General features: G+C 43.6%; 1 protein-coding gene across 3 annotated transcripts; it reads right to left on the minus strand.

Moving 5' to 3' along the window:
* Positions 1 to 54,105: 54,105 nt before the first annotated feature.
* Positions 54,106 to 116,264, minus strand: LOC142660620 (choline kinase alpha-like). Of its 3 annotated transcripts, none has more exons than XM_075837302.1 (14): positions 116,170 to 116,264; positions 115,548 to 115,811; positions 104,796 to 104,904; positions 94,386 to 94,439; positions 92,877 to 92,990; positions 90,564 to 90,697; positions 85,377 to 85,460; positions 84,900 to 85,004; positions 68,332 to 68,390; positions 68,068 to 68,155; positions 61,464 to 61,572; positions 60,775 to 60,881; positions 58,307 to 58,388; positions 54,106 to 54,996 (listed from the first exon to the last, which is right to left on the minus strand). In XM_075837302.1, exons 2-14 carry the CDS (start codon positions 115,808 to 115,810, stop codon positions 54,937 to 54,939), a joined length of 1,368 nt encoding a protein of 455 aa, XP_075693417.1. In that variant the 5' UTR covers position 115,811; positions 116,170 to 116,264; the 3' UTR covers positions 54,106 to 54,936. The 3 variants fall into 3 exon arrangements, with proteins under 3 accessions (XP_075693417.1, XP_075693416.1, XP_075693419.1); XM_075837301.1 differs by lacking the exon at positions 116,170 to 116,264 and adding an exon at positions 115,980 to 116,075; XM_075837304.1 differs by lacking the exons at positions 85,377 to 85,460; positions 116,170 to 116,264 and adding an exon at positions 115,980 to 116,075.
* Between the last annotated feature and the right edge of the window lie 27,915 nt (positions 116,265 to 144,179).

A 144,179-nucleotide genomic window follows, 5' to 3' on the forward strand; every position in this document is an offset into this window, starting at 1 on the left:
TGAAAATGACAGTCAGTATAATCTTCAAGCCATCAACCGTTGGAGTATAATGCAAATTTTATTGAACAAATCTCCTAATAACAGATTTTTTTTTTAGAAGTAAAAAACTCAAAATGCACGGTTTTTGTTTTGATCTCTGTTGTGCATAGTAATTTGAAAGTTTGTAAAGAGAACTAAAATGGTCATTTGTTGAATTTGCAGCATCAGGTCATCATATTTACAGAAATCAAAAGTTCTTTCAATCAAAAAAAATGTAACAGGCCAAGTTACATGTTAACATAGGACCCCTTCTTTGATATCACCGTCACAATTCTTGCATCTATTCAATTTGAGTATTTGGACAGTTTCTGCTTGAATATCTTTGCAGGATGTCAGAATAACCTCCCAGAGCTTATGTTTTGATGTGAACTGCCTCCCACCCTCAGATATTTTGCTTGAGGATGCTCCAAAGGTTCTCAATAGGGTTGAGGTCAGGGAAACATGGGGGACACGCCATGAGTTTCTCTCATTTTATGCCCATAGCAGCCAACGACACAGAGGTATTCTTTGCAGCATGAGATGGTGCATTGTCATGCATGAAGATAATTTTGCTATGGAAGGCACGGTTCTTTTTGTACCACGGAAGAAAGTGGTCAGTCAAACTCTACGTACTTCGCAGAGGTCTTTTTCACTTCGTCAGGGGCCCTAAAGGGGCCTATCAGCTCTCTTTCCATGATTCCAGCCCAAAACATGACTCCGCCACCTCCTTGCTGAGGTTGCAGCCTTGTTGGGACATGGTGGCCATTCACCAACCATCCACTACGCCATTCATCTGGACCATCCATGGTTGCACGGCACTCATCAGTAAACACGGTTTGAAAATTAGTCTTCATGTATTTCTGAGCCCACTGCAACCGTTTCTGCTTGTGAGCATTGTTTAGGGGTGGCCGAATAATAGCTTTATGCACACTTGCAAACCTCTGGAGGATCCTACACCTTGAGGTTTGTGGGACTCCAGAGGCACCAGCGGCTTCAAATACCTGTTTGCTGCTTTGCAATGGCATTTTAGCAGCTGCTCTCCTAATCCTATTAATTTGTCTGGCAGAAACCTTCCTCATTATGCCTTTATCTGAACGAACCCGTCTGCGCTTAAGTTTCCTTGAAATATCCAAATGTTTTCATACCTTGTCCAAGGTATTGCACTATTTCACACGTAACGGCAACAGAGATCCTTTTTCTTTCCCATATTGCTTGAAACCTGTGGCCTGCTTAAGAATGTGGAACGTCCTTCTTAGGCCTTATTTACACGAGCGTGTGCGTTTTGCGCACGCAAAAAACGCAGCGTTTTGCGTGCGCAAAAGGCACTTAACAGCTCCGTGTGTCAGCCTGTATGATGCTTGGCTGCGTGATTTTCGCGCAGCCGCCATCATTATGACACTCCGTTTGGATGTTTGTAAACAGAAAAGCACGTGGTGTTTACATTCATAGTTTGACAGCTGTTGCGCGAATCACGTTCGTGCTTCCGTGTGGCATGCGTGATTTTCACGCACCCGTTGACTTCAATGGGTGCGTGATGCGTGAACAACGCACAAATATAGGACATGTCGTGAGTTTCTCAGCGGACTCACGCTGCGTAAAAATCACGCAACTGTCTGCACGGCCCCATAGACTAATATAGGTCCGTTGCACAGACGTATATCACATTAGTGTAAACAAGCCCTTAAGTAGTTTTCCTTTGATTGGGCACACCTGGCAAACCAATCACAGGTGTCTGAGATTGATTCCAATGATCCAAAGAGCCCTAAAGATACCATCCATGAGTTTAATTGAAAAACTAATAATTAAATGTTTATGACACTTAAATCCAGTGTGCATAATAATTTGGAACATGGTGTATATGACAGCACAGCATGATCTCGCTGTGCTGAGTATGAATGGAGAGAAGTGTATGACGCTGATTGGTCAGCGTCATACACTCCTCTATAGGCTGGGTTCACACAGAGTTTTTTTTGCAGGTGGAAAATTTGCCCTCAAAATTCAGTTTTGGATTTTGAGGCAGATTTTCCACGCCTGCACGTCGATTTTCGCCCGTGGCCATTGAGCGCCGCAGGCAAAAAACACAGCGAAATACTCTCTGCCTCCCATTGAGGTCAATGGGAAGTCAGAGGCGTAAACGCCCGAAGATAGGGCATGTCCCTTTTTCCCGCGAAACGGTTTTTCCGCTCGCAGGAAAAAAACGCCTCCGCCTCCCACTGAAATCAATGGGAGGCATTTTTGGTGCGTTTTCCGACATGGTTTCGGCGTCAAAAAAACTGTGTCAACTGACCCTTACAATGCCCACTTGGTCAAAAGTTAAAAAACGCCCAGTTGGGCATTAAGAAAGTAATTAGAATAAATCTAAAATTGCTCAACTTCCTAAAGAATGATCGTTTTTCAAAATAAAAAAAACAGTGTTATCTACATTACAGCGCCGATCGCATTATGTAGGAGTTAGGGCACTTAGGCCTTATTCACACGGATGTGTCCATTTTGCACGCGCAAAAACCGCGTTTTGCACACGCAAAAGGTCCGTGTGGCATCAGCATATGGTGCGTGGCTGTGCATCATGATGACACTCTGTTTTTAATGTTTACAAACAGAAAAACACAAGGTGCTTTTCGGTTTTCAATCATTTATTTATTTTACTACTGTAGCGCGCATCACCAGCAAGTGCTTCCGTGTGCGATTTGCACGCACCCATTGATTTCAATGGGTGCATGCTGCGCGAAACACGGGCAAGTATAAGACGTCATGAGTTTCACGCAGCGCACATACGCTGCGTGAAATTCACTGAGTCTGAACGGCCCCATTCACTAACATAGGTCCGTGCGACGCGCGTGAAAATCCCGCGCGTAGCACGGACGTATAACACGTTCGTGTGAATAAGGCCTTATAATGTGGTGACAGAGCCTCCTTAACTCCCTGAGCTCCCGCGGTCTTTCCTGTGATGCAAATTGCACAGTTAGTATTTCAGCGAATACTGCCTTGGAGGTCCTTCCCTTCAGCTTGTAGCCTAGTTCTTTAAAATTACTCTTAACCCTTTCAGGACCAAGCTCATTTTGTCCTTCGGTACCTGCCCCATTTTTTTTAAAATCTGACGTGTCATTTTATGTGGTAACTCTTGAATGCTTTTGCCTATCGAAGCGATTCTAAGATTGTTTTCTCGTGGCATATTGTACTTTATGTTCGTGGAAAAATTTGGCCAATAAATTCATTGCTTAATTGTGAAAAACACCAAAATTTTAAGGAAATTTGCAAAAATACGATTTTTCTAATTTTAAATGTATTTGCTTGTAAAACAGAACGTAATACCACACAAAATTTTTATTATTTGACATATTCCATATGTCTACTTTATATTTGAATCGTTTTTTGAACATTTATTTTTCTAGGACGTTACAAGGCTTAGAACTTTAGCAGCAATTTCTCAAATTTTTAAGAACATTTTAAAAGACTATTTTTCAAGGACCAGTTCAGTTCTGAAGTGGCTTTGAGGGCCTTATGTACTAGATATACCCCTTAAATCAACCCAGTTTAAAAACTTCACCCTCTAAGTATTCAAAACAGCATTTAGAAAGTTTCCTAACCCATTAGGAGTTTCGTAGGAATTAAAGCAAAGTAAAGGGAAAATGTACAAATTTTTTTTTAACCCGAAATTAATTCGTAATACATTTTTTTTGTCTAACACAGAAGGTTTTACCTGAGAAACACAACTCCGTGTTTATTGCCCAGATTCCGCAGTTTTTAGAAATAACACACATGTGGCTCTAGTGTGGTAATGGACTGAAACACAGGCCTCAGAAGCAAAGGAGCACCTAGAGGATTTTGTGGCCTCTTTTTTTAGAATACATTTTAGGCACCATGTCAGGTTTGAAGAGGTCTTGTGGTGCTAAAACAGTGGAAACTCCCCAAAAGTGACACGGTTTTGGAAACTACACACCTCAAGGAATTTATCTGGGGGTATAGTTAGCATCTTGACCTCACAGGTCTTTTGCTATATTTATTGGAGTTGGTCTGTGAAAATTAAAATCTACTTTTTTTTGTTGAAAAAATATTAAAAAAAAATAAATTTTTACAAGAAAGAATAAAAAGCACCCCAAAACTTGTAAAGCTATTTCTCCCGATTACGGCAATACCCCATATATGGTAATAAACTGGTGTTTGGACCCACGGCAGAGCTCAAAAAGGGAAGGAACGCCATTTGGATTTTGGAGCGTAGATTTAGCTTGGCAGTAGTTCTGTTTGGGGTTTTGCTGGTATTTCAATTTATAATGTGGGGGCATATGTAATCTGTGCGGACTACATCAGGGTATAAGAAGAGGGTCTAGAATAGCCATGGGACGACCATTTTAAACTGACAGACCGGTCCTATGGCCCCCAAGGCTGTCTGGCAATGATACCTGTTGGGACATACCTTATGATAAGATACCTGTTAATTTTATATGCACAGGCAGTAATGTATTGGAACATGTTTTCATTGCTGCTAGAATGGCAATTGCCAAGTCCTGGAAATCAACTATTTCCCCTTCTTTATCGGAAGTGATAGGCAGGGTAAATGTAGCATGTCATCATGAATCCATGCTATTACAATCTCCCTCTAGTTATGCCAAGAATTCACGTTATTGGGAGCTTTGGGTAAATTCGAAGTATTACACTTAAGTGAAGAAATGTATCGGGTAACATGACATAATTAGTATTAACATTGGTTTGAAAATGGCATAGTAAAGTTTTTTTGTTTGTTGTTTTTTTTGTTTATGATTATGTATTCCTTCAATGACATATCACATGTATGTATTATTGTATGCAGGTCCATGTTCTGGGACCAAGGATGGTTTAAACTGTTTGAAAAAATTGAAAAAATGTTTCAATACAAATCTATTGATTTAAAATGGTCGGCCCAACTGACTGTACATCATGGACCCTGTAGACAAGGCATTTCTTGGAGCGCTAAAGGCATATAAATGTAACAGAGCACCACTGCTCACTCTGAAGGATCCAGCTCATACATGCCTATTGACTAGCATGCGTGTAGTGAGTGCTTCATTTACACTTGCCAGCCTCTTGCCCTGACAATTAGAGGTGATTCAGAGGTGGCCGGCAATCGGACCCACTGCGATCAGCAAGAGGCATTTCACATTGGTTGGAATCGCAAAAAAAAATTAGACGACCGATTTAATAGAAGTGAATTGAAAAACTGCCACACAACTGTTAATAGCACTTTTTGCCATTTACTTTTTTTGTAACAGGAAAGTGTTCCACAACTTCAGTTCCACAAAAGTTGCATCATCCAATTATATCTGCATGGATTGCCTGCAGCTGGTGCTGAACAAGGCATAGTGTAGCACTGACCTTACAGTCTTAACTAAATAGATTAAGGGACTCACCAAGTTGTCAGAAAGGTTAAGAATCTTCAAATTAGGAGCCTTTAGATGAATTTCTGACATATGGTCAAGTTTATAGAGCTTGTTGCTACTGAGATCCAAGGACAGCAGCTGTTTGAATGTATAAAAAAAAAAAAAAAAATTCAGATTCAGAGACAATTGATAATGAAAACCAATGGCTTTTTTTTTTTTGACGTTATGAAAAACTTTATTGTGGGCTTCATAAAAATCATAGTTCTCATACTACAAACTTTATTGTAAAAAGAAAAACGCTTTTGAGTGATGTTCCAGAAATGTTAAAGCATGTTTACATAACACAGGTAGGTCCCAACCAAAAGTTAAGCTTTAAACAGATTCTAGGGCAAGAATCACTAGTAACACCTTAACGACCTCCCACCGTCTTGACGGCAGGCGGTGCATGTCCTTCGTCTACAGCGACGTCTTTTGGCATCGATGTAGAAGAGGCTGATGAGCGCTCCTCCAGCTCATCCTCTAAGCAGGAGCTGTAACTAAGGCGGAATTCACACTACAGGGTTTCCCGGCCGGGTGACGGCCGTTCGTAAATCGGACGTCACCCGGCTGCATTAGGAAAAATAGACCCCTAAAGGGGCTATTCACACGACCGATTTTTTGACGGGCCGGGAAAACCGGCTGTCAAAAAATGGGACATGTCCTATTTTCGGCCGGGTACCCGGCCCCCATAGAAGTCTATGGGGCTGGGTAATACACGGCCATCACCGGAATGTGTCCCGAGTGATGGCCGGGTCTACCATCGCTCGCGCACTCTCTCCTCCTCCTCACAGCGCAGAGTGCATGTGAGGAGGAGGAGTGTATTCCATTCAGAAGAAGCGCTGTATGCTGGAGGTAACACTTTGGGGGTACTGCTGTAGCGAAGTCCCTGCTCTACTATGTGCAGGGGTACTGTGTGACAGGGCTGGGGTGTACAGCAGGTGGAAGGGGGCGCTGTGATAGCTCCCTTCCCAAATCTCCCTGGCCCGGCGAATCAGCCTCTTTTCCACCCTGGAGCTTCTTCAGGCAGCGCTACAGCTATAGCAGCCATAGCGGCTGCTAGCGGCGACATCTACCATGGCCGATGGCACCGCTAGCAGCTGCTGCGGCTGCTACTGCTGTAGCTTCGTCCCTGCTCTATGTGCTAGCCCCACTTTAGCTCCCTGAAGGAGCGGAATCCCAGTGTATTCGGGGATTCCGCTCCTGGGCAGAGTGCTTGATGTCTCTGTCCATATATGGACAGTGACATCAGGGGAAACTCCTGAAGTGGAATCACCGGCCACATGGAGATTCCAATTCAGGAGTTGCACCTGATGTCCCTATCCAGATATGGACAGAGACATCAAGCGCCAGGGGGACATACAAAAGAATGTTGAAAACTAATGAAGTAAAAGAATGAACATTATTAGTAATGTGAAGATAATATAAAAAAGGGCATAATGATTTTTTTTATGCTTGGTAGACATGGCATGAACAGATGGAGGGGAGGAGGAAACACACACAAACTCCATATAAACAGACGTTTTTGGAAATTCCTGTGCTTGAAAGACCTGGAATGAACAGTATCTATGTGTAGTTTAATTAGGCATCTGTTGCTATGGAATATGTGTTCATGTCAGGGAAAATAACGGCTGCAAATGGGGTCCAAATCGGCCGGTAAAAACGGCAACACGGCCCGGATGCAAACCGGCCGACACTTGGACCCTGTCGTGTGAATGAGGCCTTACAACTCCTAATCTTAGAGCAGCCTGCTGAATACAGCTGGAGTCAGAAAACATTCGGACCCCAGCTGTTTAACCCTTTGATCGCCATGGTCCGTGACAGCGGCAAGATCAAAGCGGGGAGTTCCTTTTGATCTAGTCATCGGAAACCCGGTGATGTGTTCAAATATCGGGGAATCCTTCTGTAGCCAGCCCTGGGGACATACAAAGGACCCCAGGGCTGTCTGTTCAGTAAGCCTGCTGTTCGGGCACACTATGTGCTGCCCTAATAGCAGCCTGTGTCATAGTTACACAGTATGATGTATTAGCAAACAGGAGTATGCTAATAAGTTACAAGTAAAAAAAAAAAAAAAAAAGTTAGAAATAAAGTTAAGAAAGGGTAAAAAAAAACGTTATTATTTTGCATAATATATATTTTATTGCCCCTACACTAAATAAAAAAAAAAAACCTACACATATTAGGTATCTAAACAACTGTAATATCCTCAAGAATTAATCTAAAAAACGATGCAGAGAATCGCTGCTTCTTATATTCTGAAAAAATATATATATATATATATTTCTCCTGCATTAAACAAGGCCTCATATGGCCACGTCAATGAAAATATAAAAGACGTTATGGCTGCTGAAATGCAGAGAGGGTAAAACTGAAAAATGTAGCTGGTCATCAAGACCTTTTCATTCTTTAAGGGGTTAAAAGCGGTTGTGAAAGCAACAAAGTATTAAAAAAAAAATGTGGTCTTAAATCCAGATACACTATACAAAGAAGATCTCACCTCTGGTACATTCTCTTCTATGATTTGTAGCATAGCTTGCATACAAGTCTTCCGGTTCAGAATGAGGTCTACTTTGTTTTCAACTAGGTCTATGCCAAAAGAAAGGGAGAATGAGTAATATATAGAATAAGGGAGCATAGTGGATAAGGAAACCAATTTGTATTTTTACCTGTATCTGTACGTACGGACTTCATGTTAAGAGCTTGTTGAGCTCCATCATATCGTTTTTGCATACAGTTCTGCAGGACAAAAGACCCAATGATACAGGTAAAACTTCGATGGCACAAGGCAAGTTTAATATCTTTATTACCTTTTGTACTTTTCAGTAAAAGACATTAAGAGTTCAGCAAATAAGCAATGATGCTAAATATCTGAAATACCTTTACGTGTACAATTTCTTCATCTGCCATATTCTTTGGAATCTCTGGTGGAGGACATGGACATATCAAAATGGTGACCTGAAATAGAAAGAAGCCCTGATCAACTATTTAGTATGTGTGCATATAAAACATTAAATGTTGTACATGTTTTTCCATCAAATGTGGTCATGAATCCTTGTTTATGAATGTTCCCCATCTCCTTGATACCAGCTACAGGGAATAAGAGAGTATGGACGGAAGCCAACTATCTCCTATGCCTCTGCCGTTCTAACTCTGAACTGTGCATGTTCTGTGGGGGATTTGTGTGTGGCACGGCTGCATGAATGATGAGGGTTTGTGTGTGGGTTAGGGGTGGGGAGGGGGGTGTTTTCAGAGAGTCTGCCTGTGTGGGGGAGTGTGCGTGTGTATGGAGGATGATGTGTGGGGTAGTTTGCAGAGTGGCTGCATGTGAGGGGTGAGCTCGTTGATGCGCCAGAATTATTAATAACTTAATATTTCCGGCGCATCTCTAGGTCCCACGCGCCACAATAGAAACAACAGTTCGCTGACAGATTTTCTATTTCGGCGCAGGGGAGAAGACAGAAGTCTGCTGTAGGTGAGTAAGTATTTTTATTTTTCATATTGCTAATAATTTTTTTGTACGCAAGTTCCACTGGACCTATTGGACTAAGTCAAGATTTCGGTGGACTACTTCAATGATTTACGTTTTTAAAAAAAAAAATGGTTAATAAGGGTCTTGTGGGCGGGGGTTCTTATTTTAATAAAAAAAAAAAAATTTACTTATGCCTGTGTTTTTAATACTTTATTAGCGCATTAGTAACGGCACCTGTCAGTAATAGATGTTGTCAAACAAAGGTGGGGCTTTGTTTTAGGCAGTAAAAAGGCTAGCAGTAACCCACCGCAACCAGGGGTATCGGTAAGAGCCGGGTACAATCCAGTACGGCCACAGACTGGTATTATGAGGCTGGGAAAGGCCAAAAAAAACCAAAAAAAAACTTGTCCCTCCCTGCACCTGTAATGCTCGGCTGTTTTATTGCATCTGGCTGGTTATGAAAAACAGGGGGGAACACACGTAGTTGTTTTTTTTTTTTAAAAAAAAAAAAACTTATAAAGAATTTACAATCTTTTTTTTGGTGCATAATAATTAGGTCTCATTGACCTTGGGTAAACATTTAGCGCCAGAGAATTGACCAGACGTTAATTTTTTTTTCCCACAAAGTGTTTTGTTGTTTTTAAAAAAAAAAAACATGTAAAAAAGCGCGTTGTATGTACTAACGGCGCACTTTCCTATTGGTCTAAATTGGAAGCTTGATCAAACATTTTCTACGTGTTTTTCGGCACGTAAAATGCACCAACAAATTCATCAAATACATGCCGAGGAAAACCGGTCAACTAAAAAAAAAATCACTCACCATAGAGTCTTCACTCTGAACTTACATCATTCTTAGCCTTTTGGTGTGTCCTATAGCTACTGCCAGCTGCCATTGTTGAATAACTCAAAATGGGAGCTGGACACGGCTTGACAATTTTAAGACACCTCTTCCTGGCTTGTAGCCAAAAATAGGGAGGGGGGTGAGTCTCCCTCCCATATTTACAGCAGCTGTGAGTCAGGTTGCTTTGCCTGATTCACCTTGCTGTAATTCTGTGAAATACTCCCTCTAGTGGCCAACATAGGAAAACATGTCAAATTATTTCATTTTTAATACTTCCCACCTTGCGGAAGACAAAAAAACAAACACACAAAAAAAAACGAAAAAAATTAATAAAAGTAACTTCCTGAAAAAATAAAAAAGTTTTAATTCGCAACACAAACCCTCTCTTTGATGAGTTTACCTGGACCAAGGATGTCAACCTACTCGCCAGAAAACTGTCTCTACATAAATATTTTGAGTAACACACATGATCTGACATATCAATAGGATAGAAACTAGCACCCTCCGAGATCTTGAAGATCTACTCTATGAAAATGAAGTTGGGGCTGTCCGTGCCACTGGCCCTTTTTCTTCATTACGACCTAATTCAAAATTAACTCCATCACTCACAATATGCTAATATCGACATTTTTGTCCAAACGGTCAGTGCAGATTTGAAAAAACGTAAACCCGATAAAGTTAGAGTTTGGAGTAACCTTAGTGAGACAGAGAGACTAGCGTTAGACGAACTTTGCCAAAATGAACAAATAATGCTGAAACCATCTGATAAGGGGGGGGGGTAACATTGTGGTTTTGGACCGAGGTGACTGACCATATGGTCCACAGACTTTTAGATACCACCACATATGTCACCCTTGGAAAAAATCCTACTAATGCCTTTATATTAGAGCTACGCCTTCTCACTGTGGCGAAGACACAAAACATTATTACGCAGGATGAGTTCAAATGAATGTTCATTCCAAGCCCTACATTTGCTACTTTTTATTCCTTACCTAAAATTCATGAGGCCCTTCGCCCTGTCCGGCCCATAGTGTCTGGGAACAAAAATCTCACATAAGGAATTAGTCTATATGTAGATGAGATGCTCTCGTCCTTTGTCACATCTCTACCCTCGTTTCTGCGGGATACGAAGGACACCAACACCAGGATCCACGTTACTCCTGCCACCATGATTGCCAGTATCGATGTTGAATCTTTGTATACAAACATTCAGCACTAATTTGGCCTTAATAACATTTATTAACTTTTTATGGGGGGGGGGGATAGAAAAAATCTGAAATTTCGCCACACTTTCTTGCGTCCTAAATTTACGCCGTTTACCGTGTGGTATAAATAACAACTTTATTCAGCGGGTTTTTACGATTGCAACGATACCAAATTTGTATAGATTTTGTATGTTTTACTACCTTTACACAGTAAAAACGCTTTTTTTTCAAAATTATTTGGTTTTGTGTCTCCATATTTGAAGAGCCGTAACATTTTTATTTTTTCGGCGATGCAGTTGTATGAAGGCTTTTCTTTTGCAGGAAGATATGTAGTTTTTATTGGTACCATTTGAGAAGATGCAACGTTTTGATCACTTTTTAATCACATTTTTGTAAAGTCATGATTCAAAGAAAACAGCAATTTTTCCGTCGTTTTTTATTTAATTTTTTACGGCGTTCACCGTGCGGGTTAAGTAATATAATAGCTTTATAGTCGGGGTCGTTACAGACGCGGCGATACCAAATATGTTTAACTTTTTAACTTTATTTTGTTTTTTTAATACTAAAGCAGTTTGTAAAGGGGAAAAAGTGGGGTTTTCATTTTTTTTTCATTAACTTTATTTAACTTTTTTTTTAACTTTTTTACTAGTCCCACTAGGGGACTTTAATATGCGATCATCCGATCGCTATTATAATACACTGCAATACTTTTGTATTGCAGTGTATTAGGGGGTATTCACACGAGCGTGATTTGGCAGCGTGGTTTTCGCGCGGCACGCAATGCCCTATAGAAGTCTATGGGGCAGTACACACAGTCCGTGTATTTTGCGCAGCATTTGTTCGCTGCGCAAAATACGCGACAGGTTCAATAACTCTGCGTATTTCACGCATCCCGCACCCATTGAAGTCAATGGGTGGGTGAAAACCAGGCAGGTCGAACGGAAGCTCTTCCGTGCGAACCGACTGAAACAGCGCACGAGCTGTCAAAAGGATGAATGGAAACAGAAAAGCACCACGTGCTTTTCTGTTTACAAGCATCAAAACGGAGTGTCTTTGCGAGGAGCGAACCCCGACAACCGAAGCTAACTTCACCGGGTTCGGCCAAACTCGTTTTGGCCGAACCCGGCAAAAAAAATTCCGGTCCGCGACGTCGGGAGACATTCACTGTGCATGGTGCTGACAAAATTAAACTGTTTCAGCACTATGGACAGTGACTTGCGATCCCAAAATACATGAACCTGTAAAAAAAAACGAAGTTCTAACTTACCGATTACTCCTGTCTCCTTCCTGCAGTCTGACCTCCCGGGATGACACTTCAGTTCAAGTGACAGCTCCAGCCAATCACAGGCCAAGCACAGGCTGCAGCCAAATCACAGGCTGCAGCGGTCACTTGGACTGCCGCGTCATCCAGGGAGGTGGGGCCCGATGTCAAGAGAGGCGCGTCACCAAGGACGCGTCACCAAGGCAACGGCCGGGAAGTTCTCGGTAAGTAGGAACTTTATCTTTTTTTTTTACCGGTTTTTCGCTGTTGTGTTCGGCATTCACTGTCGAGGGTGCTGAAAGATTTAGCTCTTTCAGCACCTTGGACAGTGACGGGCGTCGACAAGCCTCATCCCTATGATGCCGGCTGCGCGAAAATCACGCAGCCGCGCATCAGACACGCATGACACACGCAGCTGTCAAATGGTTTTTGCGCTCGCAAAACGCCGCGTTGTTTGCGCGCGCAAAAACGCAACGTTCGTGTGAATCTGCCCTTACTGCCTGTCCGTTTAACACAGACAGGCATCTGCTAGGTCATGCCTGCGGCATGATCTAGCAGGCATTCGCTACAGGAGTGGCCGCCGTGAAAAGGCGTATTGGCGGTCACTAATGGGTTAATAGACAACTGGGCGTTTTTTTTTGTTTTTTTTTTAACTGGGCGTTGTATAGAGAAGTGTAAGACGCTGACCAATCAGCATCATACACTTCTCTCCATTCATGTCCATCTGTATTCACAGCACAGCATGATCTCGCTGTGCTGTCACATACTCCCACATTAAGTTTATGTCTTGAGAGTGAATAGAGATTGCCTCCAGCCGGGATACGATGTCTATTCACACTCACTAGTAAAGTTTCTGTGGGACTTACTCATAGAACAGCGTGATCTTGCAAGATCACGCTGTGACTACCGATGGACATGAATGGAGAGAAGCACATGACGCTGATTAGTCAGCGTCATACACTTCTCTTTACAATGCCCAGTTGGAAAAAAGTTAAAAAACGCCCAGTTGTCTATTAAGAAATGAATTAGCATAAATCTAAAATTGCTCATAACTTGCTAAAAAATGATAGTTTTTCAAAATAAAAACCACTTATCTACATTACTGCGCCGCTCAGATTATGTAGGAGATAGGGTACTTATAATCTGGTGACAGAGCCTCTTTAACAACAACTCCATTGGTATGAAATTCACCCATGAAATACATCACAAAGAAATCCGTTTTCTGGATCTTAAGATCTCTCTGGACCCTGGTGGTGGTGTCCAGACTGATATTTCCCGCAAATCCACAGCCACAAATCGCTTTTTACATTGGGGAAGTTTCCAATCCTCCCGCTCTTAAGAAGGGCATTCAAATAGGACAATACTTGGGAGCCAAGAGAAAATGCTTGGATAAGCGATCCTTTTAAATTGAATGTGATGGTCTTTTTTTTTCTAAATTTCTCACGCGTGGCTACCCGAAGAAATGTCTACATAGGGCATGTGCCAGGGAGACAGACAGAAAGGACCTCTTATATGACCATAGTCAGAAATCAACTCCGTCCTCCACCAGCATCAGATGTATTGGCATCTTTGATGCCTGTTCCTATCCGGTTACCAAGATTTACAAAAACATAAGCCTATCATTCGTGCTGACTCGGAACCCTGTGATGCTTTTTCTACCACCCTATTACCTATCGAAGAGGAAAAAACCTGTGGGATTATCTGGTGCATCATCATTATTCTAAACCATCTTCTGCATCCCAGTGTTGGCTTAAATCGCCGGTTATAGGCTCTCATTCCTGCGGAAGATGTTCCTTTTAGAATTTCTGTAATCCCTCAGATGGGAGAATCTACAAGAGCAGACAATTAATTGCCAAAGCAGTGGAGTTATTTACATAGCAAAGTGCACATGTCCAAAATTGTATGTGGGCAAAATTGTTCAGGAACTGAGGAGAAGAATTTCGAAGCATCTCAGTACAGGGCCGGACTGGCCGTCTGGCAAATGCCAGACGGGCCGCTGAACATTGGGCCGACCTAACGATGAGTGTCGGCTCAGGCGGCAGGGTATAGCATTTGTAAGGGGGCGGCCGGCACAGCATCTAAGAACTGCCGTCCGACTGTAATAGCAGCCGTGGTCTGTGCTGCTATTACTAAATCTCCCAGTGTAAAATCTCCCCCTCCGGCCCCCCCTTCCCTGCTCTTCACACAACTTCTCCTCCTCCTGCTGTTACCAGTTGGGATGTGAGGGAGGGGAGACTGTCGACGGGCTCTGTGTCGGGCTGTGAGCTGAAGTGAAGAATCCCCCCCATCAACTGCTGAACTCCCTTCACAATTATCCTACATAAAAGTAAGTGCATGTGAGTTTACAATGTGCACTTTATGTGTGTATAATGTGTGCATGTAATGTGCATATTTGTGTGTCTGATGTGTGCGTGGGTATATAGTGTGTGTGAAGTGTACGTCTGTATAATATATATATATATATATATATATATATGGAGAGCGCTATAGCTGTATTTCACTCGTAGTTTAAATACTGCAGGTTCCTCCTACAACAGATCACATCTAAGTCACTTAAATGTGATCAATTACAGGTGGATACAGTCGACTACTCTATTGATTCCTCAAAAAAACCAAAAACAGAAACCTTGCGAAACGGAAACCATTAGCAACAGAAGCGTTACCATTGAAATCAATGGTAATGGTAAGCTATGGTTTCCGTTCGTGGGTTCCCCTGATGGAAAGATCTGATGGAACCCATGAACGGAGCCCCGACGCAGGTGTGAATGAAGCCTAATTATTACTGTATGATCTGTACAGATGATGGAGGGTACTATTGTTTGGGGTATAAGCAACTCCCAGTATATCTGTAAAGGATCTGCCAGGCACAGCTTCGGGGTTAACTCCCATAGGTAATCAGTCTGCACCTGAATCTACGTCTCTGAGACTGACTCCATCTTCCGCCACTCAGGATGGCAGGCTTAGGAGTGGGAGAGCCTATCGCAGCCTGGCCAGACTCAGCTAGCTCCCGCCCTCTGCCTATTTATACCTGCCTTTCCTGTTCCTCCTTGCTTGTGATTCTTTCCTTGTGGTTTCCTGGCCCAGCTACAGCTCCTACTATTTGATCCTGCTCCATACTGACCCTGGCTTACTGACTACTCTTCTGCTCTGCGTTTGGTACCTCGTGCTCTCCTGGTTTGACTTGGCTCGTTCATCACTCCGGTTGCTCACGGTGTTGCCGTGGGCAACTGCCCAATTCCCTTTGCTTTGTATTCCCTTGTATGTTTGTCTCGTGCACTTACTGAGCGTAGGGACCGCCGCCCAGTTGTACCCCGTCGCCTAGGGCGGGTCGTTGCAAGTAGGCAGGGACAGAGTGGCGGGTAGATTAGGGCTCACTTGTTCGTTTCCCTACCCCCATCGTTACATAATCACAAGCCCATACCTAGTCTACCCTGGTCCCTGACACCACTATGGACCCCCTTGAGACCCTGGCTCAGCAAATGCAGGGTCTCTCCCTACAGGTCCAGGCCCTGGCTCAGAGGGTCAACCAGCCTGATGCTACCTTGGTAGTTCCCCTCACCTCACCTCTTGAACCCCACCTCAAGTTGCCCGGCCTGTTCTCAGGGGACCGGAGGGCTTTTCTCTCCTTTCGGGAGAGTTGTAGGCTTTACTTTAGCTTAAAGCCTCATTCCTCAGGTTCTGAGAACCAGCGGGTGGGTATAATTATGTCCCGGCTCCAGGAAGGGCCCCAAGAGTGGGCCTTCTCCTTGGCTCCTGACGCCCCTTAACTTTCCTCCGTTGATCGTTTCTTTTCTGCTCTCGGACTCATTTATGACGAGACTGACAGGACTGCCTTTGCCGAGTGTCAGCTGGTGACCTTACGTCAGGGTAAGAGACCTGTTGAGGAGTATTGTTCTGACTTTAGGAAGTGGTGCATAGCTTCTCGGTGGAATGACCCTGCCTTAAGGTGCCAGTTTAGGTTGGGTCTGTCGAATGCCCTGAAAGACCTGCTAGTTAGCTATCCCTCTTCTGACTCCCTAGACCAGGTTATGGCTTTAGCGGTACGACTTGACCGACGTCTCAGGGAACGACAACGTGAACGTTTATGTGTTTTCTCCTCAGACTCCCCCATGATGCCTCCCGAGGTTCCGTTGCTTCGTTCCTCCCCGGAAGACTCAGAGGTACCTATGCAACTCGGGGCCTCCGTGTCCCCCCAACAACGTAGAGATTTCCACAGGAAGAATGTTGTCTGCTTCTACTGTGTGGATGACAAGCATCAAGTGAACAACTGTCCTAAGCGTAAGAATGCAGCCGGAGAACTTCCGCGCCTAAGTGATCATCGGGGAGGTCACTTGGGCGCACAGGTATTTCCCGTAAATATGAAACGTAATAAAATCTTGCTTCCCTTTCAGGTCTCTTTTGGTGGTAGGTCTGCTACCGGCAGTGCCTTCGTGGATTCAGGGTCCTCTGCTAATATCATGTCTGTGGAATTTGCTATGTCTCTTGCTATGCCTTTGATTGATTTGCCTAAACCTGTCCCGGTAGTGGTTATCGACTCCACTCCTCTTGCTAATGGTTATTTTACACAGCATACCCCTGTTTTTGAACTCCTTGTTGGCTCCATACATTTGGAGCAGTGCTCTGTACTGTTGATGCAGGGATTATCGTCCGATTTGGTTTTAGGCCTTCCCTGGTTGCAGTTGCATAATCCCACGTTTGACTGGAATACTGGGGAGCTTACCAAATGGGGTAATGAATGTTTGACGTCATGTTTTTCGGTTAATTCTATTTCTCCCCCTGAGGAGGTGAACACGCTACCTGAGTTTGTTCAGGACTTCGCTGATGTTTTCTCTAAGGAGGCCTCCGAAGTGTTACCTCCTCATAGAGAATACGATTGTGCTATCGAATTGGTACCAGAAGCTAAGCTTCCTAAGGGTAGGATATTTAATCTTTCTTGTCCCGAACGTGAAGCCATGAGAGAGTATATCCAGGAATGCCTGGCCAAGGGTTACATTCGCCCCTCTACTTCTCCGGTAGGTGCTGGCTTCTTCTTCGTAGGGAAGAAGGATGGTGGTCTTAGGCCATGCATTGACTACCGTAACCTGAATAAGGTCACTGTAAGGAACCAGTATCCCCTTCCTTTGATTCCTGATCTCTTTAATCAGGTTCAGGGGGCCCAATGGTTCTCTAAGTTTGATCTACGGGGGGCGTATAACCTTATCCGCATCAAAGAGGGGGATGAGTGGAAGACTGCGTTTAACACACCCGAAGGTCATTTCGAATACCTCGTCATGCCCTTTGGGTTGTGTATTGCTCCTGCGGTCTTCCAGAATTTCATAAATGAGATTTTGAGAGATTACCTGAGGATGTTTCTTGTAGTATACCTTGATGACATACTGGTGTTTTCCAAAGACTGGTCCTCCCACATTGAGCATGTCAGGAAGGTGCTCCAGGTCCTTCGGGAAAAAAACTGTTTGCTAAAACCGAAAAATGTGTGTTTGGGGTACAGGAGATACCATTTTTGGGTCAAATCTTCACTCCTCATGAATTCCGCATGGACCCCGCCAAGGTTCAGGCTGTGGCGGAATGGGTCCAACCTGCCTCCCTGAAGGCGTTACAGTGTTTTTTGGGGTTCGCTAATTATTACAGGAGATTTATTGCTAACTTCTCGGTCATCGCTAAGCCTCTTACGGACCTCACTCGCAAAGGTGCTGATCTCCTCCACTGGCCTCCTGAGGCTGTCCAGGCTTTTGAGGTCCTTAAGAAGTGCTTTATCTCGGCCCCGGTGCTGGTTCAGCCCAACCAAATGGAGCCATTTATCGTGGAAGTTGATGCATCCGAGGTGGGAGTGGGGGCTGTCTTGTCCCAGGGTACCAGGTCCCTCACCCATCTCCGCCCCTGTGCCTACTTCTCCAGGAAGTTTTCGCCCACTGAGAGTAACTATGATATTGGCAACCGCGAACTCTTAGCCATTAAATGGGCATTTGAAGAGTGACGCCACTTCCTGGAGGGGGCTAGGCACCAGGTAACGGTCCTTACCGACCACAAGAATCTGGTTTTCCTAGAATCTGCCCGGAGGCTAAATCCGAGACAAGCTCGATGGGCGCTATTTTTTACCAGATTCAACTTTTTGGTTACCTATAGGGCTGGGTCTAAAAATATTAAGGCCGATGCACTGTCGCGCAGCTTCATGGCCAGTCCTCCTTCGGAGGAAGATCCTGCTTGTATTTTGCCTCCCGGTATAATCATTTCTTCTATTGATTCTGATTTAGTCTCTGAAATTGCGGCTGATCAAGGTTCAGCTCCCGGGAACCTTCCTGAGGACAAGCTGTTTGTTCCCCTGCAATACCGGCTAAGGGTACTTAGGGAAAATCATGACTCCGCACTATCTGGTCATCCAGGCATCCTGGGTACCAAACACCTCATTGCCAGAAACTATTGGTGGCCTGGGTTGCCTAAAGACGTTAAGGCCTACGTCGCCGCTTGTGAGGTTTGTGCTAGGTCCAAGACTCCCAGGTCCCAACCAGCGGGCTTACTACGTTCGTTGCCCATTCCCCAGAGACCTTGGACACATATCTCCATGGATTTTATCACCGATTTGCCTCCATCCCAAGGCAAGTCGGTGGTGTGGGTGGTAGTAGACCGCTTCAGTAAGATGTGCCACTTTGTGCCCCTCAAGAAACGACCCACCGCCAAGACGTTAGCTACCTTGTTTGTCAAACACATCCTGCGTCTCCATGGGGTCCCTGTCAATATTGTTTCGGACAGAGGGGTACAATTTGTTTCTTTGTTTTGGAGAGCCTTCTGTAAAAAGTTGGAGATTGATCTGTCCTTCTCCTCTGCCTTCCATCCTGAAACCAATGGCCAAACTGAGAGGACTAATCAATCTCTAGAACAATATTTAAGGTGTTTTATCTCTGACTGTCAATATGATTGGGTCTCATTCATTCCCCTGGCCGAATTTTCCCTTAATAACCGGGTCAGTAACTCGTCAGGGGTCTCCCCCTTTTTCTGTAATTTTGGGTTTAATCCACGGTTCTCCTCCGTTTCACCTGGTAGTTCCAACAATCCCGAGGTAGAGGTCGTTCATCGGGAACTGTGCACAGCCTGGGCCCAGGTTCAGAAGAACTTAGAGGCGTCCCAGAGCGTACAAAAAACTCAGGCTGATAGAAAACGTTCTGCTAACCCCTTGTTTATGGTCGGGGATCTGGTGTGGTTATCGTCTAGGAACTTGCGTCTTAAGGTCCCGTCCAAGAAGTTTGCTCCCCGGTTTATTGGGCCGTATAAAGTCATTGAAGTCCTCAATCCTGTCTCCTTCCGGCTGGAGTTACCCCCATCTTTTCGTATACACGACGTGTTTCATGCCTCCCTCCTTAAACGCTGCTCCCCGTCCTTGGCTCCCTCGAGGAAACCTCCTGTTCCCGTTCTCACCCCTGAGGTGGTGGAATTCGAGGTGGCCAAGATTGTGGACAGCAAGGTGGTCCTAGGCTCCCTCCAGTACCTGGTCCATTGGAGAGGATACGGGCCTGAGGAGAGGACTTGGGTACCCGCCCGGGATGTTCACGCTGGGGTATTGGTCAGGAAGTTCCACCTTCGTTTCCCAAGTAAACCAGGTCCACTTAGAAAGGGTCCGGTGGCCCCTCATAAAAGGGGGGGTACTGTAAAGGATCTGCCAGGCACAGCTTCGGGGTTAACGCCCATAGATAATCAGTCTTCACCTGAGTCTATGTCTCTGAGACTGACTCCAGCTTCCACCACTCAGGCTGGCAGGCTTAGGAGTGGGAGAGCCTATCGCAGCCTGGCCAGACTCAGCTAGCTCCCGCCCTCTGCCTATTTATACCTGCCTTTCCTGTTCCTCCTTGCTTGTGATTCTTTCCTTGTGGTTTCCTGGCCCAGCTACAGCTCCTACTATTTGATCCTGCTCCATACTGACCCTGGCTTACTGACTACTCTTCTGCTCTGCGTTTGGTACCTCATGCTCTCCTGGTTTGACTTGGCTCGTTCATCACTCCGGTTGCTCACGGTGTTGCCGTGGGCAACTGCCCCTTTCCCTTTGCTGTGTATTCCCTTGTATGTTTGTCTCGTGCACTTACTGAGCGTAGGGACCGCCGCCCAGTTGTACCCCATCGCCTAGGGCGGGTCGTTGCAAGTAGGCAGGGACAGAGTGGCGGGTAGATTAGGGCTCACTTGTTCGTTTCCCTACCCCCGTCGTTACAGGTGTAGTTTCCAAAATGGGGTCACTTTTGGGGGGTTTCCACTGTTTTGGCACCACAAGACCTCTTCAAACCTGACATGGTGCCTAAAGTATATTCTAATAAAATAGAGGCCCCAAAATCCACTAGGTGCTCCTTTGCTTCTGAGGCCTGTGTTTCAGTCCATTACCACACTAGGGCCATATGTGGGATATTTCTAAAAACTGCAGAATCTGGGAAATAAGTATTGAGTTGCATTTCTCTAGTAAAACCTTCTGTGTTACAGAAAAATATATTACAAATGAATTTCTAAAAAAAAAAAAGAAATTTGTAAATTTCACCTCGACTTTGCTTTATTTCCTGTGAAACGCCTAAAGGGTTAAAATAAATTTCAGAAAGCTGTTTTGAATACTTTAAAGGGTGCAGTTTTTAAAATGGGGTTATTTATGGGTATTTTCTAATATATAAGGCCCTCAAAGCCACTTCAGAACTGAACTGGTCCCTGAAAAAATAGCCTTTTGAAATTTTCTTGAAAATGTGAGAAATTGCAGCTAAAGTTCTAAGCCCTGTAACGTCCTAGAAAAATAAAAAGATGTTCAAAAAACGATGCAAACAAAGTAGACACATGTGAAATGTTAACTAGTAACTATTTTGTGGTATTACTATCAGTTTTACAAGCAGATACATTAAAATTTAGAAAAATGCAGATTTTTGCAAATTTTCTCTAAAAGGTACTATATGGCACAGGAAAACAATCTCAGAATTGCTTGGATAGGTAAAAGCATTCCAGAGTTGTTATCAAATAAAGTAACACGTCAGATTTGCAAAAAATCGGCTGTGTCCACAAGGCCAAAACAGGCTCAGTCCTTAAGGGGTTAATAGGGTAAACAAGATTAGTTAGGTTAGATGTGGGGGACCAGGAAATAAACCAGTACGTTGAAGCTATTACGCTACCCAGATTGATACAGGAAGATAGGGATAGGTTGGATGCACCAATTGAAGTTAAAGAATTAGAGGAAGTTTTGAGGGGTACCCCCTGTGAAAAGGCTACCGGAACAGATGGAATTCCCTTTGAATTTTATAAACAATAGAAGGATGTAGTAGTGCCCAGCTCCTAGAGGTTATTATTAATGCATTTCAGAAAAATTACAGAAGCAAATATTATATTAATACCTAAACCAAATAAGGACCTCAAGGAGTTGGATGCATACCGCCCAATATCTTTAATAAACATAGCTACTTGCCCGGGTGTTGGCGAATAGATTAGCTGGAGTTGTGTCGAAGGTGGTTTCTAAAGATCAAACCGGTTTTGTCCCAGGAAAATCCACTAGAATTAACATAAGACAACAATATACAAATGGCTACAATCGGAAGAGAGTGGGAAGGCTATCCTCTTTAGATGCACCCACAGCATTTGATAGTGTAGAGTAGAGGTTTTTGTTTATGGTATTAGAGAAAATGGGCTTTGGGAAAAATGTTATAAAATGGATTCGCCTTTTATATGCCAACCCCCGGGCAAGAATCTTGGTGAATGGGCGATATATACAGAGTTTTTTTCCATGGCAAGGGGCACAAGGCAGGGGTGCCCACTGTCACCCCTGCTTTTTGCCCTAGTCATGGAACCTCTGGCCCAATCTGTGCGAGAAGACACGGAAATAAAGGTGATTAAACTGGGAAAGGAGGAAGAAAAGATAAGTCTATACGCAGATGATGTTCTGGTCTTCATGGATAGCTATCAGAAATGCGTGGGTAGGGTTATGGATATATTTACTAAATTTTGTAAATTCTCAGTCAGGAGTCAATATTAATTGGGGTAAAACTGTATTATTCCCCTTGGTAAATTCAATCTTAAAACATAATAGTGAACTGCAAATATTGGGACCAGAGAATTTTAAATACCTGGGGGTGGTAGTATCTAGTAAAATATAACAGTATATTGAATTAAATGTTGAACCACTGCATAGAAGGATTAGAGGAAAAATGAAGAATTTGGAAACAATTTGCAATTTCACTGGCATCAAGAGTAGCATTGACCAAAATGATCCTGCTTCCACAGATTTTATACATTCTGGGTAACTCACCTGTCTGGATAGGAATGGAGATATTTTGATAAGTTGAATGCGATTATAAATGACTTTAGTTCCCAGATGTAAATATAAATATATTACATATCAATTATCAGAAGGAGGGTTGGCAGCCCCAAACTTTAGATGTATTTTTTGCAACGGAGATGCTTTTTATAAAGGAGTGGAAGCAGGATGCATTTCTGGGTTACTTGGTAGGACGGGGAAGAGGTAGTCCTAGTATGACTATATATGAATTGATTGGAGACGGGACAACTGAGTAAGATACAGTTTAGGAAATATCCACTAGCAACCCTACTATATAGGGTGTGGAATGATACGAGGTTTATGGAAAATTAATGTTCAAATAGCAAGACCCCAATCTGGTATAATAAGTATATTCCAAGTTTAGAAAAATTCCATAACACAAATTTTTGGATTGGAAAGGGTATTGTCCAGGGGGTAAAGTAAAAACACTACATACAATGCTCTCTGAAGGCCTCCTCAACCAAGGTGATTATCTTTACTTTTACCAGCTCGACAGCTTTTAAAGTAAAAACTCAGAATAATCCGTTTCTAAGGGCCTATTCACATCACCGTTCGCTTTACGTTCCGGGGATCCGTCGGAGGTTTCAGTTGGATGAACCCCGCAACAGAAAGTGAAAGTGAAAGCACAGCTTCCCTTTGTCACCATTGATCTCAATGGTGACGGAAACATCGCTAATGATTTCCGTTCGTCACCATTCAGACAGGTTTCCGGTTTTCCGACGGAATCAATAGCGCATTCGACTCCGCTATTGATTCCGTCGTTAAAACTGAAACCTGCCGGAATGGTGACGAACGGAAACCATTAGCAATGTTTCCGTCACCATTGATATCAATGGTGAAGGAAACGGAAGCTGTGGTTTCACTTTCCGTTGTGGGGTTCACCCGACGGAAACCTCCGACGGAACCCCGGAATGGAAAGCCAACGCTGATATGAACAGGCCCTAAGAGTGTCTGATAGTAAAATAACGAACATGCTTTTGTCAAATAGGGTCAAAGCACACTTTTCTAAATTGTATAAGCTATTATTGCGGTTCAATGTAGGTAGTAAAAAGCTGCCAAGCAGGACAAAGTGGGAAAGAGATTGGTGGGGAGAATCAAATAAGATGGGATAAAGTATATAGTTCCATAAAAATAAGCTCTAATAACTTTTCCCATAGAATAACGCAGTGGTTTATAGTAAAATCGGCTACATTTTTCACCACATAAATTGGTCCATATAGAACCACTGCAAAGTGCCCTAAATGTCAATACTTATATGCAGATCTTCCCCACTTGTACTGGAAATGTCCAAAACTTTGGAGATATTGGCAGTTGGTTACAGAGGAAATTAAGCAGGTAATGGGAGTGGAGGTGCCTATGGACCCCAAGCTGATCGTTTTGGGAGATCCCACTAGTTTAAAAGGTAACTAAATGTGACAATGGCAATTTTGAGAGAGTGTCATTAATTGCTAGAATCACATGAATGCAACGGTGGATATCATTTGAGGTTCCCACAATAACTGACTGGGAAAAAAAAAAAGCTAATACAAGGTATAGGGTTTGAAAAAAAAAAAAAGAAAAAGTATCTCAGAGTAAAAATTAAGTTCTCAAATTTGATGCAATATGGAATACGTGGATGGTACATTTTAAAATATTATTTATTTAAATTTTTTTTTCCCTCTCATGGTCTGGTGGGGGCGGGGTTATAAACAACTGTATAATGGAATTGTTTATATGATACCAATTGTTGGATGTTGTCTTCTGATAAAAATAAAATATATCAAATTTAAAAAAATAATTTTGCCAATTGGTTTAAAGTAAAGCTTTTTTTTTTTTTAGAATGTCAAGATTGAAAGCACACTTCTCAGGTCAACCAGTAACAGGTTCTTCGGATTCACACGTGGCTTTATCCAATGATTGTATGTTTGATATGAAGGAGTTTAAAGTTAACTAAAAAGAGAAGATTTCAGCCTCCTCAAAACTCACGAGACAGAAGCATATATATCATTAGTTGATAAATGTATAAAATCATTCCGTAAAAAACAACCTAATAGGGAGAACTATCATAGGAATATGACACCGTTAGAGCAGATAGACAGGCATCAATTCCTTTAGAGCCAACCCTTCACACTTTGGCCACTTTTGAAAAATGAGGCTCTGTCAGGAAGGTCAAATCTGACATGTTTCACTTTATGTGGTAATAACCTTGGAATGTTTTCACCTATCCAAGCGATTGAGATGGTTTTCTCATAACACATTGGACTTTATGTTACTGGCAAAATTTGCTCGATACATTCAGTATTTAATTGTGAAAAACACCAAAATTTGGTGAAAAAAAAGCAAAAATTTGCTTTTTTCTAAATTTAAATGTATCTGCTTGTAAGACAAGCAGTTATACCACACAAATTTGTTGCTAATTAACATCCCCCATATGTCTACTTTAGATCGGCATCAGTTTTTGAATATAGTTTTATTTTTCTCGAACGTTACAAGCCTTAGAACTTTAGTTGCAATTTCTCACATTTTCAAGAAAATTTCAAAAGGCTATTTTTACAGGGGGCAGTTCAGATGTGAAGTGGCTTTGAGGGCTTTATATATTAGAAACCCTGAATAAGTCACCCCATTTTAAAAACTTCACCCCTCAAAGTATTCAAAACAGCATTTAGAAAGTTTCTTAACTCTTTAGAGGTTTCACAGGAATTAAAGCAAAGTAGAGGTAAAATTAACAAATTTCCTTTTTTTTTATACAGAAATTCATTTTTAATCAATTTTTTTTTGTAACACAGAAGGTTTTACCAGAGAAATGCAACTCAATATTTATTGCCCAGATTCTGCAGTTTTTAGAAATATCCCACATGTGGCTCTAGTGTGCTAATGGACTGAAGCACCAGCCTCAGAAGCAAAAGGAGCACCTAGTGGATTTTGGGGCCTCCTTTTTAATATTTTAGGCACCATGTCAGGTTTGAAGGGCTCTTGCGGTGCCAAAACAGTGGAAATCACCCAAAAGTGACCCCATTTGGGAAACTAGACCCCTCAAGGAAATTATCTAGGGGTATAGTGAGCATTTTGACCGAGCAGTTTTTTTGCAGAAATTATTGGAAGTAGGCCGTGAAAATTAAAATCTACATTCTTTCAAAGAAAAATGTAGGTTTAGCTAATTTTTTCTCATTTCCACAAGGACTAAAGGAGAAAAAGCATCGCCACATTTGTAAAGCAATTTCTCCAGATTAAAACAACACCCCACATGTGGTCATAAATGGCTGTTTGGACACACGGCTGTGCTTAGAAGGGAAAGCGTGCCATTTGGCTTTTGTAGCTCAAATTTAGCAGGAATGGTTTGCGGAGGCCATGTCGCATTTGCAAAGCCCCTGTCGGACTAAAACAATGGAAACGCCCCACAAGTGACCCCATTTTGGAAAACTACACCCCTCAAGGTATTCACCTAGGGGTGTAGCGAGCATTTTAACCCTGCACGTGTTTTGCAGAAATTAGTGTGCACTCGATATTGCAGAGTGAAAATTGTATTTTTTCCATAGATATGCCAATGTGTGATGCCCAGCTTGTGCCACCATAACAAGACCGATCTATAATTATTATGCTGTGTTTCCCGATTTTAGAAACACCCTACATGTGGCCCTAATCTTTTGCCTGGACTAATCGACAGGGCTCAGGAGTGAGAGAGTACCATGCGAAATTGAGGCCTAATTTGGCGACATATAAAGTATTGGTTCACAATTGCAGGGGCTCTGATATGAAATCATAAAAGAAATCCCTGAGAAGTGACCCCATTTTGGAAACTGCACCCCTCAAGGCATTCATTAAGGGGTGTATTAAGCATTTTCACCCCACAGGTCTTTTCCATAAATGATTGCGCTGCTGATGGTGCAAAGTAAAAATTAAAATTTTTCCCTAGATGTGACATTTCAGTGGCAAATATCTCGTGCCCAGCTTATGCCACTGTAGACACACCCCAAAAATTGTTAAAAGGGTTCTCCCGGGTAGGGCGGTGCCGTATATGTGGAAGTAAACTGCTGTTTGGGCACGCTGTAGGGCTCAGAAAGGAAGGAGCACCATTTATCGTTTGGAGCGTGGATTTTGCTTGGTAGTAATTTTGTTTGAGTATTACTGGTATTTCAGTTTATAATGTGGGGGCATATGTAAGCTGGGCAGAGTACATCAGGGGCATAGTCAGGTGGTATAATAATGGGGTAAACAATAAAATAATCCATAGATGTGTGTTATGCTGTGATCAATCATTTCTGCACAGGCCGGTGTCGCAGTGATAAATGGTATCCTTACTTATCTCCCATTTGGTCCACACTCCGCACCTTTGCAGTTTGGGGAATTTTGCTGGGAAAGTGTTGTCCTGGTATAATACGGGCACCCTCTCTTCCAGCAGATATGTTTGGGCCCTCCCCTTCCTGGTTTCCTAATTTTAGGGCCTTGATAAATCACCACTTGAAATAGAAAAAATGTTCCCCTCGGGCCGGCACAACTGTATATTTTTCTTTCCTGGCTTATTGGAGCCTTAACTTATTTTATTTTTTCATAGACGTAGTGGTATGAGGGCTGTTTTTTTGCGGGACGAGCTGTCATTATTGGTACCATTTTGGGGTACATGCAACTTTTTGATCACCTTTTATCCTATTTTTTGGGAGGCAAGGTAAATTAAAAAACAGCAATTCTGGCATAGCTTTTTTAGTTGTTTTTTATACAGCATTCAGCATGCGTTATAAATTACATGATAACTTGATTCTGCAGGTCAGTACGATTCCGGCGATACCTAATTTATACCACTTTATGTTTTACAACTTTTTGAACAATAAAATTACTTTGGTAAAAATAATGTATTTTTTCTGTCTCCATGTTGTAAGAGCCATAACTTTTTAATTTTTTCGTCGACGGAGCTGTACGAGTGTTTTTTTTTTTGCGAGACGAGCTATAGTTTTTATAGGTACCATTTTTGGATACATTTTTGATCACTTTTTATTTCAATTTTTGGAAGACAAAAGTGACAACCTAAAAAACAATGCCAGAATTGCTTTTTTTTTTTTTTTACGGCGTTCACTGTGCGGGATAAATATCATAATATTTTATTAGTTCAGGTCGTTACGGACGCGGCGATACCAAATATGTATGGTTTTATTATTTTTTTTCAATAATAAAGGACTTGATAAGGGAAAAGGGGCGATTGTGTTTTATGTTTCTTTCTTTACACTTTTGTTTTGTCCCACTAGAGGACTTGAAGGTCCAACTGTTTGATTGATGTTCTAATACATTGCACTACTTATGTAGTACAATGTATTAGAACAGTCAGTTATTCACGGACAGCAAGCCGATCAGGCTCTGGCTCTGGTCGGGGCCTAATCGGCTTCCGTAATGGCAGACAGGAGGCCATTGTCGCCAGCCTTGCCATCGCATGCAGGCCGCCGATCTAAACTACAAACCACTTTGATGCAGTGATCGCATTGGATCGCTGCATCGAAGGGGTTAATGGCAGGAATCTGAGCTAGCTACAGCGGACACCCACTGCTGATGACGGAGGCTTCCGTTGCTGGCGGACTGGGAGGTAAGTATTAGGCCTCCAATCGCCTTTGTAGCCACCAGCAACCCAGCGATCACGTTTCTGGGGTGCCGGTGGCTAAAAACTTGTCACACGCTGCGATCTCTATTGAATGCAGCATCTGAGGGGTTAATCGACCAGATCGGATGCTAGCTCCGGTCCTGGCCGATACCTCAGGGTGCCAGCTGTAACATACAGCTGTCACCCGGTGGTGATGGTGTGGGTTCAGCTCCTGAGCCCGCACTATCACCGTGACGTAATGGTACTGCGCTTTGCGGGAAGCCCTGTGTATATATACGGCGGATGTCAGGGAGGGGTTAAACCAGATAACAAGGGGGGTGCCATCGTTGTGATGGACACGTCCCTTTATCTGCAAAAAACGGAGACACAGTTGAGTGATCATTACATGTATATGGAACTATCAGGTGACCAAGTTTTCGTTAATGAATGAATTGGGATCACTTCTTGATGAAGCTTTTTCCACAAAAGTCATTGACAAGGATCTCTGTGTATTTTTGAAGGTCAGACATTCAGTCACTCCGGTGCTGTACCTTCTTCCCAAAATTCATAAGGACCCGATTAGACCGCCTGGACGTCCAACTGTATCAGGGAGTGCATCTTTTTGTCCCAGCAGCCATCTTTGTAGACAATTTTGAGGCAATTTGCTATGGGGGCTGATTCTTATATCAAGGATACAGATTTTCTGGTCAGGATTGGCTCACTCAGGGTCCCTGACCAGTCGATCCTTGCTACCCTTGATGTGGGAAGTCTTTGTACCTCCATAGATCATGGTCGAGGTATTGATGCGGTTCTTTACTATCTTATGGGACATGATAAATAAAATTTCTTGATTAATAAATTTTCTGGTAGGTGACAAATTATATCTTCAGAAGAGGGGTACAGTCATGGGATCGAATAAGGCCCCCACTTATGCAAATATATTTATGCGGCAGATGGAGGACCTAGTCTATGTATCCCATGACTTCAGTCAAGTTCTGCGGTGGTGGCGGTACATAGACTAGGTCTTCCTCATGTGGACCGATTGCGTAGAGGAACTATAAAAATGTTAACGTCTTATTGCATGGCGTGTCCAGGTATCAAATTTACCATGGTCCATTTTCGCTCCTGTTGAGTTTTTGGATACAAGGATTCATTTACATGATGGTATTCTCACTACAGATATATTCTCTAAAAAGACTAATAGGAACAGTTTGCTACACTATAATAGTGGACATCCTAGGGCAATGGTTAGATCATTGCTGTTTAACCAACTTCTTAGGGTTAGAAGAATCGTAAGAAATGAGGATCAGTTATCTTTAAGAGTAGATGAGATGAGGAATGTTCGGATACGGTTACTCAACTTTTTCTATCTTAAGTTCAGAGATTGGAAATATTCTGAGAAGGGATTGGTGCCTATTAACTAGAGCTTTTCCCTTGATTCAGGAATTTCAAGAGCCACCAATGCTGGCATATCGTAAAGGTAAAACCTTAAGAAATGGGCTGGTAAAAGCAGATATTGGGTCTAAGGTTATGGGATCGCGGAGTGTCTTAGCCCCTCTAAAATGGGGAGGTTACCCTTGCCATGGATACATTATGTGTAAATCACATTATTTAGGGTGACAGTTTGTCATCCTCCGACAGATAAAATTTAAAATCAAGGCTTTTATACGTGTAAAACCACATTCGCAATTTATTTATTAAGTTGTCCATGTAGCTTACATTATGTAGATGAGACCACAGCTGAAGTAACTCTCAGGATGAGGAATCACAAGTCCAGTATTAAGGCCTCATGCACACGACCGTAGCCGTGTGCACGGCCGTGATTTTCGGGTCGGCCGGCTGCGGACTGTCAGCCGCAGGCCGCCCGCAAATCGCGGGACATGCACATGGCCGCGGCCATTGTTTTCAATGAGCCCGGACCGCAGAACAGGGTCGTAATAAGACATGCCCATTCTTTCTGCGGTCCGGGCTCCCGGGCCGTGCAAGGACCGCAAAAACTACGGTCGTGTGCACGGCCCCATAGAAAAGAATGGGGCCGCAATTCTCCCGTTGATTTTCGGGGGAATTGCGGCCGCAAAAACACGTTCGTGTGCATGGGGCCCTAATACTAAAAGACGAGATCTACCTGCATCTAGGCACATTCCAAAGTTCAGACACAATAAATCAGTTACATTTCAAAATATTTGACTCAGAACCCCATAATAGACGGGGAGGCGACAGAGAATTGGACCTTAAAAGTAAAGAACTGGAGTGGATTTTCACTCTTGAAACTATGTTCCCAAAGGGACTTAATGTAGATTATGCCTATATTCCACACATCTAATATTTGTCCTCTACATATAATACAAGCGTATTTGCCCAGAGTTCAGGTGAATCAATTCAGATTGTCCTCCTGGATATATTTGTTAGATTTGTACAAATTCAGTATATCTGAATTTTGATATTGAGAGTGATATTTATCATAGTATAAATGATTATGGCCGGGACACAGGAGGTTAGAAGACCCACTCTATCAAATGCTGGACCTTTCCCTGAGGGAGAAAAGACGTTTGGAGGAGTCAAAGGATTCCCAGAAAAATTCATCTGTTAGGGGGGATTCACACGAGCGTGTATTCGGTCCGTGCGGGCCGCGTGGTTTTCACGCGGCACGCATGGACCAATACAAGTCTATGGGGCAGTACAGACAGTCCGTGCTTTTTGCGCAGCGTTTGCAAAAAGCGCGAGAGGTTCAATAACTCTGCGTATTTCGCGCATCACGCACCCATTGAAGTCAATGGGTGCGTGAAAACCACGCAGGTTGCACGGAAGCACTTCCCTGCGACCGACTGAAACAGCGCACCAGCTGTCAAAAGGATGAATGAAAACAGAAAAGCACCACGTGCTTTTCTGTTTCCGAACATCCAAACGGAGTGTCTTTGCGATGAGCGAAGCCGGACAAGCGAACCGAACCGAACTTCACCGGGTTCGGCCAAACTCGTTTTGGCCGAACCCGGCAAAAAAATTATCGGTACGCTACGTCAGGAGATAGTCACTGTCCATGGTGCTGAAAGAGTTAAACTGTTTCAGCACCATGGACAGTGACTTCCGATCCCAATATACATGAACCTGTAGAAAAAAAACGAAGTTCTGACTTACCGAGAACTTCTTCCTCCAGTCTGACCTCCCGGGATGACAATTCAGTCCAAGTGACAGCTCCAGCCAAGCACAGGCCAAGCACAGGCTGCAGCGGTCACATGGACTGGCGCGTCATCCAGGGAGGTGGGGCCCGATGTCGAGAGGCGCGTCACCAAGGACGCGTCACCAAGGCAACGGCCGGGAAGTTCTCGGTAAGTACGAACTTTTTCTTTTTTTTCCAACAGGTTTTTCGAAATTGTGTTCGGCATTCACTGTCGAGGATGCTGAAAGAGCTAGCTCTTTCAGCACCTTGGACAGTGACGGGCGTCGACTAGCCTCATCTCTATGATGGCGGCTGCGCGAAAATCACGCAGCCGCGCATCAGACACGGATGACACACGCAGCTGTCAAATGGTTTTTGCGCACGCAAAACGCAGCGTTGTTTGCGCGCGCAAAAACGCAACGTTCGTCTGTATCTGCCCTTAGACTGTGTTTAATTTGACTTGTTTACGTTTATATTCCATCCCAGATCTCTTTACCGCTTCAAGACTGAGCCTGTTTTTGCCTTACATGTCAGATTTGAAAAATCGGCTTAGTCATGGTCACCTTATGTGGTAATAACTTCAGAATGCTTTTACCTATCCGAGCGATTCGGAGATTGTTTTCTCGTGACATATTGTACTTCATGTTAGTGAAAAAAAATTGTCAATAAATTCAATATTTGTAAAAAACAAACAAAAAAAACCACCAAGATTTGGAGAAAGTGTGCAAAAATTTGAATTTTTTCTAAATTTAAATGTATCGGCTTGTAAAACAGATAGTAATACCACACAAAATACTTACTAGTTTATATTTACCATATGTCTTTATGTTTGCATCATTTTTTGAACATGCTTTTCTTTTTCTAGGACGTTACAAGGCTTAGAACTTTAGCAGCAATTTCTCATATTTTCAAGAAAATTTCAAAAGGCTATTTTTTTCAGGGACCAGTTCAGTTCTGAAGTGGATTTGAGGGCCTTATATATTAGAAATTCCTCATAAATCACCCCATTTTGAAAACTGCATCCCTCAAAGTATTCAAAACAGCATTCAGAAAGTGTTTTAACCCTTTATGCGTTTCACAGGAATTAAAGCAAAGTAGAAATTTACGAATTATTTTTTTTTTAGCCAAAATTCATTTCCAATACATTTTTTTCTGCACCACAGAAGGTTTTACCCCAGAAATGCAACTCAATATTTATTGCCAAGATTCTGTAGTTTTTAGAAATATCCCACATGTGGCCCTAGTGTGGTAATACACAGGCCTCAGAAGCAAAAGGAGCACCTAGTGGATTTTGGGGCCTCCTTTTTTAAGAATATATTTTAGGCACCATGTCAGGTTTGAAGAGGTCTTGTGGTGCCAAAACAGTGGAAACCCCACAAAAGTGACCCCATTTTGGAATCTACACCCATCAAGGAATTTATCTAGGGGTGTAGTTAGCATTTTGACCCCACAGTTGTTATGAAAAAACATATTTTTTTATTTTTACAAGGAATAAAGTAGAAAAAACACCAACATATGTAAAGCAATTTCTCCAGATTATAGAATACCCCATATGTGGTAATAAATTTCTGTTTGGACCCACAGCAGGGCTCAGAAGAGAAGGAGCACCATTTGGATTTTGGATTTCTGATTTTGATGGAATAGTTTTCAGTGCCGTGTCACGTTTGCAATGTACTGGAGGGACCAAAACAGTGGAAACCCCCCCAAAAGTGACCCCATTTTGGAAACCACACCCCTCAAGGAATTTTTTTTAGGGGTAAAGTTAGCATTTTGACCCCACAATTTTGCTGAATTCATTGGAATTAATCTGTAAAGGTAAAAATCTACTTTTTTTTCTGAAAAAAATGTAGACATTTTTAGTTTTTACAAGGAATAAAAGGAGAAAAAGCTCCCCAACATTTGTAAAATAATTTTTCCTGATTACGGAAATATGCCATGTGGTAATAAACTGCAGCTTGGACCCACAGCGGGGCTTAGAAGGGAAGGAGCGCTATTTGGCTTTTGGTGCTCAAATTTAGCTGAAATGGTTTACGGGTGCCATGTAGAATTTGCAAAGACCCTGAGAGACCAAATAAGTAGAAACACAAAAAAGTGACCCTATTTGGGAAACTACACCACTTAAGGGATCTATCTAGGGGTAGAGTGAGCATTTTGATGTGAGCAAATGTTGATTTTTTTTTTTAAATTTCACAAACTGATAAAAAAAGCACCCCAACATTTGTTAAGCAATTTCTCCTGAGTATGGCAATACCAAACATATGGTCATAAATGTTTTTTTCATTAGAAAGTAATTAATCCTTTCCAGACGGATCCATTTTTGCTTTTTCTTTTTCATTTTTCCCTCCCTGCATTCCAAGAGCCAGAACTTTTTTATTTTTCCGTCAAGAGTGGTGTAAGGGCTTATTTTTTGCGGAATGAGCTGTAGTTTTTATTGGTACCATTTTTTGGCACATACAACTTTTTGAGCACTTTACATTTTTTGGTGGAGCCAAGGTGACCAAAAAAACAGTGATTTTGCAGTTTTAACTTCTTTATTTTTCACGGCGTTCACCGTGTTAGTTAAATAATGGTATATTCTGATGGTTTGGACTTTTACGGATGTAGCGATAACAATTTTTATTTATTTTTCTGTAGAGGTGACCAAAAACCATCAATTCTGACAATGGTCTTTATAAAATAAATAAATTACGGCATTCACCCTGGGCTATAAATGACCATTCTACTTTATTCTGCGGGTCGGTAGGTTTACGCCGATACAATTACCATATGTATATAGTTTTTTTAGGTTTTGCAGCGTTTGCGCAGTAAAATCACTTATTTATAAAATAAATTTGTTTTTTGTGTCACCATATTCGGAGAGCCATAACTTTTTTATTTTTCAGTCAAAAAAGCTGTGTAAGGGCTTGTTTTTTGGTTATTTTGGCGTGCATGCGACTTTTTGATCATTTTTATTGTATATTTTGGGAGGGGTGGTGACCAGAAAAAAAAAAAAAAAAGTGATTCTACTAATTGTTTTACACGGTGTTCATCGTGCGGGAAAAATTAGTTTTATAGTTGGGGCAGTTACAAAACGCGGTGATACCAAAATATGAGTACTTAAACAAAAACTGCTTTTTTTTTTTCCTATAATTTTTATTATAGGAAAAAAATGAACACGTTAAAAGTAACAACTTTTATTTTTCCACTTTAAAACATTTACCACCTTTTTTTTACTTGTCCCACTAGGGGACATTTAGACTTGCAGCACTGATCGCTGCTAGAACACATTGCACTACTTACGTAGTGTAATGCGTTTTCGGTCATTGTGACGTAACGCCATCTTGAAGATCCGGATCAGGTACGGGGGGGGGGGGGGTTGAACGGGGGTGCTGGGCTTTATTTAGACCATTTCTCTCCTCTCACAGACTATATTCTGTGAGAAGGGAGAACGAACCGCCGCTGTTTTTACAGCGATCGCCGTTTTTTTCCACAAACGACGGCGATCACGTGACTGGGGACCGAACAAAACCGTCCTCGGTCTGTGCTCCGAGGCCTCAGCTGCCGCCGGAGGTAGCAGAGTCCAAAGAGTTTAAGCACCTCCCGGGGGCCATACTTATGCCAAAGCGACGCCATGAAAAGGCAGCACTCTGGCATAAGTACCCTTAATGACCGACGTGAAAACATGTATAGGCGGTCATTAAGGGGTTAAAGTCAATTGTACTGAATGTAGATGGTGTCAAAGCCGGAGTGGTGTCTGCTACTATTAAAAACGTTGTCTAGGTAGGGATATAGAAGAATGTCCTTCGTTTGTATATTGGTCATTTCTGCTATAAGTTTGGTAAAGACTCTCGGAGCGAGAGAGAGGGCCCTGTATTGGAGGTGGATTAGGGCGTGTTCAAAACTGCTGCCATCTTCAGATCCTTTTGGTGACTGATGCATACAGGGACATGGTAATAAGCATCCTCCAGATCTATTGATGCCATCATACAATTCCTGGAGAAATTTACAGTAGAGGGGACACACTATCCGAAATCTCTTGCAAACTAGGAAGGAGATTAGATGTTTTAGGTTTATTAGAACCCCGAATCGGCCTTTCCGGTTTCTTTACTATAAAAAGGGGGGGGGGGGATAATAGTCCTTCCCTATCGAGGGTTTCGGTACTGGTACTAGAACCCCCTTCCTGATGAGAGAAATAACCAGACTCTAAAGCAGCTGTTTCTCTGAATCTTTCTGCCTCGGTGGGGAGGAATCTGTCTGGAGGAGGGGGTCATGAATTCTAGTTTGTAGCCTGTCTTTATAATATCTAGAACCCACTGGTTTGAGGAGATCTTTTCCCATTCTTGGAAGAATAGGGATAAGAGACCTCCTACCCCACAACTTATGTCGTCATTGTTGGTGATCCTTATTTTTGGGATAGTTCAGAGGCCTAAACAAGAAGCCCCTGTTCTTAGGGAATTTAGAGGATCTAAATTCCTGTCCCTTGGGATTGGGGTTTTTATTAAACTTCCTGCGACGAAAGGAGTCTGGTTTTTCTGGGTAGGAAACCCTTTCCTCCTGTCAGATGCTTTTTCCAGGAGACCATCCAGTGGAGGACCAATTAAAAAAATCTCCTGAACAAGGGATACAACAGAGCTTCCCTTTTGAGCCCACATCTCCCTTCCATGTCTTCAGCCATGTAGCTCTTCTGGCCGAGTTGGATCGGGCTGCAGATCTAGCTGACAGGTGACCCAAGTCCACTGAGGCATCAGCCGAAAAGTTTGTGGCTTTAGACAAAACCGGGAGGGAAGCCAGTATCTCATCCCTAGGAGTTTTGTCTCTGAGATGAAGCTCCAGTTGAGCTATCCAGATTTTAAAGTGACCTGGCTACACAGGTGGCCGCAATACCAGGTTTAAAGGACCCGGCAGAGGCTTCCCTGGTCCTTTTTAAGTAATAGTCTGCCTTCCTACCCATAGGATCGGGGAGGGAACCCAGATCTTCAAAAGGGAAGGCATTTTTTCTAGATATCTTAGCTACTGCAGCATCCAGTCTGGGAAAACTATCCCGGTTCTTACTTAATTCATCCTCAAAAGGGATATTTTTTTCTTTTCAAAATTTTGGGAATGCTTAACTTTGTCAAGGTTCTTCCATTCCTTTCTAATGAGGCTGGCCACATTTTTGTAAATAGGAAAAGTCCTCTGTTTCCTAGGACCCAGGCCCTCAAACATAGTGTCCTTGGGGGTCAATATTCAAAGTGGCCCGGACTGCTTTAAGAAGTTGGTCCACAGCCTCAGCTGGAAATAAGTCTTTTTTCCCCCTCCATCTTAGTCAGAGGAATATTCAGAGGAGCAAAGCGCCCCCTCTTCCTCAAATATCTCCTCTTCACTAGAAGAATTAGAAACATCTAGGCACAGTCGGGTCTTGCCAGACGAGGTGCTAGGAAGATCAGGTTTCTTTGTAAGGGAATTCTTAACCTCTGTTCACACCATATCTTTTATGCTTGTGGCAAGGCTGGTGGATTCCTCTGCCAGGATCTTATCTAAACATAACTGGCATAAATGTTTCTGATAAGAGGCTGCTAGCTTCCTACAACACATCGCACATAAAAAACTTAGAGAAAGAGAAGTCATTACGCCACAAGTATAGTAAAAAATTAACAAATTTTATTAGGACATACAACACAAAATATAATACATAAAATTCAAAGACGGATCCGAATAAAAGAAGGAACACAGTGTGGTGGCTTCAAGAGCATTTGAAATTTGGGATATTAAGCCCACCACGACACAAACTCCCTGGCACTAGATCACTGTCCAGTGTGAATCGTAGGTGACACAGTCTAAATGAAATTGTACATGCGTAATTATGGAATAATAATAACAGAGTTTATGGTCATTTGAAGTGAAAAAGAATCACTCAAAAAGCCTTGTCCAATTTTTTTCCTGGGACCCTCTCTGACCTAGGAAACATGTAATATACAAGGAAGGACAAAATTAATAAAATGAAAAATAAAAAAAGTTGGTCCTACCAGGTTTCCTAGAAGATCCCATGCTATTTAAAGTACCAGACTGGAGGATCTTGCTGGGTCCGATCGCTCAGCACGTCCTCCTGCTGCTTCTTCTGGAGCTTCCATACTGGTTGCTTGGAGGAGCCATCTTGGTTCAGGCCTAAAATAGGCCTTGGATTGGCTGGGGAGGCTCCCAATATACGCACTGTAGCCACTCCTCCCCAACTGGCCTGCTGGAACACTGCTTCCTGGGACGTCCGCTTGTCACTCCCACCGGAAGTGATGTGCGCCGCGAGGAAGTTGTCACTGCAGTGAGCCGGAACCAGCCAAATGCTGGGCCACAAGCCCCGGCTCCCTCTTCTGTTAACTGGAGCCAGGCCTGACCCCAGAAGCTTCTCCCCCAGAGGAGACTCCACCCATGGCGGGAGCTTACCACCTCCGTAGAGGGATACCAGCACCAGGTTTAAGGTTGCTCCCTTAGAGACTTACACCTTCAGAATACCTCCAGGAACACAGGTGAGTGCCTGCTAGAGCATCTGTAATCCTGGAGAGAGAGTGTCTTGATCCACAGGACAATCCCATCTGGAGGACAGGAAACCTGACTGGGTGTGTGGAGAGGTGTGTCCTTTTTTTAAATACGGTATATAGATATACACGTATATGCTGTACAGCTCTGTAACAATTAGTCTACTCTCTGTCAACCGGGATTGCCGTGAGGAGAGAGCGAACATGGCTATATCCACAAGACGTAAAAACAAAAGGGCAGTTAATGGATCAACGGTCAGTTTTTGATTGCTGTTTAGCATCAGTGTATCTCAAAACTTGAATTAATTTCCCTGCCTTCTGACCGCTTTTAACCGCCATCCGTTTTTCACGGTGATAAAAAATAATTTAACCCTCAGTGCCAGACACCCCCCCCCCATCCCGGTAGATGGTGCCACCTCAGCTACCTCGAGCGGAATCTCTGGTCAGATCTCTCTTGCTGGGGATTCCAGGGACTACTCCTGGAGTGGAATCCCCAGGCAGAGTGCTGCCGACGCTCTGACAGGGAATTCTGGATAGCGACGTCAGGGGCTTTCCTCTAGGAGCGGAATCCCTGGCCAGCTACAGGGATTGGGGGGGGGGGTTTCTGGTGCTATCTATAAGATGGGTGACTATATATGCAGGGGGGGGTGGCACTATCTACAGAGGGGATGGAGAGACGTCAGGGTCTCCCTCCAGGAGGGGAATGCCCGGCCAGAGCGATCTGACCAGGGATTCCGCTCATAGCGGGAGCTTAGGTAGCACAACCTACAGGGGTGTATTCCGGGGCTCTTAAAGCCCCGGAATACATGAGTGCAGCACTGCTTACAATGAAGCAGCACTGCACTCATTAAACCCCGTTCCAGGCTGCCAACTTTTATATACGTGACAACTACACAGGGCATTGGCAGTTGGAACGTATATAGCCGTAGGGCAGTCGGAAGGGGTTAAACATGAGGTACACTTTAGAGAGAGTAAATTCAGTCACTGCCCCGAGAAGTGCTGCAAGGTGTACAAGCATGGTGCCTGTTCAGATGGTATTTTGAAAGGAGTTGCTGAAAATGGCTTTTTACAAAAATTGTGTATCAAATAAAGATTAGTTACAAGGTTCGGATAGCACTAGGTAATGGTGTGGGTGCATGAGTAGGGGCCCAACCCGATCCAGTAAAGAAACGAAGTACTATGCACACCAATATGGAATTTTTTATCCAGGTAATTAATTTATTTGTAGCCAGTGACAGTGCGTGCGATGTTTCGGTCAAAACCTTGACCTTCCTCAGGCACTATAGAATTAACAAAATTTATATAAGTATTGATTCCGTAGTGAGTGGTACAGAATGTCGTCAGTAACAATAAAATCAATTATGTACAGATCACAGATGTAAATAAATCTTCATATGAAGCAATGTCAGTAGTAAGTGGGTACTGAAAAATCTATGTGAAGAAATTTCAACGGGACCTCGAGGACTATAGGAATAACAGGGTGTATAAATGGCACGAGGGATACACCATTACTCGAGGTGGATACAGAGGATACACTCCCCCATCAGACTCCTCATTCTCGGGATCAGGGAGCGAGGAACCCAGATCACGCCAGAACTACCATCATTTTTTTAGACCAACGTCGGGGAAGGAGGCCAAGAAGAAGACGAGGAGGGCGTAAGTCACGAAGACTTCAACAGACCGATGACGACCAGATCACAGGTATGACTAGTAATGCACCATCACTAGTCATCAATATTTTATCCAAATCCTTAGGTCCAGCCCAACTTACACTCCTGGAAAAGGGGCTATCATTCTGCCCTACCTACAGGTATAACTTGTTCGACATGGACCTGAACAGGTTTTTCAGGACGTTAAGGCTTCGGGTTTATTTTTCCAATCCGGAAGAATCCCGAAGAGCAGATGACCAAGCAACCTCCACTACGTCTTCCAACCTCACCTCGAAAGAACTTGGGTTGAGGAATAAAAGTCGGTTTTCCCCCCTAAGAACTCCCCACCCGTGGAGACCTTCATTCGATTCATACAACAGGAAGTTGAGACATTCAATCAGGACTTTAATCTGGGTTATTATAAAAGCCAGTCTAATCTGGACAACCTGGACAGACAAGCTCTTACCTCATTAATTGAGGATAAAGAACTAGTCATCAAACCGGCTGACAAGGGGGGAGCATTGGTCATCATGGATAAATCAGACTACATTGATGAAATTCAGAGGCAGTTACAAGACGACACTGTATATGCACGCATCAACCATGACCCCACAATTCGTATTGCCCACAAAATAGGGACCACCCTTGATAAATACTTACAGGATCATGTGATAGGTGACTGTGTCCTGGTCTATCTTACCAACTTACACCCCATTACACCTGTTTTTTACATTCTCCCTAAAATTCACAAAAGACTTAGCAAACCCCCAGGGCGTCCAATAGTCGCATCAACTGACTCTATATTATCACCTTTGTCCATATTTCTGGAAAAATTACTGACACCTTTGATCAAGGAAACTACGTCCTTCTTGCTTGACACCAATTCCTTCCTTAACATCATACGTGGCATACACACCTTACCTCCAGGGACCATTTTGGTCACGTGGGATGTCTGTAGCCTATATACCTCTATAACACATGAAAAGGGCATCAAAGCAGTGCACGAAATCATTAGCAAAAATGAGAACACCACCTCTATCATTGAACTAAGTATCGATCTGTTGAATATTGTTCTTAATGAGAATTTCTTCCTATTTGAGGACACATATTACATTCAAAAACAGGGCACAGCAATGGGCTCCAACGTGGCACCCCGTTATGCCAACTGTTATAGGACATATTTTGAGGAGGATCACATATACACAAACAATCTGTACAAAAACCATGCACTTGTCTGGAAACGCTACATAGAGCACATCTTCTGTTTATGGAATGGCACAGTAGAGACCCTACTAGAATTTTCCCTTTACATTAACTCTGTGTGGTCAGAGCTACAATTTACCCTGAACCAGTCAGATTTCGATTAACTTCCTCGACACTAGGGTCCTCCTAAGTGAGGACGGTACATTGAGCACGGACCTCTTTGTTAAAGAAAGACAGAAATAGCTTATTACATTTCTCAAGCTGCCACCCACAAACCACTAAAACTGCCTTTCCGAAATCACAATTCGATAGGGTCGACAGAATAGTGGACAATATTAAACAGACAAACAAGACGAGAGGAAATGGCTGATAAATTCAGAAATAGGGGATACCCAGAAAGAGTGATCCAACAGGCCGAAATCTCAAAACAGACATAGAAAACCTGACACTAAAACCAAACGCATACCATTTGTCCACACGTACCACCCTGGTTCATACAGAATACATCATATTATACGGAAACACTGGTCTCTTCTCCAAGAGGCCTATCCCGCCATTGAAGAATTTAAATCCCCCTTTCTACCCTGCATCAAGAAACCGCAAAACTTGAGGGTCAAAATTAGTAAGGGCGGATATAGGCTCCAGTAAAATAGTCTCAAGACAACAATTCCTTAGGACCCCCAAAAAAGGAACCTTCTCATGCCTGTCGTGCATGCAATGCTCCAATGTAATTAAAGGAGATAAAATCTACCATCCACACACAGGACGCGGAATTCTAATTGATGATTACTATACATGCAACAGTAACTATGTGGTGTACATCAGATGTCCCTGCGGCCTAGCCTATGTGGGAGAAACCACACAACGAATACGTGATCGCATTAAACAACACAAATCCACCATATGATGCGCAAATACACTGCTTCCCGTTCCTGCCCACTTCATTGAACAGAAACACAACATATCACAACTCCGTTTTCAAGTACTGGAATACATACCCATTGAGGAGGTAATAGAATACTTACACTGAAACGGAGAGAGGCATACTGGATTCACACCCTACAAACACTGCACCCCAAGGGACTTAATAGGGAATATGAGATAAGCAGTTTTCTGTAATACAGTTACATTTCCACTCCTTGATAACATCTCTATTTATAGTTAAATATGACGATCTTCTAGCTATATTATCTATACTAACTACTACTAATTTTTTTGCAGACTTAAAGAGGCTCTGTCACCAGATTTTGCAACCCCTATCTGCTATTCACATGACTGGGCTGTAAATCTACAGGGTTTTACACTTTTTCGTAAAGACAGGACAAATAGGAAAGGTGGTGGTGTATGTCTGTATGTGAAAAGTGATATGAAGGCGAGTGTGAAAGAGACAATAGTGGGTGAAGACTGTGAGGAGGTTGAAACCTTGTGGGTGGAACTAGAAAGGGAGGTAAACACTGAAAAAATTACTTTTGGTGTAATCTATAGACCCCCCAATATAACTGAGGAGATGGAAGGTCAGATATGTAAACAGATGGAGCGGGCTGCACAGGCGGGTACTGTAGTGATAATGGGAGATTTTAATTTCCGGGATATTAATTGGTGTCATGGTTCGGCTTCAACTGCAAAGGGGAGACATTTCCTCAACCTGTTGCAGGAAAATTTTATGGGCCAGTTTGTGGAAGACCCGACTAGAGGTGAAGCTCTGTTGGATCTGGTCATTTCTAATAATGCAGATCTTGTTGGGAATGTCAATGTTCGTGAAAACCTCGGTAACAGTGATCATAATATAGTTACATTTTACCTATACTGTAAAAAACAAACGCAGGCTGGGAGGGCAAAAACATTTAATTTTAAGAAAGCCAATTTCCCCAGGATGAGGGCTGCAATTCAGGATATAGACTGGGAAGAACTAATGTCAAATAATGGAACAAATGATAAATGGGAGATTTTCAAATCTACTTTGAGTTATTATAGTGCAAAATTTATTCCTACAGGTAATAAGTATAAACGACTCAAATTAAACCCCACATGGCTTACACCTTCTGTGAAAGGGGCAATACATGACAAAAAAAGGGCATTTAAAAAATACAAATCTGAGGGTACAGCTGTAGCCTTTGTAAAATATAAAGAGCTTAATAAAATCTGTAAAAATTTAATAAAATTAGCAAAAATACAAAATGAAAAGGCAGGTGGCCAAGGATAGTAAAACAAATCCTAAAAAATTCTTCAAGCATATAAATGCAAAAAAGCCAAGGTCTGAACATGTAGGACCCCTAGATAATGGTAATGGGGAGTTGATCACAGGGGATCAAGAGAAGGCAGAGTTACTAAATGGGTTCTTTAGCTCTGTATATACAACAGAAGAAAGAGCAGCTGATGTAGCCGGTGCCAGTGCTGTTAATATATCAGTTGATATACTGAATTGGATGAATGTAGAGATGGTCCAAACTAAATAAAATAAAATAAATGTGCACAAGGCTCCGGGACCAGATGGGTTACACCCTAGAATTCTTAAAGAGCTTAGTTCAGTTATTTCTGTCCCCCTTTTCATAATATTCAGAGAATCTCTAGTGACTGGTATAGTGCCAAGGGACTGGCGCAGGGCAAATGTGGTGCCTATTTTCAAAAAGGGCTCTAGGTCTTCCCCGGGTAATTATAGACCAGTAAGCTTAACATCCATCGTGGGGAAAATGTTTGAGGGGCTATTGAGGGACTATATACAGGATTATGTGACAATAAATAGCATTATAAGTGACAGCCAGCACGGTTTTACTAAGGACAGAAGTTGTCAAACTAACCTAATCTGTTTTTATGAAGAGGTGAGCAGAAGTCTAGACAGAGGGGCCGCTGTGGATTTAGTGTTTTTAGACTTTGCAAAGGCATTTGACACTGTCCCCCATAGACGCCTAATGGGTAAATTAAGGACTATAGGTTTAGAAAATATAGTTTGTAATTGGATTGAGAATTGGCTCAAGGACCGTATCCAGAGGGTTGTGGTCAATGATTCCTTCTCTGAATGGTCCCCGGTTATAAGTGGTGTACCCCAGGGTTCAGTGCTGGGACCACTATTATTCAACTTATTTATTAATGATATAGAGGAAGGGATTAATAGCACTATTTCTATTTTTGCAGATGACACCAAGCTATGTAATATAGTTCAGACTATGGAAGATGTTCATGAATTACAGGCAGATTTAAACAAACTAAGTGTTTGGGCGTCCACTTGGCAAATGAAGTTTAATGTAGATAAATGTAAAGTTATGCATCTTGGTACCAACAACCTGCATGCATCATATGTCCTAGGGGGCGCTACACTGGCGGATTCACTTGTTGAGAAGGATCTGGGTGTACTTGTAAATCATAAACTCAATAACAGCATGCAGTGTCAATCAGCTGCTTCAAAGGCCAGCAGGATATTGTCGTGTATTAAAAGAGGCATGGACTCGCGGGACAGGGATGTAATAATGCCACTTTACAAAGCATTAGTGAGGCCTCATCTAGAATATGCAGTTCAGTTCTGGGCTCCAGTTCATAGAAAGGATGCCCTGGAGTTGGAAAAAATACAAAGAAGAGCAACGAAGCTAATAAGGGGCATGGAGAATTTAAGTTATGAGGAAAGATTGAAAGAATTAAACCTATTTAGCCTTGAAAAAAGAAGACTAAGGGGGGACATGATTAACTTATATAAATATATTAATGGCACATACAAAAAATATGGTGAAATCCTGTTCCTTGTAAAACCCCCTCAAAAAACAAGGGGGCACTCCCTCCGTCTGGAGAAAAAAAGGTTCAAGCTGCAGAGGCGACAAGGCTTCTTTACAGTGAGAACTGTGAATTTATGGAATAGCCTACCGCAGGAGCTGGTCACAGCAGGGACAGTAGATGGCTTTAAAAAAGGGTTAGATAATTTCCTAGAACAAAAAAATATTAGCTCCTATGTGTAGAAATTTTTCCTTCCCTTTTCCCTTCCCTTGGTTGAACTTGATGGACATGTGTCTTTTTTCAGCCGTACTAACTATGTAACTATTGCAGCAGATAGGCGCTGCAATGTAGATTACAGTAACATTTTTATTTTAAAAAAACGAGCATTTTTGGCCAAGTTATGACCATTTTTGTAATTATGCAAATGAGGCTTGCAAAAGTCCAAGTGGGTGTGTTTAAAAGTACAAGTCCAAGTGGGTGTGTATTATGTGCGTACATCGGGGCGTTTTTAATACTTTCACTAGCTGGGCGCTCTGATGAGAAGTAACATCCTCTTCTCTTCAGAACGCCCAGCTTGTGACAGTGCAGATCTGTGACGTCACTCACAGGTCCTGCATCGTGACGGCCACATCGGCACCAGAGGCTACAGTTGATTCTGCAGCAGCATCAGCGTTTGCAGGTAAGTCGATCTTACCTGCAAACGCTGATGCTGCTGCAGAATCAACTGTAGCCTCTGCTGCCGATGTGGCCGTCACGATGCAGGACCTGTGAGTGACGTCACAGATCTGCACTGTCACAAGCTGGGCGTTCTGAAGAGAAGAGGATGTTACTTCTCATCAGAGCGCCCAGCTAGTGAAAGTATTAAAAACGCCCCGATGTACGCACATAATACACACCCACTTGGACTTGTACTTTTAAACACACCCACTTGGACTTTTGCAAGCCTCATTTGCATAACTACAAAAATGGTCATAACTTGGCCAAAAATGCTCGTTTTTTTTAAATAAAAACGTTACTGTAATCTACATTGCAGCGCCTATCTGCTGCAATAGCAGATAGGGGTTGCAAAATCTGGTGACAGAGCCTCTTTAAAATCATTGTTCAAGGTTCCTGTGGCACAAAGAAAAATAGACTACATATCCCTGTATCCTTTACAACCTGACACAGTTCCTCCTCGATGATGCACAGTCCGATTCTATCTATCCCTCCTATCATCTCTGAATAGTTCTAATACTTCCCTGCAAACAGTCCTGCACTATTCTCTCTACTACATTGACAAACATTTAGTAATAACATGTCCACAACTGACATTAACCCCTTTAGGACACAGCCAAAGCCTTGTGGACACAGATGATTTTTTTCAAATCTGACATGTGTCCCTTTATGTGGTAACTCCGGAACTATTTTACCTATCCAAGCGATTCGGAGATTGTTTTCTCGTGACATGTACTTTAGGTTAGTGAAAAAATTTGGTCGATAAATTCAATATTTATTTGTGAAAAACTTCAAATTTTAGCAAAAATTAGCATTTTTCTAAACTTAAATGTATTTGCGTGTAAAACCGATAGTAGTACCACACAAAATAGTTACTAGTTAACATCCCCCATATGTGGCTTTGAGGGCCTTATATATTAGAAAGTCCCCATAAATCACCACATTTTGAAAATTGCACCCCTCAAGGTATTCAAAACCACATTCAGAAAGTATTTGAACCCTTTAGGCATTTCACAGGGATTAAGGCAAAGTAGAGGTGAAATTTACAAATTTAATTTTTTTTGCCAAAATTCATTTGTAATAAAAAAAAAAATCTGTAACACAGAATGTTTTATCAGAGAGATGCAACTCAATATTTATTGCCCAGATTCTGCAGATTTTAGAAATATCCAACATGTGGCCCTAGTGTCCTAATGGACTGAAACACAGGCCGCAGAAGCACCTAGAGGATTTTGGGGCCTCCTTTTTTTAGGAATATATTTTTGGCACCATGTCAGGTTTGAGGAGGTCTTGTGGTACCTAAACAGTCGAAACCCCCAAAAAGTGACCCCATTTTGAATACTACACCCCTCAAGGCATTTTTCTAGGGGTATACTTAGCATTTTGACCCCAAAGTTTTTTTGCAGAATTTAGTGGAATTAGTCTGTGAAGATGAAAATCACCTATTTTTCTGTGGAAACATAGAATTTTTTCATTTTTACAAGGAATAAAGGAGAAAAAGCCGCCCAACATTTGTAAAGCAATTTCTCCCGATTACGGCAATACCCTATATGTGGTCGTAAACTGATGTTTGGACCCACAGTAGGGCTCAGGAGGGAACGAGGGCCTTTTGGATTTTGGAGCGCAGATTTTGCTGGATTGGTTTTCAGTGCCGTGTCGGGTTTGCAACGCCCTGGAGGGACCAAAACAGTGGAAACCCCCCAAAAGTGACCCTATTTTGGAATCTACACCCCTCAAGGAATTTTTCTAGGGGTATAGTGAGCATTTTGGCCCCTCAGGATCTTTTTTAGAGCGAAGGTGACCAAAAAACAGCGATTTTGGCGCTTTAAATTCTTTATTTATTATAGCGTTCACCGTGCGCAATAAATTAAGTTTTAATTTATTCTGCCGGTCGGTACGATTACGCCGATACCATGTGTATAGTTTTTTTTTACGTTTTGCAGCGTTTGCACAATAAAATTACGTTTCTATAAAATAATTTATTTTCTGAGACACGCTATTCTGAGCCGTAACTTTTTTATTTTTTCGTGAAAAAAGCTGTGGGAGGTCTTGTTTTTTGCGGGATGGGTTGTAGTTTTTATTGGTACCATTTTGGGGTAAATGCGACTTTTTGATCACTTTTTATTCTATATCTTGGGAGGGGTGGTGACAAAAAAATAGCGATGCTGACAGTTTTCCGTTTATTTTGTTTGCGGCGTTCACCGTGCGGAAAAATAAACATAGTTTCATAGTTTGGGTCGTTACGAACACTGTGATACCAAATATGTGTACTTTTTAACGTTTTCATTTTTTCCCCTATAATAAATGACTTATAGGAAAACAAAAACGTATTTTTACACTTTTATAAAACATTAACATTTTTTTACTTTTTACACTTTCTTTTTTTGACCTGCAGCTCTGATCGCTGCTAGAATACATTACACTACCTACCGTGTTTCCCCGAAAGTAAGACAGTGTCTTACTTTCTTTTTATCCCCAAAAGCCTGACTATGTCTTACTTACTATGTCTATGTCTTATATTGTAGAAAAATTGTCGAAATTTTTATTTTTTTTTTTTCACAAACTTTAACGGTTTTACATTTTTTTTTTTAGTCCCACCAGGGGACTTCACTATGCGATGTGCCGATCGCATATATAATGCTTTGGTATACTTAGTATACCGAAGCATTATTGCCTGTCAGTGTAAAACTGACAGGCAACCTATTAGGTCATGCCTCCGGCATCGCCTAACAGGCAGATGCTGAAGGCAGACCTGGGGGTCTTTGTTAGACCCCCGGCTGTCATGGAAACCCGACGGCGACCCGCGATTTGTTTGCAGGGGCGCCGATCGGGTGACAGAGGGAGCTCCCCCCTCTGTCAAACACATTAAATGCCGCTGTCACTATTGACAGCGGCATTTAATGGGTTAAACTGCCGGAATCGGCGCGCGCTTCGATTCCGGCAGTTGCAGCAGGAGCAAGTGCAGGGGACGGCGCGGTGACGTATGGAGAGGGGGGCGGCACGGAAGTGGGCAGGAGGCGGCAATACCCCCGTGTTTGTACGGCTTATATTAGCCGACCCCCCTGAAACCCCCGATACGTCTTACAATCGGGGGTGTCTTACTATCGGGGAAACACGGTAGGTAGTGTAATGTATTCCAACTGTCAGTGTGACGTCACAGTCACTCTGACAGTTTGTCTACGAGGATCAGCAGAGGCTGATCCTCATAGGCTGACATACATGGCAGACTTGGGGGCCGTTGTCTGGCCCCCGGGTGCCATCACAAGAATCAGAAGCCCCCACGATTGCATGGGGGCTGCTGATGCGCAACAAACCCGCTACATGCGGAGATCGCAATCGAGCCCCGCATGTAACGGGTTAATTGCCGAAATCAGCGGCAAAGGACCGCTGGCCGGCAAGAGGGGAGTGTCAGCTGTCGGTGACAGCTGACCTCCCTGTTCCCGACGCACACTGTCGCCGACAGTGTGCACCGGGAAATACTCAGTAACTATACGTCCTCGTGCGGGAAGTAACCTCCCGCAACGACGGACAGTTACGTCCTGGTGCGGGTAGGGGTTAATCTGCCACAATAAACATGTACTTGTCTTACCTCTCAGTCAGCTGATATTCCCAGCACTGAGGTTCTCTTCTCCCCTGCTGTAAAATCGGCATATGCAAATTAGCCATGTGCACTCACACAGGCTACAAGCAGCAGGCTGCATACAGCTATGACCACTTCCGGTTTTAATGACAACATCCGGTTTTGGTGCGTTCTACCTGTGCGTTCCAAGCACGCCATGTGACTGCACAGCAGGATATATAACAGAGGGGTTTTCGGACTTCCCTGCAGCGCCTCACACAGCGGTTACCCGCCAATCTTACAGCGCCAGCCACGCAGGACCAGCATTGACTAAAGGTAAATTCCCTATACATAATTATGTGTTCTATTCGACAACACATTTCTACATCTTTATACTATAGACGAGACTTTCCATTCCTAGATCCATCCACTGTTTAGTGTCTATATTATATATCTCTTGGTTTGCCTGTATATTTTCCTTTACCACCGTTTCAGATGATTACTATACATTGCTGATTACAAACTTTCCACCAGCATTCTGCTACTGAACTATTATGTCTTATCTGATGACCTGCAAGCTCTCCGTGCAATTTATGATTTTTTTCTGTACAATACACACTGTTATATGCATAGCCGAATATCTATTATATAGGTGTGTTTCACTCCGTGAAAACTTTCTTTTTTTCATTATTTGTTTGACCTGCAGTAACCTGTGTCACATAGATCTTTCAGTACCCACTTACTACTGACATTGCTTCATATGAAGATTTATTTACATCTGTGATCTGTACATAATTGATTTTATGGTTACTGACGACATTCTTTACCACTCACTACGGAATCAATACTTATATAAATTTTGTTAATTCTATAGTGCCTGAGGAAGGTCAAGGTTTTGACCGAAACGTCGCACGCACGGTCACTGGCTACAAATAAATAAATTAATTACCTGGATAAAAAATTCCCTATTGGTGTGCATAGTACTTAGTTTCAAATAAAGATTAGCTTCAAGAAAATAAAAGTAGAAAAACTAAGACACGATAACCATCAATATATTTTTAATATAAAAATACAACTTTTACATTTCATGTAAAATAAAAGTGCATGCCTATTTTGATTTCCATTACACGTACAGTAAATACATAAAAAAATTAAACGTTTCTGCACATCAGGGATTTTATATATTGACAATAGATAAAGTTAATGCATTGGTTTCAGGCTTATTTACACGAGTACATTTATGCCCCTAGTCTATCACAGAACCCAGCAGAGGAGAAAACCTTACTTGCTGAGCTGTGCCAGTAAGAGAGGAGGAAAGGGAAAAAAAAAAAAAAAAAAAAAAAAAAAGCATGTGGACCTAAATATGCTTTTGTAAACAAGCTCTAAAAAGAAACTAAGTACATCGTTTGTATGTCACAGTATTATAAATTCACATTAGGGAAGGCAGCAGTTTTGACTTACCAAACAGCTTACACCTCTAGATAGCCAACATGGAATCTGTAAAGTGTAAACATACCTATGTTGACATTCATAACTGAAAAAAAAAAGCGTAGTTTTAAACGCCCACGCGCCGTATGCAGATGAGCTGAAAAACATCCGCAGAATAGGGACGTGTCCTACGTTATCTGCTGTAAACCTAACTCCAACCCCTCTCTGCCATAGATTGGCGCCTCTACTGGTCCTCAGCAAAGTGTATGAGGTTGAGGACCAGTAATCATCATCTTTATATAACGCCAACATATTCGGCAGCACTTTACAGATCAGAGGGAACATGTACAGATAAGACATTAGTGACAATACTAATGGACATTTCAAACAAGGAGTAGTGAGGGCCCTGCTCGCAAGAGTTACAATCTATGTATGAGACCAGTAGTTCTGTCAGTTAATAGAGTATAGTGGTCCCTCAAGTTACAATATTTTCAACATACAATGGTCTTTCCTGGGTCATTGTAACTTGAAACCACATTCAACGCCACAAAAAATCTGGATCTCTGTTGTGTGTGATTGGCTGAAATGTCCAGCCAATCAGCATGGGCATTTTACTGGTGAAACACCGGTTGTAATGCAGTGCATGCCCTGATTCGCTGTCTAGTAGCACCTCTACAGTACAGTACTACATGTCCTGTACTGCTCTTTATCTGCGCCAGAATGAGTTGCTTCTTTGGATACCAGGTGAGGGTGGCTCCATGTTATATTTCTGGTACACCGTACTGGCTCCTAAAGAAGCTCCTGTCCTTATCGTTGAAAGTGATTTACAGCCGCCAGCAGCTACAGTATTTCTGATTTTATATGTGAAAACATGCGTTCGGTTATCTGGTAAATCATCTTTTCTCCCTTCACCTCCATGACAGCAGCACAGGAGTGGACTATTGGCCATAATTGGGACAGAAAAATAGGAGGTTAAAAGCCACTCCCACCCGCCTTCCCTAGTGTTATCCTGTCCCTACACAGGGACTATCATGAGAGAGGTGAAGGGGCTGAGCCCTTCTTACCGCTGTCCGCTATCAGGAGGATCCTAGTGAGGCAAACACTTTTACTACTCCCTCTAAAGACAGGAAATATTAATTTTTCCTTTGAACATACTGAGACGCTTTTAAGAGCAGTTAGAAATACAATTAATATTGAGGAAGGCCAGGAACCGAGATCGGTGCAGGATGAAATGTTCACTGATCTCCAAACTAAAAAAAAAAAAAAAGAGTGGTATTTCCAATATAGGAAAATGTTCAGTCACTTATTAAAAACGAATGGGAAGAACTAGAAAAGAGACTATCCCAGGAGAGATCAGGAAACCGTTTCCCTTTAGTCCTGAAGACATTCAGGATTGGGAGAAAGTCCCAAAGTTTGATGCACAAGTAGCAAAGAAGACCACACTGTCCTTCGAGGTCTCATTACAATTAAAAGTCCCCATGGATAGAAATGCTGAAAGCCTGCTCAGATGTTACATTATCGTCCTTACTAAAAACAAATATTTCCTTCACCTCTGTCGCCAGGTCCATCTGTATATGGCTTGAACAGCTGGAAGACCATTTAAAAAGGACAGAACATCAAGGGATCATATCATAGAGTCTACTCCCGTACTAAAAATGGCAATGGCTTTCATGGCGGATGCTTCAGCCGAGGCAGTTAGGGTGGCAGCAAAGTCGGGTGCCCTCACCAATTCAGCTAGATGCGAATTGTGGCTAAAAATGTGGTCAGGAGAGAATGTCTCAAAGCCAAAAGTATGTGGCATTCCATTTGAAGAGAATTACATGTTTGGACCAGCACTAGAAAATATACTTGAAAAATCCTCAGAAAAGAAGAAGAATGCTCTACCAGAGGGCAAGCTCTTTAAAAAAAAAATAAAAAAAAGCAAAAAAAAAAAAAGCAGGGGGAATCCTTTCATCCCACTAGAAACCAAGAGAATTACAGAGATAAAAAGGCAAGATGGGTAGATGGAGCTACCCGAAAGGAGGTAGGGGGTAACATCTTCTTTAATTCGGGAAGAGGCTCAGGATAAAACAATGACGCCAATACAGTAGGGTATAAAAGAGTATCCGGCACACCAATTTTGAAACAAAAAGGTATATTGATTTTGTTTTTAATGCCAGTGGCAGAGTGCGACGTTTCGGTCTAAGCGACCTTCATCAGGCACTGAGCCGTGCTGGAAAACTGCATAGACTAGCGCTAGTGGTGCTGATAGCATCTGGCCGCAGTGTCATGGCGCTCTGACACAGCGGCCAGCCGCTATCAGCACCACTAGCGCTCATCTAGGCAGTTTTTCAGCACGGCTCAGTGCCTGATGAATGTCGCTTAGACCGAAACGTCTCACTCGGCACGGGCATTAAAAACAAAATAGATAACTTTTGTTTCAAAATTGGTACTCTTATACTCCTCTTCGGGTTTGGCTCCTATCCGTGCAAAACCCCATCCCTCCACATATCTGGTGCTGTCTGAACCTTTACACAAGCCAATACAGTAGGAGCCAGAATCTCAGATTTTTATCCAGGATTAACGATAAATAACTGCCTACACCTCGGTGTTGAACACAACCCACACAGGATATAGAAGTTCTCCTACGCTCCTACAGAATTAGTCATTACAAAAGACAATCATCTTCAAACCTCAAAAATAAATTTGGTGGAAGGAGTAGTAAAATGCCTACAAGTGAATATAATTACTCCAAATCCTTAAGAGGAAGAAATGAAGGGACATTATTAAAGTATTTTTCTTGTCAAAAAACCAGATGCAACACATTGGACCACCATAATTTTAAAACCTCTAAAATAAAATTTATAACCTACGGACGATTCAAGATGAAATCCTGTTGCTCAACTACTCCCCTTATACCAAAAAAAAAAAATGCAGACATGGCCACAATCTACCTAAAGGACACGTACCATCATATCCCAATCTATACAGAGTTCCAGAAGTTTCTCAGATTCACGAACATAGATCAGGATCTACTAGACTTCCAATTCTGGGCTCTTTCATTTGGAATTTCAACCGCCTCACGAACCTTCTCAATTTACCTAAAATTACAATATTTTCAACTGGAAATAGTCGCCCCAGGAACCAATTAACTTTGTAACTTGAGGGACCACTGTAATTATGTTGAAATTAAGAAAAAGTACTCCTTTGCGCGGTTATGATGAACCTGCATAAAACACAAAAAGGGGAGTCGATATAGATTCACTAGCTCTTAACATTGGAATATCCTTCCGCTATTACCTTAGAGGAGAGCTGTTTTGGGTTTGGGGAGGGTTTACAGCAGAATGCAGGGCACTTCACTGTTTGAGGGACACTTGCCATCTCATTTGCATAGGACATGTGGGAAATTAAAGCTACTTGTTCAAAGTTATGGAAGGACTAGGATCGGCAACATAGGCATGATTACACTAGTTTCCATGATCGCTATCTATTGTGGTTAGCGTTTTTTTGTGTGGGGGTGGACAAAACTGCTGAGACACCCTTTAAATACATATGGTATGAGTACCTGACCGTCTGCTCTTCCTGACGCTATTCAGCCAGTACTGCTTTCATAACTTCTCTCCGCATCAAATGACTGCATGCTCCCTGCACAATGTGTGCCCGTAGGCTTTATGCATGACTAAGTTATCCTATTTATACATGGATTTTAACACCTCTAATAAAACAAAGTTGCACACATTCTTAATTCAATTTAGTACATTATCAATACACAGTATTTCTGTAATTAGTCACATTATTGAAAACCTCAGAGATTCATTAAAGGAATTGTCAAGTAAAGAATGAAATAATTTACAGATAAACCTAAAGTAAAGTTTAAACTAAAACCCACTTAGCCTGGTAGACTGTGCTTGACACGGTCAATATAAGCAGGTAAGAATAAAGAGACATTCGAATTGCGACCCATTTTAGGTCTGCCCTGCTTGCATCCTTCAAGCTATTTAATATCTTCCAGCATCCTAGAGGAAAGTAAAAGTCTGGACCAGGGAAGTAGGCTACCCCAATATAACTCTACATGCTTGCAGTGCAGAATTGTTGACAAAGGCCATTTCTATATCCAAAATACTTGCGTTGGGAACAGAATAAATTGTTTATAGAGGTTCGCTATTATACACTAACATTACAATAGCTGTAATATTTTATTATGCATTAAACAATAAATTATGGGTGCCAATTCGGTTCAGTTTATTGTTAGCGAGTAGCCTCAGGGTACAATCCCACTTTCATACGATTACATTACTGTATAACAAGCTGCATCATGAGCAACAAGCGAACAGTATCCTACAAGTTCAAATCTAAAATTGCAGAAGTGACATTTAGTGTGTAAAAGATTCTTCAACTAGCCACATGGTACAATGTATTACAAAATGCCCCTTGTAGCGAGTATAACTTGGCCAAGCTGGTGTAGTTGCTATTTGCATCAAGATAGATTAAATGGTCAATAGCAGAACATCTTGCGGTGCCCATTATAAGCTTCAAAGAACATACTATTTGAGAAATTAACTGCCCAGAGAGTTCTTTAAAAGAAGGAATGTGTGCAAAAAACCCTATTAAAATTCAGAAAAAAAATTAAATCAAAATTACTACAAGATATTTAACAATTTCACAATATATACATTCAGTTTTTAAAAAGACCGAAAAACACTTACATCATTGCCATGAATTAAGCCAAACTGCATGATGATTTATTGAATAAATGTCTTTTTCCCCCCAATGGTCAGAATGGGAGACAAATCGGCAGACTTCAGGACTCATTGAAATCCAACCAATTCATTAGGAGCTTCTTAATCACATATACATGCAAGAGCAAAGGACTACTCCGCTGTACTCCACCCAAGACAATATTTACTTGAATTACAGGTTCAAGATGCTATAGTAAACATCCGGTGTGTGTTTCATGTATCTGGAGCAGGTGGTTTTACAGAAAACATGATATTCAGAAGTATTGAAGCTGGGTCATTTTCCAATCATTGTCATCCATACAGGTAGGAATCACAGTCCCAACTTCTTCTTATGTAGGAAATAGGCATCAAATCTTGCCATGGCATATTCCTTAGCAAACAAAACAAGAAAAAAAAAAATCATCTTTATGAACTAGATAAAAAATAAAATAAAAAAATAAAAAGTCTTATGCATGTTTTGTACCAATTTCGTTTCTTTATAAAAAGTTCAGTAACCTAACACATTTCATTACAAGCTGTAACGCAAGATCAGTAGAAAATGAGTATTAGGGTATATTCACACGCGGCAGATTTGTTGCAGAAATTTCTGTGACTGTCTTTTTTATCTGAACGGGGCTTGCAGAAACCCATTCATATGCTGCAGAAACCACCCCATTAAGATTCATGGAACTTATTTTTTGTCATAGAAATGTTGGCAACAAGTATGCAGTCTAAATATACCTTTATAACCCAGATCGAAGTTCACAGTTCTACTTGCTCTGTTAATTTGCATTCTGGAACAGGTCATCCTTTCATCTGGTACTATACGGTAATCTAATTAACGTAAGAAAAAACACAGGCTTTTTTTTTTTTTTTTTTTTTTTTTTTTTTAAAAACACACACGCACTACGTATGGAGCAGCTTCAACTTATGCAATGGAGCAATCTAATGGATATGCCAATATGCCCATATACAAGTGGACATATGTATCCCATAAGGCCAGTATAAGTCAGGATACCGCAGCCTAAACAGTATTGAAGAGTGTATATTAGCAGTGGCATTCGGACATGCCAGCCTGAGGAATACAGTGCAGCAACCCACCAGGTTGTACCTGGTGCCGTAAGGCTTCGTTACTGAATTGCACACTCTGCGACTGGGAGCCGCTGTTCTTTTTCCGACACAAACTAAAAAAAATAAAAATCAGTTTTGGTGTAATTACATGAATACATTTCTCCCCATTATGTTATATGGGGTTAGTGGTGTGATTGTCAACATAGTAGTTGCAAAAACCAGCAGCAAACTGTAAAACTGGCTGCATCTCTGAGCTATACAGTATAATGCAATCACAATTCACTGGTTGCACCACCCTTTCAAATTACTACCAGTTTGCCCCTGACTGAAGAGAAGTCATCTCTTTCTATTATATTTCTACAAGGTGAAGAAGTCCACAGAGTAGCTCATGTGCGATAATGCATCATCCTTGGCAAAGGTTTATCACGCACACATCAATGAGGCCAAACGTATTGCAAGTAAAGTATACCCTTACATAGTTTATACAGTTGAAAACAAAACCACATGTCCATTAAGTTCAACCAAGTGATAGGAGCGGATGTGAATTAAGAGAAGGGGTATGGGTAAACGTTAGCCATCTACTGTTACTTCTGTTCCCAGTTCCTAAGGTAGGTCATTCTACAGTTCTTAAATTGTCACCCATTTTTTTTAACAAATTTTGACAAATTTTTAAAAACATTTTTAACAAAATCTATAGTACAAGCGAATATACAAAACGTTGTAATACATCATTAGAGAAAAAACGCAACTCCCCACTCAAGCTTCTTTACACCCACCTTCTAAGGCTGGATTCACACGAGCATGTTCGGTCCGTAAAGGACGGAACGTATTTCGGCCGCAAGTCCCGGACTGAACACACTGTAGGGAGCCGGGCCCCTAGCATCATAGTTATATACGACGCTAGGAGTCCCTGCCTCTGAGTGGAACTACTGTCCCGTACTGAAAACATGATTACAGTACGAGACAGTTGTCCCGCAGTGAGGCAGGGACTCCTAGCGTCATACATAACTATGATGCTAGGAACCTGGCTCCCTGCAGTGTGTTTGGTCCGGGACTTGCGGCCGAAATACGTTCCGTCCTTTACGGACCGAACATGCTCGTGTGAATCTAGCCTAACTGTTCACTCACTCTGACGGACAATCAGTTTACTGAGTGAGAAGGTTACAATTGGCCATAGAAGTCTATGGGAGAGTGGAGGAGGAGAGAGGAGCAGAGTGAGAGAGGCAAAGAGCCAAAGACGCTGCAGCACAGTTCGTGCCACATTGGCTTTTGAGGGAATTTTACATGGAAAAGTTTACATGGCCTGTATAAAAAAAAAAAACAATATTTATATATTTGTTCAAGTTAATGATGCCCACAACTTAGACGTCTCTCCTCAAGACTAAATAAATGTAATTCATTTAATCTGTCCTCATAACTAAGATACTCATTAGTTTAATATTTATTTAACTCCAGGGCATAATTTCCATGAACAGAATATTCTAGATGAGGCCACAATAACACTTTGTACATTGGTAATATGTCCTTGTATCGTGCTGGCTTTAGAAATAGCTGATTGACATTGGATGCGATTATTTAGTCTATGATCACTAAAATTCTTGTCTACTCTCCCAGTTTAACTCCAAGACATATGGGGCATGCAGGTTAGATGCATAAATTTACATTTATCCACATTGAACCTAATTTGCCAAGTGTATTCCCAAACATTTAATCTATCCAAGTCGGCTTGCAATTTCATGAACATTTTTCTGAACTGAACTACATAGCTTGGGGTCATCTGCAAAAATAGAAACACTGCTATTAATCCCATCCTCTAGATCATTAATAAAGAAGTTAAATAATAGCCCTGAACCATGGGGTACACCAATTATAACTGTATAACATTTAGAGTAGGAATCTACTGCTAAGACTCCTGACAAGTCTTCCATAAGGTTTAATGTAAAAATGTCAACTTCTAATTTATTACCAGCTTAGGCGTATAAGGCCGGGGTTCCACATAGCGTAAATGCTGCGGAATTTCCGCAATGGAATTCTGTGCGAAAATTCCACAGCATTTACAGTAGCAGCAAAGTGAATGAGAATTGGAAAAACTCACGCCCACGCTGTGGAAAAAAAAAAAATAATCATGCGGAAGGTGTTCTACGGTGTCACTTTCAATACCGCAGCATGTCAATTTATGCTGCGTGTTCTGTGCGGAGATGCTGTGTGTTTGGCCCATAGACTAATGGGAAGCAAAAATTCTGCAACAGATTTGTTGTTGCTGTTTTTACAGCATTTACGCAGCAGAAACGCAGTAAAAACCGCCGGAAATCCGCAGGTGCACGTATACTTTGCTGTAACCAATGCTTAACACTAAATCCGTAGGTAAAACCGCTGCGTTTCCGCAGCAATATGAGAGGGAAAAACATATTATTTGGTACGGATTTCTGCTACAGATATGCCAGTGGTTTTCTAGAGATTCTGTTGCAGATTCTCTGTTGCAGAAAAACTGCAGGATGTGTGTGGGAACATACCCTAATAGTCCAGATGCAGCTTTCAAATCACAGGCTTGTAAATCACGCTAAAAATGTCAGTATGTTCAGGTCATCATATTCCATTAAAACAGTAACATTCTGTATTTCAATACTCACCATATACCCAAACTCGATAGATGAGATTTTTGCTTGAACAATAGACCACAAACCCCAGAAGAAATGGGATGCAAGAGCAAACCTAAACAAATTCATAAATTGTATTATTCTGTAGCTCAGAATATGCTATTTGCAGTCCCAGAGCATAAATGTATACTGTATTGGATTAGTATCTGCAGGTACTCATGGTATTGGCTCAAGTGTGCTTCAGGGAAGTCAACTGTTCAAGATTGTCTGCCTCGCTCACACAAGGATCACATTTATTTTTATTATTTATTTGTTGGATCCTATTTTTAGAATTTTTTTAAAAATACCGTATTTCTCGGACTATAAGACGCACCCTGGATTTAGACAACAGAAAATAGGAAAAAATGTCATTTTACAAAGAAGGTATCATATCTGCTATACTTTGGTCTTTTTTGACACAAAAGCATTTAACATTACATATTTTACAAAGAAAAAAACTATTGGTTAAGAAAAAAAAAATGTGTTCAGTTTCACCACATTCTGAGAGCCATAACTTATATTTTTTAATCGTTTGAGTGATGGGAGGGCTTATTTTTGCGGGACGGGCTGTAGTTTTTTATTACCACCATTTTATTTTGTAGATACATTTTTTTAGTTAATTCTTTTTAGTGCTATGGTGACCAAAAGACAACGATTGAGGTTTTAAATTTTTTTTTTTTTACGCCGTTCACGGTGGGCGTCAAATAATGCTATATATTGTAATAGTTTGACTTTTACAGACGCAGCGATACCAATTTTTTTTTATCATCTTTTTATTTTTACTTTGTGCTTGGAGAGAAATGAGAAAGGTTTTTGTTTTTGTTTTTTTACTTTTAAACATTTTTACACTCCTGAAAACGTATTGAACTTTTTTTTTTTTTTACACATTTTATTAGTTCCCCTAAGGGACTTGAAACATCGATCGTTAGCATGGTACGCTGTTTCCGTAACTACTATTTAGTTGTATGGGAGTTACGGAAACTGCTTAAGTCAGCGAGTTAATTTGTTTGCGTAACTCGACCATGCAACCAGGAAGTGAAGTGGCCAGAAGACAGTGGAGCCGGGTAAGCTAGAACGGGGTTTAGGGGGCCCCGTTCTAGAGATAGATGCAGGTCCCAGAGTTGGGACCCGCATCTATCTGACATTTATAACATATCCTGTGGATATGTCATGTGTCCTTCATGGGAAAACCACGGTAAATGCCGCGGTCGCTATTGACGGCATTTAACTAGTTAAACGACCAGGAACCGTTCCTGGCCGTTAGAGCAGCGTGTCAGAAGCGGCCACCTACAGTGTATGGAGCGGAATCAGCGCGAGCCCGCTCCATACATCATCCCCTCCACATGATGTGCCGGCACATCATGGGTCGGGAAGGGGGCCGTCAGGGGGCCTGGCGCTGTCGCAGGGACTTTTTAGCAAGATTTATTCTGGCTAAAAACTGCGTCTTATAGTCCGAAAATACGGTACTCTTATTTAACTGTTAATGATAGTTTTAATTCTGACGTTGCACTCTTAAAAGTAGCATTCACAATTTTTTTTATTCTTTGACCCATTATATAAATTGTGGTGAAGGTAATCTTCTTACCGGTGGCTGTATTTGTGAGTTATTTGCTCCCTTCTGGTCCTCAGCTCTGTCATGTGACCGGCAAAAAGACTTTCCAACTATCATAGCGTCTCACGTGTGGACAGGAAGTCAGTTTTTCTATTCATTACTATCACAGCCTCGATGGGAGTCTTCTAGAAATTAATGGAAAAACTGAGTTCGTGTCCACACATGACACTGTGGCAGTTCGAGAGTCCTATTCCTAGTCACATGACATAACTGAGGACCAGAAGGGAGTAGATAACTCACAAATACAGCCATTAGTATGAAAATTACATAGTGTGCCTTTCCAAAGGGCCAGAGAATAAAAGATTCTGTGGGAGTGCTGCTTTAAGCTGGCCAAATACATGATACAGCGCATTGCAGCCAATCAATTGTATGAATGATCTTTTAGCAATAGTAGAGACTAAACTGGCCTTTCAGGGAGTCCGTTAAAAAACAAAACAAAAAAAAACACCTGCTTCTATGGGGCTGGCGCAAAGCAGAAAATGATCAGCCAATCATGATAAATACTTGCAGTTAAATTAAAGCAGTCTGGTTATTAAGGAGTTAATATAGGGTTCAAAATGGGAGGGGGGGGGGTCTCTTTAGTCCAAATGGATGGCAGCTACAAAGTGCATATCACTGGGGGACCTCCAACGTCTGCCTTACATAGACAGGCTATTAATTTCAAAAGGGAATTATAATACTCTGTTGTCCACATGTTGGCACTGAAGGGAAATTTAACACCTTCAGCCAGGACACCCTGTGAAAAGATTACTGGAGAACCCTTCTAAATAAAAGAGGGATTGCCCAAAGTGGAGAACCCCTTGAAGTGCTTTATAAATATAAAGTGCTCTTCTCTTCAGGAAAAACTCACCTGTTAATTTCAATTAGCATTTCAGTCTCAACTTTACTTCTCTCTTCATTACTCATGTTTTCAAACCCAGGTTGAAATGCTGTTACATAGCTAGATATAAAGTGAAGCTAGAGGGGGGGGGGAAGAGAAAAAAAAGAAGTCAGATACGATATTAATGTCAATGACCAAAATTAACAGTATTCCACAGTTAAAATGTCAAAAGTAGTAAATCTTTTGAAAACTTTAATGTGCTGAAATAACATGGCGAGTGGAATTGCACTTGCAAAAATAACTGAGACCCCCTGCACATGGCCGAAGGCGCAATCACGGTCCATGATTACGGGCACGGCCGGCCACTGACAGTCGTGGGAAAGTACGGGAGCACGGTCCATAAAATCCAAAAAATAGGACATGCTATTTTTTGCAGATTATTTTTATACGGCCCAGACACCTACCCGTAAACATACGAGAAGAAATAGAAGTGAATTGATCAAGATTTTGATCCGCAATTGCGGATCAAAATTACGGTCATGTAACTGGGGCCTAACAAAAGGAACCCTGAAGGGTGGCGCTGTCATTCTAATTATGCCCATATGTAGAATGGCTTATCATCCAACAATTATGTAACAAGAAAAAAAAAACAAAAAAAAAAAAACTGTAGTGCCCTATACCAGCTATTGCCTAAAACCTAATAACATAAACCAGTTTACCTGTTGTTTCTTTATGGGATACTTTGAAAATTTGGCTTTAAAGAATGGGAATTTCTCATAGGTGTAATCATACATCCATTCACAAAAATGATTTCCAATGTCAAACCCCCTGAATAAACAAAAACACCAAGTCATTAAAACAAAAACATAACAGGACAGTATCAAACAGTTCAGTTCCACTATTGGGGTCATATCAGTACATTAGAAAACTAGGGTTATAAATGTGATGACCGTTAGTCATCTGCAATAGCATTGACAGGGTGAAAAGTGCTCCTCAAGGTTTGAGAATCTGTGGTCTGGAAAGAATTAATCAGCAGACTTGAATAACTGATCGGACCACCACATGCAAGTACCACTAATGCCGTCGCAACAAAAGATATTAGAGACTAAGCTGCTTAAAAGCAGAGTATCTCTAACAGCATGTTCTTAATAGCGCAGAATAGAGGTCCAGCACCAGTTTGCGATCCATAAAATCTGCCAGGAGGGCTAGTTTCACACACACAATTTTTTTGGCTCTTTTCAGGCATCTTTCGATGCATTTTTTTGTGAAGAAATACAGGTTAGATGCGAGATAATGGGGAAATAATTTTTTCATTCACACACAGTGCGAACATGAAAAATTGCTACATGTATAGAGTATATGCACATGTGGTTTTCTAGAGAATTCTAAAAACATTTCCTGAAATAAAAAATTAAAAAAATTGCGTAGTACCGAGTTAGCCAGAAACCATATGCAATGTTAAATACTTGTCTAAAAAGACAAAATTATTGTAGGTAGGATACATTCGTTGACCGCGGGGAAACCCTTCTCTGGACCAGACCACAGTTTGGCAGATTTAAAGGTCCTAATACTCAAGGGTCATTTGAAGGCAGTGTTCACACAGTTTTTTGCAGGCGGAAAAATCTGCCTCAAGACTCCTTCAGGAATTTCGAGGCAGATTTGGACCTACCTGCACGCAGTTTGGTGCGTTTTTCGTGGTGCTTTTCGGCCGCGGCCATTGAGCACCACAGGCAAAAAACGCTGCGAAAACCGCTTTCTCTGCCTCCCATGTTAATGGGAGGTCAGAGACGGAAACGCCCGAAGATCGGGCATGTTGCTCCTTAAAAACTGCTTGCGGGGAAAACAAAAAAAATGCCTCCGTCTCCCATTTTGGCACCGTTTCAGAACCAGTTTCCGCGTCAACAGCACCAAAATACTCTGTGTGAACATACCCTAAGAACTACAGAGAAAGAACAATTTGGGAATTCAAGCTGACATTCCAGTCATTGACACAAGGCCTCAATCTAACAACTGGATTTATGAGCCATTTCATGGACACACATCACATCCCCCATCAGTTTGATTCCAGATCCCTTAACTCCTAAGTAATCACCCCTATAACCTCAGTTTTATTGCCCCAGCTTATGTTGATGTATCAACTCATGCAAAGGCCCCATTACACCGGCAGGTTTTGGCCGGTGCAGATCGAGACAGCAGATTGATCGTTACTCTGATCGCTCGTCTCCATACATCATCATCTTGGCAGCGCGTCTCCCTGTTTACACAGGGAGATGTGCTGCAGACAAACTATAATATTTTACTTTTTTAAAACTATATGATGAGCAGATGAACGAGCTTTTCGGTTCACCACAAAACAGAAGGAAAAAAGGTTCTATGGTCAACCGATATATCGCTCAATTAAGGTTAATAAAACAACTGTGTTTCATCTTCATGGGGTGAACCTGGTGCCACTCCTTTGTCGTATGTATGTATGTATGTATGTATGTATGTATGTAACATACTTTAGTATCTATGAGTAGTTTGAATACTAATCTCGTTGCCATTCAAGATTTATCTAAACTATATACGCATAAATTAAATGTGGTTTTACTTCGATTTATTTGTTATATAATACGTCAGAATACTTGGAAATAGAAATTATATTTCTTATGACATATGTAATACATATATAAATTTACTAAGTTATTTTTGATTAAGGTTACAGAAGATCTGAAAAAGGTCATATTGTTTTGACCGAAACGCCATCTTTATGTCTGTGGATTGCAAAGAAAAATACTTCTGTTTCAAGAAAGAATTGTTGAGTGCCGGATACACACACACAAAAACGGTGACAGCACTCTGCGAACACCAATGGCAGCTAAACACTATAAATATGCATTGCTGATGAACAGACTTACAAAAAAAATAAAAAATAAAATTGTGTGAACCCATCCGCAACAACCTCTGTGAGGTGGGTCCCTACGCTGCTCAAACCCCCTGAACGGGGATTAAACCCACAAACTGTCTCTTATGGGTAATACATGAAAAAAAAAGGGCATTTGAAAAATACAAATCTGACGGTACAGCTGTAGCGTTTGTCAATTATAAAGAGTGTAATAAAATCTGTAAAAATGTAATAAAATTAGCAAAAATACAAAATGAAGGGCAGGTGGCCAAGGATAGTAAAACAAATCCCCAAAAATTCTTCAAGTATATAAATGCAAAAAAGCCAAGGTCTGAACATGTAGGACCCCTAAATAGTGGTAATGGGGAGTTGGTCACAGGGGATCAAGAGAAGGCAGAGTTACTAAATGGGTTCTTTAGCTCTGTATTTTCAACAGAAGAGCAGCTGATATAGCCGCTGCTGTTAATATATCAGTTGATATACTGAATTGGATGAATGTAGTTATGGTCCAAGCTGTATTAAATAAATAAACACAAGGCCCCGGGACCAGATGGGATACACCCTAGAATTCTTAATGAGTTCAGTTCAGTTATTTCAGCCCCCCTTTTCAGAATATTCAGAGATTCTCTAGTGACTGGTATAGTGCCAAGGGACTGGCGCAGGGCAAATGTGGTGCCTATTTTCAAAAAGGGATCTAGGTCTTCCCCCGGTAGATTAGTAAGCTTAACATCCATCGTGGGGAAAATGTTTGAGGGGCTATTGAGGGACTATATACAGGAATATGTGACAAAAATAGTATTACAAGTGACAGCCAGCACAGTTTTACTAAGGACAGAAGTTGTCAAACTAACCTGATCTGTTTTTATGAAGAGGTGAGCAGAAGACTAGACAGAGGGGCCGCTGTGGATATAGTGTTTTTGGACTTTGCAAAGGCATTTAACGCTGTCCCTCATAGACGTCTAATGGGTAAATTAAGGACTTTAGGTTTAGAAAATAGTTTGTAATTGGATACGGTCCTTGAGCCAATTCTCAATCTAGAGAGTTGTGGTCCATGATTCCTACTCTGAATGGTCCCCGGTTATAAGTGGTGTACCCCAGGGTTCAGTGCTGGGACCACTATTATTCAACTTATTTATTAATGATATAGAGGATGGGATTAATAGCACTATTTCTATTTTTGCAGATGACACCAAGCTATGTAATATAGTTCAATCTATGGAAGATGTTCGTGAATTGCAAGCGGATTTAAACAAAACTAAGTGTTTGGGCGTTCACTTGGCAAATGAAGTTTAATGTAGATAAATGTAAAGTTATGCATCTGGGTACCAGCAACCTGCATGCATCATATGTCTTAGGGGGAGCTACACTGGGGGATTCTCTTGTTGAGAAGGATCTGGGTGTACTTGTAAATCAAACTAAATAACAGCATGCAATGTCAATCAGCTGCTTCAAATGCCAGAAGGATATTGTCGTGTATTAAGAGGCATGGACTCGCGGGACAGGGATGTAATATTACCACTTTACAAAGCATTAGTGAGGCCTCATCTAGAATATGCAGTTCAGTTCTGGGCTCCAGTTCATAGAAAGGATGCCCTGGAGTTGGAAAAAATACAAAGAAGAGCAATGAACCTAATAAGGGGCATGGAGAATCTAAGTTATGAGGAAAGATTAAAATAATCAAACCTATTTAGCCTTGAAAAAAGACGACTAAGGGGGGACATGATTAACCCCTTCCCGTTGTAAACAACTTTCAGATTTTCATTTTTCCTCCCCACATTCCAAAAGCCATAACGTCTTTATTTTTCCGTCAATATAGTACTATGAGGGCTTGATTTTTGCGGGACGAGTTGTAGTTTTTCGTAGCACCATTTATTTTTCCGTATAATGTACCAGGAAACGGGGAAAAAATATATATATAGTTTTTTTCTATATTTTACTACTTTTACAAGTAAAAAAGAAAAATTTATTTTGTGTCGCCAAATTCCGAGAGCCATAACTTTTTTATTTTTTACGTCGATTAAGTGGTAGGAGGGCTTATTTTTGCGGGATAAGCTGTAGTTTTTAATAATACCATTTTTGTGTACATTCGACGGTTTGATCACTTTTTATGGGAGATTAGGTGACCAAAAAAATAGACATTCTGGCATTTACAATTTTTTTTTTTTTTACGGCGTTCACCGTGCGGATTAAATAATGATATATTGTAATAGTTCAGACTTTTACGGACGCAGCGATACCAATTATGTTTATTTAATTTTTTACTATGCTCTAGGGGGGAAATGGGAAAAGGGGGGTTTTTGAACTTTTAATATTTTTATTTTTTTTTACACAAAAACAACTTTATTTAACTCATCTTTACTTTTTTATTAGTCCCCCTAGGGGACTTTAACCAGCGATCGTTCGACCGCTTGCACGATATACTGCAATACTAATGTATTGCAGTATATCGTGATTCTGACAGGCATCTAGGCTCTGTCACCAGATTTTCAAAACCCTATCTCCTATTGCAGCTGATCGGCGCTGCAATGTAGATAACAGGAACGTTTTCTTTTCCAAAAACGAGCATTTTTGGCCAAGTTATGAGCATTTTTATATTTATGCAAATGAGCCTTTCTTAAGTACAACTGGGCGTTTTTAATCTTATTTCCAACTTGGCGTGTATTGTGTTCGTTACATCTGGGTGTGTTTACTTGTTTTACTAGCTGGGCGTTGTGAATGGAAGTGTATGATGCTGACGAATCAGCATCATCCACTTCTCTTCGTTACCACCCAGCTTCTGGCAGGTCACAGACACATAGCGTGTCCTCGCTCGTTCCTCCTGTGGGAGGAAGTGAGTGACGTCACAGCGTGATCTCGCGAGCTGCAATAGGAGATAGGGGCTTGAAAATCTGGTGACAGAGCCTCTTTAAGCCCTGTTTAATAGGTGTACAAAGATGGCGGACCTAGCGGGATCGCGCTCGAGTGTCGGCTGTAACATACAGCCGGCAACCAGCATTGTATGGAGCGAGTTCACTCCGTGAGTCCGCTCCATACTTCCCCTACCCGGCTATGATGTAACTGTATGTCATATTTCGGGAAGGGGTTAATTTATATAAATAAATGGCATATACAAAAAATATGGTGAAATCCTGTTCCATGTAAAACCCCCTCAAAAAAAAGGGGGCACTACCTCCGTCTGGAGAAAAAAAGGTTGAATCTGCAGAGGCGACAAGCCTTTACTGTGAATCTATGGAATATTCTACCGCAAAAGCTGGTCACAGCAGGGACAGCAGATGGCTTTAAAAAAGGCTTAGATCATTTCCTAGAACAAAAAAAATATTAACTCCTATGTGTAGAAATTTTTACCTTCCCTTTTCCCATCCCTTGGTTGAACTTGGACATGTGTCTTTTTTCAGCTGTACTAACTATGTATGTATTGCATATATGTGTTAGTGGCTGCCTCCATTTTTTTTTTATCTTGTACTCCACACATTCTGTCCTGGGTGATTTTAATTAGTTTAATGCTGGTTCCTACTATCCCCAAGTATATGTAGGTTTAGTCCCACCACAGAGGTCGCCATGTCGTGGCGGATGGGCTCACACAATTTGATCAAAATCTGCGCTAAGAACCTCACTATTGTAAGAAGATTCAGCAGCAATGAATATATATTTATGAATAGTGTTTAGGTGCCATTGGTGTTCGCAGTGTGCTGTCGCCATTTTCTTGTGTACTGTATGGTTTCGCAGTCACAGGTGTACATGCAGCTGTATACAGGTTTTGTTGCAGTGTGCTGATCAAACTTTCCTGTACACAGACACACTACCGATACAGTAACATATGTCGGAGCCTTCTGTCTGAGGTATAGGTAAAGAAATATGCTTGACTTATATCAGCCCAATTAGACGATTAACTGACGGTACTGGTCCAAAACTGAAAATCTTCACTATTGACATCTAACACTAAATTAAGGCTTCCCTACTGGATCATGAGGTGTCACCAAAATCAATCTGTATGGCCTCATGCACACGGCCGTGCCCGTAGCCCGCATTTTTCGGCCCGTTCTCCCATACAAAGTATGGGAGCACGGCCCGTAAAGCGCAAAAGATAGGACATGTTCTATCTATTGCGGTATAGTTCTACGGCACGGACACCTATCCATAGTGATCCGGAAAGGTGTCTGCGGCCAATAGAACTGAATGGGTCCATAATTGCAGACCACACTACGGTATGCAATTACGGAGATCTTTTTATGGTCGTGTGCATGGGGCTTAAGTTTGTATTCCAGATGACTGCAACAGCAGTGTCTTTTTAATACCCATACTTAACATTGGTATTGGGTCACATAGCAAAGTCAATCCCCAGGGACACATTCTGATATATACTATGAAGCAACTTTTAACTTTCTTTTGAGAATTGTGCGATTTAGTTTAATAAAGTCTATTAATATATTATTACATACCTATAATTGTAACTGCTGTATTCAAAGTCGATCAGCATAAGCTTCTGCTTTTCAGAATTCTCCCTCCCATCCAGTAACAGGATATTTCCTGGAAAGAAAGAATATGGAATGGATAAAGAATGCACGCAACAAAATCACTAATAATGACAACTTGTACGGACGTTGCACAATCTGTAAAAAATAAAAAACAAAAACTGCACCTAAAGGACACGGAAACCCAGTCCAAAACTTAATGTAAAATAGAAATGCCATTTGACGCCTTACCTTCTTGACAATCATTGTGACAAAATACAACAGGAGATGGAGTTGCTTCTAGTAAAGCTCTGGAAATAGAAGAAAAAAAAATAGCTAAAATAGCTCAAATGAAAGAGTACTTACTACCAGTTTATTTAGGACGTGTGACTATTGGACTTCACATTTGAAAGTCCTTAATCCAGCATTCAAAAGTACAATTGTTGTGGCACAGAACCGTTTTAGAACATGGAATCTCACAACAGCAAAGATTGTGTTAAGATTAGGAATTATAATACAGCACACCTACAGTGAAGGAAATAAGTATTGCTGATTTTGTAAGTTTGCCCACTGTCAAAGACATGAACAGTCTAGAATTTTTAGGCTAGGTTAATTTTACCAGTGAGAGATAGATTATATAAAAAAAAAACAAAAACAGAAAATCACATTGTCAAAATTATATATATTTATTTGCGTTGTGCACAGAGAAATAAGTATTTGATCCCTTTGGCAAACAAGACTTAATACTTGGTGGCAAAACCCTTGTTGGCAAGCACAGCAGTCAGACTTTTTTTTGTAGTTGATGATTAGGTTTGCACACATGTTAGATGGAATTTTGGCCCACTCCTCTTTGCAGATCATCTGTAAATCATTAAGATTTCGAGGCTGTCACTTGGCAACTCGGATCTTCAGCTCCCTCCATAAGTTTTCGATGGGATTAAGGTCTGGAGACTGGCTAGGCCACTCCATGACCTTAATGTGCTTCTTTTTGAGCCACTCCTTTGTTGCCTTGGCTGTATGTTTCGGGTCATTGTCGTGTTGGAAGACCCAGCCACGAGCCATTTTTAATGTCCTGGTGGGGGGAAGGAGGTAGTCACTCAGGATTTGACGGTACATGGCTCCATCCATTCTCCCATTGATGCAGTGAAGTAGTCCTGTGCCCTTCGCAGAGAAACACCCCCAAAACAATGTTTCCACCTCCATGCTTGACAGTGGGGACGGTGTTCTTTGGGTAATAGGCAGCATTTCTCTTCCTCCAAACACGGCGAGTTGAGTTAATGCCAAAGAGCTCAATTTTAGTCTCATCTGACCACAGCACCTTCTCCCAATCACTCTCAGAACCATCCAGATGTTCATTTGCAAACTTCAGACAGGCCTGTACATGTGCCTTCTTGAGCAGGGGGACCTTGCGGGCACTGCAGGATTTTAATCCATTACGGCGTAATGTGTTACCAATGGTTTTCTTGGTGACTGTGGTCCCAGCTGCCTTGAGATCATTAACAAGTTCCTCCCGTGTAGTTTTCGGTGAGCTCCTCAGGATCAAGGATACCCCACGAGGTGAGATTTTGCATGGAGCCCCAGATCGATGTCGATTGACAGTCATTTTGTATGTCTTCCATTTTCTTACTATTGCACCAACAGTTGTCTCCTTCTCACCCAGCATCTTACTTATGGTTTTGTAGCCCATTCCAGCCTTGTGCAGGTCTATCTTGTCCCCGACATCCTTAGAAAGCTCTTCGGTCTTGCCCATGTTGTAGAGGTTAGAGTCAGACTGATTAATGGAGTCTGTGGACAGGAGTCTTTTATACAGGTGACCATTTAAGACAGCTGTCTTTAATGCAGGCACCAAGTTGATTTGGAGCGTGTAACTGGTCTGGAGGAGGCTGAACTCTTAATGGTTGGTAGGGGATCAAATACTTATTTCTCTGTGAACAATGCAAATAAATATATATAATTTTGACTGTGATTTTCTGTTTTTTTTTTTTTATATAATCTCTCTCTCACTGGTAAAATTAACCTAGCCTAAAAATTCTAGACTGTTCATGTCTTTGACAGTGGGCAAACTTACAAAATCAGCAAGGGATCAAATACTTATTTCCTTCACTGTAAAACAAGTCATGGTAACGTTCTATGTAAAAACGTAAAAAATAAATTTAGCACGCTTTCGTAGGAGTACAAATAGGATCAGAAAATGTGACAAAGTCTGGTTTGATGAGAAAAGATAGATTTACCGGTAATCCTTTTTTCAAGAACCTATGACCGCACCCCTGGAGAGACATCCCATCCACTGGACAGGAAACCGGAGAATATTAAAAAAAGGGACACACCTCTCCACACACCCAGTCTTTAGGAAGAACTCAGCATGAGAATTAGTTTAGTTTATTTATTTCTTTTATATATATTCTATCTTTTTTTTTTTTTTTGCACCACCCAAGTGAAATTACCTCACATCTTCATATATATATATATATATATATATATATATATATATATATATATATATATACACACACACACACACACACAATATTTACAAGTAATCCCTTTGTATTCATGTTGGCAATTTACCTTATAAGGGCTCTATATGCTACAAGAAATAGGGAAGGTAACAGAGGGCTGCGGTCATAGGTTAAAGGGAATGTGTCGCTAGAAATATATATATATTTTTTTTCAGTTAAAAACAGTTAGTATTTAAGTGATTAAACATTGTTTTAATTTTTTTACTTTTCTCACAAGTCAGGAAATATTATAAATTAGATTCTAATTTATAACATTTCCATGTGCTGGTCACGAGAGGGAGCAATTCCCAAAATTGCAGCATTGCAATGTGGTAAAGCAACCTCATTGCTTTATGCTGCAAATTTGGTGTAGACACACACGCTCTAGTGAGCTGACATAATTCTCTCTCCCTTATCCTGGCTAATGCCAGGAGAAGGAGGTGGTTGAATCTCCTAATCCTCCTACACTGTGCATTCGCTCAGAAAATGGCGGCACACAGTGTAGGAGGATTAGATACAGTGGTAATCAGACAGTAGAACACGAACATAATACACACATCACATACACAAACATAACTTACCTGCTCCTGCCGCCGCTGCTGCCTCCGATCCTACTCCTCGCTGCCTGGAACATATGTCCGGAAGCCGCGACCAGAAGTAGTCATCTTACTGTCCGGCCGCGGCTTCCGGTCCACATGAAAATGGCGCCGGATGTAGCCCTGCCGAAGACCTCCCTTTTGGACTGTGTGGGAGCGGCGTATGCGCCGTTCCCACATAGACGGCGTACACTATTGTGAATTGAACGACTCCCGTTCGCATTCTCTATGGGGCTGTATAATCGACACATACAGAGATGGAAAAAAAAAATGGTAGCCCCCATAGTGAAGTAAAAGTAAGAAGAAAAAAAAAAAAAGTAAAAAAACATAAATAAAATGTATTTTAATAAACACACTAAAAGCTAATTTCTATTACATTTTTTTTTCGCGACACCTTCCCTTTAAGTAATCTCTCTTTTACCCTTTCACCTATGACTGCACCCCTGGAGATGGGCAATAGAAATCAGTATTTAGGGTGGGACCACAGCTTGTAGTACCTTTCTACCAAAGGCCAAGTCAGAGGCTGTACGCAGTTGTAAACGGTAATGCTTGAGAAAGGTGTGAGGAGAACTCCATGTAGCAGCCTTGCATATTTGATCTAAGGATGCCTCTGCTCTCAGCCCAGGAAGTGGACACCGTTCTGGTGGAGTGAGCCCTGAAGGATTCTGGAGGTTGGAGTTTCTGATTTATATAGGCCAATTCTATGGCCGGTTTAATCCACCTCACTATAGTGGCTTTACTGGCTGCCAAACCTTTGTTAGGACCCTGAAACTGGACAAACTAATTTTCTGGGGATCTTACATCCTTGGTGATCTTTAGGTGCTGGACTAGGCATTGCCTATATTTTTGGAGAGTCGCAAAAGGAGGGAAGAATAATCTCTTGGTCTAAATGAAAGGGAAAGACCACTTTAGGAAGAAATCCTGGTAAGGTTTTTAGGATGACTCTATCCTCGAATAGTAGAGTGTGTGGAGGAAAGGCAGAAAGGGCCTGAATCTCAAGCCCTCTACGGGCTGATGTAATGCCTAACAAGAATGTCATTTTGAGGGTCAGCATTTTTGTGGATATAGTCTAGTGGTTCAAATGGTGGATTTTTCATAGCCTGGAGAACGATGTTTAAGTCCCATGGAGGAACTAGGGATCTTATCTTGGGTTTAAGTCTGCAGGAGACTGTTAGGAATCTCTTAATCTAGGGGTGGTCTGCTAATTTAGAATTAAAAAAGGAACTTGGTGCAGAAATCTGAACCTTTAACGTGCTAGGCCTAAGGTTCTTATTTAATCCTGCCTGTAGAAAATCCAATATTACAAGGAATATCTGGTTTGGCTAAAGGATTAAATATCCCTGCCTGCAAAATTTAAAAATGCTTTCCAGGCCCTCAGATATATTTTGAGGTAATTTGTTTTCTACTAGCTAGCAGGGTGGAAATGACGGATTCTGAGAATCCTCTCTGCCTAAGGATTATCCTTTCAGTTTCCAGGCTGTCAGATGGAGTTTCTGAATCTCGGGGTGTAATACTGGGCCCTGGTATAGGAGATTTGGTACATTTAAGAGAACCCATGGTCGGTCTGGGGACATTTTCCTTAACCACGTGAACCATGGTCTCTTTGGACAGAAGGGGGCTATTAATATCACACTGGCCTGGTTTTCCCTGACCTTTCTGATTACTCTTGGGAGTAGGTTTAGGGGGCGGGGGGAAGGGGGAGGGAGTTAGGCATAGCCCCTCTCTTGACTCCAACATTGGGAGAGTGCATCTGTCGCTGTTGGGTGTTCTGAAGGGTCTAGGAAGAAGAATCTTTTGGTCGGTTTTCCCTGGACGCAAATAGATCTATTGAGGGCGTCCCCCATTTGAGGATCATCTTCCGAAATGCTGTTGTATTCAGACACCATTCTGACTGGCGAAGCCTTTCTCGGCTTAAGAAGTCTGCTACCTGGTTGTCTCTTCCCTTCAGATGGACAGCTGATAGGGTCAACAGGTAGTGCTCTGCCAGAGAAAAGATCTGGGGGGATAAGTCCATCAGCAAGGCCGATCTCGTACCCCCCTGACGATTTATACAAGACACTGTGGTCGTGTTGTCGGAATAGATTTTTATTAAAACATCATTTTTATTAACAGTTTTCACATTTTCTTTACAAACATTTCACGCAAAAGGTTGCATCATGAGTGTGCAGCACTCAACGGTCAATGAATTAACCTTGAATTAAATTCAACATAACATACAAACATGGCATAAGTGTCGATCTTCATATAGACCGAAAACATGACTTCCCCCATCCCCGACACGACTTAGGTCATCAATAAGTATCTACTTATCATTTACCCCCCGACTAGATCACATTTGCAAACCCCCTAAAGTGCCTGCCAAGAGCTGCATATAATACCACTTTGTCTGCCTGAAAGGCGTAACAATTTCCACTACTTCGGCTACTGTGCACTGCGAATCTATGAATATTTGCCTTTTATCGAATAGCTTCTTTGTTCCCGTTTCCTACCGTCTTTCCACCTCCACCCTCTCAAGAACTAATAACTGTTTCAGACGAGACACAATCAGTTCTAACCCCGGCGTGTCTGTTTCCAGCCATTTACTCAGGAGGCATCTCAAGGCCACCAGTAAAATAGTGTGCACCAGCAGGGGAGGTGATCTCACCCCTCGAGCACCCTCTTCCTCCGGTGGCCGCGCCTGATGGAACAATAGCGCTTGAGGCGTCATTGGGAGGTTAGTTTTCCAATGATCCACAATATATTTGTGTACCATCCCCAAAAAAAAAAATCGCTTCGTATGTACACATCCCCATACTCCATGCCATAAATTCGTCAGGGGTGTGTTGCATTTGGGACAACACGTAATGCGGTCGGGGAAGGATTGTGAAGGCAAAATATTAAAGCCATATATAGCCGAATGCATCAATTTAAAATAGGTTTCCATCCAGCTCTCGTTTATAACACTCCTCCGTACCGTCTCCCAACCCCCCAATATGATCTCACCTATACCTGGATCTTGGGTCCACCGTTCCCAGACTTTGAAATTAACCCTTGATTGTGGACGAACAAAACCATCTCCCAGTGCTCTATACAACCCTGAAATAGTCACGCGCCCAGTTGTTGGACCTATGACCTCATCTAGAGTGTGCGAGGTGGCTTCCTTATTCAAATCCCTGAACCTAGGAGGTGCAAAATGCTCGTGCCTGAAGAATTTGTAAGAAATTAACCCTACCTTCTAGGGGTCTGAGTTTAGTGGTGATTTCCACCCCAGTTAACCACCTCCTTTCCTCTATATGCATAAGATCCCCTGCGTTATTAATGCCTATCGTCCCCCAAGAGGCAAATCTGTCTCCCTTACCTAAAAATTCCGGGTGTCCTCTCAACGGCATATGTTTAGATACCAGGTGAGGTAGATCAAAATGCTTACGGACCTCTTTCCAAGCTAGGACTGTATCTCTCAATACAATGGAGGTTTTGAGACGGCACGGAAGAGAGGCAACTCTACAATGTAGTTCAAGTTCCAGGGTGAGGCACACTCTCCCTCCAGATCTATGTTGGAATAATGGCTCGTTTCGTGAAGCCAATCTACTACATGACGAAAAAGACATGCCACGTTGTAACCCCTGATATTCGGGAAGTTCACCCCCCCCCCTTCATGTTTGCCCATCATGAGCTTGGTAAGTGCAATGCGAGGCCTTTTTCCTGCCCATATAAATTTTGTGAATGAGGAAGTCAGTTTAGAGACATCCACATGTTTCAATAGGAGAGGGAGTGTTTGAAAGGGGTATAGCAATCTGGGGAAACTAACCATCTTAATCAGGTGGCACCTCCCCAGGAGGGATAACGGCAATTTACCCCATCGGGTGAGTTCCGCTTGTATTTTTTTTAAATAACGGGGGCTAATTTAGGCCATACAGGGTGTCTGGCACCTTTCCTATCTTGATGCCCAGATAAGTAATGCAATGTTCAACCGGGGATATCCAACATCCCAAGGATTGCCAAAAGGTCTTAGGCAATGGTTTGCCCAACTCCAGCAGTTCGCTTTTGGCTAGGTTGACTTTATATCCCGAGCATTGCCCAAATTCCTGTAAAAAGTGAAAAACCGGCATTAAATGCTCTTGAGTATTTGACATAAAAAGTAGAACGTCATCAGCAAACAGGGCTAACTTAACTGCCAGAGACCCTACCTGAATACCTCTGAACATATCAGATTCCTCCAGGAATCTAGCCATAGGTTCCAATGCTAGATTGAATAATAGGGGTGACAGGGGGCATCCCTGCCGGGTTCCTTTATGTAATTGAAAAGGGATCCGACAGGAATCCTGAGGAGTGAACGCGTGCCTGTGGATTATTGTAGACACCCTTCAAGAAGACCCGGAAGGCTCCATGGACGTTCATTTTGTCCAGCACCATCCCCAGCCATTCCCATTGTATGTTATCAAAGGCTTTCTCTGCGTCTAGCGCTAAAAGTGCCGGCCGGGTACCTGGCTGGGGATCGTGCCTAACTGTTTCTAGCACCGTCAACACTTTGCGTAAATTAGTCACTGCTGCCCTGCCCTTTACAAATCCTACTTGGGATTTTCCCACCAGTGTGGGTAGATACGTAGCCAGACGATAGGCCAAAACTTGTGTGAGTAATTTCTGGTCTTGGTCTATCAGTGATATAGGACGGTACGACCCCGGGTCAAGAGGATTCTTTCCCTTCTTGGGTAATACCTTTATATGCGCTATTTTGGCCTCTGCTGGGAGAGCACCGGTCCTTAGTAAAATATTATAGTATGCCACCAAGGTAGGGCTAATTTCTTCTCTCAGAGATTTAAAAAACTCTCCTGTAAATCCATCTGGACCCGGGGCCTTTCCGTTAGATAAGGTCTTAATGGTGCTCTGGATTTCCTCGAAAGTAATCTCTGCGCTCAAGTGGTCGTTCTGCTCCTGAGTGAGCCCTGGTAGCTTTACCTTCTCCAAAAATTCCCTACCTTTTTGGGGGTCTATGGGCGTGTCTGAGTAAAGGGCTTGATAGTATTTACTTAATATAGTGTTAATTTTTTTGGGGTCTGATGTAGGATTTCTATTGGAGTCGTTAAGTGTTGAAATGTGTGACGGTGCAAACCTCTCCTTTGCTAGTCGTGCTAATAATTTGCCCGCTTTATTGCCGAAACGCATTAGATCGGCATCAAATTGGGACCGATAAATACTTTCTCTTTTGTCTAACCACTGATCAAATTGCCGCTTAGCTTCCCTCCATTTCTCCCCCAAAGGCGTTGATGGAGAGTGTAGAAATGCTGTGTATGCACACCGTAATTGGTCGCTCGCTGCCTTGTACCCTTCGTTAGTCTTGCGTTTAAGATTAGACATAAATTGCATAATTTTCCCTCGTATTACCACTTTGGCTGTACGGGCGGGTCCGAACGATGTGATACATTATCCCCATCAAATTCCATCCACCACCCCTTAAGCTTCTGTATAAAGCCCTCATCCAGAAAGGCGGGGAACCTCCAAATAAAATCCGTTCCTCTAGCTACTGTGTCGGCCAAGGTAATGGTAACCGGGGCATGGTCCGAAATAACTAGATCCTCAAAATCGGCGCTTCACGTAATCGTCGAGATAATGCGTCATTAAAGAGGCTCTGTCACCAGATTTTGCAACCCCTATCTGCTATTGCAGCAGATAGGCGCTGCAATGTAGATTACAGTAACGTTTTTATTTTTTTAAAACGAGCATTTTTGGCCAAGTTATGACCATTTTAGTATTTATGCAAATGAGGCTTGCTAAAGTACAACTGGGCGTGTATTATGTGCGTACAGCGGGCGTTTTTACTTCTTTTACTAGCTGGGCGTTAGGAATGGGAGTGTATGATGCTGACGAATCAGCATCATCCACTTCTGTTGGTTAACACCCAGCTTCTGGCAGTGCAGACACACAGCGTGTTCTCGAGAGATCACGCTGTGACGTCACTCACTTCCTGTCCCAGGTCCTGCATAGTGTCGGCCACATCGGCACCAGAGGCTACAGTTGATTCTGCAGCAGCATCAGCATTTGCAGGTAAGTAGCTACATCGACTTACCTGCAAACGCCGATGCAGAATCAACTGTAGCCTCTGGTGCCGATGTGTCCTCGCTCGTCCGACACGATGCAGGACCTGGGGCAGGAAGTGAGTGACGACACAGCGTGATCTCTCGAGAACATGCTGTGTCTGCACTGCCAGAAGCTGGGCGTTGTGAAGAGAAGTGGATGATACTTCTCGTCAGAACGCCCAGCTAGTAAAAGTAGTAAACACGCCCAGATGTAACACATAATACACGCCCAGTTGGACTTTAGCAAGCCTCATTTGCATAAATACAAAAATGGTCATAACTTGGCCTAAAATGCTCGTTTTTTAAAATTAAAAACGTTACTCTTATCTACATTGCAGCGCCGATCTGCTGCAATAGCAGATAGGGGTTGCAAAATCTGGTGACAGAGCCTCTTTACCTAGCAAGTAATCAATACGCGACCATGACTGATGAACATGAGAAAAATGTGTGTATTCCCGCGCATCGGGGTGTAGACTCCTCCAAGCATCTGTTAGGGCAGTGTGTCTTAAAAAAGTCTGGCAAGATCTTATCCCTATTTCTCTGCGAACTAGTCCCTGCGCTCCTATCTTCCCTGGAGGACCTTACAGTGTTAAGGTCTCCCCCTAGAATTAAAAGCCTAGTGCGATCCTGCTGGAGTTGGGTTTCCAAATGACCAAAAAAACCTGTGTTAACCGTATTTGGGCCATACACATTATGAATACTGATAGTTTCCCCTGCATGTTCCATCACTAGATGGATCCAACGGCCCTCATCACCACACTCTTGGGACACCAGCGTAAACGCAAAATTTTTATGTACCAAAATTATAACTCCCGCCTTACCCTCCCTTGCCGGCGAGCCAAAAACCTGGCCCACCCAGAATTTTTGCAAGTACTTAAATTCTGGCTCGGTAAGGTGAGTTTCCTGTAATAGGGCTACATCAGGGTGTAATTGTTTCATGTGTCGCAAAAGTTTGGTCCGTTTCTGTGGGGACCTCAACCCTTTAACGTTCCATGAGATTATTTTCATGTTATTGGGCAGTGCATAAGATGAGCTAAAATGTCTAAAAGTCGTGATAGGTTCGGGGAGTCAGATCCATCTTTTTCCAAGAGCCATGCGTAAACATTAAGAACATAGCCAAAACCCGGCTTATAAACCAAAACTAAACTCCATATCAAGGCCATCGGGCCATTACCTAAAAAAAACGAAAAATCACCTGTGGCAAGGGTTATCAGCCCCTTAATGACCGGCCTATTTTGGACCTTAATGACCAAGCTATTTTTTACGTTTTTCAATCGTCGCATTCCAAGAGCTATAACCTTCTTATTTTTGCGTCGACATAGCTGTATAAGGTCTTGTTTTTTGCGGGACAAGTTGCACTTTTTAATAGCACCATTTTTAGGTACATATTATTTATTGATTAACTTTTATTAACTTTTTTTGGGGGGGGGGGGGGGGAATAGAAATAAATCTGAAATTTCGCCACTCTTTTTTGCGTTCTAAATCTACGCCGTTTACCATGTGGTATAAATAACACAATAACTTTATTCAGCGGGTTGTTACGATTCCAACGATACCAAATTTGTATAGTTTTTGTATGTTTTACTACTTTTACACAGTAAAAACGCTTTTTTTCAAAATTTGTTTTTGTGTCTCCATATTTGAAGAGCCGTAACGTTTTTATTTTTTCGCCGATGCGGTCGTATGAGGGCTTTTTTTTGCGGAACGACTTGTAGTTTTTATTGGTACCATTTTGGAGTAGATGCGACTTTTTGATCACTTATCACATTTTTTTAAAGTCAGTATTCACAGAAAACAGCAATTTTTCCATAGTTTATTATTTTTTTTACGGCGTTCACCGTGCGGGTTAAATAATGTAATAGATTTATAGTCGGGGTCGTTACGGACGCGGCGATACCAAATATGTGTAACTTAACTTTATTTTGTTTTTTTAATACTAAAGCATTTTGTAAGGGGAAAAGCTGGGTTTTTCATTTTTTTTTAAATTAACTTTATTAAACTTTTTTTTCACTAGTCCCATTAGGGGACTATAATATGCGATTCTGCGATCGCATTTATAATACACTGCAATACTTTTGTATTGCAGTGTATTACTGCCTGTCCGTTTAACACAGACAGGCATCTGCTAGGTCATGCCTGCGGCGTGATCTAGCAGGCATTCACTCCAGGCAGCCTGGGGGCCTTTATTAGACCCCCGGCTGCCATTACAGAAACTCGGCGATCGTATCGCCGGGTGTCGGTGGGAGAGAGAGGGAGCTCCCTCCCTCTCTCAAAAACCACTTAGATGCGGTGCTCGCTATTGAGCACCGCATCTGAGGGGTTAAACGTGCGAGATCGATACTAATATCGATCTCACACGGCAGAGCAGGGACGCTCCCAGCCCTCAGCTGCCTCTAGCAGCTGAGAGCAGGGAGATCTGACAGTTCCCTGCTCTGTAAACTTATTCCGATGCCGCGACGTAAAAAGTCTATGGCATCGGAATAAGGCCCGTTAGTGACCGATGTAGAAACACGATGGGTCGGTCACTAACGGGTTAATACCCATTGGCATAAGAGACTTCACTTTTTTCTGTTGTGTCAAAACACGTCCCTCCCTCCCCCTCCCCCCCTATCTCCTTCAATGAGTAAGCTGCACCTGCCCTTGCCACCTCATTAACCCTTTGTCGCCTGTGCACAAATTTATACATTCTTATACCATAGTTTTAACATCCTAGAGTCCGTTTGGATTATATCATCACATGTCAAAATGAATCCTGTTTCACCTCTAGGCTTCCCTGCCTCCTTTTCCCAGATCTCCTACCTAACCTTCCCCAAGTATGCGATCTGTGGCAGATATAACGAATCCCTTGCGTAGGGGAGGCATTGTATCATTCCCGCTCGAGCACGCCCACAAGGAGAGATCTCCGAGCCTGCCCTAACTCATTCTCTAATCCCCTGTGATGAAAATGCGGGAAAATACCAAAATGCATACATTTTAACATTAGGTCAGCTGCTGACCGGTACAAGGTGTCGAATAAGACCGCCAAATGCCTTCCTCAGAACTTTAAAATTCTCTGCAAACTTATCTGCAGTCGATCGGAACCTGCGATTGGTCTACAGCGTCCACAAGACGATCATCACATCAGATAAAATGGTGCTGAGAAGAACTTCGCCCGTCAATCAAGAGACGTAGATCGGGTGCGGTCCTGCGTTCGCCTCTGCGGCTTCGGAGAGTCCCCTCCACTTCCGGATCGACCCCCCCGGGATCTTCCTGGTGTGGGCATTAAAGCTTCTGCCCAGGTTCGCTCCATATCTAGTCGATTCCGTTTGGCTTCTCTTGACTTGCGATTTGGACTGCGACGCTCCTCATGCTGGGGTCTGTGTCTGCAAAGCTCTGTAAGTGCGTCCTCCGCTTCCTTCGGTGTGGTGAAATTCTTGGTCCGCCCGTTTTCTTGAAACACCCGTAAGATGGCTGGGTACTGCAGGTTAAAACGTATTTCCGCTTGGAACAGCGCGGTACAGATCTTGCTGAAAGAACGCCTTCGTTTTGCGACCTCCGTAGAATAGTCCTCGAAAAGCAGCACTCTCATGCCCATTATTTCCAAAGGACGCGATCTGCTGCGGAATGCCTTCATAAGTGCCACCTTATCATTGTAATCCAACAGCTTAAAGATTACTTGTCTGGGACGAAGCGAACTGTGGTCATCTGTTGCTGGGAGATGTCTGGGGTCCGGCCCCACCCTGTGTGCCCTTTCCACCCGGCAGGGACGTGGAAGACCTAACGCTGCTGGCAATGTCCTCTCACATAATCGCTGTAAATCAGAAGAGATCACCGCTTCTTTCAGCCCCACCAGTCGCAGGTTGCTCCTCCTGGAGCGGTTTTCCAGATCCTCCACCTTGTCCCCCAACTGCGTAGTAGCAGACAGCACCACTTTAAGTTTGGATTGCAGGCGCTCATTTTCATCCTCCAGCAACGTCATACGCTGTTCTAATTCATCAGTCCTGGAAGTGACTTGTGCCAGCTCCGCATGCACGCGGTTCAGGGAATCTTGCACCGTTTTTTCCAGTGCCTTTTGCAGGTCTGGCGCTATCTGCTTGGCCACTTCACGGGCCAGGGCTATATAATCAATGGGTGCAGGATGAGAAGAGACTATGTGCTCTGCAGGGCTTGAAAGCTGGGACTGAGGGTGCTGCAGCTCATCTTCCTGTGTGTATAGCAGGGGCGCAGTAGCGGGAAGTGACGCCATCTTACCTCCCTTTTCCACGGCTGCGGCTGAATCTTCCATGGCTGGCTTATGCGCACTTCTGAGGTGGTACCTGTCCATACAGGCACCACCGGGTATGTTTCTGTGTGCAGGGCTGGTGGCTTCACCGCCGATTGTCGTCGCCAGAGCGACTATTGCAAGCAAGCAGTCTGGACGGGAGCGGGAGCTCAGTCACTCGCGTCCTGCATCGCCAGCGCCGGAACCGGAAGTCGGAATAGATTTTTAAGTGCCGACCTGAAATTGCCGGTATGGATTTCTTCATGGCCTGAAGAAATGATGCCAGTTCCCAGAAGGTGGAGGATCTCTGAATAGTCTGTTAATCCCACTGATCCTGAAGAAAAGGGTCTTCGTAATGAGCTCCCCACCCCCAAGGACTCGCGTCTGTGGTAATGTTGAGTAGGGCTAACTTCCATGTAATTACCCGCATGAGGTTCTCCCTGTTCAACCACCGTCTGAGAGACATTATGGCTGCAGATGAGTTGTGTAGGGATTGATCTAGGGAGAGACTGCTCCTGTCCTACTGACTTAGAATGTCCCACTGTAGAGCCCTGGATCTGAAGTGAGCCCATAGTACAGCTGGGATGCATGACGTCGTCATGAGGCCAAGGACTGGCATAGCCTTCCTGAAAGAGGTTGTATGGTCTAAGTAGAGTTCTGAGACGGTCTACCAGGGGATTTATTTTCCCTTCTGGAAGGAAGGACGGACATCTGCTTGGAGGAGTGTAGGAGAATTCCTAGGAATATACATCTGTTTGATGGGTTTCAATTTTATTTTTTATTAAATTTATGTTCCATCCTAACATTGTTAGTATAGCGCGAACTCTCTCTATTTGTAGGGTCAAGGCCTGAGATGTTTCTGCGACTTAAAAAATCGTCCAAGTACGGGATCAGGAGGATGTCCTTCGTCCGGATATAAGAGGCCATTTCCGCTATTAGTTTCGAAAATACCCCTGGGGCTTGTGAAATGCCAAAGGGGAGGGCTCTGTATTGCAAGTGAAGTAAAGACCCTTTGAGTGTCACCGCTACCGTCAGATATTTTTGATGACGGCATATAGGTACGTGGTAGTAAGCATTCACCAGGTCTAGTGATGCCATCACACAATCCCTGGAGAGGAGATTTATAGTTTAAACAATGCTCTCCATGCAGAATTTTTTGTAGGTCAGATAAAGATTCAATCTTTTTAGGTTTATTATAACCCTGGGTTTTCCTCCTGGTTTGTTCACAAGGAAGAGAGGGGAATAAAAGCCCTGACCTGTCTGTGCTTGGGACCTGAATTAGGACTCATTTTTTCTATGAGTGATAGGACTTCTAATTCTAAGACTCTCTGCTCCTCTGGGTCCCTTAGGGGGTCTTGTGGGAAGAAATCTGTCTGGGGGAAGAGACCCGAACTCTAGCACGTACCTGGTCTTTATAATTCCTAAGATCCAAGGATTCGCTGATATTCTCTGCCAATCCTTGAAAAATAGGGAAAGACTACCCCCCACCATGGACCCTTTGGCGTCATTGTTGGTCTCTATTTTTTCCTTGTAAAAATTGAGGCTCTAAAATCCTGTCCCCTAGGATTAGGTCTTTTGTTATTAGGCCTTTTGGGACGAAAGGCATCTTTCGTTGGTCTTGTCTAACCCCTTTCTGCTATCGGACGTTTTTTCTAGTAAGTCGTCAAGCGGGGGCCCAGATAGATCATCTCCAGGGCAGGGAATAGCACAGCTTCCCTTTTGACCCAGTGTCTCCCTTCCAGGTTTTTAGCCAGATGGCCCATCTAGCATTTGACAGGGATGCTGATCTGGCGTAAAGGGTCTACTGAGGCATCTGCCAAGAAATCTGCGGCCTTGGAAAGCATTGTAAGGGAGGATCGGATTTGATCCCTAGAGGTTTTGTCTTTCAGATGAAGCTCTAATTGTGTGAGCCATATTTTTAAAGATCTGGCCACGTGGCTACAATGCCTGGTTTAAATCCTCCCATAGAAACTTCCCAAATCTTTTTTTAGATAAGTCGGCCTTTCTATCCATGGGATCAGACAAGGAGCCCAGATCCTTGAAGGGAAGGGAATGTTTTCTTGAAGTTTTTTCCACTGGGGCGTCAAGTCTAGGGGTATTATTGCTTTAGGATCATCAATGTTCATAGTTGCCCTTACGGTCTTGAGGAGTTGATCTAGGTCTTCCGTTGGGAACAAATTTCTCCCTCCCTCGTCTTCGTCTGAGGAGTCTAAGGAGCTGTACTCTCCTTCCTCTGATTGAGAATCCTCTTTTGCGGAGAAATCAGATTGATCTATCCGGCTAGAAGAGGTAGGTGGTAAATCCTTTTTTCTTTTAAGGGACTTTAGGGAGTTCCTAACATCTGCCCTCACAATATCTTTAATACTTGAGCCCAATTTTGTAGACTCTTCTGAGATAATGTTGTCTAAACACTTCTGGCAAAGTCTCTTATTATAGGAGGATGCTAGTTTCTTTTTACAAACAGCACATTCCTTGTTGTGTTTTTTTTTCCAGTTTTGTCCTAGTACAATCCCTGGCCTAGAAATATGTACAAAAAAAAGGGAACAGTATTTATTAAGGAAGAGGGTTTTTTATCTTACCCCATAGTCTGGACTTTTCCCCAAGTACCGCACTGGAGGACTTGGTGGCATCGGATCGGTCAGCGCGTCCTGGCGTTTCCATAATGGAGGAAGAAGCTGGAGACCAAGGCTCCTGTTGTTCAGGCCTAAATAGGCCTTTGATTGAGGCCCTCTGCTCCGGACGCCTGGAGCACCTCCTCCCCGCTATGGTCACCGGAACCAGCTCCTCGAGTGTTGGGCACGTCACCCTGAAGGAAGTGACGCGTCACGGCGACCGGAAGTCTCTGCAGTGAATGCGCCAGAAGCCGCCAACGCTGGGCATCGTCCGACCCCACTAGGGAGCAGAGTATGACCCCGGGAGACCGCTCTCCCGCCAGAGGAAGGACTCACCATGTGGACCTTGTACCACCTCCAGGGAGGGAGGCGTTGGACCGGGAGAGGAGGGAGTACCTGTACAAGGCTTAAGGTTGCTCCCTCCAAAGGAAACTTCTACCTTCCAGAGCACCCCTAGTGGAAATAAGGTAAGACCTTGAAAGGGGGACTGCAACCCAGGGAGAAGTGCTTTTCCTACAGGACAATCCTCGCATCCGGGGGACAGAAAACCTGACTGGGTGTGTGGAGAGGTGAGTCCCTTTTTACATCCTCAGGTTTCCTGTCCAGCAGATGGGATGTCTCTCCAGGGGTGCGGTCATAGGTGAAAGTGTAAAATGTATTGTTATCTGACACCCTGGCACTTACTCACATTTATAAACTTCTCCTAGGAGAAGTCCCGGTAGTTATGCTAGATTATAAAAGGGACAGTAATATGCAGTAGATAGTGCACTCATGGGGAGTTCAGGGTTCATGTTGACATACTATAAATATCAAGAACATACCTCAGATTAGCTATTTCTTTAGGAAGATTGTAGCTTAAAAACGTGTTCAGCTTCCTGGTATGGGATTCTTTAGTAAATTTAATTTTCAGTACCTGCTTCAAGTACCTAAAAACAAATAAAGTAATTCAATATAGTTCACAATATGACAGTGTCAGTCTCTCTCTCAAACAGATCAGGGACACTGCCAAAAGTTTTCACTGACTTGTCTTAAACTGAACTCCCTTCTATTACCCTATCTACCCTGTTGTAGAGCAAACTGGACAGGCTTAAAACTGTACTGAAATAAATGATAATGTAATAAAGACAAACTTTATACCTCCCAGCGAAATTACAACAAGACAGGCAAACATGGGAAAAACCCCAGGGAAAACTACAGAAGACAAAAGCAGTAAAACCCCTATAAAGGGATCAGAAAGTGCGGGGGGAAAAAAAACAAAAACAAAAAAAAAAAAACATCCTACGACGCTAGTAACAAACCCAAGACCGGTGAAAAACCACACGATCACTTCCTCTTCCTCACTTTCTGTCCAATTTGAGGCTTGGAAGAACCCTCGCAGGAACCTATAGAATTAAGAGAATATATAAAATCTCTTCCTACTACTGAATGCATAACTAATCTCAAAGAGTTCACTCAAACGGTTAAAGACCACATCTCAGAACTGTGAAATGATGTTAAACAAGTATTTACTAGAATCAACACACTTGAATTGAAGATTGAAGAGACATGTTCTCAAATAATTCAACACTCAGAGAAAGTGACAGGAATTCTTATAGAGAAACAAGAGGTAGCATACCTACAAAAAAATCCATATTGACGATTTGGAAAAAAACAGATCATGCCGTAACAATATCCACATAAGAGGAATCCCTGAAACTGTATCGGATAAAGAAATACCATCCGTTTTAACTCAAATCTTCTCTGAATTGCTCCATAAAGAGGAGCCTTGTGATATGGGTCTGGAAAGAACACACAGGGTCTTTAGACCAAAATCAATAAGCCACGACAAACCTAGAGACATTTTGTGTTGCCTTCAGAGTTTTAGGCTCATGGAAGAAATCCTAACAAATTCAAGTAATCACAAAAAAAATTTGAGTACGAGAACAACGATATCCAGATTTACGCTGGATTTAAGCAGAAAACATCCCGTACAGGAATTACAATTTCTTTGGCTAATAAGTCATTAAACAAAACCCCTGGATGATCTGACATTCGTCCTGAATAAACTGGATTTCAATCTTCAAATCCCAGACTGGATCACGTTGGAGGAGAAATTGGATCTCCCACCACTACCCAGTGTGGGAAATTGGGAAAACATTACACCACAAAAGACCAAGAGGATGAAAAATACCTGATACAGAAGTCATAAAAACCCCAAGAGCGAAAGACAAAAGACTACCTATAATGGAACCTCAAGATCTATAGTCTTTAAATGGTTCTTGAGAATAGGAACAAGAAATTTGAACACTTCACCTGTTACACACGAGGACTTTTGATTGTTCTTATGGGACAGAAAAGATCTCCCTTGATGCATACTTTTTTTTTTTTAAACATGAGTCTATATATATTTGAATATTAATGTTTAGTTACTGGTTTTACACCTCAGAAATAAGTATAATGCTGATTTGTTCTCAGTGGTAGAAATAATATGCCGTAAAATAGTGTATTTTCTCACCGTTAAGCATAACATACCATAATTGAGGTAAACAATTGCATTTATACCATTTACTTGCCTGTTAATCAATCATATCTTTCGTTTCTAGAGATTTTGCTGGGAGGAGCACTGGATCTCCACAAAGCCTAAGGGTATGTTCACACACAAAGTAAAAAACGTCTCAAAATACGGAGCTGTTTTCAAGGGAAAACAGCTCCTGATTTTCAGACATTTTTTAAGCCACTCGCGATTTTCACAGCGTTATTTTACGGCCATTTTTGGAGCGTTTTTCCATAGTAAATGAAAAACGCCTCCAAAAACGTCCCAAGAAGTGTCCTGCTCTTCTTTTGACGAGACGTCATTTTACGTGCCGTATATTGACAGCGACGCGTAAAATAAAGGTTTGTGGGAACAGAACATCGTAATACCCATTGAAAGCAATGGGCAGAGGTTTGTAGGCATATTAGGGGCGTTTTTTTCAGGCATAATACACACGAATTAGGTCTGAAACCACTGTGTGTGAATATACCCTTATTGTGAGGGAATACTCACTCAACCTGGTGTAGAATGGGGTTCCCCCACTATTTCCACCCAGCTGCATAACATGACAATTGTTGTTTTCTCTGAAAACTGTTTACATTATAATTTGTTTTTTGCGCTTCTCAATCTTCTATCATCACACCCATTCTTACTGCCTGAATCAATATGCGTCTCACTACACAAAAGTAGTCTGAATTTAATTTCCAATAATTTTTTTTAAATGGCTGAATTTAGACAAGCTACTTATTATGTGGAAGGTATTAATATCCATCAGAAGAGATTGCAAATTCTATAATTTCTGGAAAAACTGAAAATAGATGTAGTGTTCTTGCAGGAGATCCACTTTAAGAAATCTTATACTCCTATCACAAAGAATAAAAATTACACCCAATGGTACAACTCATCCTCACCCCTTAAGAGACGCAAAGGCATTACCATTATAATACACAAAAAACTGCCTTTTAATATAAAAGACTGTGAAACAGACAAGGATGGAAGGTATGTTTTTATAAAAGGCTCAATTCACGTCAAATTATTCACTTTTGCAAACCTCTACACGCCCAACATAGGTCAGGACACATTTTTCAGACATATATTTGAATCATTAGAGAAATTCAAAGAAGGCTCACTGATACTAGGAGGAAACTTCAATACCCCCTACAACCATCCTTCGACACGTCCAACAACTCAACGATTTCATTTAAAACATTGAAATTTATGAAAAAAATTATTTTCTGATGGATTCCTGGAGACTAAAATTTCCATCCACCAAAGAATACTCTTTATATTCGGTGGTCCATAAAAAAATACTCAAGGATAGATTATCAACTAATTGAGCTCAGTTACAGAAGTGAGCTATAGCTTGATCACTCATTCGGATCATGCCCCACACTTTTTGACCCTAGAATTGATCCCCAAGTATGCTTTTAATTGGAAACTAAAATGAAAATCTGTTAAATAATAGCGAAGATGTCAAACACTTATTATGCGGTCTTCAAATTTTTTTTAAAAGACAGTTGCCCCGATGGCAAATGTACGCCTACTATCTGGGAAACTCATAAGGCTGTTATTAGAGGCCATCTCATTGAACTAGGCTCGAGGGAAAAAAAAAAGGAATTAAATTAATACAAGGCTTTAATAGGAGATAGTAAGGTTAGAAAATATACACAAATGAACTTTAAACCCCATGGCAGAACTTAGATCAGAACACAGAGAACTTCTAAATATGAATACAGAAAGATTCCTCTTTTACTCAAAATTTAGATCATATGCTCAATCTTGACGAAATATCCAAAGTATTTAATACATTTTATGAAGAACTATATAACTTGGATACCCAAAATGTCCAAGAAAAGGAAAGCAGAATAAAAGTAGTCTTAGATGATGTACACCTACAATGCATTAAAGAGACTCAAAAAACAATGCTTAAGCCAGTCTCAACTCAAGAAGTCGAAAATACAATCAAATTAAGCCCAAATGGGAAAAGTCAAGGACCAGACGGGTTCTCCATTATTTACTACAAAAAGTTTAAAGACATCCTCATCCCTATATGACTTATTACTTGAATAGCATAGGTTCCTCCAATTCATGCCATAAAGAATCCCTACCTGCGCACCTCACCTTGATCCCGAAAGGTAAAGACGCCACATTATGTAGCAATTACAGACCAATCTCATTAATTAATAGGGACATTAAAATCTATGCTAAAATACTTGCAAATAGATTACAACCTCTACTACCGTCCCTTATAAATCCTCAACAGGTGGGTTTCACTACTAATAGGGAAGCAAAAGACAAACACTTTGAGAATAATTAATATTATACAAATAAAAAAAAATAGAACTTTTGACGGCCTAATTACACTAAATTCAGCTAAAAACCTATGGGATCAAAATGCTCACTACACCCCTAGATAAATTCTTTTTAGGGCTGTAGTTTCCCAAATGGGGTCACTTCTGGGGGATGTCCACTGATTTGGTCCGACAGGGGCTTTGCAAACGCGACATGACACCCGAAAACGAATCCAGCAAACTTGAGCTCCTTCCCTTCATGTGTCCAAACAGCCGTTTATTACCACAGATGGGGTATTGCCATAATCAGGAGAAATTGCTTTACAAATCTTGGGTTGCTTTTTCTTCTTTATTCCTTGTAAAAATTGATAATTTCTAAGTTTATTGGGAAAAAATATTTTGATTTTAATTTTTACGGACTAATTCCACTAAATTCAGCAAAAAACCTGTGAGGTTAAAATGCTCACTATACCCCTTGATAAATTCCTTGAGGGGTGTAGTTTGCCAAATGGTGTCTTTTTGGGTGTGTTTCCCCTGTTTTGGCACCACAAGACCTCTTCAAACCTGACATGGTGCCTAAAATATATTCTAATAAAACGGAGGCCACAAAATCCTCTAGGTGCTCCTTTGATTCGGAGGCCTGTGCTTCATTCCATTACCACACTAGGGCCACATGTGGAATATTTATAAAAACTGCAGAATCTAGGCAATGAATATTGAGTTGCGTTTCTCTGGTAAAACCTTGTGTTACAGAAAAAAATGAATTGAAATGGATTTTCCGACAAAAAAAAAAAAAAAAAAAAAAAGGAAATTTGTAAATTTCCCCTCTACTTTGCTTTAATACCTGCGAAACACCTAAAGGGTTAAGAAACTTTCTAAATGCTGTATTGAATACTTTGAGGGGTGCAGTTTTTAAAATTAGGTGACTTATGGAGGTTTCTAATATAGAAAGCCCTCAAAGCCACTTCAGAACTGAACTGGTCCCTGTAAAAATAGGTTTTGTAAATTTTCTTGAAAATGTGAGAAATTGCTGCTAAAGTTCTAAGCCTTGTAACGTCCTAGAAAAATAAAAGGATGTTCAAAAAATGATGCAATGATGGGAAATGTTAATTAGTAACTATTGTGTGTGGTATTACTATGTGGCTTACAAGTAGATCCATTTAAATTTAGAAAAATGCTAATTTTTGCTAATTTTCTCTAAAGTTTGGTGATTTTCACAAAAAGACTGAATTTATTGATCAAATTTTTCCACTAACATACAGTACAACATGTCACGAGAAAACAATCTCAGAATCCCCAAAACAGGCTCAGTCCTGCAGGAGTTAATTTAAAGGGTATTGACCGCCCGGCGAAGAGCAACTGGGGATTCTTTGGAGTTCGCTGGGATGAACTTTGTATTTCTACATGTCCCAGTATTATAATTAAAGTTTGTAGCATAGAACTTGTGGAAACATTAGCCATCTGTTATACGTGTACATACAAATTATTCTATTCATTATCAGCTCACTCATTCAAAAGATGTAACATTCGTCATTCATAGTGCATACATTTGGCCGTAGTATAGGGTCAATCTTGGAGTATTCAATAAAAAGACAACCATAAAGACTTGGTAGTGTCTGTTACGTTGCCATTTGCTTATGACAGATACACAAAAGAGAACCAGAAAAATATGAGTAACTAACTTCTCCATTGTTCCAAAAAGCCATTTAGGTTCCTTGTTGAATGGCATACTCATGCAATGGAAATGAGCCATCTTCTCTGCTATCTCAGCTGATATATCAGGAAAACCCAGTTCTTCAGTTTCAAGCTTTCGACTCTAAAAACGAGAAAGTCATAAAAGGTGATTATCTCATACAAAACAAAACTGCTAGACTACAAAAATGCGAGATCTCACGGATGAGTAGAATCACAACCTTATAAAAGCTTTGGAAGTAAAAGCATTTTAATCTATTCCGAACCCTTCCAATACAGCTTCCTAAGACATTTTTCCAACAAATCCAGAGAATTCTATCAGTTTGTGTGGGTGAAACGCGAACCTAGGATTGCTTCCCATATTCTGGCCCGAGACAGGAAATTGGGGGGGTATGGGGATCCCGAACATACATGGGTACTATATTGCTACCTTGGCTGCTCACATTTCTCTTTGGTGGAGATCTAGTATGACTAAGCATTGGGTTCACATTGAAGCCTCTCGTTTTTCCAGTTACTCTTAAAGCGCTTTTATTTCACATTTATTGGAACTTACCTTATCCGACTGATATATCAACGCTTACTATAGTTGCCTTAAACTGTGGGAAATATTTATATGAACACTCGATGGATTGATTACCATTGCCCAAATCTTCTATCCCACTGGACTTTTTTGAATGGGTCATTCCTAATATTAGTCTAGCCAACAAGGAAACGTTGTGGTATAGTAGATCTTTCTCATATCCTTGAGAATAAATAAACTGCTAGACTTTCCTTGTTTGAGGTCCAAGTACTATTTGCCTCAGGGTGAAATGTATAAATACTTCCAGATTATACATTTTATGACTAGTCATAATAATTTAGACTCGTTATGCAACCTTAAGTTACTAGGATGGCTTAATAAGGGGTCTAAAGGGCTCAAATATGTATATGACTTGATCGACACTCAAGCCTGTTTCATAAAAACGTATCTTATTAGAATGTGGGAAATAGACTTAGGGACAACATTTGAGGATAGGGATTGGCTCAAGGCTTTCAAATTAATGCACACCTCATTATTACGCTCTTCACGTGCTGAAGCCGCGGTTAAAACGGTTCTACGTTGGTATTACACACCAGACAGTTTACAACGGATGTTCCCTCATACCACATCCGAATGTTGGAGGGGTTGTGGCTCTAAAGGCACGCTGTTACACATTGTGGGAATGCCCTCTTATTCGGGATTACTGGAAGTATTTGACCTCTTAGAAGAATTTTTTAAGATTCGGATCCCAATGTCTCCTCATTTAGCTCTACTTTTCCTTCAGATTGAGGATGTCCCTCCACGGTGTAGAATATTAGTGTGTAAAATTTTAGTAACGGCTAAATTAGTTTGAACGAGATATTGGAAAACTACCAAGGCTCCACCACTACATGAGCTGATATCGCTGATAGATAGGTCTTATGTATATGAGAAGATTATTGCTTATGGTAATTTTACATATGATACCTTTGCTAAACGTTGGATTGCTTGGGTTAAAAGCCCTTACTGAACTTCCACATGATAAAGGGCTCTCTCCTGTAGATTATTTTTTTTTGCCTTGAGCTTTTATTTTTAACCACCTTGTCAACTAGATCTGTAACTCTGGCTTCTGCTTTTGTTTTATGTTTATACTGCTGTTCATGTAGGTTTCCTTATATTTACAAGAACGATGCATAAAGGGTCATGCTATGCTCATATTGTAACTGGAAAACACGTCAATACCAGATATATGGCAAGTACCCGATTAGGACTAAACTTTCTATTGTATGTTCATATTTTCTTTAAAAACCTCAATAAAAATTATTGATACGGAAAGGTGATTATCTGCCCTGAACGGGAACAAATAAAACCAAAATTCAACGTGCTGGAATAAAATTGCTCAAGGCTGGGGAAAAAAAAGCCTGCCTTAAATAAGATTTTAAACTTGGCAGTTTTTATAAAAATCTTTTACTGCAGGTCATTAGGATTTGAGCAAAAATGGTTGTACAGCCCCACAAAGATGATCAATTTCAATGAAGCTCTGGTTGTACATGCGCATTCATCATACTAGGAAATCTGGCATCTGACCTATTGATTCTAACGTAACAGAAATCTCTAATATTGAGATAAAAGATTCAACTCTTGGAACATCCTATGTAAAAACTGTTTCTGGCTGTGAAAAGTTAAAAACAGAGTGAGTCGATGGCCAGCACCAGTCACATTCATCGGTTCCAGAAGACTCTTGCACAACACTTACTCATTTATCACGAGCAAAGGAATATCGCAATATCTTAGCTGTACTCACCGGAATAAATTGCTCCAGACGTCCTTGTGGAAAGATCCCATACAACTTGGGACCGAGGGACCTTTCTGCCAGGATTGCAAACATCACACTCTCCATTACCATGGCTGCAGCACCCTGATAGCATAAAATTGTAGTTTTATATTATATCTTATAGTCTTTGTCAATCTTTAGGTAGCATAAAGTTAATCTGACCACATGTAGAAGCTACATCAGGTCTTAGAGCCCTTTTACACTGGGCAATTATCGGGCAGACAAGCGTTAATAGAACGCTCGTTCCTGATAATTGCCCTGTGTAAACAGGTCAGTGATCAGCAGATGAACGAGCAAACGCTCGATCATCTGCTGATAGTATAGTTTTAAAAAAGTGAATTATGGTTGTCGGCAGTACATCTTCCTGTATAAACAGGGAGACGCGCTGCCGACACGATAATGTATGGGGACGAGCGATCAGAGTAATGACCGATCGTCCTCATACTTGGCTCCATGTGACAGGAGCAAACGTGCGCCGATCAACGATGTCCTGTTGATCGGCGCTCGCTGTGCCAGCCAAATATCGGAAGGTGTAAAAGGCCCTTAAGTTATTAAAGGAGTTAAAGTAGGGGTAGGTACAGACGTGTCATGTTAACATGCAGATAGCAGAGCTGGTCAAAGAAGCAACTAGTCCGCTTATCTTAATCCAGGCAACAGCAGGGCTGCCCGTTAAAGAAGCTCTGTCACCACATAAGTGCCCTATCTCCTACAAAAGGGTATTTTATGTGTATTTATTATAAAACTCTTTTTGCACTTGACTTTACTATTTTTTTTATTACTATGGTCTGTCCCTCAAAAGGTCAAAGACGACCTTTGGGGGAACTATATATTTTTTCTCTTTCTTTTACACCATGCTTTTCCCCTGTAAATGGGGCAGCACAGCAGCCCCAGTTACAGGGGAAATCAGCCCTCTCAGTGCGATTGTCACTAATATGGATGTGCTGGGTCTTGCAAGACCCAGCAGTAGGCTGTCAGTAACGGCACACGGTGATCATGTGACCAGTCACATGATCACCGGGAGGAATAGAGACAGTGCCGCTGCTGCTGTCTCTATTCCTATACACAGCGTTCATTGAGCGCTGTGTAAAAAGACATCGGAGAAGACAGAAGCAGCGAAAGCTGCTTCTATCCTCTCCTCAGGGTCCCCGGCAGTCACTGACAGCCAGAGACCTGACATTCAGCTGCCCGATCGCGCGGGCAGCAAGTTAAAACCCAAGCCGTAAAAAGTCTATGGCTTGGGTTTTAAGGACCCTGACCGCTGGCTGTAAAAACACAGCCAGCGGTCGGGAACCAGTTAAAGATTTTCCGCCGCAAAAACAATCACAACACTTGCCATGTGTTGCAGGTTTTACCACCCCATTGAGTTCAATGGAGAAAACCTGCAACAGAAAAGCGGCGTTTCCAAAAATAAATTGATATGCTGCGGATTGGAAGACAAGGTCACCTGTGGCCATGAAAAATTACACTGGAGATACTTACTTGGAAGAAATTCTCCCTCTGGGTCTCCTGGTTCTCCCCTTTGTTACAAGACATCTGATAATATAATGAAGTAATTTAATTAACAAGAAACGGCAATCAGCAAGTAATTAGAAACATAAACGTCAGTAAGCACATACTGTATATCTTTACTGAAGGTTTGTCAATTTGAATTGCACCAGTCTAGGTGGTCAGTTATTCCTAATGGTCTCCTCAAAACTTAGCCCCCAAGGGCTGTAGTCTCCACTGTTTGTATACAGGCAGACTAAACTGATTAGCAGTATATATAGAACACGACAACCAATCACACATTGGCCCTTTTAGCCAGAAAAGCTATAGGGTGGAGTACATCATTGCTCTTTACATACTTACCTCTGCTCTAACATTACCTTTAAAAGCTAATACAACTTAACTTGGTGTCAGACATGACTAGACATAGCCTTTAAGCTCTGTATGTAAAATGTTTGTTTTTTTAATAAGTGTATTCGTGTGTTAATAAACTTTGTAAATACATTTTAATAAAAATTATTTTTACTTTTTAAGATACAGCTGCTCTATATTCGCTATACGAGGCAGCTGTATAGTTCGCTATTCACTGAATCAGTCAGTACCGCGGACCTGACGGGTTCAGTGAATACTGAACTATACAGCAGCTATGTATGGAGAAAACAGCAGCTGTACCTTAAACTTTGTAGATACCTTTATTTTTACTTTAACACATTTTAAAATTAAAAAAAATAAAAAATGTACATAGCCTTTAACAATATTCCTGTATGGAAACATAACATATGGTTGCCACCTGACCTCAAAGTTTGAAAAAGTTATCTAAAGAGCAAAAAGAACCATACTCTGTGTGCACCACCAATATATGTATAGCAAATGATAATAGGGAAGGGAAGAGGGGAACAGGTGTGTGATTCTATTGAGTAGAATTTTTTAAAAAAAACCTTTATTAAATAAGGTTTATAAATGGTTGAAATATTTAACAAAGGCGTAACAAGTGCAGATGACACTTAATTCTGCACTACATTGTTTGACAAGAATCAGCCCATATGAAATATGGTCCCTCAACAATTCGAGAATACAACCAACACACTACGGTAAAGGATGGAGGCAGTGGCGTAGCTATAGGGGGTCGCAGTTGCGACCGGGCCCCTAAGCCTGAGTAGCCCACGGGGCCCCCATTGCTATACAGTATGCTGATTAAATAAATTTTCTGTGCTGTGAAGCCAGCACTTCCTGGTTACGGTCACATGGTCCTTAGCGTACCATGTGACGTCACGTGAGGGGCGTTCCAGCCAGCGTGGAAGAGCCGGTGCGGAGGACTCCAGGTGAGATGCAGAGTCTGTATTGTAATGTATGGTGCTGTCTGTTTGCGGTGGAGATGGGGGGGCATTAAATTACAGCCCCTCCTCCGCTCTCCACCGCAAACTGCACAATACATTACAAACTGAGGGTCGCGTCCCCCTGGAAGGGGGGGGGGGGGGGGGTCGTGTGAAGACCTCCAGGGGGCTTCGAGTCACTCACACAGGTCCCAGTTCTATTCAATGCTGGGGCAAGGAGCAGACGGCTCCTTGCTCCAGCTTTCACTGTGCCCTGAGCGGCTCGACGCAGGCAGGCGGGATGTAGTGACATCATTGCGCCTGTCTGCGCCGAGTCACTCATAGAACAAACCGGAGGAGGCGAAGGATCCTCCAACCGGCGTGGGAACGGGAACAGGTTAGTAATTATGTTATTTTTCTATTATGCACATTTGGGGGCATTATACTGTATGGGAAGCTCATATGGGGGCATTATACTATGGGGGCTGTTGGGCAAGGCGGCTGGGCATAGGCGCGCACAGGGGTCTGGTGATGGTGGTGTTGAGGAGGGGTACTCAAGCTGAATTCTTGTACTCGGGCCCATGAGCCTTTAGCTACGCCCCAGCGAAGTATCCTCCACCCGGTGTGGGAACAGGGATAGGTAAGTAATTATACTATTTTTCTATTATGCACATATGGGGGCATTATACCGTATGGGGCATTATACTGTGCGGGAGCAGCTATGGGAGCATTATACTGTGTGGGAGCATTATACTATGGGGGCTGTTGGGCAAGACGTCTGGGCATAGGCGCGCACAGGGGGTCTGATGATGGTGGTGTTGAGGAGGGGTAGGGGAGCCCAAGCTGAATTTTTGCACCCAGGCCCATGAGCCTTTAGCTACGCCCCTGCATCTAACAATTTTTAAGGTAGTGCTAGAATTAAAGAGGACCAGCTGTAAATAGAGGCAATGCCTGAGAGGAGAGAGGAATCATGGGAACTGTAGTAACTGCATTGAAAACCCACCCAGAGCAAACCCTTATAAAATGATAATAGTGCTGTACAGAGCTGCACAACATAATGAAATATCACTACTTCTGAGCTATGGTGGCATAATCTGGTCAGCTTTCAGATACTGGTGTTCTTCATAAGCTCGGAAAAACCCATTTAATCTAAAAGATGCTTGGAAAGTGGAATGGAGCATATGGATAAAACTAATATAGTGACTGTATGTAAATATTTAGAAGGACAATAGTATAGGTATGCAGATCTATTCTCAACACTACTAAATATGGCAATGACAAAGCCAAGTAGAGCATTTTTCCCATCTACAGTGTAGCCTCTCCAAAAAAAAACCAAAAAAAAAACACCCTTTATCTAATTTGTCAGTTTCATCATATCCCATGTACGAACTAACCATCTTTGAGAGGACCACCTCTCTAGAAGACCATTTCTTAATACAGTTTTTGGGTGATAGTGTCAAAAAGGTTTCACCATACACTATATACTAGTCCTTCTCAATGACTTAGAATATCATCAAAAAGTTAATTTCAGTAATGCAATTCAAAAAGTAATACTTGTATTATATATTGATTCATTACACACAGAGTGATCAGTTTCCAGCATTTCTTTGTTTTAATGTTGAAGATTATGGCTAACCGTTAATGAAAACCCAAAATTTAGTCTCAGAAAATTAGATTTAAGCCCAATTTAAAAAAAATTTAATACAGAAATGTAGTCCTACTAAAAAGTACAGTATATGCCCTCAATACTTGGTCGCGGCACCTTTTACATTAATAACTGCATCAATGCGGCGTGGCATGGCAGCGATCAGCCTGTGGCACTGCTGAGGTGTTATGGAAGAGCAGGTTGCTTTGATAGCGGCCTTCAGCTCGTCCGCATTGTTGGGTCTGGCGTCTTGACAATACCCCATAGATTCTCCCTGGGTTTAGGTCAGGTGAGTTTGCTGGCCAATCAAGCACAGTGATATTGTGGTTATTAAACCAGGTATTGGTACTTTTGGCAGTGTGGGCAGGTGCCAAGTCCTGCTGGAAAATGAAATCAGCAGCTACATAAAGCTTGTCAGCAGAGGGAAGCATGAAGTGCTCTAAAATTTCCTGGTAGACGGCTGCGTTGACTCTGGACTTGTTATAACACAGCAGACCAACACTGTTGCTCAGTGGTCCAAAGTCCTGTTTTCAGATGTAAGTAAATTCTGCATTTCATTGGGAAATCAAGGTCTCAGAGTCCGGAGGAAGAGTGGAGAGGCATCAATCCAAGTTGCTTGCCGTCCAGTGTGAAGTTTCCACAGTCAGTGATGGTTTGGGGAGCCATGTCATCTGCTGGTGTTGGTCCACTATTTTATATCAAGTCCAGAGTCCATGCAGCCGTCTACCAGGACATTTTCGAGCACTTCATGCTTCCCTCTGGTGACAAGCATTATGGAGATGCTGATTTCATTTTCCAGCAGGACTTGGCACTTGCCCACACTGCCAAAAGTACCAATACCTGGTTTAATAACCACAGTAACACTTTTATTGATTGGCTAGCAAACTCACCTGACCTAAACCCCATAGACAAATCTATGGGGTATTGTCAAGAGGAAGATGAGACACCAGACCCAACAATGCAGACGAGCTGAAGGCCGCTATCAAAGCAACCTGGGCTTCCCTAACACCTCAGCAGTGCCACAGGCTGATCGCCTTCATGCCACGCCGCATTGATGCAGCAATTCATGCAAAAAGGGCCCCGACTAAGTATTGAGTGCATATACTGTACAAACTTTTCAGTAGGCCTACATTTCGGTACTAAAAATAATTCTTGAAATTGGGCTTATATAATATTCTAATTTTCTGAGACACTAAATTTTGGGTTTTCATTAACGGTTAGCCATAATAATCAACATTAATAGAAAAAAATGCTGGAAATGGATCTCTGTGTGTAATGACTCTATATAATAGGAGTTTCACTTTTTGAATTGAATTACTGAAATAAATTAACTAACGTTTTGATGATATTCTAATTAATTAAAAATGGACTAGTACACACACGTTTATTTTTTGTTTTTTAAAGTTAGGCCCCATGCACACGATCGTACATTTTCCAGATACATTCACTTCTATGGCCGACGGACACCTTCCTGTATATTTAAGCGTCCGGGCCGTAGAAAGTTTCCGAAAAAACCCCCCAAAAAAAACAAAAAACGACAGGTCCTATTTTTATTTTTTACGGACCATGTTACCATACTTTATAATGGGAGCACGGCCAGCAAATGCGAGGGACTGTTCGCGACCGGCTGTGCATGGGGATTAACAATTGACTCATTCAGTTGTTCGATCATCTAGTGTGATCATTCCCTCAGACTCCGGTTTCAATCCCATCATGCAAGTTAAGGATTGGGACAGCAGTTTTGAGAGTCAAGGGTTTAGAAGCTGTACAAATAAACATTAAATCTGTGAGATGTCCCATTTAAGAGCCATTAAAATGGTTAGAAATTTCCTCATTAGTTCATTTTGGCCCGAAGCACAGCTAGTCCATGAAGCATATATAAAAACACAGATGCATGCATAAATATAGCATTGCTTATAAAATTAATCAAAAGCTTTACATGATGATCTGACTCTACGGTTGCATACTATACCGTGGATCGTGTCTGTCACCTGGAAACCAGAGTGTGCAAGGCACGACGACATGGGTACGCCTGCAGCAAAGAACACATTGACATACAACTAAAGAGGTATAACACCCTGCCCCAGCAAGGATTCATCTCCACCCGCAAAACCCACCCAACAAGACCTGGAGAAAACGCCAGAAAAACAGGCTGCTCACTGTAAAAAAGTCATACTGGTATTTTATAAAAGCACAAGATACTGAGCTGCGTTAGAACATTAGTAGCTAAAATATAATTCTAGCACAAAATATTATACTTATTAACCCCTAAACTTAAACTGGAAAATAAAATGCTGGACAACATTTTATACCAAGTAATAGATATATGCTAGATATACTGTAATTATACAAAAATTAGAAATAGTACTAGGCTTTTAACTTATACTAGTAAGAATGGCCAAAACAGGAGGGCCGGCATACTATCAAGAGTAAAGTTTAGCATTACCAGCCAGAACAGTTTTCACCGTCAGTTTCTTGATATAAAGTGATCTAGTCCGTAGTCTTTATCTAATTCCTAGTGTGAAAGAAAAATAAATATTTGCCTGGTATCTCAAATATAAAAAGGACATTATTCCTTCTTCACGGGTCCCTTGACCTTTTGAGACAAGGTGGCTGCCATATTTCTACCAGAAAGCAAGACAACCATTCGTTAAAATTAGTAAACTTGTTGTTAGGTAGACAAAGCCAAAAACAATTGAATGTGCATGGTTTACTAAAAAGTTCAGTATTAACCCAAATTATATAGCTTAAAGAGGCTCTGTCAGATTATAAATGCCCTATCTCCTACATAATCTGATCGGCGCTGTAATGTTTATTTTTAAAAACGATAATTTTTTAGCAAGTTATGAACAAGTTTAGATTTATGCAAATTACTTTAAGACAACTGGACGGGTTTTTACTTTTTACCAACTGGGTGTTGTAAAGAAGTGTATGACGCTGACCAATCAGTGACCAATCAGCGTCATACACTTCTCATTGTTCCAGCCCAGCTTCTTTCACTGCACAATCACACTGGAACAATGAGGAGTGTATAACTGTTACAGGGGGCATTTGACCATCTGTATTATCTCCCTTTACTCCGTTCCTAGTCAGTTACCGGTTTCCTATATAGTCCGCTTACTTTGTTTTGATCACAATGTGTGCGCGCGCACACACACACACACACACACACACACACACACACACACACACACACCCCCCCCACTGGAGTAACATACAACCCTCGCTATATAATATATATATATATATATATATACACATATATACATATACACACACACTTTACTCACAACATAGAAGGGACAAAATATACATTACATCAAAATACATTGCATAGCCAACACAACCACACACATCTGTCTCTTTTCCTACCTTCCCTGGGCACTTTGCACATGTGACTAGTAATGTGTGTGTGTGTGTGTGTATATATATATACATATATACACACACACACACACACATTATAAATCCAGGTACCAACCTTATACGGTCTCCTGTTATTGCACCTATAACCAAAGCCACATATAGCACCGGCCCATTAGTACATGTACATATAGAGACTCATGCATAAACAGCATATATAATCTACTCTATATTCCTAGAATATCTCTATGTACACACAAAGTCTGCTGTAATGTTATTATACTTATATACATACACAGAAAGCACACATGGGGCCAGAAGTGCTGATCGTCCAGGGCTGGCAGGAAAAGAGAGAACCAAGAGCTTCACATGGCCTATATGTTCCTATCCCTGAGTTGAATCCACCCATTCCATTGACTCCGCCTTAAGACCACCCATATACCTACCAATGTGCATCTGTACAGTATAGATAAATCTAATCCCAGTATAGTCAGCTGTCTCTACATCCAGTTTACAATGGCTCCTTCCTGTACTGAGGTCCATTGTAAAGCTAATAAGGCAGTAGATAAGAATCTATGACCAAATGGCTTCTGAGCATACTGCCACCTCAATCGGTGAACACCACTGAATAATAGCAGTATATACTAGATCTATTTACCAGGTATATTTTATGTGGTCATAAGTGTCTGGATGGGAACAATATTCTCCTGTAACAATGATGCTGATTGGTCAGCGTCATACACTCCTCTGTACAACGCCCAGTTGGTCAAAAGTAAAAAAAACACGCCCAGTTGGTCATTAAGAAACTAATTAGCATAAATCTAAAATTGCTCATAATTTGCTAAAAAATTATAGTTTTTCAAAATAAAAACCAGTTATCTACATTACAGCGCCGATCACATTATGTAGGAGACAGGGCACTTATAATGTGGTGACAGAGCCTCTTTAAGCAAAAGAAATGTCAGCTTTAAATGAAAATGCATATTGGAATAGAATAGGGTCATGTTCTCTGTGTACCGGAATATTTACGTTACATTTTTGTCTTGATAAAACACATTTTACACATCGCGGGAATAGATAAATGGAGAACAGTTACACTATAAAGACAGGAGAACATGCCCCTTTTTGTTTTTTTAAAAACTTTTGAATTAAGAATATAAAACTTTCAAATAAAGTGAACATGAGATAGTGGAAAACCAGTCTTTTTAAGAGTCCATGATCCAGATCATGACTAGATATCTTGTGCTACCCATCTACTGAAATTTATTTGGACAGGTAGCCACTATATACATCCCTTACCTCAACTTTTATAATATGAAATGAAAGGAGAAGAGACTGCAGCACTCGAAGTAGAAAATATGTTTTCTTTAATTCATCAAAACATGGACATTCAACGTTTCAACACTGTCGGGGGCTCAAGCATGTTTTGCACGCTATGGATTAGTGATCTGTTTTACACCGGGTATACTTAGTTACCTGCGTGCACTCCCCATTAAGTTGGGATACTGTTGTTCCATCTCCATTGCTGGTTGTGCTGCTGGATATCCAAGTTTATTACAGACATGGATTTTTAATGGCAGCAGTGACTTCAGAGTCAATGGCAGAGAATCCACATATACAGTTACAGATGACTTTACTGGGCATAATCATAACAACTGTACCTGAATGTGTTACTGAAGTAAATGATTCAAGAACAGAAATTAAAGTAACCATGATAGAAAAGTAGATCCCTCCCCTGAACATTACTGACATTATCAAAGTCCATGTCACACTGCTCTCGTGGCTTGGACTTTGAATAATGACCGACTGGGTAAGCACTTAGGTAAATACAGAAGCTGTCAAAGTCAAAAATAACCTTAAAAGCTTCATATATCGAAATAGAGCAAACAGAAAATTGGCACTAATGGGTTTAAAAAGCCAAATATTCTATAAAACCATGCCCGATTGCAGAATGTGATGGACTCCTTTACTGTTCATATCTAAGATGAATAGATTTTACAGCTAATTTATGAAGGGACAATTCATTGAGTATTGTATGAACTTGTCCACATTCTGTAACCAGTGTTCACTAAATTTGGTGGAGCATCAAAATCCTCTTTTGTAAGGAATTCTCTTAATCTTACCTATAAGATAAAAAGGTGTAGTGAGGTAAAATAGATTTTACCTCTAAACCTGGCATGACCAATTTCTTCAGAATTGCAACGCCACCCATGAGTTTGATATACTGAACCTGGAAAGCAGACAATAATCACCTCTGCCAAGGATAGTTATACGCGCTTAGGCATTTGACACTTTCTATTAAATGATAAACCATTTAAAACATAGGACTCATACCTCAAGTAAAAGACAGTCCCAGATGTCAGAAGTTTTCATTGGTGAGGCTTCAAGCTCTGTGACTACAATAGTTCACTAGAATGAAGTCGTTTAAAGGCTCTGGACACCTATGCACTGAAATTTTATTTGTTCATTTGTTTCCAAAATGCTAAATTAAATCAACTGTCTAAGTAATCTTCATTCAAATTTCCTTCCATTTTGCTGCTGTAGAGCCTAACTCCTTCATCTAGTGTAGAGAGGAACCGAAGAGCGTGCACGTGTAGAGAGGAACCGAAGAGCATGCACGTGTAGAGAGGAACCGAAGAGCATGCACGTGTAGAGAGGAACCGAAGAGCATGCACGTGTAGAGAGGAACCGAAGAGCATGCACGTGTAGAGAGGAACCGAAGAGCATGCACGTGTAGAGAGGAACCGAAGAGCATGGATTTGAGTTATCTTTCCAGGATACTGCTCTTGTGTACACATGCACAGGGATGAAGCTGTGCTAGTACATGAGAGAAGTATCCTGGAAAGAAACCTAAAATCCAGCATGTATTACTGGGAGAGACAACTACATAAAAGAAAAAAAATAAATAAATCAAACTAGGGGCAGGTTGCAAACTGGATATCAGGGGGGGGGGGTCTAAAAAAGGATGAAAGAATGGAGTTTGCAGCCTCAAACAGCCTAGCAAAAGCTAAAGATTAAAATTGCACTTTTATGTAAAAATATTTTCTTCAACTTCAAAAAGGTGACCATAGCCTTTTAAAAGGTGCGGTCTGTAAGACTTAAGTGGCATGTTGCTAGGCTGTGTCACCAACACCTGCTTGGTGGGGGTCCAACAGTTGTGGCCTCTACCGATTGCTAGAAAGAAGCTGCAGGGGTGATCAAAACGCACCATGCCACTGTCCTGCCAGATCTCCTTTCCAGACGACCACTATAGACAATAACCATCCATGCAACGGACTTGAAACGACAGCACGCGAAATGGCACTGAGCTCTTCTAGCCTCAATGCCACTTATAGTAATCAGTGGGTTCACAGCAGTCAAACCCAACAATGATCGGGAATTATCAGCATATCCTAGCGATATGCCACCAATGTCTGAGAAGTGCTCGACTCAGTGCATATCAGCTTTGGCTTCCTTTGATTTTTTTCTGGATCGATTCAGGAGAGCTGAAGACTTCCAATAGAATATAATGTACGTCTATGGGCAGTCTTTAGATCTCAAGTACAATTTGATATTTATATCAACTTCCCATTACCGTTAAAATGTATTAAAAGAGAGTCTCACCGCTCCCCCTTCCCTCCCACACCGCATTACTTTAGGGGCAAATTAGACCAGTTTAATCACAACTACAGTATGCCAGCGATTATGCTGCAAACCACACTAGGGAAATTAACGTTTCAACTTTTAATCCGTACACTCCATATGGCAAGGAATATTAGCCTTCCACTCGGCTTTCGAGGGACGGCTTATGGATCACATGGCGTATGACGCTGGGGACCGGTAGAGCAGTCACTCAAGAGCAGAGGGGGAAGTGTTATAGCAGAGAAACCGGACAAATTAGTTGGTCACAAATGGTCTACGGCTCCCTTTAATGAAACAGATAGCTAAAGCCCACCTGCTTGGCTATGAGAACTGAATTTGCCCCAAAAGCTACATGTTCCGACTGGACATTTATGCTACAAGCAGCAAAAACTTTCAGCGACACCAGCAGAATAAAACAAATATTTAGAAATTTCTTAGGTATCATATCACAAGCTCACCCACCTGCAAGATTGCGCCATATATACGCAGAAGGACACTTTGTGGTTCATTGCCTAAATAGACCTCATCTTCTGGCAAGGAGCAATGAAACAGCATGTTGCTTAGGCCACCCCTAAAATAAAAATAGGGCAATTTAGTTATACACAAACAAATTTAGGGGAGATGATTTAGAATAGCGCAAAATGTTGTTTTACACTTCTGCTCTGTTCAGACTTGTTACAAGCATATTGGGCTTTCGGATTTATTTTTTTCTGTTAAAAAGTAATACAGCACTCTGCAGGGATCTTAATGGAGTCCATCAGGAATTACTTGAACGGAACAGTCATGGCTCCGATATAATAAATGGAACACGAGGCTATAGTGTATATTTTATGCTTTGAGCCAATTCATGGCCAGGTTGCATTTTATAGTGGAATACAGCAGCAGGCATAATAATTCAACACCTTCAAAAACATTCAGATATATAGACCAGACATGTCAAACAGATTCGTTTTAACCTACTCCAAAAAGATGCCCGTCAGGTCTCCTATGTTATATTTGAAGACCACATAGTATAGAGGAGAGATAGTATTCTGCGATTTAATTCAGTTTTTTCATGTAAAACATGGTTTAGGCCCTTGGAGACGCAACATGTTTTGGCCTTCGGGCACAGCCGATTTTTTCAAATCGGACAGGTGTTCTTTATGTGGTAATAACTTGGGAATGCTTTTACCCATCCAAGCGATTCTGAGACTGTTTTCTCGTGACATTGTACTAGGTTAGTAAAAAAAAAAAAAAAAAAACTTAATATTTGTGAAAAACACCAAAATTGAGAACATTTGCAAACAATAGCATTTTTCTAAATTTAAATGTGTCTGCTTGTAAAACAGATAGTATTGCCACCCAAAATAGTGAAAAGCTAACATTTCCCATATGTCTACTTTGTTTGCATCGTTTTTTAAATTGACTAATTTTTCTAGTATGTTCCAAGGTTTAGAACTTTAGCAGCACTTTCTCCCATTTTCAAGAAAATGTCAAAAGGCTATTTTTTTTCAGGGACTAGCTCAGTTATTAAGTGGCATTGAGGGCCTTATATGTTAGAAAGTCCACATAAATCACCCCATTTTAAAAACTGCACCCCTCAAAGTCTCTTAACCCTTTAGGCGTTTCACATGAATTAAAGCAAAGTAGAGGTGACATTTTCGAAGGTTTTAGCAGAGAAACACAACTCAATATTTATTGCCCAGATTCTGCAGTTTTTAGAAATATCCCCCATGTGGCCCTAGCGTGCAAATGGATTGAAATACAGGCCTCAGAAGCAAAGAGCACCTAGGGTATTTTGGGACCTCCTTTTTTTAGAATATATTTTAGGCACTATGTCAGGTTTGAAGAGGTCTTGTGGTGCCAAACCAGTGGGAACCACCAAAAGTGACTCCATTTTGGAAACTACATCCCTCAAGGAATTTAGCTAGGGCATAGTTAGCATTTTGACCCTAGTTTTTTTGCTAAATTAATATGAATTAGTCTATATAAAAAAAATAAAAAATTAATATCTATGTTTTTTCAGGAAAGAGTCCAGGTTTCGATGGACAAGTCTTGCACGGATATATGGTATCTTTACGGATACCCCTTTTTGCACAGACACTGCACCTTTTTTGTGCCCTGCTTTTTTTGATGTGGCAGGCACATCACTTGGAGAGTGCTGCCAAGGAACGATACATCAAGAACTACTTGAAGCAGCAGAAGTCTCCCACCCCTTGTCTACAAGCAGAAGAAATTTAGTAGTTTCTAAATTTTGGTACTCCAAGTAGGTACTGGGGTGGCCAACTTTACGGAAAATTAAAAATTAATTGTATAGTGCCATCTGGACAAGGTACACTGCCAATTTCTTGTACCGTATTTTACTTTTTCACATGGCACTATACGGTTTTAACATATGATCATTCAAGTCAACCCCCGCGCACGAACCCTAACAAAGTTACACAAAACACACTGACACTTTATTAAAAAAAATAAATAAAAAAAATTCCTTTCAAAAGGTTTATATAGCCTTTAATGACCAAGCCATTTATTTAATTGTATGCATCATCACATTCAAAAGAGCTATAACTTATTTTTCTGTCGCCATAGCTGTATAAAGACTTGTTTTTTTGCAAGGCAAGTTGTATTTTTTAATAGGACCGTTTTAGGGTACATTTATTGATTAACTTTTATTAACCTGAAAAACAGAAATTTCTAAAAAAATGTTTGCGTCTTAAATATACACGTTTAACGTGTGGTATAAATAATTTTATTTAGCGGGTCAATATGACTGCGGGAATACCAAAGTATTAGTTTTTATAGGTTTTACTATTTTTACACAGTAAAAACAGTTCTTTTGCAAAATTGTTTGTGTCGCCATATTTTAAGAGCCATAACTTATTTTTCTGCTGACATAGCTGTATGTTTCTTTGCCTGATGAAGAGATCGGTCTTATCTCGTAACGCATAGCATTCTTATCCATTAAACATAGATCTTATTTAAACTTCTTGCCTTGGATTGAATCCTTCAATTCCACAACATTTGGACAGCGCTGGAGAATTTTATCCACTTTTTTCCTCAATTTATCTCGAGTGAAAACTATGACCTAGCATGTATTCACTAAAGGCAGACCGGGGGGGACTTTGTTAGGCCCCTGGCTGCCATAAAAACAAATTGGCAAATGTGCCGATGGGGTGAGGGTGCCCCTTCCCTCTAATACTAATTTAAATGTGGCGGTCGCTATAGATCGCCACATGAAAGGGGTTAAACGGGCGGGATCTAAATCAGGCATGGATCCAGCCTCCGGTAGCTGAGAGCAGGGACCTTTTACTCCTACCAGCGGTGCCGTTTCATTCTGATGCAGCTCTGTAAAAAAGGCTACTGCATCAGAATAAAGCCGTTCGGGACAAACTTAAAAACACCTGCCAAGTTAAACAAATTCAAGCCTGAAGTAAAATGGCAGGCAGTACAGTTATTATAGTGGCTGTCATCCAGAACATTGAGACACTTAATGCTCTATCCATTTGAAAGCATTGTTCCCCATCACAAATTACAGTTGTGGAATGCTTTGCATTCAGATAGGACCTGGGTGGACAACTTTATCACCACATATAACTCTATGTTGCAGAAGAGCAAGGCTAGGGCTACACGACGCCTTTGGCTGCAACACAGCTATCCTTGGCCTGTGTTGCAGCCAAAGTCGTCGTGCATCACAGGTAATGAAAGTCAATGTAGTCGTAAGAAATCCTAACCTGCTGAACTACCCGAGACTGTAAGGGTATGTTCACACGAGGGCGTCCGTAACGGCTGAAATTACGGGGATGTTTCAGCCTGAAAACATCCCCGTAATATCAGCCGTAAAGGCATGTGCAGGCGCTTGAACGCCGCGTCAATTACGGGCGTAATTGGCGCTGCTATTCATTGGAGTCAATGAATAACGGCTCCAATTACGGCCAAAGAAGTGACAGGTCACTTTGACACGGGCGTCTATTTACGCGCCGTCTTTTGACAGCGGCGCGTAAATTACGCCTCGTGTGAACAGACAAACGTCTGCCCATTGCTTTCAATGGGCAGATGTTTGTCAGCGCTATTGAGGCGCTATTTTCGGACGTAATTCGGGGCAAAAACGCCCGAATTACGTCCGTAAATAGGCCGTGTGAACATACCCTAATGTTGCGGTACCTTGTGGGTACCAAACGACCACATTCACTTACATTACTGCGATGTACACAGCGATATTTAGACGAGCGACCTCGGCCTAACAAGCACTCTATGAAAACATAATGGCACTTCCATTACTTCTACGGAGTCCACATTACAATATTGACCATGATAACTAGGGCTGAAGACTTGGATTCTAAGGGCCTGTTCACATCAGCGTTGCTTTCCATTGAGGGGTTCCATCGGAGTTGACATGAACACGGCCTAAGTTAAACTTTGTCTACCTCTTTAACAAACCGACTAATGCCCCGAATGATACTAGTGGTCCTAGTGACTAATTAAAACTAAACCAGAATAAGAAACAAGTCACGACCAGGTGTTTGAAAAAATACAAATAATCTTTATTAAAGTCAATTAGACACATGGAGACAACATATAACACTTAGACATAATAAAATGCCATGGACCCTCGAACACAAACGGAATCCGAACGTAAAAGCAGAGTAGCCCCCCAGAAGTAAAAAAGTGACCGAGGATATACCTACATATACATTACACCTAACCACCCGATAGGAAACAGCTGTGATTTTACCGGTAAAACATCATTGAGGAAGGTATATCATGGGGTAACTGGGGCATTTGGACATCAACCCCTGACGAAGCACCAGCGAAACGCGCGTTGGGTTAAGCAGAGGTCCCCCTCCTGGTCTTGATCTCCTATTTATCCTCTTATACGCAGGTGTAGGTATACTACTTTACATGTCGTTTTTACTTAGATTGTACCTTATATATATTCTCTATACTTATTTGTGTGTTCATCTGTGCAAAGCGTACCATGCCTAGTACCTGCTTATCAATATGTACTTATGCACTTTAGCCATATATAGGTTGTGTCAGACCATTTTTACTTCTGGGGGGCTACTCTGCTTTTACGTTCGGATTCCGTTTGTGTTCGAGGGTCCATGGCATTTTATTATGTCTAAGTGTTATATGTTGTCTCCATGTGTCTAATTGACTTTAATAAAGATTATTTGTATTTTTTCAAACACCTGGTCGTGACTTGTTTCTTATTCTGGTTTTGTCTACCTCTGCCACAATAGTTTATTATTTAATCCCTGTTTAAGCAATTGTGGCACCCCCTTCCTTTCATGATCGTACAGGTCACTGCATGGGAATACTTTGGATCAACACTGAAATAGGTCTCTTGACCTTTACACAAAAAAAGTAATTGTTACAAGGTCACTGATCTTTTGCAAAGCTGACCCACTTGACATGACAGGGCTTACTTGTTCAGCAGTGGAAGGGGGTTTTACTCTGGACGACTGGGCAGACAAGCGTTCATAGAACGCTCGTTGCCGATAACTGCCCAGTGTAAACAGGGGAACAATCAGCAGATGACCGAGCAAACTGCTGGTCGTATAGTTGTGATCATATAGTATCATCTGCTGGTCGTACAGTTTTAAAAAAGTGAATTATCGTTGGCAGCATATCTCCCTGTGTAAACAGGGAGACGCGCTGCCGACATGATAATAATGTATGACGAGCGATCGGAGTAACGACCGCTCATCCCCATCCACAGCTCCGTGTGACAGGAGCCAAACGAGCACCGATCAATGTCTCGTTGATCGGTCCACGCTGCACCGGCCGCTAATCGGTCGGTGTAAAAGGGCCTTAACTAGAATCAGGCCACAAAAGAAAGTTAACATGCCATACACTGTACTTTAAATGCAATGAAACGGGAGGAGCTTCCAGTGGTCGATTAACCCTAAAAAGCCACTAGATCATGGTCTGAAAAACACAACTAAGCAAGGAAAGGCTAAGATTCAGTAATCGAGCCCTGTGCAGCCACTAAGGAACTACACACAATACTACCTTATGAGCTCTAATACTTCATAGGTCAGGTACTCCCTTAACAATGTAACAGTGTTTGCCCAAAATGTAAATTATGACCATACAGTACTGGGTCTTCAAGGTCAGAACTGCTTTTCAAAGTCCGTACACCGTTTGAATGTATCGGTGTACGGACTCTGCTGCCTGTGCGGCGCCCCCATCCTGATGCCAGAGGAGAACGCCCCCACGTGTGGTCAGGAAGGTCTCTCTGCCTCTACGTACTACACAGTTCTCTATAGAGTAGCAGAGCGCAGGGAAGAGAATGTGATGTGTTCTGCTGCTGTCCGGTCTCTAGTATGTGACCTTCAGTAGAAGGAGAAGCGCAGGTGTAGCGAGGGCACAAGGGAGCCGCCACCAGACCTGCGCATCTCCTGCTACTGAAGCACCTTTCACATACTAGAGACCAGACAGCAGCAGAGCACATCACATTCTCTTCCATGCGCTCTGCTGCTGTCTGCTACTCTACAGAGAACTTCATAGTACATAGAGGCAGAGACCTTCCTGATGTCACGATGGGGACGTGCACACCTGACGTCAGGATGGGGCCACCACCCGCCCGTACTCACAGGGAGCAGAGCTAGCAACAGGACAGATACAAGAAATAAAACGTGGTAGAAAAGGAGTGGCCAATTAAAACACAAAAAGGAGCCCAAATTCATTAAGAACGTATACTACAAAATATATTTATATTAGACATACAGCTAGAAAATAAAAAGTCGATCGAACATTTAGTTACCCTTAAGGGCTATGGAAGTTATGGAAAGTAGAGTAAAAATGTTCACCTCAGGCCCCATTCAGACAGCCATGTTTGGTCTGTGATAAACAAATAGTGTTTTTAGCCGTATTTCCCGTATCGAACACAGTTCAGGGAGACAGGCTTGTAACATCATAGTTATCTACGATGATCTCCGCAGGAATACTGTCCCATACTGTAATCAAGTTTTCAGTGTGCACAGCCTGTGATCACGGCACGGACGGCCACGGAGTGCCTTCTGCAAATCACGGACCGTGCACACTTTGATTTCAGTGAGCCCGGACCGCAGATGCGGCCCATATAATGACATGACCTATATTTCCTTGCGGTCCGGGCTCCCGGCCAATGCACAGACAGTGTAATCCACAGTCGTGTGCATAGGCCCATAGAAGTGAATGGGTCCGCAATTCATCCGCATTTTTGCGGACGCAAAAACATGTTCGTGTGCATGGGGCCTTAGAAATCAGATTGCAACGTTTGAGTACTAAAAGGCGCTTGCCATAAGAAACCTAATCTATTTAAATCTTTAACTTGCCAGATGCCTCCTACTAAAAACAAGGACTAGAAACTACTTTGACTGCATCATGTGACCAGAAGTGCCTGGTCTACCAAAAGAATCTTCATGATTGACTGATGTGAGTCACTAGAGCTGATACTTTTGTACAGTCTTCTGAATTGGGCCATTGTTTTATATAATTAACCCCTTAACGCCGAAGGACGGATATATCCGTCCTCAGCAGCTGCTAGTTCGCGCAGGAGGACGGATATATCCGTCCTGTGATGGCGCGGGTACTGAGACTGTACCCACGCGATCAGCGGCAGGAGCACGGCTGTTATACACAGCCTGGCTCCTGCTGCAACTGCCGGAATCAAAGCGCGCGCCGATTCCGGCAGTTTAACCCATTAAATGCCGCTGTCAATAGTGACAGCGGCATTTAATGTGTTTGACAGAAGGGGGAACTCCCTCTGTCTCCCGATCGGCGCCCCCGCAAACAAATCGCGGGTCGCCGTCGGGTTTCCATGACAGCCGGGGGTCTAACAAAGACCCCCAGGTCTGTCTTCAGCATCTGCCTGTTAGGCGATGCCAGAGGCATGACCTAATAGGTTGCCTGTCAGTTTTACACTGACAGGCAATAATGCTTTGGTATACGAAGTATACCAAAGCATTATATATGCGATCGGCACATCGCATAGTGAAGTCCCCTGGTGGGACTAAAAAAAAAAAATGTAAAACAGTTAAATAAAGTTTGTGAGAAAAAAAAATAAAAAATTACAGTCAAAGTCAAATAAAACTACTTTTTTGCCCCAAAAAGTGGTTTTATTTAATGAAACGGTCAAAACAAATCACACATACACATATATGGTATCCCCGCGATCGTAACAACTTGACCAATAAAATGAACACATTAATTAAACCGCCGGATGAACGGCGTCCAAAGAAAACGCAAAAAACAACGGCAAAATTCTCTTTTCTCCCATTCCCCCCATAAAAAATTAAATAAAAGTTAATCTATAAGTCCTATGTACCCCAAAATAGTACTAATGAAAACTACACATTGTCCCGCAAAAATCAAGCCCACGTACGGCCACATCGACGGAAAAATAAAAAAATGACGGCTCTTGGAATGCGGCGATGCAAAAACAAGTAATTTTTTTCTAAAAGGCTTTTTATTGTGCAAACGTAGAAAAAACATATAAAACCTTTACATATTTGGTATCCCCGTAATCGTGCCGACCCATAGAATAAAGTTAACATGTTATTTACGCTGCATAGTACACGGCGTCAATTTATAACATGAAAATCAATGCTGGAATAGCGGCTTATTTTCAATTCTCTCCTAAAATAAAGTTAATAAAAGTTAATCAATATATTGTAAGCATCTAAAAATGGTGCAATTACAAAATACAACTCGTCCCGGAAAAAACAAGCCCTTATACGGCTATGTCGACGGTATAAAAAAAGTGTTACGACTCTTGGAATGCGACCGTGAAAAAACAAGAAATAATCCTTGGTCATTAACGTGCAAAATGGCCCGGTCATTAAGGGGTTAAAGAGACTGTCACCCCATTAGAAGTGCCCTATCTCCTACATAATGTGATCGGTGCTATAATGTAGATGACAGCAGTGTTTATTTAGAAAAACAATCTATTTTTAGCACGTTAGGAGCGATTTTAGCTTTATGCTAATGAGTTTCTTAATGCCCAAGTGGGCGTGTTTTTACTTTAGACCAAGTGGGTGTTGTACAGAGGAGTGTATGACGCTGACCAATCAGTGACCAATCAGCGACATACACTTCTCTCCAGTCATTTAATCAGCACATAGTGACTCTGCGTTATTCACGATGTGCCGTCTTATACTGACATTAACGATACTGAGGTGTTTAGACAGTGAATAGACATTCCTTCCAGCCAGGATGGGAGGTCTATTCACAATCCCGGCACTTCGTTAACGTTTCTATGTCATTTACAGCGTGATCTCACGAGATTACACTTGCTCTGCTGTAAGTACCACAGAAACGTTAACGAAATGCCGGGATTGTGAATAGACATCCCGTCCTGGCTGGAAGAAATGTCTAGTCACGGTCTAAACACTTCAGTAACATTAACTGGTTCCCGACCGCTGGCTGTGTTTTTACGTCCAGCGGTCAGGGTCCTTAAAACCCGAGCCATAGACTTTTTACGGCTCGGGCTTTAACTTGCTGCCCGCGCGATCGGGCAGCTGAACGTCGGGTCTCCGGCTGTCAGTGACTGCCGGGGACCTTTCGCTGCTTCTGTCTTCTCTGATCACTAGTACACAGAGCTCAATGAACGCTGTGTATATGAATAGAGGCAGCGGCCGCGCCGCTGTCTCTATTGCTCCTGGTGTTCATGTGACTGGTCACATGATCGCCGGGTGCAGTTAGTGACAGACTGCTGCTGGGTCTTACTAGACCCAGCACAGCCCTATTAGTGACAATCCGATCAGAGTCTCTTTAAAGAACAAAAGAGAATTCCGATCAGAATATAGAGCAAGCTGTAAAAAAAAAAAACAAAAAAAAAAAAAAAAAAACACATTCATACTTACAGAGAACTTCCTGCTTCCTCCAGTCCGATCTCCCGGCCGTTGCCTTGGTGACGCGTCCCTCTCGACATCCGGCCCGACACCCCTAGATGACGTTTCAGCCCATGTGACCGCTGCAGCCAATCACATGCTGCAGCGGTCACATGGACTGCCGCGTCATCCAGGGATGTCGGGCTGGATGTCAATAGAAGGACGCGTCACCAAGACAACGGCTGGGTAAGTATGAATTTCTTTTACTTTTACCTCGGAAAGGGCTGCCCCTTCTCTCTATCCTGCACTGATAGAGAGAAGGGGCTGCCGATTAGTGCAGTGCAATTTTGCATCGAAAACTTGCCCGTAAATACGGGTGGAATACTGGTGACACCGGAACCGTATTTACAGGCACGGGTCTGTAAATACTGGTGCAAAACGGGTCGAATACGTGTGACCAAGGACCCGTATTTACGCCAGTATTTACGGGTGGGGAAAAAATACGGTCGTGTGCATGAGGCCTTATGCTTCATGCACACGACTGTGCTCGTAATTACGAGCACGGGCGGGCATGGCCGGCCGCTTTTGCGAGCTGTGCTGTCATTATAAAGTATAGCAGCACGGCCCGTAAAATAGAAAAATAGAACATGTTCTATTTTTTTAACGGCACGGGCACCTTCTCGTGAGAAAACGAGAAGGTACCCGTGGCTAACAAAAGTCTATGAGCCCGTTACTGCGGGTCGTAATTACGACCCGCAATAACGGGTGTTTTTACAGTCATGTGCATGAGGCCTTAGGCTGTGAATTTTCTGACCACCAATGACCAAACTCATCCCTGTATAAGGCCAGGATCACACACACACACACAGTTTTGATGCTGTTTTTTTGGATCAGTTTATTGAGCCAAAGCCAGAAGTAGATCCAAAAGGTATAGAGAGAAAAAACTGATGCACCACCTTTTTTGGATCTACTCCTGTGTTTGACTGGGGAAAAAAAAAAAAAAAAAAAAAAAAAAAAAAAAAAAAAAAAAAAAAGCAGCCGAAAACAGTGTGCGTTCCTGGCATAAAATAGGGGGGGGGGGGGGGGGGGGGGGTGTCAGTATTTGACCTGCTTCATATGTACAAGTGTGAATGCATAGCCGTGGCAGAGAAACCCTTTATTATGGGGACTTTCAGGGTTAGTTCTATGATGGGATTGCTTTTATAGTATCCAGATTATGGATTTATATACACAGCCCTCAATAGAAAGAGGAACGTGATCAAGGATGACAAGCCCAGTGACATCTTCTGACATCTCGCCTAGGATACAACCACTCAGACATTTCAGGAGGGCAGTTGCTCCTTTCAGGGACATCACATTGCAATGAGTAGAACATGTAAAGTAGAAATAATTCACGGGAGCCACCCGTAGCACTACTGACCGTATAACGCTCATTTGGAAGCGCTCCTCCTCCAGAAACCTCCACGCCCCAGGCAGGAACTCCTTACACCAGCGGTAAGCCTTGCGTCTGGTGCGGACATCTGGTTGGTCTTCCTTCGCCCTGCAGCTTTCCTCGTCTTTGCCACGGTTTTCCTCCACCACCGACTCCGCGACTCTCTGGCCCGTCACCACCCGTCCGGCAGAGCTGATCAATAAACCCAGAGAATTAGGGAGCTCATCCGTGCAGGCGAATTTCGTCTTCATCCTGTTAGAAAAAAACAGAAACGTCCCTAAACGAGAGTACAATAGAGACTGATGTCGTTGCAATAGACGGAGCCCAGATACGGATAGCCGCCTGTATAACGTGAGCAACCACTGCGAGCCCTCACTAGCAGCTGTCTGTGGACTTCTCCTTATTATTTAGGTTCTCTACCTTACGTCACAAAGCATCCGCACCCTGACCCTGCCAGAGCTCCTCCCCTCACCGCTGCCACATTCCGGGCCCTGGAACACTTCACTAGTTCTTGGTTGTCCTGGTGACACGTGTGGGGCCGCCGCAGGTATTACACAGTGGGTCTTTTATTTCTCTTCAGTGCTGCTGCTGCTGCAGTATCTATGCTTACCGATATACGTCTGTCAAAAAGCTGAATGTTTATGTTCCAGGCGTCGAACACTCGATGGTAAAGGAGATCATTCAGAGGTGCCATCCCATCTGGAAATGCTAGAGACAGTTATGTTAGCTATAATCATGGGGCTCTCATAGCCAGTGGCGGATCATCATATGGGTGGCCGCAAGGGGGCGCATGGCCTCCCGAACCGCACATCATTTAAAAAAAAAAATCAGTATTGCAGCGCGCTAGTGCCGCTAATAGGGAGGGAGAGCAATAGTAGGGGCAGGCAGTGAGAGCAATAGCAGGGGCGGGCTGGGAGAGAATAGGGGTGCCACTAATCTGGAGGAGGGGCGTGTTGGGTCGGCATAGGGTCGCTGCTGATGGGGAAGGCAGGGCTGCACCGTCCAGCCTGCTGCCTCTCCGAGGGGGCCGCGGCGCAACTGAAACCAGCCACCGCCACCCCCTCCTGCACTAATTGTACCTGCGTTTATAGAACGTAGGTACAATTACATGCATAAGCACTGAATGGCCGGGTACGTTCCGTGCCCGACCATTCAGCACCTTACAATGACGCTGATTGGCAGGGCCGAATGACTTGTCCCGGCAAGCGCCTTTCAGTGACGCTAGCGGCGCGATGATGTCATCGCGCCGCTTCCGTTATTGAAAGCCGCTGATTGGAGGGGCAAGTCATTCTGCCCTGCCAATTAGCCCCTTTCAATGACACAAGCGGAGTGGTTGCGACATTGCGTCGTTCAGCCCCAGCAGATCTGCTCAGAAGAGAGCAGGCCTGCGTTGACACAGGACGGCGTGGGAACAGGATCAAGGTGAGTATGTAAAGTGGTTTTTTTCTCACTTAAAAGTGTGAGTGGAATTATCTTTGGGGGGTATCCATATGTGTGGGACAATCTACAGGGGAGGCTTTATGTGGGACACAATCTATAGGGGGGCTATATGTAGGGCACTATTAACAGGGGCTATATGTGGGGCACTCTATACAGGGGGCGCTACATGTGGAGCGCTATCTACAGGGTGGCTATATGTGGAGCACTTCCTATACGGAGCTCTCTACGGGGTGCACTGTCTAAAGGAGGCACTATCTACAGGGAGCTCTATGGGGAGCACTATCTATGGGGGCACTATCTACAGGGAGCACTGTGTGTTTGTGGGACACTGTGTATGGTGCTATTATAATCAGGGACACAGTGTATTGTGCTATAATATTTAGGGGTACAGTGTGCGGCATCATGAGAATTTTATATTCGGTTATAGGTGCAGAAATGTTTGAAAAGTGAGAAGTTGTAGACATCTGAGCGGCAAACTCCAGAAATGGGTTGTGGCCAGGAGAAGTCATCATAGAGGTCTGGACCGGATGGAGAAGAAAAGAGAAAAAGAACAACTAGAATCTGAAAAGACGTCACCGGTGAGTCACTTAATGTAACGTTTATTCTGCCTCTAATCAGTACTGTAGTCACTATATGATCTGCAGTGAGATGATGGGTGGTATGATTTATTTTGGGGGGAAACAGCAACTCCCAGCATATCCTTACCATTGTTCGGGTCATGCTGGGAGCTGTAGTTTTACGCCATACAAACCTATACGGCAGGGGTTGCACTAAATTGAGCTGTATTTGTGCTGGTGTATTTATGTGCTGAGCTTGGTTCTGGTGTATGTATGTATGTACTGAGCTTGGTTCTGGTGCTGTATTTATGTATTGAGTTTAGTTCTGGGGCTGTATATATGTACTAAGTTTGGTTTTGGTGTTATATATTTGTACTGGGCTTTGTTCTGGTGCTGTATTTATGTACTGAGCTTGGTTCTAGTGCTGTATTTATGTACTGGGCTTGGTTCTGGAGCTGTATTTATGTACTGAGCTTGGTTGTGGTGCTGTATTTATGTACTGAGCTTTGTTATGGTGTTGTATTTATGTACTGAGCTGGGTTCTGGTGCTGTATATATGTACCAAGCTTGTTCTGGTGTTGTATATATGTATTGAGCTTTGTTCTGGTGCTGTATATAAGTATGAGCTTGGTTCTGGGGCTGTATATATGTACCGAGCTTGGTTTTGGTGTTGTATATATGTATTGAGCTTTGTTCTGGTGCTGTATATGTATGAGTGTTACGTTGGGTTCGTGGACCTACTGGGCCGTACCGCCTTGACCGTATGGCAGCTGGCCAACAGGGCGCAGGTCACAGTCTATAGTTCATATAGTGTACCTGTCGCAGCTCGGACAGTAGCAAGACCGGCTCAGCTGGGACTAGACAGCAGGTGGACGTCAGGCGTGGAGTAGCAGGACAGGCGTGGTATACAGCACGGCACTTGACCAGGATAGCACGGCATACAGGATACAGGTACAGGAAACACTGGGAACTGACAAACTTTGGGTACGATAACAAAGCTCAGGCATGGGAGGAAGGGGACTCATGGGCTAATTTGACATTAAACTCCGGTGCGCGCGCTGGCCCTTTAAGAGCGGGCAAGAGCTGGCCGAGGTGAGCGCTGATGTCTCCTGAGGAGGAAACTGGGGCCAGCGATCGCAGACCCATGGCTGAGGCCGTCAGGAGGTGAGTGAGCCCGACGGACCGCGGCCATGGACATGACAGTATCCCCCATCTTATGCCCCCTCCTCTTGGGGCCAGAGCGAGAGATAAACTTCTTCAGAAGGGTAGGAGCATTGAGGTTCTCCTCTGGCTCCCAGGACCTCTCTTCAGGACCAAACCCCTTCCAATCCACCAAATACAAAGTTCTTCCTCTTACTCTCTTGGTGGCCAAGATCTCCTTAACCTCCAAGGAGTCTGAAGGACCGCTGGAGGCAACCGCAGGGCTAGGAGTTTTGGTATAATGGTTCAGAACCACCAGCTTCAGGAGGGAGATCTTGGGGATCTTGAGGGTAGGAGGCAACCAAAGCTTGTAGGCGACAGGGTTGATCTGCTGTAGGATCTCAAAGGGTCTGAGGAACCTGGGAGCAAATTTGTATGATGGCACCCTCAGTCGGATATTCCTAGAGGACAGCCAGACCTTCGTGCCAGGGAGAAACTGAGGAGCACTACACAGGCCGAAGGGTATTACTAGATATTCATAGTGTCTGTCCTGGGTGTTAAATGCAGTCTTCCATTCGTCACCCCGGCGAATCCAGATTAGGTTGTAAGCCCCACGCAGGTCTAGTTTGGAAAAAATCTTGGCACCACGTATACAATCAAACAGTTCTGAGATCAATGGCAACGGATACTTATTTTTCACCGTGATCTGGTTGAGACCCCGGTAGTCGATACAAGGACGCAGGGAACCATCCTTTTTCTTGACGAAGAAGAGCCCGGCACCTGCCGGGGAGGAAGCCATCTGTATGAAGCCCCTCTCCAAGTTCGGACATGGACAAAGTCTCTGGCAAGGAGAGAGGATATACCGTAGGGAAAGGGATGCACCAGGTATCAACTCGATAGGACAGTCATACGCCAAGTTTGGGGGCAGCGTATCCACCTCCCCCTTGCTGAAGACGTCCGAAAATGCGGCATAATGACCAGGCAATCCTACCAACGACTGAGGCAGGGGAGGCTGAGTAGAACGAATCTGTCCCAGGCAACGGTTGTGACACTCAGGGCCCCACTGGAGAACCTCTCCAGAGTTCCAGGACTGGGGCATGTAGTCGGAGCCAAGGCAGGCCCAGCAGCATAGGGTTAACAGCCTTGTACAAGATAAAGAACGAGAGAAGCTCGGAGTGGAGAGCTCCTACTTGGAGCCTCAGCAGCTTGGTCAGAGCTATAACTGGGTCTGGCAGAGGTAGTCCATTTACAGATGCAACCACCAACGGCCTCTCCACAGGGGTAGTGGGCAATTGGAGAAGATCCACCAGGTCTCTAAGAATTAAATTAGCAGTGGATCCAGAGTCCAGATACGCAGAGACCCGATGCGTTTTCTCGCCGGACACTATGGTCACAGGGATGGATAATTTGGACGGAAGTCCTTCCTTACCCAAGGTTGTCTACCAACCCTAGGCTTTGGGGCTTTTGGGGACACAGACGCACAAGATGGCCTCCGAGGCCGCAATAAAGACAGAGTCCTGAAGTGCGTCTGCGTTGTCTCTCCTGGGTAGATAGCTTATACTGGTCCATCCTCACAGACTCCTTAGGAGGATCGGCATCTGAGGACAGCAGAGGCTGCTGCAAGGTAGGGACCGGACAAGGAAGGCCTGCTTCCCGACGAGCTTCTTGGAGCCGTTTTCGGATCCTTATATCAATCCGGGCGGCTAGAAGGATGAGGTCATCCAGGGTAGACGGTAGATCTCGAGCGGCAAGTTCATCCCTAATCTTGGGAGACAGTCCCTGCCACAATTTAGCCACCAGGGCCTCATTGTTCCACAACAGTTCTCCCGCCAGGGTGCGGAAGTGGATGGCATGCTCGCCCACGGAGGTGTCTCCTTGGCGTAGGTTCAGCAAGGAGGCCACTGCAGATGAGACTCGTCCAGGCTCCTCAAACACCGTGCGAAATGTCCAGAGGAAACCCTGGAAGTCACGGGTCTCTGGTCCTTGTCTCGCCCAGATAGGATTCGCCCATGCAAGGGCCTTGCCAGTGAGGAGAGAGATGATGAAAGCGACTCTTGCGACATCAGACGAAAATGCCCTTACATACAGGCTGAAGTGGATCTGGCACTGGTTCAAAAATCCACGACAGGTACCTGCGTCTCTATCATAGCGGTCAGGAAGTGGCAAAGAAAAACGGGGATCAACACTGCCAGAAGGTGTAGTCTGAGGATCAACACTGCCAGGAGGTGTAGTAGGAGGAACGTCAGCTAGCGCCTCCTGCCGACGTGCAATAATGTTCAAGGCCTGGAGGAGTTGGTCCTGTCAAGACCGGAGGTCTAACATATCCGTCCGCATCTCTTGTGACGTCATCTTGGTCTTGGATTGACCAGCGAGGTCCATGGCCTGAGCATACTGTCACGTTGGGTTCGTGGACCCACTGGGCCATACTGCCTTGACGGTATGGCAGCTGGCCAACAGGGCGCAGGTCACAGTCTATAGTTCGTATAGTGTACCTGTGGCAGCTCGGACAGTAGCAAGACCGGCTCAGCTGGGACTAGGCAGCAGGTAGACGTCAGGCGTGGAGTACAAGGACAAGGCGTGGTATACAGCACGGCACTTGACCAGTCTAGCACGGGATACAGGTTACAGGAACTGGGAACTGGAAAACACTAGGACACCACTTGTATAGACAAACTTTGGGCATGACAACAAAGCTGAGGCATGGGAGGAAGGGGCTGGGCCCTTCTTATAGTCCAGGGGTCTCATGGGCTAATTTCACATTACGAAGGCTTTCAGTCGAAATGCGAGTCGGATGTAACGCCAGACAACACATTATTCACCTATGGGTAAGCTGTTTACACACAGGAATAAGTATCATTTGTATAGTCATTTGTTTGGGAAGCTGCTAGTATGCATCCATGTTCTCACTTGTGAACTGTGATTTGTGATTTCACATGCTTCCAAAAGCATTTGCCCCTGTATTTTTGATATCGGAACTTGTATATATTTATATATCATTATATATCAGTATTTGTCTGGCCTCTATTTTGTGACACTGTGGTAATCATCTTTGATTTTAATATGTGACATTTTATGTTTTGTAATCAATAAAAGTCATAATTTTTATCAGCAGTAGTGTGGTTTTGACTCTATTTGTAGGTCTTTATTTTATTCATTTTACATTAAACTCCAGTGCGCGCGCTGGCCCTTTAAGAGCGAGCACGAGCGTGCGCAAGCACCCTACGGGACCCGGCCGAGGTGAGTGAGCCTGACGGGCCATGGACATGACAATGAGCTTGGTTCTGGTGTTGTATATATGTACTGAGGTTGGTTCTGGGGCTATATATATGTACTGAGGTTGGTTCTGGTGCTGTATATATGTATGAGCTTGATTCTGGTGCTGTATATATGTACTGAGGTTGGTTCTGGAGCCGTATACGTCAGAGCTTGTTTCTGATGCGGTAATTATGTAGGATATATTTATAATGACAAAATTGCAGAGCAGATGGAATTGTTTTCAATTCATTGTATATTTAATGGGAACCTGTCAGGTAGTTTTAACCCCTTGTACCGCCACCATGCGGTAATACATGACCTGACAATATTTCTTTTATCTTTTTTCACATGCAGCAAAATCTATAAAATTAACTTTTTAAACGGCGCACACTATATGCTAATTACTCATTAAAGGGTCACGGGGCGGTGCCGCTATCCTGAAGAGTCACTGCCTCCAAACGCACCTTTCCATGCTTGATTGACTTCCCTCTGGCTGTTACACATCACTACCGGTCTCCTCCAACTTTCTCGGATGCGCCATTGCCTTGTACTACTTGGGCACGCACCGTACAGCGAGTTGTACTCTGCCTGGTTGTACCGCGCATGCCAGTACAAGGCAACGGCGCATCTGCAAGAGTTCGAGGAGGCTACTAGTGATGTAGAACAGCTAGGGGGATGTCAATCAAAATCTGGGGAAAGATATTCCTCAGCACTCAGGTTTACTCCACTTCAATTTAGAGAGAGAGATGCAAATTCCAAGCCCAGAAATCCCTTCCAGACGGGTAATTGGTATAAAAAATTGAGGACAGCATCCATATGGCAAAAATATGTCTGTGTTTATTAACACATCCCAAAAATATCAAAGAAGCTACGTTTCGACTCCGTAGGAGTCTTTCTCAAGCATAAGGTTATTGTGAAAAAAGGTGTGTTATAAATATGTATCCTGGCAACTGAATGCATCAAATCAAGAAGTGGCATTACAGACGCTCCTTCAAAGCACATGTGTGAAGAATAAGAATAATATAAATCACGTTTACAACATAAATCAAGTGTAAAACAATGTGTACTTGCATAAACCATGTTGTGGGATGTCGCTGCTGCACTCCAGAACGCCCATCTGTCATAACGTTCTCAATTAGCTATTGCGCATGCACTGGCGAAAGTAAACGGACTTCCCTTAACTCTATTGTACAAGCGCGGTGGCAATTTTTACTACTGGCTGCGCCCCTCACTATGTAACTGCATCTGCACAATGGGGAGACGTGATAACAACATTCGGTGGCTTGGCAACGTCATCCACCAATCGCTGAACTGCAATTACGTCCGATGCTGTACACTATGAATATCTCATGTAAGCTGCAGAAAGAAAAAAGGGGACTCCCACTCAGTAGTGATCACTGAGTGGCGAGCAAGCATATTCCTTTAAATATATCTGCCGAGGAAAAAAATATATTAAGGCTTAAATTATGTTGTTAATCAGCTCATTAAGGGGAGATGAAATATAAATATTCTGCCCTATAATTCTAGGGACTAGTATGTTATGAATAAATCATGTTAAAGAAAAAATAATTATATATTTATTTATACAGTAACTACTATGTTGCTAACAACTTATAGTAGCGCACTTTCAACCACTAGATGGCGATCATGTCACGAAGGGTCTGTGGACCGACTGAGCCGTACCGCCTTGGCGGTAAGGCAGCTGGCCAACAGGGTGCAGGTGAATGTCTATAGTTGGCATAGGTACCTGTGGCAGCTCAGACAGCAGCAGGGCAGGCTCGGCTAGGACTAGGCAGCAGGTAGACGTCAGGTGAGGTGAAGCAGGTCAGACAAGGAATACAGCATGTCACAACTTTGGCACAGCACAGTGCTCGACCAGGATGGTATGGAATGCAAGGAACAGGTACAGGAACAGGAAACACACTAGGAGGCCATCACATAGACAAAGTAGGAAACATCAACAACGCTCAGGCATAGAAGCAGGGGGCTGGACCCCTCTTATAGTCCAGGGTACTAACGGGTCAAAGTTCATCAAAAGTCTGATACGTGCTGTAGCGCCCATGGCCGCGGGCCGTCGGGTTCACTCACCTCCCGACGCCCGCAGCCATGGATCTGTGAGCGCTGGCCTCCGTCTCCCTCCTAGGAGATGCCAGCGCTCACTTCCGCTCCGTCCGGCCGGGTCCCGTAGGGTGCGCGCGCACGCTCGCGCCCGCTCTTAAAGAGCCAGCGCGCGCACATGAAAACAATGATCATTAACCCACGTGATTCCCTGCTCTATAAGAATGCCCCAGCCCTTCTGATCCTTGCCTGAGCGTTGTTAGTCTTTCCCTGTCTGTCTCGCAAATGGTCCCTTAGTGTCTCCCGTTCCAGCTGTTACCCGTGCCCTGTTACCGTTCCTGTATTCCGCATTGTTCCTGTGCCTACCCGTGTTCAAGTGCCATCTGCCACGTCAAGGGCCATCTGCCACGTCAAGTGCCATCTGCCACGTCAAGTGCCATCTGCCACGTCCAGTGTCATCTGCCACGTCAAGTGCCATCTGCCATCGGATACTGCCCGCCACGTCTGGCGCCACTTTCCGCACCTGCCTCCATCCGTGCTGAAGCCATAGTCACCGTCCGGACTATTTCAGGTACCTAAGCATTACTGTCTGCTATCTTACTTTCACATAGACTGTGACCTGGTCAGCTGCCTCCCCGCTACAGCGGAGCGGCCTAGTGGGTCCACAAACCCAGTGTCCGTGACAGTACGCTCAGGCCATGGAACCCGCTGGCCAGCCCAAGACCCCAGTACAGAAGATTCAGACATAGATGCATGACCTACGCACTCGTCAGGATCAACTCCTTGAGGCGGTGAATTCTATTCTGGTCCGCATGGATCTACTCGCTGTTCCACCCCCGGTTCTTCCTCCAGAAGCTGTTGCCGTGCCACTGCCTGTTGCTCCCCCTGTTTGTTCCGGATCCTCAGTTCCTCTGCCTCTTCCTCCTCGCTATGACGGTGACCCCAGAGCATGCAGAGGATTTCTCAATCAATGCACGGTGCATTTTAGGCTACGGCCTCATCTCTTCCCCTCCGAGGAGGCTAAAGTAGCGTTCATTATCTCCCTCCTCGCTGGAAAGGCCCTCGCATGGGCAAACCCAATCTTGGAGCAACAAGGACCTGTATCCGTGGACCTAGCCTTGTTCCTGCAGTCCTTTCGTGCCGTGTTCGAGGAGCCGGGTCGAACATCCTCTGCCGCAGCCACTCTGTTGACCCTCAAGCAAGAAGGCTCCACAGTAGGGGAGTATGTGATCTCCTTCCGTACCCTAGCAGCCGAGCTGGCATGGAACAATGAGGCACTGGTGGCGACCTTCTGGCAGGGACTGTCCTCTCACATCAAGGACGAACTGGCAGCCCGCGACCTTCCTTCTACCTTGGATGCCCTCATCCTGTTAGCCACCCGGGTTGATATGAGAATCCGGGAGCGCTCTCAAGAGGTTCGTCAGGAGAGCCGGGCCCACAGACCAGCACCCCCTGCCCAGAGACCACAATTGTCCACTCCTAGTGCGCTACCTGAGGAACCCATGCAGGTAGACAGAGTCCGGTTATCTGAACAGGAGAAGCAGCGCAGACGCTCCTCTGGACTTTGCTTTTATTGCGGCCTCAAGGGTCATTTTGTGCGTCAATGCCCACAGAAACCGGGAAAATCCAGTACCTAGGGTTGGTTGGAGAGGCAACTCTAGGTGGAACGTCTCCAAACGTTAAAACCTCTTCCAAATTATCGATACCTGTGGCCATCGTCACCGGACAGGCATCACATCCTTCCTCCGCCTATCTTGACTCTGGAGCGGCTGCTAATTTTATCCACCAAGATCTAGTGGATCGGTTTCAACTACCCACAGTCCGTCTGGAGAGACCCCTGGCAGTTGCCTCTGTGAATGGTCTACCTCTGCCTGATCCAATCATGCTCATCACTGAGCTGGTGACATTACGGGTCGGAGCTCTTCACTCAGAACAGATCTCCTTCCTGGTACTACCCAAGGCTATCAATCCTATCCTGCTGGGTCTGCCATGGCTCCGTCTACACGCCCCGACACTCGACTGGAGTTCTGGAGAAGTTCTTCAATGGGGTTCCAGATGCCATAGCCATTGCCTGTCACAAGTCCATCCTGTTGTGCCCCCTCTGCCTCAGTCACTCTCCGATCTACCTTCTCAGTATGCCAGTTTTGCGGATGTCTTCCGCAAACGAGAGGCTGAGACGTTGCCTCCACATCGGAGTTATGACTGTCCCATTGAACTGGTTCCCAATGCTTCTCTTCCCCGTGGACGAGTATATCCTCTCTCCTTGCCAGAGACGTTATCAATGTCAGCCTATATCAAGGAGAACTTGGAGAGGGGCTTTATTCGAAAATCTTCCTCCCCGGCCGGGGCAGGATTCTTCTTCGTTAAAAAGAAAGATGGATCACTCCGACCCTGCATTGACTACCATGGTCTCAATCAGATCACGGTCAAGAACAAATACCCGTTGCCACTCATTTCCGAGCTGTTTGATCGCATACGAGGAGGCAAAATTTTTTCCAAGCTAGATCTGCGGGGGGCCTATAATCTAATCCGGATTCGCCAGGGTGACGAATGGAAGACGGCATTTAACACCCGCGATGGGCACTACGAATACCGAGTGATGCCCTTCGGACTGTGTAACGCTCCCACAGTATTTCAGGAGTTCGTTAATGACATCTTCCGAGATCTCCTCTATACGTGTGTTGTAGTTTATCTCGATGATATTCTAATCTTCTCCCCAGATCTGATGACCCATCAGAGGCACGTTCGTCAAGTTCTTCTGCGACTAAGAGAGAATCGCTTGTATGCCAAGTTAGAGAAATGCACATTTGAAAAGAGGTCTCTGCCCTTCCTGGGCTATGTCATCTCGGATCAAGGCCTTAAGATGGACCCTGAGAAGTTAAAGTCTGTCCTGGAATGGCCACGTCCTCAAGGCCTAAGGGCCATACAGCGGTTCCTGGGTTTCGCCAATTTCTACCGGCAGTTTATTCCGAACTTTTCTTCTCTGATGGCCCCCATCTCTACCCTTACCAAGAAGGGTGTGAACACCAAGGTGTGGACTCCGGAGGCAGAGTCCGCATTCATTAGCCTCAAGAAAGCTGTAAAGGATCTGCCAGGCACAGCTTCGGGGTTAACTCCCTTAATTAATCAGTCAGCACCTGAATCTACATCCCTGAGACTGACTCCAGCTTCCACCACTCAGGCTGGCAGGCTTAGGAGTGGGAGAGCCTATCGCAACCTGGCCAGACTCAGCTAGCTCCCGCCCTCGGTCTATTTAAGCCTGCCTTTCCTGTTCCTCCAGTGCTTGTGATTCTTTTTCGTGTGGTTTCCTGGCCCAGCTACAGCTCCTTCTATTTTGTTCCTACTCCATACAGACCCTGGCTTACTGACTACTCTTCTGCTCTTCGTTTGGTACCTCGCACACTCCTGGCTTGACTCGGCTCGTTCACCACTCTGGTTGCTCACGGTGTTGCCGTGGGCAACTGCCCCTTTCCCTTGCTTGTATTCCCTTGTATGTTTGTCGTGCACTTACTGAGTGCAGGGACCGCCGCCCAGTTGTACCCCGTCGCCTAGGGCGGGTCGTTGCAAGTAGGCAGGGACAGAGTGGCGGGTAGATTAGGGCTCACTTGTCCGTTTCCCTACCCCCCGGTCATTACATAATCACAAGCCCATACCTAGTCTACCCTGGTCCCTGACACCACTATGGACCCCCGTGAGACCCTGGCTCAGCAAATGCAGGGTCTCTCCCTACAGGTCCAGGCCCTGGCTCAGAGGGTCAACCAGCCTGATGCTACCTTGGTAGTTCCCCTCACCGCACCTCTTGAACCCCACCTCAAGTTGCCCGACCGCTTCTCAGGGGACCGGAGGGCTTTTCTCTCCTTTCGGGAGAGTTGTAGGCTTTACTTTCGTTTAAAGCCTCATTCCTCAGGTTCTGAGAGCCAGCGGGTGGGTATAATTATGTCCCGGCTCCAGGAAGGGCCCCAAGAGTGGGCCTTCTCCTTGGCTCCTGACGCCCCTGAACTTTCCTCCGTTGATTGTTTCTTTTCTGCTCTCGGACTTATTTATGACGATGCTGACAGGACTGCCTTTGCCGAGAGTCAGCTGGTGACCTTACGTCAGGGTAAGAGACCTGTTGAGGAGTATTGCTCTGACTTTAGGAAGTGGTGCGTAGCTTCTCGGTGGAATGACCCTGCCTTAAGGTGCCAGTTTAGGTTGGGTCTGTCGAATGCCCTGAAAGACCTGCTAGTTAGCTATCCCTCTTCTGACTCCCTAGACCAGGCTATGGCTTTAGCGGTACGACTTGACCGACGTCTCAGGGAACGACAACATGAACGTTTATGTGTTTTCTCCTCCGACTCCCCCATGATGCCTCCCGAAGTTCCGTTGCTTCGTTCCTCCCCGAAAGACTCAGAGATACCTATGCAACTTGGGGCCTCCGTGTCCCCCCAACAACGTAGAGAATTCCGCAGGAAGAATGGTCTCTGCTTCTACTGTGGGGATGACAAGCATCAAGTGAACAACTGTCCTAAGCGTAAGAATGCAGCCAGAGAACTTCCGCACCTAAGTGATCATCGGGCAGGTCACTTGGGCGCACAGGTATTTCCAGTAAATAGGAAACGTACTAAGATCTTGCTTCCCTTTCAGGTCTCTTTTGGTGGTAGGTCTGCTACCGGCAGTGCCTTCGTGGATTCAGGTTCCTCTACTAATATTATGTCTGTGGAATTTGCTATGTCTCTTGCTATGCCTCTGATTGATTTGCCTAAACCTGTCCCGGTAGTGGGTATCGACTCCACTCCTCTTGCTAATGGTTATTTTACACAGCATACCCCTGTTTTTGAACTCCTTGTTGGCTCCATGCATTTGGAGCAATGCTCTGTACTGTTGATGCAGGGATTATCGTACGATTTGGTTCTAGGCCTTCCCTGGTTGCAGTTGCATAATCCCACGTTTGACTGGAATACTGGGGAGCTAACCAAATGGGGTAATGAATGTTGTACGTGTAATGGCAGGGGGTAGGGAGACGGACAAGTGAGCCCTAATCTATCCGCCACTCTGTCCCTGCCTACTTGCAACGACCCGCCCTAGGCGACGGGGTACAACTGGGCGGCGGTCCCTGCACTCAGTAAGTGCACGACAAACACGACAAACATACAAAGGAACACAAGCAAGGAAAAGGGGCCGTTGCCCACGGCAACACCGTGAGCAACCAGAGTGGTGAACGAGCCGAGTCAAGCCAGGAGTGTGCGAGGTACAAAACGAAAAGCAGAAGAGTAGTCGGTAAGCCAAGGTCTGTATGGAGCAGGATCAAAAATAGCAGGAGCTGTAGCTGGGCCAGGAAACCACAAGGAAAGAATCACAAGCACCGAGGGACAGGAAGGGCAGGCTTAAATAGACCGAGGGCGGGAGCTAGCTGAGTCTGGCCAGGTTACGATAGGCTCTCCCACTCCTAAGCCTGCCAGCCTGAATGGTGGAAGCAGGAGTCAGTCTCAGGGATGTATTCTCAGGTGCTGACTGATTAGTTCTGGGAGTTAACCCGAAGCTGTGCCTGGCAGATCCTTTACAGTACGTCATGTTTTTCTGTTAATTCTATTTCTCCCCCTGAGGAGGCGAATACGCTACCCGAGTTTGTTCAGGACTTCACTGATGGTTTCTCTAGGGAGGCCTCCGAAGTGTTACCTCCTCATAGAGAATACGATTGCGCTATCGAATTGGTACCAGGAGCTAAGCTTCCTAAGGGTAGGATATTTAATCTTTCTTGTCCCGAACGTGAAGCCATGAGAGAGTATATCCAGGAATCCCTTGCCAAGGGTTACATTCGTCCCTCTTCTTCTCCGGCAGGTGCTGGCTTCTTCTTCGTGTGGAAGAAGGATGGTGGTCTTAGGCCATGCATTGACTACCGTAGCCTGAATAAGGTCACGGTAAGGAACCAGTGTCCCCTTCCGTTGATTCCTGATCTCTTTAATCAGGTTCAGGGGGCCCAATGGTTCTCTAAATTGGATCTACGGGGGGCGTATAACCTTATTCGCATCAAAGAGGGGGATGAGTGGAAGACTGCGTTTAACACACCCGAAGGCCATTTCGAATACCTCGTCATGCCCTTTGGGTTGTGTAATGCCCCTGCGGTCTTCCAGAATTTCATAAATGAGATTTTGAGAAATTACCTGGGGATATTTCTTGTAGTGTACCTTGATGACATACTGGTGTTTTCCAAGGACTAGTCCTCCCACATTGAGCATGTCAGGAAGGTGCTCCAGGTCCTTCGGGAAAACAAACTGTTTGCCAAAACCGAAAAATGTGTGTTTGGGGTACAGGAGATACCATTTTTGGGTCAAATCCTCACTCCTCATGAATTCCGCATGGACCCCGCCAAGGTTCAGGCTGTGGCGGAATGTGTCCAACCTGCCTCCCTGAAGGCGTTACAGTGTTTTTTGGGGTTCGCTAATTATTACAGGAGATTTATTGCTAACTTCTCGGTCATCGCTAAGCCTCTTACGGACCTCACTCGCAAAGGTGCTGATCTCCTCCACTGGCCTCCTGAGGCTGTCCAGGCTTTTGAGGTCCTTAAGAAGTGCTTTATCTCGGCCCCGGTGCTGGTTCAGCCCAACCAAATGGAGCCATTTATCGTGGAAGTTGACGCATCTGAGGTGGGAGTGGGGGCTGTCTTGTCCCAGGGTACAAGGTCCCTCACCCATCTCCGCCCCTGTGCCTACTTCTCCAGGAAGTTTTCGCCAACTGAGAGTAACTATGATATTGGCAACCGCGAACTCTTAGCCATTAAATGGGCATTTGAAGAGTTGCGCCACTTCCTGGAGGGGGCTAGACACCAGGTAACGGTCCTTACCGACCACAAGAATCTGGTTTTCCTAGAATCTGCACGGAGGCTAAACCCGAGACAAGCTCGATGGGCGTTATTTTTTACCAGATTCAATTTTTTGGTTACCTATAGGGCTGGGTCTAAAAATATTAAGGCTGATGCACTGTCGCGTAGCTTCATGGCCAGCCCTCCTTCGGAGGAAGATCCTGCTTGTATTTTGCCTCCAGGTATAATCATTTCCTCGATCGATTCTGATTTAGTCTCTGAAATTGCTGCTGATCAAGGTTCAGCTCCCGGGAACCTTCCTGAGAACAAGCTGTTTGTTCCCCTGCAATTCCGGCTAAGGGTACTTAGGGAAAATCATGACTCCGCACTATCTGGTCATCCAGGCATCCTGGGTACCAAACACCTCATTACCAGAAATTATTGGTGGCCTGGGTTACCTAAAGACGTTAAGGCCTACGTCGCCGCTTGTGAGGTTTGTGCTAGGTCCAAGACTCCCAGGTCCCGACCAGCGGGCTTACTGCGTTCGTTGCCCATTCCCCAGAGACCTTGGACACATATCTCCATGGATTTTATCACCGATTTGCCTCCATCCCAAGGCAAGTCGGTGGTGTGTGTGGTGGTAGACCGCTTCAGTAAGATGTGCCACTTTGTGCCCCTCAAGAAACTACCCAACGCCAAGACGTTGGCTACCTTGTGTGTCAAACACATCCTGCGTCTCCATGGGGTCCCTGTCAATATTGTTTCGGACAGAGGGGTACAATTTGTTTCATTGTTTTGGAGAGCCTTCTGTATGAAGTTGGGGATTGATCTGTCCTTCTCCTCTGCCTTCCATCCTGAAACCAACGGCCAAACGGAGAGGACTAATCAATCTCTAGAACAATACTTAAGGTGTTTTGTCTCTGACTGTCAATATGATTGGGTCTCATTCATTCCCCTCGCCGAATTTTCCCTTAATAACCGGGTCAGTAACTCGTCAGGGGTCTCTCCCTTTTTCTGTAATTTTGGGTTTAATCCACGGTTCTCCTCCGTTTCACCTGGTAGTTCCAACAATCCCGAGGTAGAGGTCGTTCATCGGGAACTGTGCACAGTCTGGGCCCAGGTTCAGAAGAACCTAGAGGCGTCCCAGAGCGTACAAAAAACTCAGGCTGATAGAAAACGTTCTGCTAACCCCCTGTTTATGGTCGGGGATCTGGTGTGGTTGTCGTCTAGGAACTTGCGTCTCAAGGTTCTGTCCAAGAAGTTTGCTCCCCGGTTTATTGGGCCGTATAAGGTCATTGAGGTCCTCAATCCTGTCTCCTTCCGGCTGGAGTTACCCCGGTCTTTTCGTATACACGACGTGTTTCATGCCTCCCTCCTTAAACGCTGCTCCCCGTCCTTGGCTCCCTCGAGGAGACCTCCTGTTCCCGTCCTCACCCCTGAGGGGGTGGAATTCGAGGTGGCCAGGATTGTGGACAGCAAGATGGTCCAAGGCTCCCTCCAGTACCTGGTCCATTGGAGAGGTTACGGGCCCGAGGAGAGGACTTGGGTACCCGCCCGGGATGTTCACGCTGGGGTATTGGTCAGGAGGTTCAACCTGCGTTTCCCCAGTACGCCAGGTCCACTTAGAAAGGGTCCGGTGGCCCCTCATAAAAGGGGGGGTACTGTAAAGGATCTGCCAGGCACAGCTTCGGGGTTAACTCCCTTAATTAATTAGTCAGCACCTGAATCTACATCCCTGAGACTGACTCCAGCTTCCACCACTCAGGCTGGCAGGCTTAGGAGTGGGAGAGCCTATCGCAACCTGGCCAGACTCAGCTAGCTCCCGCCCTCGGTCTATTTAAGCCTGCCTTTCCTGTTCCTCCAGTGCTTGTGATTCTTTTTCGTGTGGTTTCCTGGCCCAGCTACAACTCCTATTTTGTTCCTGCTCCATACAGACCCTGGCTTACTGACTACTCTTCTGCTCTTCGTTTGGTACCTCGCACACTCCTGGCTTGACTCGGCTCGTTCACCACTCTGGTTGCTCACGGTGTTGCCGTGGGCAACTGCCCCTTTCCCTTGCTTGTATTCCCTTGTATGTTTGTCGTGCACTTACTGAGTGCAGTGACCGCCGCCCAGTTGTACCCCGTCGCCTAGGGCGGGTCGTTGCAAGTAGGCAGGGACAGAGTGGCGGGTAGATTAGGGCTCACTTGTCCGTTTCCCTACCCCCGGTCATTACAAAAGCCTTCACTTCAGCTTCGATCCTCCATCATCCTGACATATCTCGGCAGTTCTCACTGGAAGTGGACGCTTCCTCTGTTGGTGCAGGCGCACTTCTGTTCCAGAGGAGCTCCAAAGGAAAGGCAGTAGTGTGTGGCTACTACTCAAGACTGTTTTCCTCTGCTGAGCACAATTATTCCATTGGAGATCGGGAGCTACTGGCTATCAAATTGGCCCTGGAGGAGTGGAGACATCTTCTGGAGGGCGCTGCTCACCCCATCCTGATCTTCACCGACCACAAGAATCTCACTTACCTTCAGTCCGCTCAAAGACTGAATCATCGTCAACCCAGGTGGTCACTGTTCTTCACCCGTTTCCAATTTCTGCTCCACTACCGTCCCGTGGACAAGAACGTGAGGGCCGATGCCCTGTCCAGATCATTCGAAACGGAAGACACGGTGGAGTCCCTTCAGACGATCATAGACCCATCCTGCGTTGTCACCGCCAATCCTCTGCAGCTTAGAAATATCCCTCCAGGGAGAACTTTTGTTCGGTTGGCTGACAGAAAAAGAATTCTCCGCTGGGGACACAGTTCTAAACTGGCTGGGCACGCTGGTGTCCGTAAAACCCAAGACCTGGTCGCTCATCACTTCTGGTGGCCCACGCTACCTAAAGATATTCTGGACTTTGTCTCTGCTTGCACGGTGTGTGCCTCTAACAAGGTGGCTCACAGCAAGCCTGCCGGCCTGCTTCCACCCCTGCCTGTACCCAGTGCCCCCTGGCAGCACATCGCTATGGACTTCGTCACGGACCTTCCTCTCTCAGCAGGATGCAACACCATCTGGGTGGTGGTGGACCGGTTCTCTAAGATGGCACATTTTATCCCGCTAACCGGCCTACCCTCTGCTCCTCGACTGGCAAGCTTCTTCATTAAGCACATCTTCCGCTTGCATGGCTTGCCTCTTCACATTGTGTCCGACCGGGGGGTTCCGTTTACCTCCAAGTTCTGGAGAGCCCTCTGTAAACTCCTGGATGTGAGTTTGGACTTTTCCTCTGCCTATCACCCCCAGTCCAATGGGCAAGTTGAGAGGATCAACCAGATCATGGAAAATTACCTCCGCCACTTCATCTCTTCACAGCACGATAACTGGGTACAGCTTCTACCATGGGCGGAGTTTTCATATAATAACCACACAAGTGAGTCCACCACCTCCACTCCGTTTCACATCGTGTACAGTCAACATCCCAGAGTTCCTCTTCCAGTGTCGACTTCATCTCAGGTACCCGCTGCTGACTCTGCATATGGGGACTTCCTGCAAATCTGGCAACAGACCCGGTCCTCTATTTTGCAGGCGGTAGATCGCATGAAGCGTAAGGCAGATACCAAAAGAAGAGAGCCGCCTCAGTATCTTCCTGGGACTAAAGTCTGGCTGTCCTCTCGAAACATTCGCTTGAGGGTGCCTTCATACAAGTTTGCTCCCAGGTTCCTTGGTCCCTTCGAGATCCTGCAACAAATTAACCCTGTTTCCTATAAGCTGCGGCTGTCCCCTACCCTCAGAATCCCTAACTCCTTCCATGTGTCCCTCCTGAAACCAGTGGTCCTGAACCGCTACAGCAAGACCTCTAGTTCCACAGTTGCTTCCAGCGGTCCTTCTGATGTATTCGAGGTAAAGGAGATCCTGGACCGCAAGAGGGTAGGAGGAAGGACTTTCTATCTGGTGGACTGGAGAGGGTTTGGTCCTGAGGAGAGGTCCTGGGAGCCAGAAGAGAACCTCAGTGCTCCTGCTCTTATTAAAAAGTTCCTCTCTCACTCTGGCCCCAAGAAGAGGGGGTGTAAGAGGGGGGATACTGTTGCGCCTACTCACCTCCCGACGCCCGCAGCCATGGATCTGTGAGCGCTGGCCTCCGTCTCCCTCCTAGGAGATGCCAGCGCTCACTTCCGCTCCGTCCGGCCGGGTCCCGTAGGGTGCGCGCGCACGCTCGCGCCCGCTCTTAAAGAGGCAGCGCGCGCACATGAAAACAATGATCATTAACCCACGTGATTCCCTGCTCTATAAGAATGCCCCAGCCCTTCTGATCCTTGCCTGAGCGTTGTTAGTCTTTCCCTGTCTGTCTCGCAAATGGTCCCTTAGTGTCTCCCGTTCCAGCTGTTACCCGTGCCCTGTTACCGTTCCTGTATTCCGCATTGTTCCTGTGCCTACCCGTGTTCAAGTGTCATCTGCCACGTCAAGTGCTATCTGCTCATCGGATACTGCCCGCCACGTCTGGCGCCACTTTCCGCACCTGCCTCCATCCGTACTGAAACAACAGTCACCGTCCGGACTATTTCAGGTACCTAAGCATTACTGTCTGCTATCTTACTTTCACATAGACTGTGACCTGGTCAGCTGCCTCCCCGCTACGGCGGAGCGGCCTAGTGGGTCCACAAACCCAGTGTCCGTGACACAAGCGCTGCCCCTTTAAGAGCGGTAATAATAATATACCTAAATGGAGAGCACCAGAAACAAAAATCCCTAAGTTCTTTATTATAACCATGTATTTGACCTACTGCGTACTGTCTATAGGGACCTGGGCATAGCAACCCATAATGAACATGGTGGTAACGGTGGAACCCGCTGGTTAATAGCAAAACCTAAAGATTGGAGTCTGACTCACTAAAGTGAAATTAAAACAATGTAACTTTATTAGATCAATATAAAATAAAATAACACACATTTAAAAGCAGAGATGATTTCCACAGTGCGGAAAGACAACCAGATTGTACAGAGAATGTAACTGTAATCATGTAAATAATGAGTGACACTGTGTAACCACAAGAAGATAAAGATACAGCACATTTGTATAGTATGTTTGTTATCAATACGTGAAAAGGTAAGAGGACCTGCTCAGCACTACATATATATGGGTTACATATCAATATTGATGAGTAGTGGAAGGTAGATTAAACTATGATAATATGGGGAAAAATATAAATAGCAATATATGCACCATGTAAAACTATTACATAGTGCACCCAGGATAATACCTGTGCTAACAGCAGAAGGATTGCCTATATAGGTTTACCATAAGGGAAGAATATACCCTATATGAAAATTCTGTACTGAAAGGGGAACCCTTACACATCATGGAAGTCACCGTCTCTGGTGTCAGCCCATCAAGAGCGGGCATGAGCGTGCGCGCGCACCCTACGGGATCTAGCTGAGGTGAGTGGAAGCGAGTGCTGGCGTCTCCTGAGGAGGCTGGGGCCAGCGCTTGCCGACTTGTGGCTGCAGCTGTCAGGAGGGGATTGGAGCTGACAGCCCGCAGCCACGGACATTACAGTATCCCCCCTCTTACGCCCCCCTCTTCTTGGGACCAGAGCGAGAGAGAAACTTCTTCAGAAGAGTAGGAGCATTGAGGTTCTCCTCTGGCTCCCAAGACCTTTCTTCAGGACCAAACCCCCTCCAATCCACCAAATAACAGGTCTTTCCTCTCACTTTTTTGGTGTCCAGGATCGCCTGAACCTCAAAGGTGTCTGAAGGGCCGCTGGAGGCAACCACAGGGCTAGGAGTCTTAGTTTAGTGGTCCAGAACCACCAGCTTCAGGAGGGAGACCTGGAAGGAGTTGGGGATCTTGAGGGTAGGAGGCAGCCGAAGCTTATAGGCTAAGAAAGAGAAAAGGAGACACGGCGCCACATAGTGCAGGTAAACGAGAGATTTAAGGAGTGCAACTAAGTTAATAGAAATTGCTCACCTTGATTGTAGATACTAGCAGGTATCACAATAGGGAAGGTGTAAAAGCAAAAGCTGCTACCGGGTCCACAGACACAACAAAACTGCGTTTGTTGTCAAAATGATGAACAAAAAGATAAATGAATAAATGGAACCAAAGTGGCGCTGCTAATGATGGCAAAGAGGCTAGGCAAAGTTCATAATTTAATGTGGGTGTGCAGGGTGGACAAGCTACGTGTTTCAACGCCGGACCGGCGAAGCTTATAGGCGACAGGGTTGATCTGCTGTAGGATCTCGAAGGGTCAGAGGAACCTGGGAGCAAATTTGCATGATGGCACCCTTAATCGGATATTCCTGGAAGACAGCCAGACCCTCGTACCAGGAAGAAATTGAGGAGGTTCCCTTCTCCTTGTGTCAGCCTTCGATTTCATACGGTCGACTGCCATTAGGATGGAGGATCAAGTCTGCTGCCAGATCCGTAGGAAGTCACTAAAAGCGGAGTCAGCCGCTGGAACCTCGGAAGTATCCTGCACCGGGAGAGGAATTAGTGGATGCTGGACGTAAACAATGAAGATCGGTGTATTCCTTGTTGACTCGCTGGTGTGATTATTGTAAGAGAACTCAGCCCATGGGAGCAACTGCACCCAGTCATAATGCTGCTGGAAATGAAGTGGCGTAGGTAGTTCTCCAAGATCTGATTGATCCTCTCGATCTGACCATTGGACTGAGGATGGTAGGCTGATGAAAAGTCCAACTTCACATGAGGAGTCCGCAGAGGGCTCTCCAGAACTTTGAGGTAAACTGAACCCCCCCGACCAGACACAATATGCTGCGGCAAGCCGTGCAGGCGAAAGATGTGTTAGATGAACAGCTTGGCCAGCTGAGGAGCAGAAGCAAGACCGGTCAGAGGAACGAAGTTGGCCATCTTCGAAAATTGATCCATCACCACCCAGACAGCACTGCATCCAGCAGAGAGAGGCAGGTCCGAAATAAAGTCCATAGCTATATGCTGCCAGGGGGCATTGGGCACAAGCAATGGCTGGAGCAGACCAGCAGGTCTGGAGTGAGCGGCCTTGTTGGCTGCACATACAGAAAAGGAAGAAACGAAGTCCATAATGTCCTTGGGCAGAGTGGGCCACCAGAAAGGACGAGCAATCAGATCCCGGGTCTTACGGACCCCCCGCATTACCTGCCAGTCTAGAGGAGTGTCTCCAGAGGAGGATTCTTCCACGATCAGCCAGGCGCACAAAAGTCCTCCCTGGAGGAATGTCCCCAACTTGCAGGGGATTGACAGAGATAATGCAAGACGGATCAATAATATTCTGTGGACTCTCCAAGGTGTCTTCCGTCTCAAAAGACCTGGACAAGGCATCAGCCCTCACATTCTTGTCGGCCGGGCGATAATGGAGCTCAAACTCGAACCTTGTAAAGAACAGTGACCACCTGGCCTGACGAGGGCTCAGCCGTTGGGCCATCTGGAGGTAGGTCAGATTCTTGTTGTCTGTAAAAATTAGGATCGGATGAGCTGCGCCCTCTAGTAGATGTCTCCACTCTTCCAGGGCCAATTTGATGGCCAGTAGCTCCCGATCCCCATTTGAGTAGTTGCGTTCTGCGAAAGAGAAGAGCTTCGAAAAATGTCCACATACCCTTGACTTGCCCTTGGGACCTCTCTGGAACAGGAGTGCACCAGCACCGACCGAGGATACGTCCACCTCCAACGAGAACTGCAGAGAGACATCCGGATGATGGAGGATAGAGGCTGACCTGAAGGCACTCTTCAGGCTATTGAATGCGGACTCTGCTTCGGGAGTCCACACCTTGGTGTTCATACCCTTCTTAGTAAAGTTAGAGATGGGAGAAGTGAGTGAGGAGAAGTTCAGAATAAACTGCCTGTAAAAATTAGCATATCCCAAAAAGCGCTGTATGGCCCTCAAGCCTTGAGGGCGTGGCCATTCCAGGACAGACTTTACCTTTTCAGGATCCATCTCGAGACCACAATTCAAGACGATGTAGCCCAGGAAGGGTAGAGCATCCTTGTCAAATACGCACTTCTCCAACTTGGCGTACAGACGATTCTCCCTTAACCGTAGCAGAACCTGACGGACATGTCTCTGGTGTGTTATAGGATCTGGGGAGAAAATCAAGATGTCATCAAGGTAGACTACAACACAAACAAAGAGGAGGTCACGGAAAATGTAATTCACAAACTCCTGGAAGACCGCGGGAGCATTACACAGGCCGAAGGGCATTACTAGATACTCATGGTGTCCATCACAGGTGTTAAATGCAGTCTTCCATTCATCACCCTGACGAATCCGGACTACGTTGTAAGCCCCACGCAGGTCTAGTTTAGAAAAAAAAATTGAACCACGTATATGATCAAACAGTTCGGAGATCAGTGGCAATGGATATTCTTCACCGTGATCTGGTTCAGACCACGGTAGTCGATGCAAGGACGAAGAGAGCCATCTTTCTTTTTGACGAAGAAGAACCCGGCTCCTGCCGGGGAGGAAGACTTTTGTATGAAGCCCCTTTCTAAGTTCTCTTTCACATAGGAGGACATGGACAGAGTCTCTGGCAAGGAGAGAGGATATACCCTACCACGGGGAAGGGATCCACCAGGAATCCGTTATATAGGGCAGTCATACGCCCGATGCGGAGGCAATGTCTCCGCCTCCCTCTTGCTGAAGACATCTGAAAAGGCAGCATAATGACCCGGCAATCCTGCCAATGACCGAGGAAGCGAAGGCTGAGCCGAACGAATCCGGAACAGGCAACGACCTTGACACTCAGGGCCCCACTGGAGAACCTCTCCAGAATTCCAGTCCAGAACTGGGGCATGCAGTCGGAGCCAAGGCAGGCCCAGCAGCACAGGGTTAACAGCTTTGGGCAGGACATAGAAAGACAGAAGTTCGGAGTGTAGGGCTCCCACTTGGAGCCTCAGCGGCTTGGTCACAGCTATAACTGGGTCTGGCAGAGGTAGTCCATTTACTGAAGCAACTGTCAACGCGCTCTCCAGAGGGGAGGTGGGCAATTGCAGAAGGTCCACCAGATCTCTGCGGATGAAATTAGCAGCGGATCCAGAGTCCAGATACGCAGAGACCTAATGCGTTTTCTCGCCGGACACTTTGGTCACAGTTATGGACAATTTAGACGGAATTCCAGCTTTACCCAAAGTCGTCACTCCAAGCAACCCTAGGTTTTGGGATTTTTGGGGCAAAGGCGCACAAGATGGGCATCGAGACCGCAATAAAGACAGAGTCCAGATGTGCGTCTGCATTGTCTCTCTTGGGTAGATAACTTATACTGGTCCGTTATTACCGACTTCTTAGGAGGATCGACATCGGCGGACAGCAGGGGTTGCTGCAAAGTAGGAACCAGACTAGGAAGGGCTCTCTCCCGTTGAACCTCTTGGAGGCGTCCACGGATGCGTATATCAATCCGGGCAGACAAAAGGATGAGGTCATCCAGGGTAGACAGCAGATCCCGGTCGGCAAATTTATCTTTAATTCTGGAAGATAGTCCATGCCAGAATGCAGCCACCAGAGCTTCATTGTTCCATAACAGCTCTCTCGCCAGGGTGCGGAAGTGGATGGTGTACTCACTCACGGAGGTGTCTCCTTGGCGCAGGTTAATCAAAGAGGCCGCTGCAGATGAGGCCCATCCAGGCTCCTCAAATACCATGCGAAAAGTCCGGAGGAAGGGAGGAAAGTCACGGGTCTCTGGTCCTTGTCTCTCCCAGATAGGGTTCGCTCATGCAAAAGCCTTGCCGGTGAGGAGAGAAATTATGAAAGCGACCCTTGCACCATCAGATGAAAATGTCCTAGGGGGCGTGGCCGGATGTGTGCCTGAGTAGACGTGCTTCACAGTGCTCCTGAGCTCCCTGACTCCTTATCCTGCTGATATCCTTGCCATCCTGCATTCTAAGTTGCCCAAACGGGCAGGACAAGTGCATCTCTCACCCCTGTATCCCTACCTGTCGGTAGTTTTGAGGTCTGGTGTCGTGGAGCCCTCCTGGAGAGAGAAGCTGGTCAGCCGGCGGCACTTCCGGTGGAGCACAAGGCGGGCGGAAGTGAAAGGCTGTCTGCAGGAGTCTGGCTCTGTGTCGGTCGCTGCTGCTGGAGGCTGGTGTTGCTCATTACTGGCGGCGGGACTGTGGATCGGCTGGGAGGCAGAGCTGTGCAGCGGTGTGTGGTGGCTGTCCCATTGCAGGCAGGAGGATACATCTGGGGAGCGCTTAACAGGTATTTCACTGGACTGTGCTAGCTGTGCAGGCTCACTACTCACCCTGCATTGGGCCTGGTACTGGGTCCCCGGGATACCTCGCACCCTTTGCTTGTGGACTTGCTCCGTTTGGTGTATCGGACACCCTGCCAGTTCCTACATACCCTGCATCCCTCCTTTTGCATCATGGGAGACAGTAAGGCTGGAAAGAAGGGGAAAACGAGGTCCACGCAGGGCAGTTATATTCCCCCATCAGATGAGGAATCCCTAGATGAGATGGAGGATGGAGCCTCTGGCTCGGCCGTGGCCAAAATCAAGGCTAATGCAGTAAAGAGGCTGGAGCAATTTACTAGGCCTGAACACCCCCCTGCTTCTCCAGACCCATCTTTATCCCTGTTTGAGGGCTCGCTGAGTCCTCCAAGGCCAATTTCACCACAGGACCTGCCTGTTTCTTCCTCTCATGTGGATACAAAATTTGCTGAGTTAATGTCTGCAATTACCTCCTGTCAATCCTTGTTGGTTACTAAGGTTGATGAACTTCGTCAGGACTTTGTTATCCTGAGGCATGATGTGCAAAAAGTGCGGGAACGTACTGCAGAGGCAGAGCGCAGGATATCGGAGGTGGAGGATATTCTACACCCTATTCCAGCTCAGATCGCTGATTTGAGGAGACAGGTGGAGATCTCGGTCGAACGGGCTGATGATTTTGAGAACAGATTACGCCGGAACAACATCCGCATAGTCTGGCTGCCAGAAAAGTCAGAGGGTACAGATGCTGTTTCTTTCCTGGAAAAGTGGCTGAAGGAAACCTTTGATGACACTGTGTTTTCAGCATTCTTCACAATTGAACAGGCTCATCGGGTCCCTGCTAGGCCCGGGCCGCCGGGAGGCCCCCCTCGGCCTATGCTGGCGCGACTGCTGCATTTCAGGGATAGAGATGCTATTCTTCAGGCGGCAAGACGTAAAGGCTCTATCTTACATGGCTCTCAGCGGATCTCCATTTATCCTGATTTTTCGGTCGCGATCCGGAAGCAGCGGGTGCGTTTTACAGAGGTCAGGAAGAAGCTCCAAGAAAAGGGGTACAAGTATGCGATGTTATACCCTGCTAAACTGTGGGTGGTTGATGGGCCGACTGCAAGATTTTTCCTTTCCCCCAATGAAGCCTTGGACTGGGCGGCTGCCGCTCCCCGAGCCCCAGGAGTGAACCCCCCCCCCCCTCAATGCTGCGATCCCCTGCTGGGGTAACCCCCCTGATGTTTAATTTGTTGAATTTTCTCTCTCTCTCTCTCTCTTGTTGAAAAGTATTTACTGCACTGATTGGGTTGCTGATTACCTGCTGTACTTACACTGTTGCTTAGGAGAGATGATGTGATATGACTGATATACTGCTTAAAGGCAATGTGTTGCCAGAAAAACATGTTGTTTTTTTTTAAATTAAACATTTAGTGTGTGGGTGATTAAACATTGTTCAAATTTTTTTTATTTTTTTCACGAGTCAGGAAATATTATAAATTGGATTCAATTGGATTCAAATTTATAGTATTTACCATTTCTGGTCACTAGATGGAGCCATTCCCAAAAGAATGTGGTAAAGCAACCACATAGCTTTTCTGCTGCAAAATTGGGTAAAAAGCCCTCGCTCTAGTGAGCTCTCAGCATCCCCCCCCCTCCTTTATCCTGGCTAGTGCCGGGATAAATGAGGGGTTTGAACGGTGTAACCTCCTACACTGTGTGTCGCCATTTTTTGCGCTAACACACAGTGTAGTAGGTTTACATACAGTAGTAAACACACACAAACACGAACATACATTGAAATCTCTTACCTGCTCCTGCCGCCGCGGCTCCCTCCGGCCCGTCCGCTCCGTCTGCTGCCGCTGGTCCAAGTGCACAAGTCCGGAAGCCGCGACCGGAAGTAGTAATATTACTGTCCGGCCGCGACTTCCGGTCCACAGGAAAATGGCGCCGGACGGCGCCAATTTCAAATTGGACTGTGTGGGAGCGGCGCATGCGCAGTTCCCACACAGACGCCGTACACACAAGTGAATGGGACGGGAGCCGTTCGCAGTCCCTATGGGACTGTGGCTGCCGTATTCCATGTCTGTATGTGTCGTTAATCGACACACACAGAAATGGAACAAAAAATGGCAGCCCCCATAGGGAAGAAAAAGTGTAAAAATAAGAAAAAGTAAAACACAAACACACAAATAAATATAAACGTTTTTAATAAAGCACTAACATCTTGAACATATGAAAATTTTTTTTGTGATGACACTGTTCCTTTAACCACTTTGTCACTTGTCTTTCACTGTTTAATTTTTATTTCTTTTGCTCCTTTTCCTCTCTTAGTGGGGTCAGGTCTCAGGGCTGTGCTGCTGTTGTAGCTGTTAGCTTAGTCAGGGACCACTGTTCTCAGTTGTAGTTCAGTTAGTGGGTACAGGTCTGCACTAGAAGTCGGGTGCTTGACAGGGACGGTTGGGGTTTGTTTTACTGTATTTCAATGTATGGTTATGTGTTGTGTGTCGTGTGTGTGTGTGTGTGTGTGTGTGTGTGTGTGTGTGTGTGTGAATGTGTATGTATTCTTCTCCTCTCCATTCCCATCATATACTAGCTATGGGTCTCCTGCTGTTTTCTGCTCTTCGGGCGTACCATAGCTGTAATTAAAGAGGCTCTGTCACCAGATTTTGCAACCCCTATCTGCTATTGCAGCAGATAGGCGCTGCAATGTAGATTACAGTAACGTTTTTATTTTTAAAAAACGAGCATTTTTGGCCAAGTTATGACCATTTTTGTAGTTATGCAAATGAGGCTTGCAAAAGTCCAAGTGGGTGTGTTTAAAAGTAAAAGTCCAAGTGGGCGTGTATTATGTGCGTACATCGGGGCGTTTTTACTACTTTTACTAGCTGGGCGTTCTGACGAGAAGTATCATCCACTTCTCTTCAGAACGCCCAGCTTCTGCCAGATCACGCTGTGACGTCACTCACAGGTCCTGCATCGTGTCAGACGAGCGAGGACACATCGGCACCAGAGGCTACAGTTGATTCTGCAGCAGCATCAGCGTTTGCAGGTAAGTAGCTACATCGACTTACCTGCTAACGCCGATGCTCCTGCAGAATCAACTGATAGGGGTTGCAAAATCTGGTGACAGAGCCTCTTTAAGGTCTTGAGCTGGAATGTCCGTGGGCTTAACTCAAAATTTAAACGGTCTCTTGTGTTCAACTTCCTGAAGAAACACTCGCCTCATGTTATATGCTTACAAGAGACG

This window comes from Rhinoderma darwinii, chromosome 9, assembly GCF_050947455.1.
Source record: "Rhinoderma darwinii isolate aRhiDar2 chromosome 9, aRhiDar2.hap1, whole genome shotgun sequence".
Lineage (NCBI taxonomy): Eukaryota > Metazoa > Chordata > Amphibia > Anura > Rhinodermatidae > Rhinoderma > Rhinoderma darwinii.

What these genes read in the sequence shown, in the direction of transcription:
- LOC142660620 (XM_075837301.1), bottom strand. An exon ending in AGAGGGAGAATTTCTTCCAA is followed by an intron (nt 92,991 to 94,385) that starts GTAAGTATCTCC and finishes TTATGCTATCAG; the next exon opens with GGTGCTGCAGCCATGGTAAT. An exon ending in AAAGAAATAGCTAATCTGAG is followed by an intron (nt 68,391 to 84,899) that starts GTATGTTCTTGA and finishes TTCTATTTCCAG; the next exon opens with AGCTTTACTAGAAGCAACTC.